We start from the raw sequence: 116,599 nt of genomic DNA on the forward strand, positions 1-116,599 counted from the left end.
TAGAAGGAAAAATTAAAGAATTAAAATTCCTAAATTCCACACAAGTCATGGTTAAAATAGCTTTGTCTTCAAAGGTGTAAAAATTATAATAATCTCCCAAATGGACTAAAAACTATTAAAAATAATATATCAATATATGAATTGAAAGCATAATTATAATAATATGCTGTATAATTTTTAGGTTAATTTTTTAAATGTAAATCTTGTATAATTTTTTTATTTTTTTTTATAATTTATGTTTTTTTTTTTAATTAAAAAAATATTAAGCCAAATGTGTCAGTATTATAACTTTTTGAAAAAGGCAGATTTGTAGTTTATGTTAAGAAAATAAAATAAAGTAAATCTAAAGAATTTTTTTGAACACGTGTAAAAACTACATTAAATTTTAATTAGTACAAATGTATTATTGTTTTTTTCTTAATACATCTTATGTTATTATTTTTTTTCTCGTGTATATTTAAAATTATATTAACTCTTATAAATAAACAACTACAACAGTGTAAGTCACTCTCCAAGCACAAGAGTAAGTCTCCTTTTTTGAAGAGTTACAGTGATAACATTTACTAGATGTATAAAAGTAGATCTGTATAGAATTTTTTTTAAACATGTACCTTTTATGAAATTTATGAATAAAAAAATGTGTTATTTGCAAAAACGCCTTGATTCGAGCATACGCCCCCAAAATAATGAAGTCGAACTGAATTATCGGAGAATATTGTGACAGGTCAGACGATCATGGAGTTTTATCCTTTTATCGACTGTTAACGGTCGACTGATAATAACAGGGTTGAGAGTCCCCGTTTTATTATCGGCGGGTTAAAAAGTTATCACGATTAATTCATGTTCAGACATTGTAACGATGTAAACAACACGAATCACCTTTTAACCAGATAACAGATGATTTAAATGCATATGTTACCAAAAGCACCTTGAGCATAATTTCATGATACACAGCAAAATAAATAAACAGGTGTGGTCAAAGAATAAACACTTTGTAGATATTACGTTTTTATGTTCTTAAAAAGATGCCATTTAATCTATTTAGGCACACGCGTGAACGAAAATATAGAATATTCGATATATCCGTATATTCGTTTAGCTTAAACTAACAAAATTGATAAGATAACTCGACCTAACGCAACCCAACATTACAGAAACCCAACAAAGATTTTTTATAAATAATACAAGAAAACATGCATTTAAAATATAATATTATTAAATGGATATTTTTTTATGTGTCCAGGCAGATGAAGAATACAGCGAATCAAAGGTTTGAACGAGTACATTCGTTTTGATGGCTACTCTCAGGTAAACATCCCGAAAAAGGAAATTATGTGGAGATAAGTTCACCTCGTAGTGTATTGATTGGCGCATTCGCCTACCTTGTCCGAGATCCTGGGTTCGATTCCGACAGGGTGGACATGAAATATTGTTTTTAAAGTGAGTCTACAAAGCAGCATTTCAGTGTTTCTGGACTGGCGCATTTGAAACGTAAGACCTTAGCTTCAATGTAACAAAAGTGATCGAGGTACCCTGCGATTGGAGGGTAGAAAATAATGATAGAGATTATGATGAAACAAATAAACATTCGGCAATTCGTACTGCAGTCATAAATCTACCGTTCTGTTTATAGAGACAAATTTGATTTCAAGTATTTCTTCGGCGAATTTTCATTTATTTGTATTTTTATTTTCAGGTAAATAATATACAGGGGAGTAATTGCCGAATTTATATTCCACTAAATATTAACTCTTGTGTGAGTGTGATGTCACACTAGTCGACATAGGACACAAGATTTGATATATCTCTCTTATTTTTTTAAATGATGAATTCGTATTTTTTGTAATCTTCAAATGGACGTGTTCACACCCGATTCCGTAAATTCAAAAAATATTTAACCATGCTACGCGAAGCATGAATGTCCGCTAATTCAGCAACACATATATACAGATACCTTATACAAGACAGAGCACGAAGATAGAAGTCATAACTAGGAAGACTGAGAGGCTGTTCTGCGGTGGGTGTCATCTAAAACAGATTTAGTCTTCAGTCGGTTAATGACAATGATGAGGGACGCACGCACGTAACATGAGCGGCGTATTTGTGACTTTCAATTTATTTTGCTATAACAGAGTGAAATTATATATTTATTCCCATAAATTATTAAACAGTAGTCTCCATGTTTTTCATTTTTTTCAAATGTCTGAACTTTAGAATATTCCGTCTTTTACTGGTGGTAACACGATGTTACATCACCGCGTGCAAAGGGATTATTTACCACAGTCTTTTAAGAGTTAAAGAGTAAATAATACGGAAATATTTCACATTAGGAAGGTTTTAAAAATAATGTTACTTTGATCAATAACCAAACAACCTTTCAATAAAGCCCATTATACGATGTTCCCTTGTAATGGTCACCCTATGGCTATTAAACTCACGCCCCTCCCTTGATGCCCTCCCTCTTTTTTCAACTATTCCTCCCACAGCATAAAATATTTTCATAACCTTATCAGTGCATGTTTGTCCTAATCTGTGCATGTGCTTATTGAAATGCATGTCGTGTTGGATTTATATTTTTGAGCAACAACTATGGTGATGGTGTATAGTGAGTTTCGCATGTCGTTAAATTGGTGTCCTGACGAAGAGACTGGTACGTCTCGAAACCGGTAGACATAGAAAAGTCGGTAAGTGGTTTTATAAAAATATTTAATAACATCTAGTAAAATGTTTGACTACAAAGTTAACTCTTTAAATATTATAACATTTTTTAACGGAATATCTAAGGGAACTATGCATTCCAGATGAACTGGCTGACAGGCGTCTCATGCTTAGATCAGCTACGTCTACGGCAAGAAGAAAAGTTATTATACCTCTACGCAAACAGCGCACTAAATTTAGTGAACGCGCATTTGCGGTCGTAGGCCCTATGGCATGGAATGCTCTCCCAGCAGAGGTGCGAGGCTGTGAAAGTGAAGTGATGTTTCGGAAAAAACTTAAAACCTACTTGTTCTCTAAATCATTTGAATAAATCCGTAGCATGTGGCAACAAAATAAATTGTTTTAATTAAATTACAAATTTAACAGCTTCAATTAAATTAATTTTACAATAGAATCACTATGTAAAGCGCCCTTGAGGTATTTTCTTACGAAAATGGCTCTATATAAATTATCCATAATAATAATAATAATATTGTATTCGACTGTTAATATTAAACTTAATCTGAATAAAGGGCGTGTACCGAGAACCGGAAATAACAAAAAGCGTCGAGTCAGATAGTATTATAGCTTTAAATATACATAAATGACGGGAACATTAATTAATAGACTCGCGTAACACGATCAACCGAGCCGCGCAGTATACAAGGCACTGAAAGCTTAGCACAATGAGAGACATTTTCAGTTATTTCAGCGAAGGACAGTACTACCGTTTACCGCTACACGGCAGTGGCTGAGTTTCTCACGCCCAGGGTTGAAAAAGTTAGCATTGGTAAACCGACGAACGAGCTGTCACAGGCCAGTTACTGCCATCGCGTACATATTGTACAGCGTAACTAGACTGTGGACAGTGTGTCTACAGATACTTTGTTGAATATTGCGGATGCTACGCGGAGCTAGGAAAAATGTCTTAAAAAACTCGAGTAATTGAAAATATTACGAAACAAAATCGCGATGACTATATCTTTGATGGGCGGACATAAAAGTGCTGAATTTTGTTCATTTTGTGATTTATATGCGAAAATTTTCCTTGTACATGACTGCATCAATGGTATTAACAGTAAACTTCTACGACTACTCAAAACATAAATAAACAACAATATTTTGAGTTTGTCCAAATTTTTGTAGACAAGGACTTGGATTCAACTCCCTGGGGAACTGTTTTTATCAACAGATATGAAGAACATTAAGAGAAGGTAGTATTGTAGGTGAAATAATTCAACTAGATGAATCTTACCCACATGTATAAAGGTTTCAGCTCTTTAACTTCACAAACATCAACATATGAAAGAATGGAAGGAATATACATGTTCAAATATGGGCAGAATGGTGAATGGTGAATGTTACATAGTGTGTAAAGTGGCCACATAAACCAGTCATTGACAGGTCGTAAGCCCTGTAGATGCCTAGACTTCTATATTACCTTCTCCTAAATGTTCTTCATCTCTGTTTTAATATGTTAATAAATAAACAACTTTGTGCTATAAGTATGTAAATTTGTGTCATATTTTCAGTGGCTTAAATAGTACAAGATGGTCTTAGTATATTAATAGACTCATTTCTATCATTCATTGAGTGGTACAAATAGTATTAGTTAGTTCTAGTAGTATAAGTAGACCCATTTCTGTCCCATCTTTAAAGGTTTAAGTAGTATATCTGGAATATTTCTGTAATTTGTACAAATAACTTAAATCTTGCTACACAAATAAAATGATCTGTAAATAATAACCCATTTTGCAAAATAATTGGGTTCATAATAACGTTTTTTCGATCTCCTGAAAAGTTGCACAGATATATAAGAAAACATAAATAATTATAATTATCGACAGCAAAAAAAATATTTTGTTCAGTCTTGGTAATCATAAGGGTTTTAAAGTTTTTGTTACTTAATGTTTGATCGAGCAACTTTCTGGTATTTTAAGAACCTTTTTTAATAATGAATACAAAAAAATGAACTAGATAATTTGATAAGATAATATTTTATTAGTAAATAAGTCGTGTCCGATTTTTTTTATAGAAAAGGTGTAAAAACGCATTGAAATAAAAAAATAATATTAAAAAATCGATATTTAGAGAGTTGGATTTACTTTTTTAAAATAATAATCTCAGCACAATCGGTATTAAATTTGTTGCAACAGAGATGGAAAACATTTTTGAGTAGGAAGCAGCAGAATGGTGAATGTTACACAGGGTGTAAAAAGGTCATTTAATCCAACCAATGGCAGGTGATAGCCCTGTTAATGTCTAGAATTACATATTTCTTTCTCAAAAATGTTCTTCATCTCGATTGCAACAAATTTACATCTAAATAACTCCCTAGGGAGGAAATCCAGTCTGCACACATTTGGACATACTCAAAACATGGTTGGACAGTGGAGATTATTATCCACATTTTGAAATTTTGCAAATTTTGAAAGCATATTGCTATTTTTTTTCTTATAAATTTTCTTTTTACAGATAAAGAAGTGTCTCGACCCGTGTTAAATAGTTTTTAATTTTTGGTTAAGCCCCTATTTATTTGCAGTTTATTTAACTGGGTTTACATAATATTCGGGCCCGTATTACAATTATTGAAAGATAACATTTATTATTAACTTTATCTACAAAGTAAAATTAGATTTTGTGTATGAAAAATATAATATGAATACATTTTACTTACAGGTAACCTATGAAGATATTTTAAATTTCCTTACAAATATACACATTTTCGTACGTAAATATCGATTTTACTTTATAGACAGTCGAAGATAACTCTATTAACCTTCGATTGCAATTGCCACCTTGGTCTGTTTAAATATATTACTTACCTACGACAGCAAATCATGATAAGATTTTACGTTTTTCTATAATAATTTTAATGCAATTTAAGAACCTTCACTAAAATTTGAACCTGGTTGACGTCCCGTATTCCCGTGGCTAGCGTCACGGATTCACAGATCAGAGATCCGAGGTTCGAACCCCGCTCCACCACAAATTGATTGCTATTTTCTAATAGTGAGTTATTTACAGTTCTTTGAAAAAAGTATTTTAATCTTAATATTTGACACTGATGTGTGTCTAACTTAATTAAAGTTAAATCAGTTAACATATTTTAATTTGTTGCAACAGAGAGGGAAAACATTTTTAGGAGGGAATATGGGAGTCTAGGCATTTACAGGGCTTATGACCTGTCATTGACTGGTTTAAGTGGCAACTTTACACACTTTGTGACATTCGCCATTCTGTCTATGTTTGAATTTCCACATTTCCTCAACTCTTCCATCTGTTGACTTTTGTGAAGTAAAAGAGCTGAAACCTTTATTATATGGGTGAGATTCATCTGGCTGAACCAATTCACCTATTAGGCAACGCCTGAAAACAATTTTCTATTTTTATACTTCTTCTTTTACCAGGTAGTAAATTCAACAATGTTTTGAGTATGTCCAAATGCATGCAAAACATTGTTCATTTATTATATATTTATGTATGTATAAATTCTTTATATTTTGTAGCAAATTTGAAGCCATATACCAATTTGGCATATTTTTATATTATTAAATCACTCATAATAATTATCTCGATGTTTATCGACTAGCTAATTATTTCACAATTTGTCAATAAACCATGATCATCATTCGCCTTTCCGCACCTTAAGGTGAATAGGGCACTGCATTGGTACACCAATCGCAGTTTATCTTTATCATGTTTTTGTTACATGAAGGTAAGATGATCAGTCTTACGCTGTGGGGTCAGTTTGGCGCCGCAATTATGAACGCTATCTTCATTAGTACATATTGAGACGGTATAAAATAACACCGACATTTATGTATGAAAATAATTATTTTCGGCGGTAACCTGCAATTGAACATGTTTAGAAAAAAAAATAAACACATTATGTTGTTCATAGAGAAAACTTAATGTTACTTTGTTGAATTTATTTTGTAAAATTAAAGATAAATTTTAGCTTCCCATTAGAATACGAATATGAAATAGTAAAGTGTGAACACACCTTTTCAAATAAATATTTCATGAACCCGAGGCCTCTTGCATGGCAGGCAAACGCGATGACGACTACATCACGACGCCGACAATAAATAAATATCAATAAACGCTTACCTTAAAATATTACTAATTTCGTCAAAGATACCTTAATTTTCGATCATTAAGAAACCATCTTGCCACACACTTAACTATTATTGGATTTTCCCATAATTAAATTATATGTACGCGCCAAGCATGATGCGTTCAATTATTATTTAAGTATCTGGACTTGTATGTATAACTGCGTACAAGGACTTTTAGTCTACTTAAATTTTGCATTCGTTTCGAAATGCCCTAATACGCCGAAACAATCGTCCAATTTGTTGTTTTAAAAAATAGTGTTTGATTGAAAAAAAAAAATAATATTTACTAAGTTAGTTTATATTACAATTAGTATATAAACTTATATTTACATTTACTTTAATAACATATCTATTTACATCACCTTACAGTAAACATAACATTTATTTTCAAATTAATTCAATCTTTTTTCATTCTTCATACATTACGCATCTCTTCATACATTTTATTATAATTGCAATTTTGTGATTCTGTGTTTTTTTTTAATGGCAGCCTTATTCTATCTTTATTTCTAGTAATATACTTATGAAAAAAAAATATTTAATACTATCTTATTGATGAAATATTTAGGCAATCGATTGTAATTTTTTTTCAATATAAAAACAAGATAAATCCGTCACTTCTTTAATGGTATCCAATTGAGTTCTTTTCGCATTTTTTTATTTTATTACTACCTTTTTTCGGTAACTATTCTCATGGTTCTATTTTGAAGAACTTCTAATTTATTTAAATTTCAGTCATTGGCTAAAAATAATACTGTAAAGTAGTAATCTATATGTGGAATAATTATAGTCGTATATTTGAGTACTACAGTATTTCTACCTAACACATTCCTCAATTCTACAATATAAAAGCGTACGTAATAAATAAATCGAAATATTTCGGCGAAGTGTCTTAATCATTATTTACTCATTATCATCATCGTTCCCTTTCCGCACCTAATGGTGCATAGAGCACTGCATTGGTACACCAATCGCAGTGTATTTTGATAATTTTTGTCAAATGAAGGTAAGCTGGTAAGAGAGGTAAGACTGATAATTATTTACTAGCCATTCAAAAAGTTTAATACATGATATAAACCCTTTTTATCGTTTATCACTTGGTTACACGATTGTGTATAATACCAGGGGCCCCATTCTATAGCTAATTCGTTTTGTAAATTCAATCGTATCGTATGGGTGGGAACGAGAGCGAAATACGATATTGATCGCGTTACAGTGAGATAGATATATAAGAAACGAACAAACTTAAGAAACGAAATTGTGAATGGAGTACGGGCTCAGATTTAAGGGTTTTAATTATCTGGTCATATTAAGTTTAGCCTTCCTTGGAATTTTCCCCGCTTTCTTATTCACACTCGCCATAAATTTAGTCTTACTTACTTTACAGTAATTTTGTCGCTAATCGTTCTATACGACTAAACCGTATTTTAGATCCATTAATCATCTAAATTAATGATCCGAATAATCGATTATGGAAATGAACGAATGTACAGGATGATGCAAAATTCGAATATAATCTTATTTAGTATTTTACCTATATTTGAAATGACAAACACTTTTTAACTAATACTGCAAAATAAATTAAACTCTAATTGAAAACATAAATTTAACAGAGATGTACATAACCATCGTACACGATCTCGTAACTGTATCCATTTACCCCCTGTACACTGTACACTCCTCTAAATTCGGATTGCGGTCACTCCTTTACATTGCTTCTACTCAGTATAACCGTCTGCCTATTCACTTTAAATCAATTTCTTATCAGTCTAACGATAGTAATCATACGAGTATTACATAAAAAATCATTTCCTAAAAGTATTTCTCGATAACCCTCGACTTATCTTAGCTAATGTTAAATAATATATTATAATTTGTTTTTAAAAAGGTTTTTCATTGACAGGTCATAAGCCCTGTAGATGCCTAGACTTCTGTATTACCTTCTCTTAAATGTTCTTCATCTCTGTTGTAATATGTAATTATATTATGATTTAGAAGTCGTCGATTTGTACTATTATTGAACTTGTTTGGTCAATTTTATTAAGCATTTTTGCTTTAAAATAGGTTTCCCCTAGTTAGGCAGACAGTATTATATTCCAGAGAAATGTTTAAATATTATTATTAAATATCATTATTAATGTTGTGAGATCACCGAAAGAAACTCTGGTGGAGTGATCGAATCAAACACAGGCCGCGTAAAGTAAACATGGCGTGGTCATTTCCAGTGAGTACTTAATTACCTATATTTTCCTACCCTCGGTAGAAACTAAGTACATCAAGCATCAAACATTTCGCGGGCAGTCAACATTCCTGGCGGTTCACCGACAATGCGCTTTCATCTGACTGTCAAACCAAGAACAAAAAATTAACATTTTGGTGCGGCCACTTTCATGTTAAATTTATTATCTTCAAATTACTACAACAAACTTTAGTTCGATACTTAATTATGCCTTCGGTAATATTAAAAAAAATACTGAAGTAAGTTAAAGCCTTTTTTTATAGAATTGTATTTACTTCTTATTTCCACTTTTATGTTAAATGTATTATCTTTAAATTATTAAAACAAATTTTTGTTCAACACTTAGTCTTTATTGAGATCCTAGATACCTAAGTTAAGTCTAAATTTGAAATGCCGGAATCTGCCGGTTTAAAAGTAATTATATTTTAGAAAAAAAAAACCTTTAAGTATATTTTTAATTTGTTTTTATCTAATTTTGTTTTTTTTTTTTTTTTTTTACTGCGTGATTAAAAAAAACATTCGTTTTATAATAGCAAAATCGTATGATTTCCTCACTATGCGCGCGTTTTACCAGACTACTGCCTTAAGGTGCATGACTATTACATCATCCAGTTCAATTATTCCAGCCATTTAACCTAATAAATGTATCAATCAGGATTGAAATATTCACAAAACATTCCCAATAATTATTATTCCCGTTTCACGCAAGCATTGCCGCTTCGTTCACCCAACTACCCTTCAAAGCTTAAGATGTGTTATACAACGATACTATAATACCCTCGGGGGTACATTACGTACTGACAGGGGTGCAATGGGGGTGGAGGATTACCTCTCCCCGGGGGGGAGTGGGGAGGGGCAAGAACTTGGCTTCAGAATATGTGTCAAGTATCGGAAGTATGGTTTCAGTAAATATACCATCGTGACGAATTGTATAAAATATTCTCCCCAAGATACTGTTTATTTCGTTCAATTTCAAATGTAAATGAAATGGCGGAATATATTATTTTTCGTCACCGTTCAGGCAAAAGTCACTATACCAAAAAAATGACAAATCACAAGGAGGAAGTTCAGTGTAAAAAAAAAACTATTAGTTAATAGACTATTAAACTTAGGCATTTTTTTTATAATTACAAACTGTATTATCAGCGCTATAACTTCTCAAAGTTTTGTATTTATGAAATTACTCTGCGGGTGACGTCTCAAGTTCTCTTCCGCTTCTTCTAGTTCAGTTCTGCCGATTGGTTCGTTGACGTACCGTAAACCGGAAATCTGTCTCAATTCTCATATCTAGGGGAACTATGCATTGCAGATGAACTAGCGGACAGGCGTTTTACGCTTAGATCAGCTACGTCTATGGCGAGAGAAAAGGTTTTTTTTTTGTTTTTTTACAATAAACATAAGTGATAAAACAGTATTAAAAAAATAAAGCATAATTACATAGTAATTAAATACATAATAATAGTAAAAATAGTAAACAAAAAATCCCACAAAGGCATGGCCTGTTCGTGGGTATACAAGAAAATGATAATGAATTTTTGCTCCAATAATAAATAATGAACGGTTATAATTTTTGTGTAACATAAGGAAAAATGTAAAATATTCTGTAAAAGATTATGTGGCATTATTTTTTATAATAATTAAAAAAGGAAATAAAAAATATTTTTAAAAAAAACACAAAAATATTCATTATTGTTAAAGGGCAAAAAAATAAATCATAGAAAAAAAAGAGTTCATATCTTTACTTTAAATCCAGGATAGTGCATGTTTTTTAAAAGAAGGAAAATTTTGAAAGTTTAGAATTAATGAAATATTATCAGTAAAAAAAGAATTAAATTTTTTTGGGCCAATAAAATATGCATGTCTCTGTGCGAGCCTCGTTTTACAATGTGGTATTTCTAACACACGATTCCTTCTTTGACTTGATCTATTTGAATTGCTTGTAAATAAATTTTGGTTCTTAAATTTATATATTTTAAACATTTAAAACAATATATTTGTCTTAGGTCTAAAAGTTTAGCTTCTTGGAACAATTGGAAAGAAATAAAAGTGCGATTTTTGTGAAGCATTAGTTTTATTATACCTCTGCGCAAACAGCGCACTAAGTTCGGTGAACGCGCATTTGCGGTCGCAGGTCTTATGGCATTGAATGCTCTCCCAGCAGAGATGCGAGGCTGTGAGAGTGAAGTGATGTTTCGGAAAAAACTTAAAACTCACATAAATAAATATTTTGTGCCACATTTATTTTTTAAATGTTTTATATTTAATTGTATATTTATTTAATACTTTTTATTTGTTGTGCATTTTTGTTTCTAAACAGAATAAAAAAAAATAAAAAAAGCATAAAATTATTTTATTCTATTTTATATTATTTTCTACACGGCTTTGTGGTGTAGTGGTCAGCGCGTTTGCCTACCATGCAAGAAGGCTCGGGTTCGATTCCTGAGATGCTTTACATGAAACATTTATTTAAACAGGTGTTTTTACGCTAGAATATTTCATAGTTCAAGGTGACACCTGAACCGTAAGACTGATTATCTTACCTTCATGTAACAAAAATTTTCAAGATATGCTGCGATTGGAGTACAAGTGCAGTGCCCTATGCACCATTAGGTGCGGAAAGTGAATGATGATGTTTTTTTATGTGTTGTTATATAAATACCTAAATATCATACAAGCAAAATGTTGTTCTAGGAAGAAAAAATATATGCATGCATAGTGATAAAAATCTACTAAAACTGTAAATAAATTATATTTCAACAATATTTTGAGTTTGTCCAAATTTTTGTAGACAAGGACTGGATTCAACTCAATAGATGAAAGAATTGAAGGAATATAGATGTTCACATATGAGCAGAATGGTGAATGTTACACAGTGTATTAAGTGGCCACTTAAACCAGCCATTGACAGGTCATAAGCCCTGTAGATGCCTAGACTTCTATATTACATTATCTTAAATGTTCTTCATCTCTGTTGTAATATGTTGATAAATTATATTTGCCTTTGGTGATTTATGGTAGTTGAGATTCTATTTAAAGTCACACCACAGATTTACAAAAAACAACAAATAATTTCGATTTACGCATTTTTTTCTAATTAAGTAGTAAGTAACCTTGGCCACTTGTGCCTTTTAAATCATTTTACGCTTTAAATGGTATATTGTTAGGGACTTTAGCCTGAAGGGTGACGGTATTATATAAATATGTACCTAAATATGAACAATACAGCAGAAAATTGAATATCCAGCATTTCACGAATTTCATTTTGCCCCCTTCAGACAAGTCACTAGATAGTGTTTTAGAATTTACCCGCGTACTGAGAACTCTCTACAACTCCTCGGTGCGAAGTAGACTCGAGAGTGGCTGGATGATTTGGGGCCACATGAACTGGAGTACTCTCTTATGATAGAAAAAATCCAAAAGAAGTTTAAGAGATATCTTTTTTTATTTTTTATTCATAAATTTCATAAAAAGTACACGTTTTTGTAAAATTCTAAACATATCTACATACTTTTACACATCTAGTAATTGTTATTACTGCAACTCTCCAAAAACAGAGACTAACTCTTGCGCTTGGAGAGTGACTTACACTGTTTTAGTTGTTTATTTATAGGAGTTTATATAATTTTAAATACGAGTACATACATGAAAAAGAAAAATAAAAACATGGGATATATGAAGAAAAAACATAAAACAATAATACATTCATACTAATTAAAATTTAATGTTGTTTTTACACGAGTTCAAAAAATTTCTTTAGATTAACTTTAAATTTATTTATTGATATATTATTTTTAATAGATTAAGTTCATTGGGAAGATTATTATAATTTTTTACACCTATGAAGACAAAGCTATTTTGACCATGACTTGTATGGAATTTTAATATTATGTTGGTATCTGAGTGACTTATTCATCTCCAATTCTTTTATTTTTTATATATTTGTATACTAGAATTTATTTTATAAAGAGTGTCTACTGTATGAACCTTAAATATTTTATATAGACTTTCCGTATTGAATGTTGAGGGTTACTTACTTTAATAATTAATCTTTGTATCTTTATACACTTAAACCGTCACCTTCATTTGTATAATTAGTATTCGCATAGTAAGGATTAATCTTTTTTGTATTAAAATCTTTAAAATTTAAAAACAAATTTTAGTTTGCAAATCAGATTACGAAAAATACAACTTTACCATTTAAATAAACAAGAAATATATCAATAGTTAGTTAGTATAGCGAAGCATGGAGTTGGAAAAAAAGGGACGAAAGTAGACTGAATGCTGTTGAAATGCGATCCCTCAGGCGAATGTGCGGAAAAACAATGTATGATAGGTGCCCTAATGTCGAAATTAGAGCAGAATGCAAGGCTGAGTTAAGCATTATCGACAAAATTAAGAAAGGTCTTTTGCGATGGTTCGGTCATGTGGAGCGAATGAATGATGAAAGAACGGCTAAAAAGATTTATGATGCGAATGTGTCTGGTTGTAGAAGTCGAGGAAGGCCGAGAAAGACATGGCATGATCAAGTACAACAAATTCTTGAAAGTGGTCATGTGAAAAGTCGGAATAATCGACGTGCGTGCATGAGAAGATGTATGAATGTGAAGGAAGCAAAGGAAGTGTGCCAGGACAGAGTGGTGTGGCGTTCTATCCTCTCTGCCTACCCCTCTGGGGAAATGGCGTGATGGTTAGTTAGTTAGTTAGTTAGTTAGAAATATATCAAGTCTTGTATTCTATGTCGACTCGTGTTACACAATAGCCACACAAGAGTTAATTAGTGAGTGGAATTTTTTTGTTAATTATTGTCCAGTAAAATATACACAATTCTAAATTATGTAACTAATATTGTTGTAAAATTGCTTTATTTGATCACAAGCTACTGAAAAGGAATGCGATCCGAATCATGCCATTCTTACAAATGTAACTTAACGATTTTCCGGCCGCTTTAAGATTCCAAAAAGTTCTAAAGTACCATTTCTTTCTTTCCCAGATTAAAGATATACATTGAGCCTATTCGTGTAGTATTCAACATCTTGCAGCTATTTTCCAATAAAAGTGAATATTTTATGAGAAGGAAGACCTATTGCGAATTTTGATAACCTTTAAGGCTTGATTGAGAATTATAAACCAAGGATTCTTACAAAATCAATATAGCTGTCAGTAGAAGTGTTTGCTTTTACTTAGATACATTATTATAAAGTATTATTTGTATTTTAAAAAATAATTTGTTTTAGTTAAAAACCTATTTTATTAAATATACTAATATCAAAATTCAACTCTTCCCTCCAACCAATTATTTCAGGAAGCTGAACTTTTAAAAATACGATAAATCTATTGCCAGCAATCATTAAAATATGTTTTTTTTCGCCAGCATGTATTTCCTAAAAAAAATAATAGATCTAGTCAAAGATCGAATAGTTTACTAGAAATCCCTTATTGTAAATCCAGACTTGGACAAAGACAATCATTTTTCATGGCTCCAAAACTGTTCAATGCATTTCATGAGGACAATTATATGATTGAGATTAATTATTTGAATTTGTTTCGATTAAAATTTTTACTGAAATTATGGATAAAAGAGGCAGATTTAAATAGATTACATTTTAAATAGATAGCGTATACTTTTATTATAATTTTTACGATTTTATGCGATAAAAAATTGTATTTTTTTATTATTTTAAAGCCAATCAACAGGCTAAAGTAGCCCTAATAGATTGGCATTATTGAGTAATACTTAATCTAAACATTCTTAAAATTGACTTAATTTAACAAAGTGTATAATTAACATGTCATGACATCGCGAGTCAGGAGAGACAACACCGCTTGCTTCTGAAATGCCTGCCCTTGCTGTAGGAACACATCGACAGTACCGTTCGGTGATAGTTCGTTCACTGTTCTGAGGATCCTCGGTAGAGGGGAAAAGAATCCGATGTTAGTTTTATAATTTCCCACAGCAAAGACAGGATTGGTACGCAAGTTACGGCGAGGTACATTAGGGTTAATCTGAGCAAGGATATCATGGACATCTATACAGTTAGATATTAATTTGCGCAAGAATATCAAACCAGCCAAAATCCTTCTGAATTCTAAACTAAAGATATGAAAGTACTAGACGATCATAATAGTTGATTATGAAGATATATGTTCTAATATTGGCACTTATTTTTTAATTGATTTATTGTGAATGCAGATACTTGGTAGAATTCCACAATGAAATTTAATAAGGTATCTAAAATAAAACACTTTTATTGGATTTCATTCTACTTAAAAAAAAAAATATGTAACGCGTTTCGTCTTGTTAGGACATTATCAAACTCCTATTTATTTTGGATTCCTTACCGAATTACAATACTCATTTTTAAACTTTTTATATCTGTCGTATTTTTCCAGTAGCCTTTATTTCAGTTAAAAATAAAATGTACAAGCACACACAGACCATGCCTTTGTAAGAGTTTAATTTGTACTTGTAACTTATGTATATCTTTTGTAAAATGCAAAGAAAAAAAATTTAAAAATAAAAAATTTAAAATCCCCCTCATACTAGGCAACGCCTGAAAACATAAAAAAATGTATGCTTCTGCCGTCCGTACAAATAGTGCAGTATCTAAAATATTCGATATGTAGCCCGAACATTGCAAAACCATGAGCCGGATTCAATTACATAAATTTGTAATAAATTGGTTACTTGGTTAATGTAGAGAAAAATGGGAAAATTAAATAAAACACATTATTAAATAATAAACAGTACAATTAAATATTGTATAACTGAACAATAAATTAACTAACAGGTAGTCGTGTTATTGTTTATTTTGCATAAAACTGTCTGCCTTAAAACAGGTTGCACCAGTTCGCCAGACTAGTCATAATCCAGAGAAATCTTTTACCTCAAACATGCAGTAGATTAAGAAATTGTATTTTTTGTTAATAAACCGTCATTATTATTATTATTGACACATGACGACATTTTGTAAAATAAAGAAACGGAATCACGAAGAAAAGATCTTTATTTAAGACTTACTCATGTATCAATATTCCTTCAGGAATTCAGTAAAACTGCAGTAAGTAGATTTTCAGTTTATAATTATCTTTAATTTAGTTTTGTTTAAGTTTAATTTGTCTTTTAAATTTAAACATTAATCTTAATATGAAAACTAAATCAATCTTTTAGTTTTTTCCCTTCTTTCGATACGTCAGAAGTGATGACGTGCATAGTATAACTACAGCAAAAACAACATTATTTTCTTAATATTTAAAGCATTATTGAATATTGAACTGGATTTTTATAATTGTATTTATGTGGAAAACTGATTTGGCTTTATTTTATGTTTTTTTTAAAATGTTGTGTATATTTTTTTGTATTGTTGTTGTTTTTCTGAATAAATCAACAAAAATTAAAAATTAACTTTGTGGCCAAACACTTAACTAAATGTTATGAAATATTTGTAAACAACCACTTATCGACTTTTCTATATCTACCGGTTTCGAGACGTACCCATCTCTTCGTCGGGAAACCAATTCAACCAACATGCAAAACTCACTATATACCATCACCATAGTTGTTGCTCAAAAATATAAAGCCAACACGACATGCATTTGTGAGGGTGTCAAAAAGTGGGAGGGACTGAACCCTCCCACTTTTTTCAACTATTTCTTCCACAACATAAAACAATTTCACAACTTAATCAGTGCATATAAGGGTTGCCCACTAAATGCATGGCATGTTGGTTTTATATTTTAAGCAACAACTATGGTGAAGGCGTATAGTGGGTTTTGTTTATTGGTATCCTGACAAAATTCAAAGGGGCGTGGCCAATGCAATAAAGCGTTTTCGCGGGAATCTAAAATTTTAAATTATTTTTTTTTTTGCTAATAATAAGAACAAAAAAATATCATTTTTATTCGACAGTATTTTATAGACCCTTATTAATTTAAAATTGTTAAAAGAGATATTTACATATCTGAAAGTTTAACTACTATGAGTTAATCATATAACATGTAACAAAACCGACCAAGATATGCTGCAATTTGTGCACCAATGCGGTGCCCTATGCGCCATTAGGTGCAAAAAAAGGAATGAAGACGATTTTTTTAATTTTCTTAATTTTCATTGATTTTTCCGGGCGCGATTTTCATATAAATTTTTACAGTGGACTAAATAAATATTTTTTTTACTGTCAAACGCAAACTTGTCTTAAAAAGAGCCGGACGGACGTCGCGTCGCTTGAAGTGTTGTCAATACCTATATTCACCTTTAAAAACGCGTTTTCTTGTGAAATGTATAAAATACCAAATTCACACGAGCGCTAGCCTAGTGCCTCTCCTTAATTAGTTGTAATAGTAATAGTCCAGTTGATCCAAAGGGTTCTTATATCATTGCGTCGGTATTTAGACGCATAGGTTGCATAGCTAACTTCATTTTAAATTACGATTGCTAACACTTATTTTAAAAAAAAAACCGTTATTAATTAATTTATTTAAGAACATAATTATAATACAAACATCAGGTATTTTCAACTGAGCTGAAGCTGTTTAGACTACGTAATTCAGAGAGCTTATGATCTGTTATCGGCTGGTATGATTAATCACTTTACACACGGCGTAACATTCACCATTCTGCCGATACGCAGCTGACTTACATATTTACGTATGGTTTTTAAAAAAAAATCTATAAATACTTGGATTGAATATAACACTCGAATGCGTGTTGGGTCCATTATAGAGAATAAAAGGAATCGTGCGCTAGAAATACCACTTTGTAAAACGAGGCTAGCACAGAGTCACGCATATTTTATGGGCCCAAAAATGTTAAATTCTTTTTTTACTGATAATTTTCGTTAATCCCAAACTTTCGAAATTTTCCTTCTTTTAAAAAACACGCACTATCCTGGATTCAAACTAAAGATATCAACTTAAAAGATAAGATATTTTTTGTTGCCCTTTAATAATACGGAATATTTTTATGTTTTTATAAATTTTTTATTACTTTTTAAATTACTTTTTAAAAAAAGCCCCTCTAACCTTTTACAGAATATTTTCTTTTCTCTTTCTTATATTATACCTGTCTATTTATTATAGGAGCAAAAAATTCATAAACATTTCTTGTATACACACAAACGGGCCATGCCTTTGTGGGTTTTTTTTTGTTTACTATTAATATGTATTTCATTGCTACGTAATTATTCTTTAATTTTTGAATTTTCTGTTTTACCTCTAATATATATGGTAAAAAAATACATATAAAAATAAAGAAAAAATTAAATAAAACAAATGATGGATAAAACTGGGATATTATTCAACAATTTCTGGAACATTCCCAACCCTGGTTTTATCTTTAATTAGAAACTAAGTATGACGTGTTTTAAGCTGATTATTTTTCCTTATAAATTTCTTCGAAGGTGACAATGTCATGTTTTTTCCCCGCGCCATCAATTATTCAGTTTTTCCTTGTTAATTGATTGCGTATCTAAAGTTTAATAATGTATTCAAGAAATCAAATACTTACTTAAAAATCAAATATAAGTAATATTGTTAAGGTAACGTCATCATTTCATATTGAAAACGTTTTGACGTGTTCATTGGAAAAGTTTTCAAATAACTCTTGTTCGAGTTTTGGTTTTTGAACGAGTAAATCTTTAATAACTGGGGCGAGGCTTCCATTAGAGACTCTCGAAATTTCGAATCTTTCTTGAATCAAAAAGCTAAAAAAATTAAAAATAAACATTATTTGTTGATTAAGATTTATATATACAGTAAATAACCTGTTATTGTTTTTTCTTTTTACTTGTGAGTTCTAAATTGGTCGGTTCAAATAACATATCAGCTAATTTTACTTAATATCATAAGAAAAAAATTGTGTGAGCTTTTAGACAAATAAATAAAACATGTGGTTTTTCTCATGTTTTATTCTAAAATGCTAAGTACAATTATTCTGTAAGTATCTGGGTAGGAGGAAGGTACTAGAGACGAAATGGATATCCGATAACTATCCGGTATCCGGCCTTATGTTACAATCCGGCCAGATACCGAATAGAAGCTAAATATCTGGGGGATACCTAATATTCGTTAAACTGCAAAGATTTCATGAAATAAACGCCACTAAATTTATTTATTGATATCGACCGTGTTTGGGAATAGGAATAGGAAAGTAACTCTCATCATTTAAAAAAAAATATGCACAAAAACATTCAGTTTATTTTATTATATACATTTTCATTTACGTTTTCTTAAAATTTAAGCATTTTGTTAGTGTAGATTTTTTATCTTCCCTGAAACTTTCTGGTTAGGATTGATGATAATTGCGTAAATAAAAATTAAGAATTTCACTAGCAATGTAGGCGTTAAATATATTTTAAAAAGAATAAAATATGTATAAAAAAATGAATAATAAATAATCCACAACGTGATCCAAACGTCCGCGTCCCAGTCACTTTAACGTTTTAATGTTATTTAATTTAAGTAAGCATCTCCGAGGAACAGTCTGTTGAGACAGAAATACAAACACGATAGCTTATCACCAGAGAAATCCCATATGTTGGTACCGTAATATGTTACAAGTTTAGCTTCCCGTAATAGGACCAATAGTAAAAACTACACGCAAAACATCGCCCAAGAATTTTTAATTTCAATACACCAGTGAGGCATTTATTACAAAAAGTGGCCACTAATCGTGGGTTACTGATTAACCCTCTAAACGCATATTGCCTATTTAATTATAAAAATACATTTAAATTTCTGACTCAGCGTTGTCAACTCTACCGATTTTTCGGTATATCCACCGATTTTGGTTGAAATCTACCAAATTTGACCGAAATTCTACCGATTTTTAAACATTTCATTTTTTTCACGTAGATTTTTTAAACTATTTATTTGTCTCCACTATAGGTATTCCACTTTAAATGAATTAACTAAATACTCACTTTTTCTGTTTGCTCAGAAAGCTACTTTTCTGCCATCTGTTTATTATTATGAATACTACTTATCCTTCGGTCGTACATAATACGTATGTTGATTGGTTAGTAATGGTAAATAGTGATTCTCGGTTATCAAAGTTGATGTATCAAAAAAACGACATTTCTCTTCATAATTTCACAGTTTCAAATTTGTTTAGTGAAATGTCAGCAGATAACTTAGTAAAAATGACGTTTTCGTCTCATGTAACTATTTTATTCTCAAATTTAGTAACTTATTTCAGCGATGAGTAGTTAATATTTTATCATTAAGCTTAAAATTACGATAAACGTAAAAAAAATGGTAAATAATTGTGATCTCAATAGAAATCGAAATCGGAACTCTCCGCGTGTCAGGCGAGCGTCAGCCATTAGTCTAAGGGGGCCGTCATTTAATTTGATTTTTAAAAAATCTACTTGCATATTTAGCGAAATTTCTTATAAAGAAAGGTAGGGAAATTTAAAAACATCCTCCTTCTCTCACCACCCTCGCCCCTAGAATAACGAATCTACTGAATCTACCGATTTTTTTTTCTGTATCTACAAATTTTCACATGATGGAGGTTGGCAACGTTGGACTCTGATTCAACATAAGTCATTTCCGGGATTCCTTATTCATATGTTGGACAACATACATTATACGAAAAAAAATATATGAAAAACAAATTGTGTTAAAACTATTTATAAATAAACTATATAATATATATTATACACAATGTTATTATAAGAGCACTACTTATTCCAAATAAAAAAATACATACGCATGAAACTATCTTATACCCGTATGCAGACAAAACTTAAGGTGAGGAAAGTACATTCTAATCTCAAATCCAGAGAATAACCCGAAGGTGAAGACAATAGAATGTACTTTCCCCACCTTAAAGTTTGTCTCTGCATACGGGTATTAGTTCCTTTTAATATGGAAATGCCACTTTTTTTTACAATTTTCAATTAATAAGGGTCTACAAAATACTGTGGCGTAAAAAAAATTGTAATTTATATCTTTGTATTCCCGCAAAACCGGTCTTTTGGATTGGCCACGCCCCTAATACGTTACAATTTGGTTAAATTTTGAACTTTGTTTGTGACCGTTTAAATTTAAATAGAACATCGTCGAACAAAAAGAACAATAGAACTCTCTAATGTGCCAAGTAAAAAACCCTTTCTAGTATTCAAATGTAAATAATACAATAAACTACAAAAAGATGCAAATATTCAATTAAAATTAAATCAGGATTCGTGTCTCTGTTACACTTTTCAGGCATAAAATTATAGGCTCGGGAGGATCATATTTTAAAACTAAGTCTTATACAAAATTATAGAAATTAATAGTATAAGACTCGCAAAAAAAATTATAATTTTCCGAACTACAATGTGCTGCATAAATAAATTAGGTGCATAAAATATTTAAAAAAAACATTTAATCAATTATAAGATACGCTTTAACCCCATGGGCTTTTTCCAGTAATACAAACATAAACCTTTTACAGAACTTACCAAATTCACTGATCAAATTATTAATTGAAAAATAATTGTACTGTCAGCAACACAATATTCCAATATCCTTATTGTAAAAATCTATAAATATTTTATCCGTTAGAGCTCTATTATGATCCAAGCTGGTTTCTCAGCATGCGCCTCTATCTGAATACAGAAATAAGTTGGAGCATGTACATAATACTCGGTTTACTAGTGTAGATGGACTAGCTCTCCCCTAAATTCAATAGTAAATACAGGAAAAGAACACTAGAGTACAATATACCAAAACTGTATAATATGCTCCCATTAAATATTAAAAATCAAAAAAACTCATCTGGCTCAAGAGAAAGACGTCTGCTGAGAATCTGGCTTTTAGAACGTGCTTTTTTATATTAAGATTTTTTTGTGTTTTTCTTTTTTATTTGGACAATTTTTTATTTTCGATGCACATATTTTTCTTTTTTTCCATGGTAATAAGAGTTTTTATATGTTTATAGAATTTAAGAGATAAGATTATGTATATATATTAGAACTTAACTATAAGCACCAGCTGACGAACTGCATTTTATGAAGTTCATTATGACTTGATAATTTATATGTTAATTTTTGTATGCTTTTGATAAATAAATAAACATCTGAGAGATTGAAATCGCAATATTAAGAGGTCTAATGCGATGGTTAACTGCTAAGTTGCAATGAGAATTGTTTTGAGTAAGACCTAAATATGATTTTTTGTAGATCATGTATTGCATAGTTCTAAAAATATTTGCTAGTTTAAGCAGTTCTTTACACAAAATATTTACCCATTCAGGATGTTGACACAAATGCAAACTGTTTGTTTTGGGCTTACTATTATCACTACTCGAAGATAATTCCTACAAGTCCACGTTTAAATAACAAAAATAACCACTATCACCCATAGAGAATAGGTATTAATTAAGTATGATAAAATATTAATAATACATTAAAATAATTAGAAAAAAAGACTAAGACAAGTTCTCAAAGCATGGGACTATTAGGTCAAGCGCTCTAACATCCCCAGGTTTAACCAGTGGTGATATTAGCAATACAGAACTAACACACACCCTCCACTCGGTAGCCAGGCTCTCTGAAGACCCGGGCTTGGAGGACGAGAACTAATTAAATGGGATCTGTCACGATAGATCTACACGGGTAGCAGTGATGTCATGAGCTTATAAAGCACTGGGCCTTAATTTCAGAATAATTATATGAACTGTGGTAAATTTATAACATATATATATTTATTTTTTAAATAATACTCAGTATTTATAGAATTATGTGTGAAGTATGTACAACAAATCAAATGTTTAAAAAAATACTGAAATTAACAGTCTGAATAATTTGTTTTGAAACAATATCAACAATCAAGTAAAAATAATAATTTTAAATGAATGTAAGATGTAATCTTTGTGTTGCTATAAATCTTCCACTGAAGTATACAAATACAGGTGTTCAAATAACAGGGCTCCAGTGTTGTCATAATGTATTTCATTGGGTCATGAAATGGCTATAAAAATGATCACATTTACGGCTTTTCATGATGTGACAATTCCATTTAATTTATCATAGAAACGTGCCCTTAAAAGCAAATACACTCATAAATACTGTATTAAATTATGTACGTTTAATATCGAAGCGATACAAGCCCATTACATCGATAAACTTATAATTATAAAGTAGTCAATTATATTGCAAATCAAAAGAAAACAATTAATAACTTTCTGTAATAGAGAAATAAACTTTTTTAATGTTTTCTGAATCAAAAGATTACCCAATTTCACCAGCTTTGAATTAAGACATCGTGTTTATATTTTGAGAGTATAATTTAACGAACATTTATTGCTATCGGCTTCTGTGCAAGACACCGGAAAATCTGAATTTAAAATGTATTAATTAGAAACGTCAGACATAAACCACTATTGTAACTGATATAATTACGTAAAAAAAGTGATAAACTTTGGCGACAGCTATATTTAGATAAATAAGAATAAGTTGCATCTCAAAATCGTAAAAAAACAATACAAAAACAAAAGATATAGGAAAAAGTAGTATCAGGTTAGCTGTCAAAATCGTAAGTTAGTAAGGCGGAGCTAAAGGAAGATGACTTACCGTATAATAAGATAATAATCCAGCATTGTCATCCAGCACAAACCACCTGTACTGCCACCCTTTCATCACATTTGTCCATTTACTTAAGGATCCTTCCATTACGGCCATTTTCACTTAATTAATGCTTAATATTTCAGCAAAAGCCATCTGCCCGTATACAACGCAGCTGCGGCCGGACAGCCATTACGCACACAACGACCGAAGTGATTTGATTGGTCCATTTGATTACAGTTATCTATATTTTTTAAAAAGAAGTCTGTACCGATACCCGCAAGATGGTGTAATTTTTTCTTAATCGGCTGGTAAAGAAGAAATTATTTTAATGTTTAGTTATTCTACTTGACAACAGATGGCAGTAAACAGAGATTCAAACTATCTGTTTTATCAATTTTACTTCGCAAGTTCCACTAGTGAACAATAGAGGACACTGTCACAGAAATTTAGTTAAAAAAATATTTTTTAATCTTTACAAATTCAACGAATGTGTCTAGTTATACTATGTATGGATCGACGTAAAGTCTAAATGGAATCCAGCAAGACAAAAGCATGATTTTTCATTCGCTTCTTTTGAAATTCGTCTTCAAATATATAATTTGTACCTACATTTTTTGTACGAAAACGTATAAGTATATATTCTTTATATATCTTCTCGGTTACATGAAGTTGAACTCGCGGAAAAGAATATTGAGTTCTTGATACAGAAAATTCAATTTTATTTTATAGACAATTGAAGACAAACCTGTTCACTTTCATTTTTTATACGGGCCGAGGAGGCGCAATTAATGTGATGAATTTTGCACAGACTTACCCAGGCTGGAAAAAAATCACCTTTTTTGCGTTCTCACCGGGATTCGAACCCGGAACCTTTTGTGCGTGAGTCAAGTGTCTTAGTCATTACACTTCTATGGTCGCCGTAAGTGGATAAATTGAAAAAAAAATAGATTTTCAAACATGGTGGATTTAATGAGATAAACTCACTAGCGGGTCAAAGAACTTGTCTACATAGATTTTCACAAGCTCAAAATATGTACATCCATATTTATGACTATTTTGTACGTACATGTAAAAATAATATAACATGTCAATAAGGAAGTTCAGTGCTACGATAAATTGGTTGTAAAAAATGTTTTTTTACACGCGGTAAAAATTAGACTACAAAATTGTACAACGAAGTTTCTCGAAAATGCTTTAAAAAATTGATAAAAATACGTTTTACGGGAAGCCATATTAAGCGTGTTTTCACATTTTATTTTTTAATAATTTTTTTTAAGAATACAAAATATAAAAAATAGTACATACATCCAGTTAAAGTTTTTCACAAATATAATGAGGGAACATGTTACACAATAAAGAGAAAAATAATATATTATATAAGACATGAGAAAAAAAGAGCTCGTAAGAAGGTTAAGGGATGAGGAAATAGAGTGGAGGAGTGGAGGAGAGGGATTTTCATGTACGGGTTTAGTTTTTTATTTGTCAGCCCAACTCGCCGACGACAATAAGGAACTTAAGCCCTACGGGAAATTGCGTACAAAAAATTGTTTTCTCTCGCGCGGTAAAAATTAGAGCATTAAATTGTACAGCAAGTTTTTTGAAAATGTACGAAAGAAATCATTAAAAAAATATTTAATTAAATCGCACTACTTTGAACGATATCACTGGTTCATATAAACCAACCAATAATACGAGAGCTGACAGAGAAGAACCTCTGACGTCGCACGCGGAGTTATTTCATAAATACAAAACATAAAAAAATTATAGCGCTGATAACAGAAGATACGATATATACAAATGTTTTCAAAAAAATGGCTTAGATTAATAGTCTATTAACAAAGAAAAAAGACAACTTCTTCATTCGTGGCGTCGCGGGCAGAGTAATTAAAAAAATCCAAAACTTCCAACGATGATAATGCGAAAAATATTAACCAATAAAAAAATTTAAAAATCACTGAACTTTCTAATTGTGTTACTACTTATTTTTTACATCATTATAATTTCCCTTATTCGCACCTAATTAATGTTGCATAGGGCACTGATTTGTTATTCTAATTGAATTTGACGCTAATTATGTGCCTATGTTTTAAGTTTTGGTTGAAATTATTGGTGTCTTTTGAAAAAAAACAACACGAAAATAAAACACAAAATAGGATATCAAAAATGGCTAGTTTATTTTATAATAAAATTATTAAGATGTATTCAAATTCACACGACCATTCACTCGAAAACATTTTACAATGCGACGCCCTCAAACCGCAAGTACTGTTTACAGTACAAACATACATAGTGTGATCCTTGTTGATGGCGTCTCGATGTAAAATTACATTCAATATTCTCTCCACCGTTTTATGTACAATTTCTTAAACTTAACGTTTTTAAATAGAGTAAGATTTAAAGTTACTTCATTCGTCTCTTCGCAACGTTCTTCCTAATTTCATTCTGCTGTATCCGGAGCTGATCAATACTTGGTTGACGGGATTATCTTCTCCAGTATTTCTTGTAATTATTTCAGATACTTTTTTGACTTCGATATTCTTGTTTTTTTCTGACGTTTTTATCACACTTTCTCCTTTGATTTTCGGTTCTTTTTTTTCTTGTTTTTTAGGATCCACTTCTGAGAAAGTCGCTTTGTGGTTGCTGTATTTCGTATCCTTTTGAACCGGTTTGGGCTGGGCTTCTGGTGCTGGTAATAGTTTGACGGATGATTCTACTACCCCGGAGTCCGCTACAGCGATTTGGTCAAGATCCTTGCTGTGGGCGTTTGTCTCCGCTACGTCCACGAATGATGATGATAACTGGCCATCAAGTTTGCTGACAGTCTGTGTTGAGACATCGTACATGAAGATTTCCCTGTTCTTTTCATCTCCGTCTTCAGTTCTGAAATAAAAATAAAACAAAACTTTCAAAAATAAAATAAAAGCTTTATCAAAAAGGTTTTCACAAAAACGCCAGTTTTTTTTTTTTTTTTTTAAACTGCTACAACTTATAAGTAGGTACAACACTACTGCAAAACTTTAAACAGTAGCTATCTAATAGATTGAGTTTTTCTACTGATGTTTTTTAGTGGAACTGCATTTTAATTATAATTTTAAAAATACGTTTATCGTTTTATTCCACTTTAATTTATATTTTTTACCAGTGACTGGGTTTCGTCTTGACCGACATCGTCAGACTAGTGGGAGACTAAACAAATGTCTATGTTATGTACAAGTGTAAGCAGAGGTTGTAAATCCTGATTTTATAAAATTATAGAAATAAAGGACCCTAAATTAAAATAATTCAAGAGTAAAGTAATAACAATTATATAAATTTAAGTTTTGTTTGAAATAAAAACAGATGTAAAGTAATGATGTTATTACTTATATTTATATTTAAGTTACTAATTAAAAATACTTGGTACACTTCCATTTATTTGTTTGACCAATTCACGCTTTTACCCTCTAGTGGGCATCTTCAGACTGGTGAATATTATATAGTGTAATAATATTTTTTATAAAACTAAATATTATCTTAAGTGAAGGTACATTTAAAACTAAGTTAAAAGAGATACAATACGCAATATTTTAATAGAACAGAGTGGGACAAGTTATTGAAACATATGCTGGCGGTGTACTGTAAGAGAGGATTCTATTCTATGAAAACATTTATTGTTTTATTACAATGTACTGGGTCCAACTAAGGGGGCTAATCAGGGTAAGTTTTTGAGTTCTATCTTCTGATTTATTAAAATTCTATCGCTATTATTTTTGATCTTATTTATCTAAAATTTCTAATCCATCTAACTTTGTACCTTTATGTCCTACATGTAAAATTGTCTTTTGTCTTTTGATTCGTCAAAATTATGTTTTAACTCATTTCAATGTGATGTATAGTTTGATATATCGTTATTTAATCCCTGTGAAAATAAATATTATTTCAGACTATATTTAATTGCTCTCCCGCTTTGTCCTATATATGAACCAGGACAATTACATGTTAATTCATATATTCCGCTTTTTTAAAAATTTGTTAAGCTGATCTTTACTATTAATTAATGTTTGGCCAAAAGACTTTTTATTATAAAACGAAACTAAAAGATTATTTCTTTGTAACACTTGTTTTGTTTTATTGCAAGTATTTCCAATATATTTTAATTTTACCCACTTTTTAATCTTATTATTTTCGATAGATGTAAGTCCTGTACATGATTGAGACATTGTATTTTTCTTTTGTTTTTTACGTATTAAATTATTAACTAGGGATTCTTTGATCTCATTGTTCCGTGCTAATGTTCACATAAGATTAAGTTCTTTTTTGTAATTATTTTTTTTAGAATTCCATCAAGAATTGTCAAAAAATAATTTTTATCAAAAAGATTTAAAATACATAATTTTATGTGCTTTTATAATAAAAATGTATTTTGATTATATGCATTAGAGAGACTAAGCATAGAAATTTGTTTAGTCTCCTATTAGTCTGACGATGTCGGTCACGAAGAAACACGGTCACTGGTAAAAATTACAAATAAAAGTGGAATAAAACAATAAACGTATTTTTATAATTATAAGTACCTTTCTAATTTTATTTATTTATTTATATTTACGCCCAATGGGCATTTTTATGGACAAATTTATACATATAAAATTATTACAAAAAAATTAGAACGACTTAATGGTTTATAGTAGACTTTGTGGGAGTGGAAGCGGAAGAGATGTGTTTATAATTGAATTTGATTCAGTGATCGTTTAAAAGAAGACAACTTGCTATCAAAAAAATCAAGACTGGTATGTTTGTTGGCAGGCCTAAGAATTCTGGGCATAGGGCAATGAAAACCATTGTTAATTCTATGGTTATCGGTATGAAATAGTAAGTTTTGTCTGAAGTTTCTAGTAGGGACATTTCATTTTATTGAGCTCAGTAGTTCGGGCGCATCAAAGAGTAAGTTGAGAATTTTAAATAGGACTTTAAGGTCGGATTTATTTCGACGGTCTTGAAGAGAAGATATATCCAAGGTAGTTTCTAACTCATTATACATATATAGGTATTGATTAATTAATACCGTATTAATTTTACATATATTTCAACACAGATGTAAAATCTTATTGGGAGGAGAGTATTGGAGTCAAACATACAAAACAATGTTAAATAATATATAATTTTTGTGTGGCGATAATGTATCACGAGTCTAGAAAGGATACAAGACTGGATATATCTATCGTATTTATTCAATGATAAAATTGTATTTTTTGTAATCTTCAAATGGTAATTTTTACATCGGAATTGGAAAGTAAAATTTGTATAAATATGCTGAATTGTATTACAATTTTGTTTATCCTCACGCTGCGAAGAATAATTACACGAATGAAAGTGATGCCAATAAAAAATCGCTAAGATAGACAAATCTTATCTTAAGGTTGTAATTATTATTAATCTTTTTAATTTTATTTAGTTGTATTCTATTAAAACTGTGCCTGTCTGTATTATAAGGAATTTTGTTTGTCATTGTTAAATGAACTAAATAAGTAGGTAAATAAATCTGTTTGTCTGTATAAGAAAGAGCACGAGAATCTAACTTATAACAAAAAAAGACATAGACGCTGTTCTGATGCCGGTGACTATTTTACAAACGGTATAACATTCACCAATCTGCCTACGTTAGTCTGTGTACCTAGATAGAGGATTTAAATCCCGTATTTGTCCGTAAAGTTTGGAACTCTATGGGTTTTTGTATTGTTTGTTTTTATTTCTTATTTATTTGGTATAAAATGATTAATTTTTTTAAGTAAGAGTTAAAAAAGAATACATACCCTGTTACAAGTAGGACAACAGATTGAAGCTCAGGGATCGTGTTTTTTTCCTTTTCCAACCATTTCTTGTAGTTCTCGATAGTGGGAGTCTTTACAAGTCTTTTCAAAGCGTCTCCTGTTACAAAATTGACTCCTTTACCCTTGTTTGGGGCTGCTCGCTCTGACCTACCGACGTCCTTCTCTGTTTTACCAGAATCATAATCAACTGGAGCTAAAACAACTACTGATGTGACTTTACGTCCCTTCAACTCTGGGACATCTGGTAGTGGAAAATGTGCGCCGTTGACTTTCAACGGGAGATATCGATTATATTTGTGGTCATGTATATTCACTGGATCAATCCTTTTGGCATCATCTTGCACATATTTTCCCGCAACTTGCTGTCCTTTAATTGTGTTAGGGTCAAAATGGACAACTTTCATTTCAACTTCTTTTTTATTTCCATTAATATCAACATAGCTTTCGAAGTTATCTGAGCTGGCGCCAACTACTCCTGTATCTTTGTCTACGCTTTTGGTAACCTTTTCTCCGTTTGGTTTCACAATAGATGCAATATTTTCGCTGCCTGAAATTTGAAGACCTCCTCCAGCGCCGTAGAAGTTGGCTAACTGATCAGGTGGGAGGTTTTCTAATGGAATATCTCCTACTTTATCGTAATCGAGAATACTGATTTGTGCATTTTCTAGAATCCCCGATGATAGCAGCTGTTGTCTCAATTCATCGGGAACCTCATCTGGTAAATCAAAACCAATAGGTTTTTTGGATTTTTCTTTTTTTTCTACAACTGGTTCATCAACTATGCTATTCGGTGTAGAAGATACAAACCTCGTTGTAGGAGATGATTTTTGAAGGAGCGTAGAAGACGTTACCAGTGGTGGTTTATTTGTATTGTGAGAAACGTAGGTCTGTGTAACTGGTGTTCTACCTTGGATTACTATTCCGTTATTCTTGTTTGATTCAGGTTTGTATTGTTGATTTTTCAAAGTAAAGTATTGTTCATTGTAAATATTAACTGGTCCTAGATTCTGGTTAGACGAAGTTTCTTTAGGTGGTTGTTTATTGAATGCTAATAACTGTTGTTGTTCTTGTTCGCTTTTTCGTAATTTTTCTTGGAGTTTGTATATTTCCTGTTGGTTTTTTTCGTATGCAGAAATTAATTCTGCCGAGGTCGACGATTGTTGACTACTTTCAATTGAAAACTGTTGCTTAGCATTATTAATTCGTTCTTGTTGTAAACTCTGTTCACTTTTATGTTGAGTTAATGCGCTTGGTTTAGGAAGATTTGAGAATTGAATTTGAGATTGTTGTGTATTTTGATATTGTACTTGATTTGAAGGATGAATCAATAGATGTTGTTCATATTTTGGAATAGAGGCAATCAGTTCTCCACCGGGTGGAACAAATGATCCAGCTAATTCTTGGTGGAATTGGGGAGGCTGTTGAGGCAGTGGTGGTTGAGGTCTCAAATTTTGTTGCTGGAATTGCTGTTGAATATTTAAATTATGATTGTCTTGTGAGAATTGGGCTTGTTTAGGTGGTTGTGACTGTTGTAAAGATGGTTTTACTTGTGGTTGAATAGATTGTTGGAATTTTACAGAACCTGGGAGAGGTCCAGCATTTTGGGGAGGCCTTTGTCGGTTTCTGAGCTCTTGCTGCTGTAACAGACGCACTTGTTCATAATATCTTTGATTGTATTCTTCTTGAGATATTGGGATTGGAGGCAGAATAGGTTTTCTAGAAGGCTCTCTAAAGTTTTGGGGAGATTTTACTGGAAGTTGCTGTTCTCTGGGTAAGTGAGGAATTTGCGGTTGTATTTGTGGTTGTATTTGTGGTTGGATTTGTGGTTGAATTTGTGGTTGTGATTGTGGTTCGAGTTGTTCCGTTGTAATTGTATGATAATTTTTTTGAAGGTATTCATGTTCATTGAAAAATTGTTGTTGCGGGGGATTTGGATGTGGTCGCTGGGGACCAAGAGGGAACGGTAGCCTTTGAGAAGATGGCGAGTTATTTGGTGAAAAATCTGGTCGCTGTTGAAATTGAGGAGGTCTTGGATTAGGACCGAATTGCGGAGGTGGGAAGTTTTGAGGAGGCTGTCTATGAACAGGTCCTTGTGGACCATTAAACGTCGGGCCTTGGGGTGGTCCTCGAGGGGGGCCTTGAGGAGGACCACGGGGAATATGTGGCTGGTTTGGGGGTATTATTTGGGGGTTACTAAATACAGGCGATGTGGGACGTGTAAACTGCGGTTGCTGGGATCGGAATGGTTGATTGGGACTATTTACAATAGGAAGTTGTTGATAAGTTTGGGAGAAAGGTTGCTGGAACTGAATTCTTTGTTGTGCTTGCTGATGGTTTTGTTGGAAACGTTGGTTTTGGAATTGTTGATGTTCTCGTAAAGGAATTTGCTGTCTTTTTGGAAATTGAGGAGGGGGTTGATTTGGCTGCTTTGGAGGTTGTTGCGGCAAAGCAACAGCCACTTGTGGTGCAGATTCTTCGCTTCCTTCTTGCGATACATGCTCGTGGTATCTATGATGCTTGGCTTCGGAACCAAAAGATATTCTTATACCGCTATCACTGTGATAGTCTTCGGAGTCGGGTTTAATAATAGCTCTCAGTGTTGTCGACGGAGGAGGAGAATGAGTCAATGTTTCTATAGGAGATAAAGTACTGTATTCTTCGTGATGATCTTCCAAATTTGAAGCTGGAGTAATGGCTGGAATGGGTGCATCATAGATAACATCTTTGCCATCGCCGTGGGGATTTTTCTGATACTTTACATAAAAGACCTGGATGGGTTCTTTTTTCCTGGGTAGTACTAACGGTTGAGCTACTGGTAGCGGAGGAAGAGTTTCATTCGATTCCCTTATAATAATTTCTATTATCGGTTCTGGATGCTCGTAGTATGGAAATGATACTGGAGAGTATGGAGGTCCATGAGAAGCAAATTGACTACCTTGTGCAGATACGTACTCATTTTCTACATAATCGTTTTCTGCAATCTGATCGCCGGAGTCCTTCAATGAAAGAATTTTAGGTTGCGCCTGTATTTCATTTCGATTGATAACTTCTTCTAAATTATCTACGTTTCCATCATAAAGTGGATCTTTTTGAGAGTATTGAACCATCGGTTCCATCTGCACCGCGTACGAAGGAGCCGGCAGGGACTGCCGAGTCTTGGCGGCCGAGGCAAATCTTCCCTGGGGATTTGGTCCCACGTTTCGCGGGGGCCCATCGTAGACGGGGGGAGAATTTGATATTCTTCTTTCGAGAGAGCGGAAAGAAGAAACACGAGAATGTGGCAAATTCAACGAATATTCTAAATTTCTTCTGTCTCGGATTTCTTCTCCTAATTCTTTGATACTTTTTTGAGAAACTGGCTGCTTATTTTCAATACCTGTCACTCCCGCGGTGACAGCGCACAGAACTACCACCTGTAACAAAAATGAAACAAATTAACATCGGAATCTAACAGTTGTAGTAAGCTATATCTTTTTATTAATGTTCAAAGCATTAACCACGTGGTCAAACGTTTTAATTAACGTTAGAAAATATTGGTATATAACTACTTGACTCAAAACTTACGTTTTTTCGTCAGGAAACTCACTACACCAACATGCAAATGTTAAAATATACTTTCACCTTTACCGTAACTGAAGTGTACATAGTATTTGCGAAAAAATGCATAAATTGCACTAAATAAAAAATTAACCAATTGTGTAACTTTCAACCTCCTAGACCCTCCCCTTCCTAACCCCCACCCTACACTTTTTGCAGCATATTGCTAAATACTATTAACCTAATTTTAGTGCATGTAAAGACACTGTGGTTTTTGCTTTCCCTTTAACTCTGCATGTAATTTATGTATTTTTTCGTAAATACGTAGTATAGGCATACTAAGGCGATGGTAAAGGTGGAAGTGTATTTTAGTTTTAGCATGTTGGTGTAGTGAGTGTCCTGATGAAGAGATGGGTACGTCTCGAAATCAATAGACATAATAAGTCGGTAAGTGGCAATGTACTAATATTAACTATTTCTTTTTGTTTTGTAAACATAATTACAAACGTCATTTTGTAAAAGAAAGTCATGATCGGTTGAAAATTTTCTTAGGAGGTTTATCTTGTTATAGCGTCAATGAACAAGTTATACCATGTTTGGAATCTGCAAGTCCGGAGCTTCCGAGAGTCCGGTTAGGAATATCTCCCTGGAAATCTTCTCTACCGGTCTACCGTGACTACTCGCTACCGACTACACCACACAGAGCGGTTGCAATTTCACCAAACTCTCCTACAACTCGTGTTATAACAGACACAGTCGCAGTCGCATTGAAACAGGAGCTGTATTTTGTATTCAAGCCTATTGTCTTAATGTTAATTAATAGAACCGATGCAGTTGGAATCGCAATACTATGTACAATAAATGTTTAAAATATATATTTAAGAACCAAAATTTATTTACAAGTAATTCAAATAGATCATGTCAAAGAAGGAATCGTGTGTTAGAAATACCACATTGTAAAACGAGGCTCGCACAGAGACATGCATATTGTATAGGCCCAAAAATTTTTAATTATTTTTTAACTGATAATATTTCTTTGATTCCAAACATTCAAAATTTTCCTTATTTTAAAAAACACGCACTATCCTGGATTCAAGCTAAAGATATTAACTTTTTTTTCCTATGAAATATTTTGTTGCCCTTTAATATGATAATAATGAATATTTTTATCTTTTTTAAAAATATTTTTTATTTCCTTTTTTAATTACAATAAAAAAAATCCATATAAGCTTTTACAGAATATTTTATTTTCTCTTTCTTAAATAACAAAAAAATATTATAACTGTCCATTTTTTATTATAGTAGCAAAAATTCATAAACATTTTCTTGTATACCCACGAACAGATAATGCCTTTGTGGGATTTTTTGTTCACTATTTTTACTTTTAATGTGTATTTCATTGCTTTGTAATTACGCTTTATTTTTTAATACTCTGTTTTACCTCTTATGTATATTGTAAAAAGATCCTAGATTATTTATTTAATTTTGTTATTTAGTATTCCGTCCGAAATCGAAAAAATCGTCTAAAATCAACCGAAATTGTGTTCATTTTTTTATTCCAAATTTCAATGAAATTAAGATATGCAGTCTCTTTTGCGCCAATGTGTATCCAATTACAGAAAAATTGTTTCAAAAATAATTATTTAACAATCTTATTTCAGATATCTTAAAAACTGATGATATTTTAACATTCCACTGTTCTGTAGAAATAAAAGAAAGTTTCTGATTAAGAGTAAAGTAAACTTGTTACTCCGCCTGACCGCAGCAGAACCGAGTAGAACCTCGGACGCTACAGAGAGCCTTGACACTGAATGAATTCTAATAGCCGATAAATAAATATTGACCCAATAACATTATTCCATAGTAAGTGGATAGTGGATAGTGGATAGTAGCCACCTACTACCTAGGTAGGTGGACCAGACAAACCTGTTTCCTGACCGACTCAGAGCTGAGGAACCCTTTCGAGACCAATCGGGTGTTGAGACTGATACGAAATGATCAATTATTCACAATTCATATTATATTTAACAATTTTTTTATTATTTTTTCAATATTTTTTATATATTTATATAGTCTTAAAATAGTACAAACATAATAAATGAATGTCCTCATATTAACTTATATGTAATTATTGTTAAAACATATACTAATTATTAACATTTCTAAACAATATACGTACACTTAAAAAGAAAACTTCTATAAAGCTAACACGAATAAGATTACTTTTTAAAAACTAACTTAACATATGTTTTTTTAACTGATATTTAAATGAAAAAGTATATTTTGTTCTCTTATTTCTGGTGATATTTCCTTATAATATAACTGTACAGCTCGGTGCATCAACGAGTTCTGTGTATTTGTTTTCCTGCGGAATGGTAGTCTTACTTCATGTTTATTTCTTGTTTTATATACGTGTTCACATTGATTAGAAAAACTCTTTTGAGGTATAACTATCTAATTTATGAGCAAAAAACATTACATTAAAATATATTAGTTGACGTACTGTCATAATTTTTGCTTGTTTCAGTATCAACTTTATATTAGTGTATTTATTTTTTTCAAAATTACTCTCATAGCCCAGCCCTATTCTGCAGAACAGTAAGTCTATTTTTTTCCCCTTCAGTTGCCAAAAACAAAATACTACTTCAATAATTTATATGAGGCACAATAAATCATCCTGCACGAATCTGCAGTTAGATATCTTCTGATTCTTCTCATAAGAGAAACCTTCCTCGCTATCTTATTTGTCACATATCTTGTATTCTGGGAAAAAGTAAATCTAGAATCCATAATAATCCCCAAATATTTTATCTCTTTCACTTCCTTAAATAGTTCTTCATCCATCACTATTGTTGGTGAAATAAGGATTTTTTTTATTTCCTATGCTCATAAACTTAGTTTTATCAGTATTCAGCTTAAGTTTATTCTTCTTCAACCATATTTCGATATTTTTACGGTCATATTTTAGTTGATGTACTATGGATTCATATTTTTCTCCTGCAATATATACCAGGGCATCATCCGCAAACAATCTTTTTTTACAGTATTTAAGAATTTTCACCAAGTCATTAATGTAAATAATAAATAGTATAGGGCCAAGAACTGATCCCTGTGGTACTCCCAATGAAATCATAAGACCTTCAGATAGAATACCTCCAATTTTCGTAGTTTGTAAATATTTTGTGAACTATTTTAAAGCAATTTCCTTTACCCCAATTTTCTCAAGTTTTAAAATGATTATTTCTCTATCTATTCTTGTTTTTGTCCGCTTTGTGATCCGGTGGTTAGCGTGTTCCTAACATGCATTACGTCCTTAATTTCTGCGAAGTTGTCATGAAACACCTATGTGCGTCTTAATTTTAGTTAAATTGTTAATATTAAAGTAATCAATAATGTAACAAAATAACAGGTTAAACTTTAATCTACAAATATTCAAAAATGAAACGAAACATCAAAATAATCTATAAAGTTGAAATTAGGAAAAGTATAAGGAAGGAAAGCAGAAACGGATATAATTTATGAATAAAATATTATTTTCTCTTTGATGTCTTAAAACAATAATAACAATCGCCGTCAAATTGATTCGTGTTACTTTCTGTACCAATAGCAAACAAACAAAATAGTACGAAGTTCAAATATTGCTAGAACCGTTACGTGACTACACAATAAGTCGGCAAAAACGTGTAATAATTAGCACAAAATGAAGCCTTCCTGCTAGATACGATAATCGCGCCGCTAAACAACGCAAAATCGTGCACTTAGACAAAGTTCCACAACCCATGTTCATGATCATGAAAGTTGAGAGTGTAATTTCCGTTTCACGGTCATACTTTTGAATGATTTTCATGATCGCAAAAGCACTTATCGAATCCTCCATTACTGGTTAAAGGAATTATTTTTGATTTTCTTTGCCATAAAATCACGATTTAAGAAAACCGTGAATGATTTGTTTTTCGATTCAATTCTTAAGTCAGAGAAATTTATCTTTGGTGATCCGAGAGAGTTCAATGTCGTGTATGAACATATTAAGTTCTCCAAAACGAAAGCCATTTTCAATACAATTTCAGTACAAGTTTGGATTTCGTCAAAGGGAATAGGCCATTGCAAGAGACTGATATCCTATGAGCGAGTTTTCCAGATGTTTATTATGTAATACAACAAACAAACAAAAAAACCATCACGCCGTTTCCCCGTAGGTGTAGGCAGAGATGATAGAACGTCATATCACTCTGTCTTTGCATACAGACCTCCCTACATTTATACCCTCTACATTTATACATCTTCTCATACACGCACGCCGATTATTCCCACTCTTTACATGTCCATCTTCAAGAATTTGATGAACTTGATCGTACCGTGTCTTTTTATTCGCATCGTAGATCCTTTTAGCCGTTCTTTCGCTGTCCATTCGCTCTACATGTCCAAACCAACGCAGCACCCCTTTCTTGATTCTGTCGATAATGCATGTCTCAGCCTTACACAGTTCACGGATCTCGACATTGGTGTACCTATCGTACATCGTTTTACCACACATTCGACTGAGGGATAGCATCTCGACAGCATTTAACCTACTTTCATCATTAATTTTCCAATTCCAAACTTCGCTCCTGCTAAACTGCTAGTTTTGCCTACTGCGATAAACATTTGTTTACCAAAGTAGATTTCAGTGCACCGTCCACCCTGTTCTCGGCACTCACCCTCCTTTCATTATCTTTCTCAGTATGTTCATCCCTAGTAAACATACTTTCCAGATACACAAATTCATTTACCTGATTCAGAATATCTCCGTTCACCCTGATCTCACATTTAATTATATTTTCATCCCTTTCAAAAACCATTACTTTTGATTAATCAACATTCATAAGCAAATCGGTAATACAATATTTTGAAATTGTCCAAATTTTTGTAGACAAGGACTGGATTCAACTCCCTGGGAAGCTGTTCATATTAACATATTACAACATAGATGAAGAACATTTAAAAGAAGGTAATTTTAAAGTCTAGGCATCTACAGTACACACTGTGTAACATTCACTATTCTGCCCATATTCAAACATCTTTGTTCTTTAAATTTTTTCGGACAAACTTAAAATATTGTTGATAAATCCACCTGGTCCATGAAAAAGTATAAAAAAAAAAATTTTCAGGCGTTGCCTAGTATGTAGGTGAAATAATTCAATTAGATGAATCTCACCCACATAAATAAAGGTTTCAGCTCTTTAACTTCACAAACATCAACAGATGAAAGAATTGAAGGAATACAGATGTTTGAATATGGGCAGAATGGTGAATGTTACCCAGTCTGTAAAGTGGCCACTTAAACCAGCCATTGACAGGTTATAAGCCCTGTAGATGCCTAGAATTCTATATAACCATATTTTTTTTTGGTATTCTTTGATAATGTGCACACCTTTACTATCCATTATGTTGTATTCCAACTTGGACAACGCAGGGCTCTTGGCCTCATAGAGTTTGGGATACGATATTATTTTTGTCTGAATAAATAAATAAATTTTACATTTTGACGGCTGTTTCTCCGTGATTCGCAATATCATATTGTGGAAAAGGCGTTAAGAGGAAAAGCGGTAGGACTTTTTTTTCATACAAACGTATTCCCGTATTTTCACCCTGTTTTATCTGCCGTCTTCGGACGTACGGTATACAAGCATCATAAATAATTTTGAAAAACGGAAAAGGTACCGACACTGAAAATTCTAATTGTGAGACTGTTTCTTAAAAACAACCAAATCGGTTCAGTTTTGGGGTGCGAAAACGGGACAGCGAAATTTCGATTTTACTTGAGTAAATTTAGTCCGGCATGCAGTTTTTTCTTTCAGTCTTTTTTGCACACTATCGGGGGGGCATTTGCGAGAGAAAGACAGAAAAATAATGGTCAAATGCCTTACATTTGTTCAAATGCCCAGATAGCACCCATCCTCTAACCTAACCTAACCTAACCGAACACTTTAATTTGAGAAAGCTTATATAATTACACATTATATTACTTAAAATTACATTAAATTATGTTTAAATTGTCTGTAATGATAAAAAATTAAAAATAGGCATACAATATTCCTACTAAATAAAATTTTAAAGTAAATTTAATACATATAATATTTACATTTACGTTTCTCATTACGTAAAAGAAAAAAAAATGGGGAGTGACATTTTACAATCATTTGTTTATTTAATTATTTATTATTAATATTTTAGTAGGACGCATACATTCTAAAAAAATATATAAAAGGTGTTTTCAATCAGTACTGCACAAAAAAGAATTATAAATAAAACTTTAAATATATTGTATTCCTATTTTATTTTCTTTGTTCATTACATTAATGAAAAATAATCCTCTGTAAGTATAACGAGAAAAGTTTTTTGCAATATTTATCTATTAACATGTCTATAAGTAAATAAATATTATTATAAATTACAATGAACTACTATTTATTTTTTCATCATCATCATCATTCGCACCTAATGGTACATAAATCGCAGCGTATCTTGATCATTTTTGTTACAAGATGGTAATATGATCAGTTTTGCGCTTCAGGTACCAGTCCTGGGACTATGAAATATTTTAGTGTGAAAACGATGCCGACAAATTTATTTTCTACTAGCAACATGTCTCATTTGAAAGTTAATTGCAGATTATTTTCGGGGGTTTTTCTAATCGTGATTCACACGGCATTTGATGCGCTTTGCAATCTATTTCGCAAGGAATAAGTTAGTTTTCCGTAGGAAGCGTTTTTTGTGATATTTTACTAATGTTTTTATATCCGGTCATATAGACTTGTAAGGAAGTCGGTAAGAGAAAGATCAGAGTTGGACTAAAAATCGTGTAGAAAGGTGTCGGCGCTTTTGTCCGTGCTTATTGGATACATTCTCCCGCGCTTGCCCGAGAACTGAGAACCGAGAACCGACAACACTAAACTATGAATAATAATCATTTTATACGCTGATTGCGATCTTGCGCAGGTCATTGAATTTGAGAACATTATTCCGCGTTAGAAATAGGGACACCATGCAATTACAATTGCATTATAATTTGAATTTGTTGGTTAATGTATGAAGCATATGTTAAAACTAAAATATGTTATATGCAACTACTATGGGGAACAGGATATCAAAATGACATAAACAGACAACAAAGACAGCAAAATAAAATATTAAAGTTAGTATATGACCTTCCCTATCTAACAGCAACTAAAGAACTTTTTGAACAAACTAAACAATTAAACGTAACTGAACTCTTTAAACTAGAATCTTTAAAATTTATTCATAAATTAGCCACTGATGTAATTGTAGACGAAGAATTAAAACTTGAAAAAAATTGTAGTAAACATGAACACAATACGAGAATTTCAGAAAAATATCATATACAATCTTTTAAAACGAGAAAAGGACAATCGAGACTTATAAACCATGGACTGAAATTATACAATAAACTACCAGACAAAACTAAACAAAAGACTCAGGCAACCTTTACAAAAGATGTTAAAAATATTATTATTAACAGTAGAATTTGAATTTTAAAAGTGAAAATATTTTGTTAAATGTATGTAACCCGTAAGGGTTTATCAATAAAATTTAAATAAAAAAAAAAAAAAAAAAAAAAAAAAATTACATAATAAATGAATGGTCTCGGGCGAGCCCTTGGTCTTGAGTGATGGTTTGTGGGTATACAAAATTTGCCTGTCATACCTAAACGAGACCATTAACAAGAGTTCAAATAGTCTTGAAATATATTTTTTTATTAAAATAAATATTTACGTTCTTATGATTTACGCAAATATTTAATTTTGAGGGCACTTTTCCAACGAGTTGCAAATAACTCACTATTATAAAATGGGAATCAAGTAAGGGTATGTAGAGTGGGAGAGGGATTTGAACCACGGACCTTTGAGCCGTGAGTCCGAGACACTAGCCACGAGATCACAACCCGATTCAAACACGCGAACAGAACACTCCATATAATACCTACAGAAGACAACCAATAGGCTTGATTCAGAATAACAGAGAATGGACATTTTTTCCATTTTTTTGCTCTCTATCATTAAATCGAATAAAATTTTCCACTCCTACTTTCCGTCATTCATCCTTCACCACTCCTCATCAATTTCCTTCTTATTATTTAATATTATCAATTTCTTTCTATCCAGCAGGCCCTACTATTTTTATATGTTCATTTTTTTATAGCTAATATTTATAATCATTTAACCTGCACATCTGTTTGCATTCGATATAAATAAAATATAATCAAATAAATTAACCCGGCTCTTGCGGGACTGAGTCACCTTCTCAGTTCTCACTGGAGGAATTCTCGTTTAGCTAAATGTATTTTTTTTGATAAAAATAAATACCCTAATAAATAAAAATATTGTTAAAAACATTCAGCTCATTACGGATTTGGAAAATAAGGGTAGAAATATTAATAACTAATTTTAATGAACAAATATAATTTTTTTGTCTGGTTTTTATTTACTTTATATTTCGTCAATGCCCCTGCAATATCCGTTGAGTGTTTCTTTAAAGTACTTTTAATTTCTCATTAAGATTACATAACTTTGTTTCACTAAAACAAACTTTAATATTTGCTCGTAATGAAATGACATATTTTTCGTTATGTTATCAATAAAAAAAATCCATCACCAAAAGGCAAATTGTTGTAATTATGTATTTTTTTAAAAAATATACCGCTTAACGGATGTTACAGGCGCAACGGTGATTTTCAACGTATGGTCACTACACAATAGTGAAAAACATGTTGTCTAGAGAGAGAGTAATATGGCCTCGGGTTATGCATTACTATTATCAGCCTACAGAAGAAATATTATATTTGTTTACATCAGCAGTAAACTAAATTACTTCTTCAGCTGCAGACGTTCTAATCCAAAAGTCTAAAGTTCATTACAATATCTCTCACTTACTTTTTTGATACTAACAAATTTATCCAACTGATTAAATTTTAGAGTGTGCACTCTTTTCCGACGTTTTGGATAGCCCAAATGTAAACGGACACATGGCATAAAAACCCAGAAAATCTTGCTGTTGTCCAAATGAGATTAACTTGTTAAAATCACAAATTTATATCTAAATACCAATGCAACAAGGCGTTGTAATTAAAATTTGAACAGTCAGCTCGTTTCATACAAAAAAGAAAATGACAAAATTCAATAAAAAAAATTTGAAAGGGGAAGTGAGGTTACTGACTGCATAATAAATGTAAACAACGAATGTCTCGAACAAGAAGAAAAAATTGTGAATCTTAGAAGAGATGAAAGCGTATAAAAAAATGTTAAAAGGAGAGTGAATGCGGGCAACAAAATGAACGGCGCACTAAGCAAAGTAATTGCTGATAAAAATATGTCTATCGAAGCTAAACTGGCAGTGCACAATGGAGTTTTAGTCCCTACACTTATGTATGGAAGTGAAACATGGAACTGGCAGAGGTATGATGAAAGCCGAGTGAACGCGGTTGAAATGCGATCTCAAGAACGAATGTGTGGTAAAATGAATGTGAGACAGGGTTACGAATAATGATATCAGGCGATAGTGTAAATCTGAGTCAGGTATAATTGATAAGATTAGGAAAAGGATCTCTGGGATGGTTTGGTCATGTAGAACGAATGAACGACGAAAGAATGGTAAAACAAGTGGTGATAATGAACGGTAACGCGAGACGAGGACGATCAAGAAAGACGTGGCATGATCAGATAAACCTAAATCTTAAGTCTGGTCATTTTAAAAGCAGGCAAAATTAAGGACATGTATGACAAGATGTATTAATGTGGAAGAAGCTAGAAATGTATGCCAGAACAGACGAGTCTGGCGGTTCTTTCTCTCTATCTACCCTTACGAGGAAATGGCGTGATGGTAGTAGTAGTAGTAATAAAAAATTCATTTGGAAGCCATTTACAGGGATTATGACTTGTCCTCGACTGGAAGTACTTTGAACGCTGTGTACCATTTACTATTCTTATCTTTTAATTGGTCTTAAAGCTTAAAGTATAACAAACATTATTTTATATAAATGTCCTAATATTAACTAATATCTAATTATCATTAAACTGTGTATTTATTATCTACATTTCTTAACTATATTTCCTTCTTCCCCTATACCTATCCTTATTTCCACATTATATTGTTTGATGTCTTGATCTTTTTTTTTCTTTTCAATGAAATATACACATTATTACAACATTTATACATTATAAAGAAAACAAAGTATTAAAATATATTTTGTCCCGATAAACTATTCAATAATAGTTTGTCATCGGGTGCTCAGACATTAGTTTTAATTAATAATCAAATAAAAGGAGAACAGACATAATACTGAATACGTATAAAATAATATCATAAAAAATAGTTTAAAGACATTTTTTTTGAAGTAAGAAAATAGAGTAAAATAATACAATGAAAATTAAAGAATAGCAATTTGCTGGAATATTTTTTTAAATATAAGAAAAAAATAAACATAAATGTAATCAAAACAAGATAAAAAATAAAACAAAAGTAAATCGGAAATTTCAATTCATATCTAAAAAAAAAATTTAAAAAAAAGTACCTATTAAAATAAAGATCTAAAAAATGTAAATAAAATAAGAAATTAATAAAAGAAAAGGTTAACCTAAGAAAATAACAAAAATGTATTTAATGAGAGATAAAAAAAATGTTTTACACACATAATAATTCAATATACAAACGTTCTGTCTATTTTTTATATCTTTCAAACAATTATATTGTTGCTTTATTGATTACTTTAAATTAAACTTTATAAATCATGTGTAAATTATTACAAAAATTATATTTTTGTTTATTTAAATATATGTTTACGTTATAATATTTAGGTTTTAGTATTCTTCATGCATATTAATGCATGCTTTCACTTTCCATTTTCCATCATGTTGTATCGTAACTCAACACAAGGCTCGTGGCCTCATAGAGAGATACATTGAAATTAACTAAATTGTAATATATATCATTATTTGAATAAATAAATAAAAACAAATCCAACAAATATTTGGAGATGGACATCAGAAATGCCAAAAGTCGGAATAATCGGCGTGCGTGGATAAGAAGATGTATTAATGTAGAGGAAGCGAGGTCTGTATGCAAAGACATATTAATGTGGTGTGAGCAGAGATGAAAGAATCCCACTTAATGCATGCACTCGTCCATGAGATATAATATGAATGAGGTCTGTATACATATACAGATTAATAAAGCGTTTTATCTTCTCTGACTACTCCTACAGGGAAACGGCGTGATTTATTTATTAATATAAACGGCACGCAGTGCCTTTTACCTTACAAAGATACATATTATATTTAAAAGAATTAAACACTTCAATATAATGTGAAAATCATAAAAATCAAATTGAAAAGTACTATGTTACATACAATACTATAACACAGTAGTTTCGTATAAAGAACATATTAAGATATGAAAATTAAAAAAATAATTTCACTTTGTGTACAGATAAAATTTTAAAGGGAAAAGAATCTTTATGTTTTTTTCTTTAAGAGGTACAAAATATAAATATATTAAACACAATAAAATTCTTTTGTATAAAAAAACAATTAAAGTGATTTAAAAAATAAGTATACACGTAAATATGGTACACAATAGTACCTAAACAAGAGTAAACATGGGAAGCACCGTAATCAAAAAATGTAAATTACCGTTCATCATCTTTGAAATGATTAAATAGAGTTGATTCATATAAACCATACTGTATGTGAAAAATATCAGCAACGTCGGAATAGTTATTGCCGAGTACGTGGAGTCGATTCAGAATAGCATTATTTTATTTTATTTTATTTTATTTTATTTATTTGGATAACCAACAGCTATAATTATATAATATTTATATAACAAAACAAATAACAAATAAGCCAATTACAGGTTTTCACAAGTTGCATCACAGTAAGTTAAAAAAGATTCTCGAACATAAAATGAATAGTAATTAAATGTAAATTTAAAAGAAAAGAAAAAAAATACTACGAGTTACTTTGAAAGCAAACGCCGCACGTTATTAAGATTATTTTCAAATAAATCTATGTTAAATGATTTATTTAGTACATTAAAATTATTAAAAGTTCGCCATAAATATGAATTTTGCCTATAATTAGATGAAACAAGAGGTATGTGAAGAAGAGGGTTATTTCTTAAAACTTTGGAAGGAACATTGATAGAAAGTTTGCAAAGTAGTTCAGGACAGTCAATTGAACCAGAGGCAATTTTAAGTAAATAAATTATATCCGCTATTTCACGACGTTTTTGCAGAGGCAGTAGGTGATGTTTTTTACATATATGAATATACTGGTCAGATTTAAACTCAAGTTTCAACCGGAAACACATGAACTTTACGAATTTTTTTGAATATTTTCAATGCGTGATATCTGCACATTGTACATAGGATTCCATATTTGTGATGCATATTCTAAGTTGCTTCGCACTAATGTACAGTAAAGGATTTTAAGTGTCTTTGCCATAGTGAACGACGTAGAGCTACGCATAACAAAGCCAAGCGCACGCGATGACTTTTTTATGATGCTGTCAACATGGGCGTCAAAAAGTAATTTACTATCATGGAAGACACCTAGATCCTTTACACATAATGAGCGTTGGAGGTTTTGACCCTTAAGCACATAGTTAGTACGTAAAAATTTTACTTTGCGACTAAATGTAATAACTGAACACTTAGAAGGATTAAGGTCCAAGCAGTTGGAGTTGCAGTAATCCTCTAGACGGTCGAGATCTGACTGCAGATCAAAGACGTCAGCTGGGGTCTTGATTGTTGCAAAAATTTTCATGTCGTCAGCAAAACAAAGCAAACGCGAAGAGGTAAAGCATTTATCAATGTCGTTAACAAAAATTATGAAGAGCAAAGGTCCCAGAAGAGACCCTTGAGGCATTATATGAATATACTGTGATGGTTTTTTTGTTTGTATATAATATTTCGTAACCGAATAAAAAAACACGGTTCTTTCTCGTCCTTTCCCTCATGACTGAGGATGGCGATCATTATTTTTGTGGTCTGCCTCCAGGGACGCTATTCTGAACCGTCTGGTTCCGGGCAGAGCGAAGAGCGTCAGTAACTTTAGACCCCAGCGTAGATTGAATTAAGTCGATCCATCGGGTAAGTAAGAGATCTCTGGATCTTCGTCCTTCCACTGCGCCCATCATAACAAGCATTTCGAGGCTGTCTGGCTCTCTCCTGGCGAGTCCAAAATATTGTAGGATTTCCCTGCAACATATAGTTGACAGCCGATCCCCAATATTTCATTTATTCAATATGAACACAAATGGTAATAAAAGGTTATTCCATCATTTAAATCGATTGGTTATGCACTTCAAACTATAAATTTCATTGCAATTAATAAAAAAACAATATTCGTAATATATTACAATGATTACCTTCAGTAAATAGTCTAAGCCATCCATTACCAAACAGTTGACCTTTGACCTGTACAGCTCAACATTTTCTACCGGGTCAATCCAGCGCCGGCGTAGAAATGAAGGTCACAATAATGATTCATGACCTAATGACCTCCACTATCTTGTAATGTGAGTGAATTCCGTACATTATTAAAATAATTTCACTTTTACCGTTAAATCTGCGGAGAATTTCGAGTCATTCAATAATATTGACGTAATGCGATACCCTAGTCTCATGGCCTAGTTCCAGGGGACGAAAAATGCCAAAAATATATGAGGAAGTGTTACCAGACACGCCGTTTAATTCGTTGTAAAAATTAATGCGTAAATATGTTAAGAGTTTCGCCGAGAGTTTCTACTACTTTTTTTCTCATATCCGCAACTAATAGTCCATAGATAATATTTATTTCTATGGCACATCACCATCATTAGTTATGATTATTTTTTGTTTCAAATGCCAGTCGAAAGACCATTTTATTTTATTTTTAATATGGGCAGTTGCAACACTGGACACGCGCAACTTCAAGTGCCAGGCTTACCAACATAGAAACGCAACACGTCGCCAACGACTGAAAAACTAAATTCAGACGCTCTCCGCCCAGCATTGATTCCGGTTGTTTTCGATGCAACGTCGATAATTACTAATAACATTTAACGCATACAAACAAACATTAGTCAGAGAGGATAGAAAGCCACATCGCTTCCTCTATTCTCTCGTGCACTCATGCCGATTATTTCTACTCTTGACATGTCCATCTTGAAATATTTAATGGACTCGATCGTGCCATGTCTTTCTCGGTTTTCCTCGTTTCTTGCATCCTTCAACATTCGCATCGTAAACTCTTTCAGCCGTCCTTTTAAATTCTTTTGCAAAGTTTCTGGAAAACGTCTGATAAAAATATTTTAACAAAAATGAACTACTTTGAACGACGTCAAGAGTTCATAAGAATCAACCGATGATAAGAGACTTGTGGAAGATTTCCGGTTAACGGTAAGCCAACGGAGTAATCGACAGAACCGACTGTGAAGAAGCGGAAGAGAACTTGAGACATCACATGCGGAGTAATTTCAGAAGCACAAAACTTTAAAAAATCATAGTTATCAAACAGAAGGCGACTAAACTTCTCAAAACGAGTAGGTTAACGTTTTGACCCATTAGTTTTAACTCCTGATTTGAATTCAACTATGCCGTGTTGTGTCCTTTTAAAGTGTAGAAATACTGCTAGGATCTTAAAGAAACAGGATGCAATCACATTTCATATGTAATTAGTAAATGAATGTGTATGTAACAAATGCATTACTTAAAAATTAAATTATTTTTCCATCTGTCAGATTGTCGAAGAAACAAAATAAACATTTTGTTAGTGTTGCCAGGGTAGTATTTTTTTTACCCTACTTTGCTCATCTAATGAGAGAACTAATGAAAGTTGGATCTCGAATTAAACAACTCTATCGTGGACATTTGATTGACATTATCCTTATTAACAATATTTTGAGTTTGTCCAAATTTTTGTAGACAAGGACTAATTCAATTAGATGAATCTCACATGCATAAATAAAGGTTTCAGCTCTTTAACTTCACAAACATCAACAGATGACAGAATTGAAGGAATATAGATGTTCAAATATAGGCAGAATGGTGAATGTTACACAGTGTGTAAAGTGGCCACTTAAACCAACCATTGACAGGTCATAAGCCCTGTAGATGCCTAGACTTCTATATTACCTTTTCTTAAATGTTTTTCATCTCTGTTGTAATATGTTAATTGTCCTTATTACATAAAATATTATTTCACACGGTATAAAAATATCCGTTTCATTAAAAATAAAATTTGTTTCATATTTTAAGTTTAAAGTTCATTAATTCAATTACTCTTATTAAATGACCCTTTACTTATCTGCTCTTTTGTGTCAATCAATATTTCCGCGTGCACAATAAAATTTTAAAGAAATTAACAGTTTGCTTTTTTTTACCTTACATTTGTGTTATAACTATAATTTTTTCCCATCGTGCAACATTACGCGGCGGCATCACGAATGCGCGCGGCAAAAGTGAGGCATAGTGGGGGAATTATTGGACACAGTCCGATGTATTTATATATGATTCTACGCTCCTTCTGAACTATTAAACATTTTATAAATGAATCAATAATTAATAACTATTAATAAATTATTTATTGTGCATGCAGATAATTGGTAGAATTCCATATTAAAATTTGGTAAGGTATCCAAAATATAACACCTTTATTGGATTTAATTTTACTGTTATTTCTTTTTAATATATGTTACGCGTTTCGTCTTGTTAGAACATTATCAAGCTGACTTAAATATTGGCAAAGTTTCCTTATATACTAACAATAATTGCTGTTTAATGATATAGGTGCATAATGGTGTTAATAGTTTATAGAGAATATTTAACAAGTATTGAGGATTTTTATAAATATCAAAAAAAAAAGTAATTAAAAATGAATTTGGGTATATTGAGTGCATTTTATTATTGTTAACATATTATAAGGATATTTTACAAATATTTAAGCCTATTTGATAATGTCATAACAAGACGAAACGCGTCACATATATTTATTTTATTTTAGTAGAATTAAATCCAATTACGGTGTTTTATTTTGGATACCTTACCAAATATTTATTTATTAATGTACATACATAAGTTTATGGTACATTATTTGAGACACAAGTCTCAACTCCGTGGGACTTAAAGTCTTGTATTGAGATGGGATAAATTAATAGTTCATTAAAAAATCATAAAAATAAAAATAAAAAATAAAAAAGTTGCCCGAGTTTAATAGTCTATTATTAAAAGTTATTGAATTTCCTCATTAAGCGTTTTTTTTTGCATTTCACTTTCACTGTTCAGTATAAAAATTAAACATTGTTACAACCTTTTCTTTAACTACAGGTAACCGTGGAATTGTATCCATTATCGTACAGGAAATTCCATTTTACTTTGTTAACTTCCTACTGTAATCAGACCCCAGGTAGCTAATTTATTTCCGTTTTCATGATAAAAACAGTTTTATGACATTTGGCAAAAAAAGGTCTATATTTGGTTGAAATTGGGATGCCCTATACACCACTGGGTGCGAAAAAGGGGACGATGAAATATTATATTCATTGATAAAATATTTCCATTGAGATATTATGTGTAAATTAAGTTAGGTTAGATTTTTTAAAAGTCGATTACAGCCGACTTTCGGATGAGTTTTGAGAAAAAAAATCACATCAGCTTGATCCGACCCTGCATGGTAGTCAAATTAGCAGCATCGCCTGTAATTCTGTAAGGTGGCAGTAATTCGAGACTCAGGTGAATGGGCGTAGAGCGCTTTCTCTGTCCGTTGTCTAATCATAATTCGTTCGATAATCTCACGTCTAATCTTGCATCATCAGCTGAATCTCCCAAATTCTTGGGAGAGACTGAACTGAGCTCCTGTGATGCGCCTCATGACCGTATTACACGGGTCGGAAAACAGAAAAAAATCCTCACAGCCAAAAATGTTGAACCTACCTAGCTAATTTTGCAAGATTTTACTATGTGTTACATTGTTTATTTGTCTGTTTTTTAACTTAGCCGGACCGAAGGGGGGGATTCGAATCCTTAAGACCGATTTTAATTCGATAACTCAGAAAATGTCGGCCTCGTGGTGTAATGGTCAGTGCGTTTGCTTACCATGCAAGAGGTCTCGGGCGCGATTCCCGACATGGTTGACATGAAATATTTATTTAAAAAGGCGTTATTACACTAGAATATTTCATAGTCCCTGGACTAGCGTAAGACTGATCATTTAACCTACATATAACAATTTATGTTTTTTGTTTTTTTATTTAATTTTATTTTTTTAAGCGGCTTTTAGGCTTTTGTATGTTTCACATACATATAATAAAATAAAGTATTTTACACAGAAGAAGCAAAAAAATATATAAATGATTTTTAGAAGAAAAAGAAAAATATTTAAAATATCATCTTTACATATTAGTATAAAAGTGGAAAGAATAGAAGTGCATTTTAAAATATGAAGACAGGAATGCATTTTACACAAAAAAGGAGCAAAAAATAAAAGTGAATAAGGAAAAGAAAGAGAAATAAAAAAAAATAAACATTACATATAAGTAGAAAATATATGGGTATACATACATATATTGCAGTAGAGAACAGTAGTACATTTTTCGTATAGGTTATAGAAGAAGTTAAAAAAATACTAATTCAGAATACGGATAAAGGTCAATAAACAGTAAACAATTGAAATCAACATAGTATTATTTAGGTATTACAATTTGAAGAAAGTAAATTGATACACTGCCTTTTAAAATTCAAAAGTGTTGTATTAAATATATCTACGTGATTTGCGTATTCATTTGCAAATGTATGAATTCTCCTTATTGACGAGTGTGCACTATATTTTGTTGTTGATACATTTATATAGAATAGTTTATTAAATCAAATGAAACGATCAAGATACGCTGCGATTGGTGTACCAATGCAGTGCTCTACGCATCATTGGGTGCGGAAAGGAAAAGATGATCTTTATTTTTCAAATAAATAAATGAACGAAAAAATTCTTAATCCAGAAAAATCTATGTTTTCTTTTCTCCTGGATGTTTTTGCCGGTGTCATTCAAATGTTTAGTTACATGGATATTTTTTTTTTGCAACACAACTGGCCAGGAGGCCCAATTGCAGTGGTAAATTACGTCACAGAACACCCAGGCTTGAAAAGATTTACATTTTATTTTTTGTGTTCTCACCGGGAATTGAACCCGGTACCTTCCGTGTGTGAGTCAAGCGTCTTGACCACTACGACTTCAAAATATATATAATAAGCATTCTACCACTTACCATTACGTAGTATCCCAATGCAACACGGGGTTCTTGGCCTCATAGAGTTAAGGATATAAATTTTTTCAATGTGTATCTTTATATAAATAAATAAATAATTAACATATTACAACAGATATGAAGAACAACTTAGATAAGGTAATATATAAGTCAAGGTCTCTACAGGGCTTGTGACCTGTCATTGGCTGGTTTAAGTAGCCACTTTACTCACTGTGTAACATTTACCATTCTGCCCATATTTGAACATCTATATTCCTTCAATTATTTCATATGTTGATGTTTGTAAAGTTAAAGAGCTGAAACCTTTATTTAAGTGGGTGAAATTCACCTAATAATTTGTTTTCACCTATATACTAGGCAACCAGGCAACGCCTAAAAATGTTTTTTTTTCAATTTCTATACTTCATGGACCAGGTAAATTTATCAACAAAATTTTGAGTTTGTCCAAATTTTTTACCACTTAAACTTATGGCTGTAGGCTGGTAAAACGATTTTGTCATTTTAAAACGAACGTTTTTTTTAATCGCGCAATAATAAAAAAAAACACATAAATTAGATAAAAACAATAATTTTTAAATGCATTTCTGTTAAAAAATTTACTTAAAAGTTTTATGTAACTAAAATATGATTACTTTTAGACCGGCAGATTACGCCATTTCAAATTAAGACTAAACTTAGGTATCTGAGATCTGCGCCCTGTAGATGCCTAGACCTTGTCCTTGTCTAAAAAACTGGATTTTTGGACAAACTCAAAATATGGTTGGTAAATATATAAATAAAATATCATTATATAATCGGTTTTTATTGGTAAAAGAAATGGCGTGATGGCAGTTTTTTGATAGGGTTCGTATGGGCGCGCAATACCTAAAATTAAGCGTTTATGTATTATACGACAAAATATTTTTTTACTTGAACTCCGATCAATATTTTTGACCAGTTTTCTGAAACATATAATACAGTTTTTACAGTGTGAATATCATAGTATAATCGGCGATTGTTTCCTGCATTGTGAAGCGTAACAGTTAACGAGAGTTTATTCATTTTATACTACTTTATGCAGAAAATATTTTTAGATGTCGGAATTTACCTACTTTGTGTTCACGATACATTCATCAAGATTTTATAACTTACCTACCTACATACTTAAAACGTTTTCAATCAATAGCATCAAATGAAATTTTGTGTTTATCGAAATTTTCGTTTTTTTAAATCAAATAATACGAAGAAGTAAAATGTGAAATGAAGAAAAAACATTTAAAATCTTTTTTATCCGATTATCTACCTACTCAAATTATAAAAACAAAAAATGTTCAAATAAACAGAATTAAATAAATGTTAATCTTTCGTAGTATTTATACTCTAGAATTTATTGATCGCGTCACATCAGGAATTTGAGCCTTATTATCGTGGTACCAACGATAAATCAGGGTTTTTTTTTTTAAAAATTTATAGAAATAACCCGATAAGCCTATTTTCCTCAGCAGGTGGGATATAGAGGATTTGGAAGGAGGTAATGAAAAATACACCACAACACACAGACCAACCTCCTGTCATTTGCACGGTCATTTTCGTTTTTTTTAATTATATGTAACAGTCGGCCACAGCTGATATTGATGTTGAATTCGAAATAAGTTGAATTTAATTTAATGTAATTAAATAGAATGATGAAAGTTGGTTCAATGCTATCGAAATGCCATCTCTCAAGCGAATGTGTGGAAAAACGATGATAGGTGCAAAAATGTCGAGATCCGTGAACTATGTGAGGCTGAGACATGCATAATCAACTGAATAAAGAAAGGGGTGCAGCGTTGGTTAGCAAAAAACGGCTTAAAGGATTTACGATGTGAATGTTGATGGATGCAGAAAACGAGAAAAACCGAGAAATATATGACACGATCGATTCCATCGAATATTTAAAGATGGACATGTTAAGAGTAGGAATAGTCGGCGTGCGTGAGTGAGAAGATGTATAAATATAAAGGAAGTGAGGTATGTACGCAAAAACAGAGTGATGTGGCGTTCTATCTAAATAAAAATATTTTTCCAGATTTTTACAATATAAGAAAATATGTTATAAATTAACGTTTTTGAACTCGGAACTTGCTTATAGAAATGTTCCAACGTTTGACACATATCTTATGCTTTCTTTTCAAGAATTTATGAATAATTTTCCCACATATTTCATTACCTAATGGCTGGATCCGCTTACGACCACATCCTGTCCATATAGAATACGTTCATAATTTATTTTAATAAATCTTTTCACCCACACAATACATAAACAAAAATAACAGAGTTAACGGCAGAGTTATTGCCGAATTACGAATAAAAAACATTTTTCCTTTTATCATACAAAAATACAAGCATTCCAATTTCAAAAATTAACTATTATAAAATAAAATAATTATGAAATATCCAGGCAGATGAAGAATACAATTATCTGTGTGCCAAATTGAAGTTTTCGACTCGATGGTCGCTAAGGTTAAAATCCTAAATAATCAAGTAAAGATAAGTTCGCCTCATTGTGTAGGAATTGGCGCGTTCGCCTACCATACTTGAGGTCCTGAGTTTGATTCCTGGCAGGGTAGACACGAAATATTGTTTACAAAGGTTGTAAAAATTGCAATATTTCACTGTTCCTGGACTATCACCTAAAGCGTAGAACTAATCACTTTATCGTCGTGTAACAGACGATCGAAATAGGTTGGAATTGGTTTACAAATAAATTGCCTTATGCACCACTGGGTGTGGAAAGGGGAATGGTAATGATGATGATAGTTATAAATTTTATAATAAAATTTATAAACAAGATTTTGGATATGTCCAAATCTTCGTAGATAAATTTTATTGAAGCTCTGGAGGCCAGCAGTTAAATACCGCAAATAAAATTTAGGTAAATATTTTAATATATTTTTTTTATAAATTAAGTTTAATATTTATTGTTGTTTGGTTTTGTCGAAATGGGCAAAAATGATAATTTTTCTTTTTTCAAAAATGTATTTCATTAAGTTAGTCAATATAACAGGTGTATATCAACTAACATTTACAATTATTTTAATTACTTTATACTAAATTTTACGATACTACATTTTGACAGTAAACATAACAACTTTTTTTTTAAATCAAAGGGCCTTACATGTAAACCCGACATAAAGTTTCGCCTAGGCATAGCGGTATTCTTATTCTACCACTATGCTTCGGCGTAACTTTATACCAGGTCTATAAGTAAGGCCCGAAGCTTATAAAATACTTCGATCGTTATGTATGAGTATTTAAAAGTGAAATCAAGATACATCTGTATTGAATGCGTCAAAAACGACATTCTGAAATACTGAAAACGGATATTAATAAAAAATAATAAGGCCGTGAGTTGATGCGTATATTGAAATAGTCATATCAAAGTGGTCATGGGATTTATCTTAAACGTGAGCTGAGATGGCGATTACAAACCTTACCTTCATCGATATTTATCGAGACTGTATATTTAGCTTTTTTTTCTATCTCTATCTACCGAAGTACTAAGAAGCCTCTACTGAAATCGTCATCTTTTAAAAAGGCGTATTTCGTTTGTGTTGAAATTGAGTTATAAATATACGAATAAAAATTAAGTTATTTTAATGAAATAAATGGGCATCATAATGTCTTTAAATAATTTTTAAAAACTCAGCAAAATACAGTAAGAATTTTTTTAATTGCAAAAATTTTCCAAACAAATTCTTAAAAAGTCGTCTCAAAAATTAACAAATTCGAAATACGCCTTTTTGAAAGATGGACGATAAAATGTCGATACATGTTCTTGAATATGATATGTGTTCTTGAATGGCTATTGATAGTAAAAAAATAAAATGGGATAATTTATTTCTAATATTTTGAGTTTGTTTAAATATTTGTAGACAAAAGACTGGATTTCATCCCATAGGAAGTCAATAATATTAACGAAATTCAACAGAGATGGAGAGCATATTAGAGAAGGAAATTCGTAAATACTATGTATACTACGGTGATGGTAAAGCTGAAAACGTATTTTAGTATTTGCACGTTGGTGTAGTGAGTGTCCTGACGAAACCAGCAGACATAAAAAGTCAGTATGTGGTTATATACTAATATTTACAAACATCAATTTTAATATTTGACCACAAAGTTAATGGTTTAAACATAAATAAAATGTTTATTATTATTTATGTTTAAGATCTTATAAGTTAGTTTATAAGATCTTAAACTAATATAAACTTTTAATTACATTAAAAATTTTTAACAAAATTTCTCAAGAACCTATCTATTACATTTCCTAATCGTTCTTAAAATTATTATTTTCTTTTTTTTTTTGTTACGGATTGAGAATGTGTTTTGAAATTTAAATATCCATCTAAGTAAACTTCGAGATACTTTATTTTATCCACAGAATTTATATTTATATTATTAATGTTAATATTGTATGCTCGGAGTGTATTTTTTCTCCCAATATTCATATTTGCCATTGCGATATTTTATTTTAATTTATTTAATTTGAACCATTTTGATATATTTCCTAAATTGTAATTTATCACTGTTTCATAATTATCTCATGATATGTAAATTAGTGCATCATCTGCAAAAAGTTGTCTTCTTCAATATTTTAGAGATTCTTATTTATATTCTTAGTGGTGGGGGTCAGTGCTATGCAAGCTCCCGACGTCTCTGCGACCTGTGAAGATCTATTGTGACGGGTCCCCGTGAATAGTTCTCGCCCTCCATGCCCGGGTCTATACAGAGCCTGGCTACTGTGTGGAAGGCGAGAGTTTACATTTTGCAAAATCTCCCCCTCCAAGCCCAGATCCGTAAAGTATCGGGCTGTCTTGGGGGCGAGCTCTTTGACATCCTCAGGTTTAACCAGTGGTCCCTCGAGAATGAGAATCCTTTTATGAAGCATCACATTCACATGGAGATTTACTGATGTCATTTATATAATAGTTTAAGTCACGGTTATAGTTATTTTTAAAGTCATAGTTATCTACACTTTTGGTAGGACGCTCTATGTACCTATAAGTAGCACCTACTTATTCAGTAAATAGATAAATCACGAATGTTTTGTACATTCTCGTTCATACCTACTAACGTATATTTTGCGGTGTTTTGTGACCAAATGAGGCGATGAATTTCCAAATTACCACCTCACCGCATCGTGTGAAAGGTGCGAGAAGATGCTCTATCTCCCTCACGAAGCATCTTCAATCCATCTTCCGTCTTCTTCTAACTTGTTCACATTAACAGACATGCAACGGAGTAAATGATTGAATCTCGTGGTCACGTAATTAAAAAAACCATTGAAATTTAAGTAGGTAAGTATTTTCTTTAAGTGGTTTATTTTTACGGTTCAAATTTAAATTATTTGCTAAAAACGTGATCACTCGGCAGGAAAAATATCGGTAATTATTGACATGCCGTGATATTTTGATGATTAATCATAACAATAGCAATAGCTGGGTAGCAACGCCAGTTTATTATTTTGGCATGTATTTATTGGTATATTTATTTAAACACTTTATATACATATACAGTTTACATACATATTATGCATTAGGGCGGACATATTGCCTTAAGGTAATTCCAAACGAAAATATGAAACCAATTATTCAAAGATGACGCTTTTATAATTTTTTATTGAAAAATGACATTTTTACGTTTATTTTTAATGGAATCTTACACTGTATTAATTGTAATAAATACCATAACAATAAAGTTTAAGACCTTTTCACAAAATGGTGGACAAAACAAAAAAAAAGATAAATATTTTTTAAATATATAAATAGGACCTAAATAATATTGTCACGTTATTTGTTACAATAAATATAGCGAAAAGTTTTTGTTTTTATTGAAAATAAACGAAAAAATGACATTTTTCAATTAAAATGATAAAAACCAATAATTAATTAGTTAATTGAATAATTACTTTCATATTTCATTTAGAATCATCTTAAGGCAATTTTTACCTGCCTACCTAAATCATTCAATTTGAAAAATTTGTGGTTTGTGAACATGTTGTTGGTTTATCAATAAATTCTTTACGCAACAAAGCATTGATAATAATTATTATTTTGAGAAGTAAAAATTTTCTAAATTTCCTCACTATACTATGGAGAGGAAAAGGTTAAAAAGGGAAGGAAAGAGGAAGGAAAAATGAAAAACTTAAATATTTAGGAAGTGTCATTTTTTACGGGATTTGAATGTAAATAAAGAAGGGGCCGTCTATGACATTAGTGGGTAAATTATTCCATAATCAAGCAGCTACTACTGTGAAAAGGAGGCAAAAAAATAGAGCGGTGAATGGGTATTGAAAGGGTTCTCTCGTTACTAGAACGAAGAGTTAGCCCATGCTGTGATAGAGGTTGGAAGAGCTCTCTCAAATGAACAGGCAAAGTGGGATTATTTAAATATTGTAAAGAAGTGATAGAATGTGAATGTTTCTTCTATGCGTGATACTGAGCCAGTGTAGTTGCGTGTAAATGAAATTAATTATTGATAGCAAAGGTTTCTATCTCTAGTTACAAAAGTCACCACCCATTGAGATTCCCCGCTGCGCGGCGCTGTCATATAATTTATTTTATTTATTCAAATCTTGTTAAGAATGGACTTGAAACTATCACTTAAGTGTATCGGAAACCTAATTTGAAACTTTTCCCACGTTCTAAAAGTGATTAATTAATAGGAAATCGCGTGATTAAACCGTTTAGAGAAAATATCATTTTACGTCAATGATAGTTTAATATGGTGATTTATTTACATCATAAATATATAATGAAATTAAAGTACATTTTATTTTTTATAAAAGATCTGTTATTTAAAAATGATTTTATTTACTTTTAAGATAGTCTATGAAAACAATAAATTACGTTAATGTAATTTGTGCAAGCATAAAAAAATATCCATGACAAAACAATAATAATAAAATATACATAGTTTATACAGTGAAGATTTTCAACTTTTGTTTAACATGGAGGGTTCGTCTGAAGATAACACTTCTTTTTATAATGTTTTCAAATAGGCTACAAACTTTTAATTTTTTTCAAAGGGAAATATTTATATTCTTATTATTTGACAAAATATTTAGATTTTTGAGCCATTTTCAACGAATTGTAAATTACTCACTATTGGAAAATGGGAATTAAGTTAGGGTTGTCAAGCTGGAACTCAAGTCTATACTCGGTCAAAACTAAATTCCGATTATTCAACTCTTGTATAATTCCAGTACTCCTATATGGGTGCGAATTTTGGCACCTTACCAAAGCTCAAAACACCAAACTTCTGAGTTTTGAGTGTTAGGGTTTGAGAAGAATATTGGGTATCAGGTGGTTCGATTTGATAACCAACATTGGAGTCCGAGAACAGACGCAGCAGCCTCCTATAACGAGCGTCTTGAGAATGCGGCGGTGGACCTGGCTTGGACACGTGGTGCTCATGCCTCAGAAGAACCTAAACCAAAGTTGCCTCTTCTTTAAACCTGCGGGCTCACGCCGTCCTGGAAGGCCATCAATGACGATCTTCAGACTTTATTCGGCGGAATTAAGGGGCGCTGGATTGACGTGGGGAGAAGCAAAAAGTCTCCTGGAGACAACTGGTGATGTCCACATGCTCCACTTAGGAGCGGATGTGGAAAAGAAGAAGAAGAAGAAGTTGGGGTAGAGTGGGGTTCGAACCTCGGACCTCTGACCCGTGAGTCCGCGACACTAGCCACGGGACCACAATCCGATTCGTTTATGTTTTCTATCTACTTTTTCACATGAAAAAATAAAGTTTAATATCTAGTGTCCTCGGCACGGGTTACGCCAGTGAGGATACGTTGTTTTTAATGTTTGATGTTTGCAAGGCAAAAATAATAATAAATAAAATCAGTAATATATTAATTTACAAACACGCTTATTAGGAAGACAATGAAACGTTTAAACTTCGGGTTGCATTTGTTTTGGTTCTTGAGTTTTTTTTAGTGAATTGAAATCATAAAATCGTCGTTATTTACGTTGTTACGTCGTTAGTTACGTCGCAAACTTTAAAATCATTATTTCACTTTCATTATTATTAAAAATGTGTAAAATCATACACGATTTTCTTTCTAATTAAGTGTATATTGAATTCTAATTAAACCTTAATGAAATTATATTGATTATCATAGGATTGTCGAATCATAAAGTGATTAATTGAGATGACGTTAGATGCTTATTTATCATTTCATACAACTAATATTTAATCTGAATGATACACAACATCAGATTCCATTACATTTTTCATTCATAAAAATAACTATTTTACTCTAGTAAAGTGGGTTTAGTACGGACCCGATTTCACCAAATATATAAAAAAAAAATACAACACTGTTTATAAAAGTATGTGTCTTTTTGTGTCCAGTTGAATGAAAAATACAGTTTTGTTCATGAAATAGAACCATAATTCTAAACAAATGTTTTCGACCTAATGGCTAATCTTAGTCAAAAATCGAATGAAGTTAATACCACCTCCCAGTAGTTTAGTGGTCGGCGCGTTTCCCTACCATGCTCAAGATCTCGTATTCAATCCCTGGGAATTCAATTCGATGTATAATATTAAATTAAAAGGCGCTTTTTTCATTGGAGTATTTTATGTTCCCGGACAGGCACCTGAAACTTTAGGCTGAAGCTTTTCAATTTAATTTATTTATATATATATAAATATATATATATATATATATATTTATGTTTATCAAAAATAGACATCTTAATTCATTTATATAGAAATTATCATTCTCTTCATGTAACAGATGATCGAGATACTCTGCATTTCGTGTTCCAATACAGAGCCCTATGCACCATCAGGTCAGGCAGGGTATTATATTGATGATATAAAAAGTGTAAAACGATCTATCCTCGAATGCAACGAAGCGTCATAAAAATATATTTTTATTTGATTAATAATCAGCGTGTGGTCCTGTGGATAGTAACGTGGACTTACGTATCAACGGACCGAGGTTCGAACCCCACTCTACCACAACTTGATTCCCATTTTTTAATAGTGAGTTATTTTCAACTCGTTGAAAATGGCCGCCAAAATTCAAATATGTGCGTAAATCGTTAAAACCCAAATGTTTCGTATAAAATTTAAAAAAATTATTTCATAAATTCTAAATCACAAAACAATAGCAAGGTTTTTTAAATTACTTACAGTACTTACTTATTTTTCATTATAGGTAATGATACTACTGTGATAACAAAGCAACGGTTTCTCTATGGTATTTATTTAAATTGTTTAAATTAGGAATTACATCGAAGCGAGAAGCATTATTTGAGGCTATTGTCTATGTTATATAATAATTTTAGTATTCTTTAATAATAATAGTAGAGAGCGAAATCAGTTTTAAAAGGGAAAATATGGAAACCATTGGCTGGTCTTCCTAATCTACAAAAATTTGGACAATCTCAAATTGTATTTACATTACAAATTACCTTACTTTCTTACCATACCTTAACATAATTTTTCTACTACATAATCTACAGATCCCACTCGATTGTCCTAAATATTACTCGAGGTTTATGTGATACATTTTCTGTAATTATTCTATAAAATCTTCTTTTGTAAAACATTAAAATATGGAAAAAAAAATCGTAGAAGGTAAATGTAAGTTGTTTTTTTTAAATAAACATTTGCATTCTTGTGATTTACACAAATACTTCAATTTTGTGGCCTCTTTAACGAGTTGTAAATATGTAACTCACTATTAGAAAGTCGGAACCGAGTTATGGTAGAGTGGGGTTCGAACTTCGGACCTCTGATCCGTGAGTCCGCGACACTAGCCATGGGACCACAAGCCGGTTCAAATATATGAAACTTCAACAAAATGACAGATTTCATTATAATTTTAAACATTAATCTAGAATACCCTTATTAACAAAACACATCACAATTTTAATTTCATTATTGCTCCCTGGCGTTTATTTTTTGAAAAAGTTAAATTTTATAATTATTATAAGATTATTTTTGTTATTATTTTGATTGTTTTGTTGTAATTTTTCTAGTTTTTAAGTTCTATCCTCCTTCTTATATTTTATTGTAAGTTTCTCTTTTCTATTAAAAAGGCGCTATCAGGATAAGGTGAGTTATTTCTGTTAGTACATATTTCAATTTATGTTGTGATTTTGTTAATTTAGTTATATGTTTATTATTACAATTATTATTTGATGTTATTCTTGTACATATATTTTTGTTTTCTATTGTTTGTATCTTTATTGTTATTCCTTTCTGTTTGTGTTGTTCTTATGTTGATTGTGAATTAATGAAACTTGTTTAAGAGAGAAAAAAAACGAAACACGCTACTCATAAAGATGTCCCAAAATTCAGGCAAGATTTGAATTTTGCGCCATTTGTGCGGAAAAATTTTGCTAACAAAAAAAAAGACAGCATGAAAGCTAATAGTTCAGGGTTATTAGAAATGAGGGCTACAAGAAAGAACAACGCGTTTTATCATTTGAAAAATATTTTTTAAATAAAGCAAATCGATGCTTATTTTGCGGGGATGAGGCTGATTTTTTCTTGATGGCTTCGTTAATCGTCAAAATTGTCCCATATGGGTTCAAAAACTTCACGAGTGGTTGTTGAGAAACAAATGCATGTGCAACGTATCACATTTTGGTTCAGATTTTGGGCTGGAGGCATCATCGGACCATTCGTCGTCGAAAATTTGGATGCTCAGGCAATAACAGTTACCAGTGCTCGTTATCGCGACATGTTAATCCAGTTTTTTGTGCCTAAATTGCAAGATGTGGATGTGGATAACATGTGGTTTCAACAAGACAGTGTATATTAAATAGGTAACGAATTATTGAGCCTGTTTTTGTAACAGCTGGAGAAACAATTCAATTACTGAATAATTAATTTCCTGGTCGAGTGATTTCCCGTTTTAGTGATCGAAATTGGCCCCCCAGATCATGCGACTTAACGCTGTCGGACTTTCTTATTTTGAATTTTTTAAAGACTGAAGTTCAAAGAATGAAATTGAGTGCTGTATCAACGAAATTCAACAAAATTCTGCCACGTTTGTGCAAAACGGACGTAGAAAATTTCGACAAAAGAGGGCGTTTGTGCCAGCAAGCTGAAGAGGTCATTTATCTGACAGTCTTTATAATCCTCATCATTTTCTCATCATGATGAAGATGATAATATACTATCAACATTTAAAATTAAACCAAAACCGCTAACATAATCAACACGCTTTCATATTAACAAACTCTTGTACAAACGCACTAATAAACAAACTCATGTTTTAAATAAACACGATATAGTATTGGAAAAATGTTCTAAATCTTTTGGGTCTACAAATTTACACTTAAAAGGGTGTAAACACAAAAAAACTTGCATTTACATAAGCACATAAATATGTTGATTTTTTCTTTTAAAAGGAAATGAAAATTAAATTGAATCAACAAAAACACAGGTGTTGTTTGATTCCCAATTGAGATCCGAAAGTTATTTGAAAAGGTAATGTTGACAAATCAATTTATCGATTTTCTAATAGTCGATTCTGCATTTGTAAGTAAATGCACGATTTGAGTTTATATACAGCTGGTACTGAAAGTACCATTTGTCTGTCCCGTAATTTTAACCTTTCAATGCCCAATTTTTCTAATTCTAATTTATGCAAATACTGGGAAAAACATTGAAAAAAAATTATTTTTAATTAAATAGGTTACGAATTATTGAGCCTGTTTTTGTATAAGTGTCTATGTATTAATTATAATTAAATAAACCCTTTGAGGCGAGTTTTTTTAATTAAAAATAATGTTTTCGCCGCATATTAAATGCTCCTTTCAAACTAACAAAGTATCAGTTAATTCGTTTTTAAGAAAGGAAATTTCCTTTGATCTTAAAATTAACCGCCGTGCGTTTGGGTAAGGGGATGTATTTTTTGAATGAAAATGAAAATCAAGAATGTTTTTAGTATGTTCAAATGTTTGTACATGCTGGATTTCCTCCCTGGGAAGATATTCACATCTAAATTTGTTGCAACAGAGAAAGAAAATATTTTATCTGGCTATGTTTAAACGTCTACATTTTCCTAACTCTTCCATCTGTTAACTGTTGTGAAGTAAAAGAGCTGAGACCTTTATCATGTGGGTGAGATTCATCCTGCAGAACCATTAAACCCAGTAGGGAACGCTTTTTTCTCTCGGTTGCAACAAATTAAGATCTAAATATTTCCCTAGGGAGGAAATTCAGCCTGTCTACAAACATTTGAACATACTGGTATAAAAATTTTAAAAGTGTTGTTAGGCGTTGCCTAGTGGGTGTAATGGTTCAGCGGGATGAATCTCACCCACATTATAAATGTTTCACAAAAGTTAACCAATGGAAAATTTGTGAAAATGTGAATGTTTAAACAAAAGCAGAATGAGGAATGTTACAGTGTGTAAAGTGGCCATTGAAACCAGCCAATGACAAGTCATAAGCCCTGTAAATGCCTAGACTTCCATATCCCCTCCTCAAAAATGTTTTCCCTCTCTGTTGTAACAAATTTGAATCTAAAATCTTCAAAGGGAGAAAATCCAGCTTATCTACAAATATTTGAACATTCTAAAAACATTGTTGACGTTAATTTTATTTCAATTTATGTGTGTTTTATGACGTTCATTTTATTTCAATTTATTAATTGCCCGACACTTTTGCAATCCTGTATACCATATGTAGACACGCATCGTGAATGAATGATTCGTTCGCGTATAAATATTTCGTAAGAAATGGAAGTGTGTCTGATTTGGGGCGGGCGGTGAAAGTAAAGAATGTGAGATGTTCCACTGTGGCTGGTGGCTTGCCCGCCTGCACCCATAATATGACTGCATGTATTATACCGTCCGCGTCCGTGCTGATGCTCCATAGACTGGCGCACGCTCCGTACACCTGCGTCCGCGCCTGATGACGCGCGTACTGAGCACAGCACAAAAAAGGTACGCGGTACATCTGGTTCCCACACAAGATCACAAGACCATCATAATTCAGCATTCTTAAACATGTGTATCATGGCGGCATCGGTCTTTTCTTGTCTTCCTTTATTTTTATACAAGCTAAACCCGGCAATGATTTGCTATTGCTAGATTTGAGTTTTGATATCAATTATTGTATTGTTTATGTTTGAATTCAAAATTTTCAAATATAGAACACTTTTGGCAAATGTCAAACTCTGCTCTTTTCATCAACAGGGGTGCACTATGTATTTAGAAATGCGATTTTCAAAAATGTATTGAATGTCAGTTAACATTATTTTCATCATCATCATCATTCCCTTTCCGCACCTAATAGTGCATAGGTAACCAATCGCAGCGTATTTTGTTTCATGAACCTTTAGGTACCAGTCCAGGGACTATAAAATATTCGAGTGTGACAACACTCTTTTAAATTAATATTTCATATCAACCATGTCGCGAATCGAACCCGAGACCTCTTGCATGGTAGGCAAACGCGCTGACCATAACACCACGAGGGCGATATTATTTTAATATTACTAAAAATTCAGTACAAAGATATTAATTAAAGGTGCATTAAAAAAAAAAAAAGGTTTAAGGAAATAAATTTATTGGGATCTATAAAAAACGACTGTTGTTGTTGAAAAAACTTTTTTTGTGTACTAAAAAATAATCTCTTTTTCTCTCCACATTTTTTTATTATTTGCATTCTCGTCGAATGTAACCCTGGCGTTGGATAAAAAAATATTTGCGCTCCTATTATTTTTTCTACTTAGTAAATTGAAGATTATAAGCTATAAACACGCTCGTAGTAAAGATCTACATTTCGCTAAAAACCGCACGTAAATCGGTTCAGTAGTTATTCAGTCCATCAAGGACACACAAACGAATATTGCCTTTAATATATATAGAAATCGACCCCTTGAAATAACAAGGTTCCATCTGACACTCTGTGAAAATCATATCAGGGGCGCTGTACGGTAAATTAAAATTCCAGCACGTCTTGCAGCTACAGAGCTCATGGGCGGTAAGAAATCTAGCCCCCATTTACGTAATTTAATTTGACAATGAAGTTTAGTGTTTCGATGATATTTAAAAAAATATTTTAAAAACTCATTTTTAAAAATAGGAGTTAGATTATAACAAGTCTTGCAGCTACTAAGCGCATGGACTGTTGAAATTCTAGACCCCCTTTACAAAAATGATTTTTTTATGGTTGATAACATTTACATATAAAAGCAAGATTTCCAATCGTCTTGCAGCTACAAAGCGCATGGACGAGTAGAATTTTAGCTACTTAAAATTATACGAATAAATGTACAAAAAATGAATATTGAGCAGAGTAGATATTTTGTCAAGTGTCCATGCCAAAAAGTAAACAGTATAAAAATTATATAAAAAGGAATAAATAATATTGCAAATGGAACTGTTTTCACTCGGCAACTCAAATAAACTGAAATCGTTAGTTAGAATCTTGTTTTTCCAAGTAATATTTATTGATATTGTAAAATGATTTATTTTTCTGAAATTGTGTGCCAATATTAAAAATTTTCTTCAGTTTGTTCTGTTGAACATGAGAAACTAAGGGTAAAGTTTTCATAGGTAATAACTGTCGTAATTGGCTTAGGCCGTTTATATGTTATTCTTTTGCGAATAACTTAATTGTATCCCTAAAATATTGAAAAATCCCTTAATATCGGGGGCTATTAATAAGGGGCCCTTACTAATAAGAATGTATCCCAATGCTTTTGGATACAATTAATAATACATACTTTACTTAATCACATGTATAACTAGCAAATAAAGGTTTTAAGAAAAGAAATATCATTGAATCCGACGGAATAGCAGTGGCGAGCCGTGATTTATTTTATAGGTAATATATTAAAAATTTTCATTAATTTGTACTACATATAAGTACTTACATAACATGTAAGTAATGTAATTATAAATGACTATTTTTTTGTAATTCTGTGAAAATCAACTCAAACAACAATTATTATTAACCACGCGATAAACATAGTTTTATTCTACACTATTTTAATACAATACTTGCACAAAAGTTTATTAACAAATACCACAATGACATTCCGCAGATATTTCCATTATGATCTGTCATTGACAGTACTGTCAAGACTTGAGCACTGGCCGATTTCTTTTAAAATGAATAATGCCTAAAACGGCCACTGCGAACGCCACCTGTCCTGATACATAATATGTCAACGGTATCCCATCAAAGAAAAATAGTCCTTCAGAAAAAATGTTCAAAATACCGTTGACATATTATGTATCAGGACAGGTGGCGTTCGCAGTGGCCGTTTTAGGCATTATTCATTTTAAAAGAAATCGGCCAGTGCCTCAAAGTCTAGACAGTACTGTCAATGACAGATATAATGGAAAATATTGCGGAATGTTCAAAATATTGTTGGTATTTGTTAATAAACTTTTGTGCAAGTTTGTTTTAGTACTAAAAAGTGGTAAGACGAAAAATACAGTGTACTTTTTTGTATGGATAATAAGCTGGTAATCGTAGTTTGAGTTGATTTTCACAGAATTACAAAAAATAGTACATTATTAATTACATTACTTTATAAAAATTACCTACGGCTCGCCCCTGCGGAATAGGTGTGGTTTTTATTCATATTTGCGCTAGAAAATATCTTGTTTTTAAGTATTAATATTACTTAGTCTGATGGTTCATAAATATTAATGAGTGATCGCCGATCAGCGGTCAGTTAATCACCGATATGACCTGTCACCCCGAGCGTGACAGTCGGAATAATAAATTGAAAGTGAAAAAGAATTGAGAGCTGATTAATTGAAGTAAGGTTACCCAGAGTCGTGAGAAGAAACATTATGTTTTCTTAGTTCACTTTTTATTATCTGGCTTCAAATTATAATTTTCGTGAGCTTTGTCATTACAGGCGTAATATACTACTCGGCGGTCAACGGAGACCGGTAATAATATGTAATTAGTATTGTTAGTAAGAACTCAAAAGTAAAAATGTAAACATAGTTAGACTCAAATCCGCAATTGGACTCTTAAATTGTACTGAGTAACTTTGACCTACATATCAAGGTTTTTCATACAAAATAAATAAGAATCTCAGAGGTATTATTTGCTGGGTACTTAATGACATATTTAAGGTTAAGGGAAAATAGCTAATGTTTACAAAACCGAATAGTGCTAAACAAACGATAATGTTTGAGAACGAATTCTACATATCTACATGCTATTTTAGAGTTTGTGGTTTTTATGTTTTCACAGCTATTTATACATACTTTTATTTGGAAAGCTAGGTTGATGCTACTTTATTTTAAACCGCGTGAGATTGTGCAAATACACCCAAATGGTTAAAAGTAAATAAAATGAAATTAAATATATCATAAACAAAATAAATGAATATTGGGAGAAAAACAATACCCCAGGGTTATAATTTCAATATTGATAATTTGAATATAAATCATGTGGACGAAATAAAGTATCTCGGGGTCTACTTGGATAGATATTTTAATTTTAAAAAACATACTCAATATGTAACAAAAAAAAATCAAAAAAAAAATCATTTTTGGGAAGATAACGAAATGTAATAGATTTAAAAAGCAGTATTCTTATATATAAAACAATAATATGTCCACACATAAATTACTGTTTTTCCATTCTTTTTTTATGTAATGAAGGAGAAATTCAAAATATACAAATTCTTCAAAATAAGACAATGAGGATTATACTTAAAAGAAATATCAATATTCTAATGTAGAAAAAATGCACAAAGAAATTGGTTTGCTCACAGTAAAACAACAAATTAAATATAATGTGGCAATTTTTATACATAAAATAATTAAGGGGATGAATAAAATAAAAACAATAATAAAATTTAACCAACAATGTCATATATATGAAACAAGGGGTGAAAAAAAAAAGATTACCAATGAGGAAAAAAACACAATCTTAAAACTCATTGTACAAGTGATTGAAGCTGTACAATGAGTTACCTGAAGAAACAAAGGAAATAGAAAAAATTGAACATTTTAAATTAATTTGAATAAATATGTTATTGAGAAATTTTGTTAAAAAAAATTATATATTATTAAAAGTTTATATTAGTTCTTAAGATGTTATGAACTAACCTAATAAAGCATAAATAAATAAAAATAAATACCTTGATTTTATTCATAATTTATTTACAAGGCGTATTGTGCTTAAGAGTGTTTTATAATCTGATCTCCTGTTTATAAATTAAATATGAATAGAATCGAGAGTGTTTATTAAAAATTCCTGAAAAATCTAGAATACAAATTTCATTTGCATTTTCCGAATTGTATGGCTTCATTAAATTTTCATAACCTTGATTCATTAGCACACAGAACATATATTTTTGATCAGATCCTGCTTGACAAAATTGTAAATAATAAATTCGATTCCCCAGAACACATTAATCTACTTGCTTACCGTGTCACCTCCAGGCCAACTGGACTCTCAGATATTTTCTATATTCGTCAAATTAAAACTAATCATCGGAAATATTCTACGATCCCTCGTATATGTGAAGAATTTAACAAAAAATTTAATAGTTTTTATATATTTAACACTCCATAAAATATGTACAGAAGAGAACTAATAGGCTTGATTCAGAATAATAAAAAATAGACGTTTTGTCTCTTTTCTTGCTCTTCATTCATAATTAATTTAATCATTAAATCAAATGCAATTTTCCACTCTTACTTTCCTTCAATCATCCTTTACCACTCCTTATCAACATTCTTCTTTTCCTTTGCACTATCTCATCGTCTTGTCCATATTTATCTTATTTATTACAATATATAGTATATTTATTATTTATATAGTTTAAGCTTTAAGCCGTCGTCGCTTTATTACAGTATTATTTGGTGAATACATAAAATTGAATGGCAGGCCCTACTATGTATACATTTTATAGTTTTTTTAAATAATTATTTAACCTGTACATCTGTTTGTATTTGAAATTAATAAAATTAAAACAAAAAAATATTATTAGTAAGTATGACCACATTTTTTATTATTTTTTCTGCAAATATTTCGAAAATAATTATTGTTTTTTATCAATATTGCTGAAAATTAAAAAAAAACAATAAAATATACTCTATACTCTTATAATTAAATAATTACTTATCTAAATACGTGCGTAAAACTATGAATGTCCCGACCCATACAGTGCTAGTAATATCTATGATTTAATTTTACAATTGGATTAATATATTTATTTTGATTCTTGAAGTAGGGCACCCATAACATATTTTTACGTGTGCTCCTTTAATTACAATGTAATATACAAATTACGAGCTGAACCCGGCAATGTTTTGCCATTGAAATAAACGTTATCGAAAGTTTGATATTAATTATTGTTTTTGGTTAAAATTAAATATGTACATGTACATTATTATTTTTGTAATTCAGATTACATATATTGTGAGTATATGCGGTGGAAGGGAATTTTCAGATTTTTTGTTTTTTTTTTAAAGAAATATTTGCGTTTTTTTGATTTACCCAAATATTTCATTGAGGGCCATTTTCAACGAGTTTAAAATAAATCACTTTTAGAAATGGGAATCAAGTTAGGGTAGCGTGGGACTGAGACCGAGACACTAGCCACGGGACCACAACCCGATTCAGGTATTTCAACATTGTTTTCTTGACACTGTCTTGAAGATGCCTCGCCAATTATTTTGGTACAATTATTTTGCAGCTCAAAAAAAAAGTTTTCATATTCGTATACCGACATTTACTGAACAAATAACTTAATATTTAAAGCATGTTTTTAACCTAGTTTTTAAATGCGAGCACATAATCAAAAAGAAACGAACCTGATTTCAACATTTAATTATAAGTGGACTTACTTATTTTGGACAATAGCCAGACTTGAACCAGACACTGTAATAACAATTGTGTTTTCTTTTGTTTTATACAATATACACTTAAACCTACAGATTTGATGTTGCAACTCACTTTTTGTCTCGTGAACTTGTAAAAAAGTAAGTTTACTGTATTGCAAAATAATTGCAGTTGGTTAAATAATTAGCATTAGCGTCGTAAAGTCATAAAACACCATTAGCAGTCAAATGAACTTGCCATATAGTATTTAAAGAAATGCTAAGTATTGTCAACGTGGAAATTGACTCATTTCGGTAAATCAATAAAGAAGCATACAAAACTTTTATAGAACAATATAATTTCACACTTTGTTTAGAAACATACTTATTGCATCTCTCAGAATTACAATGTGGTAAGTCTAACTGTTAGTTTGTTTGAAAATGTCCTAACAAGACGAAACGCGTCACAATATACCCTTTGTATATTTTATGAAAAATAATGTAGAATTAAAATCCAATAAACTTGTTTTATGTTGGATACATCATCAAATTAAACATGGAATTCTACCAATTGTCTGCATACACAATAAATAAATAAAAATATGTGTCCCTAAAAAACCGCGATATGTTTTGCCTTGATAATTGTGAGGTCAAAACTCGTGACGATGTTCTTTTTAAATTTTAATAGTCACAAACAAACGTTAAAATTTAACAGACTCTTGATGTATCAGGAGCTTAGCCAATGTAATGGACCGTTTTCGCAGGAATTCAAAGTTATAAATTTTAAAATATTGTTTATGCTACTGATAAGGTCTATAAATTACTTGACAGTATTTCATAGACCCTAATTAATTCAAAATTGTTTTAAAAAAAGTTATACATATATCCATATTTATAGCAGACAAAAATTCGTATTACCATTACACGTATCATGCTATTCCGATTCGCGTGCTAATAAAATTATATATAAATCGCAATAATATACTTAACATTGTTCAGTGCGCAGTGGACGATGCGCAGAAGGGGGTATTAACAGCATTATGACCTTATTTCGGCTACCAACTGGTTTGGTATTCATCTTGCAAAATGTTGCAACTTGCACTCGGGGTAGATTGGAAGAACAAGCAAAACTTACTTACATACGTTGATTGTGAAACAAACGAGAATGCTTATTTTATTTTAACAGGCATTAAAAAAAAACAGCCAGGGCTAGTTTTTTAAACTCAACAGTGCGAATGTTGCATCATGAGATATAAAAATGTAATATATAATGCTTTAATTTTAATGGAAACTTTTTTCTACATTTGACTGTCAGTATGACAAAATTTGTCACTACGCACTAGTTACAGGATCGCCATCGATTTTATCAGAATATTTTATTGACATATACACATTGACATGCCCTGAACCCTAAAAAATTATGACACTTAACCCTTCCCCAAACGCTCAGTTAAGCTAGGGTTTCCTAGGACAGCGGTGCCCGTATTTTAACGGCCGTAGTGAACGGTGATGCAGTGGACAGCCGTCGTAACGGTGACTAGAGTGTGGTTTTCTAGGAAAACGGTGTTATCAACACCATTTAACACCGTTTTCCTAAGAAACCACTCGCTAGTCGACGTTACGACGGCTGTCTACTGCATCACCGTTCACTACGGCCGTTAAAATACGGGCACCGCTGTCCTAGGAAACCCTAGCTTTATGCCCAACGCGTATTTAGTCGATCTTAGACCGCCAGCCAGGCGTCACGTTTAGAATGAAAAACAACATGCCTGTTTGTATCATAAAAGCTTAATAAAACCATTCGGATAAACATTATAAAAGGATTGTTAAATATTTGTTCACGAGTGATTAACAAAGCTTAAAACAAAGAATATTTTTTTTATTTTTTTTATCTGTCTGTAAACGTCAAACTACACCTAGTGGCGTAATTGTGGAGCTTTTTTTTCATCACAGGGAATACGTTGAAAATATGTATTGAACGTGAGTTCATATTTTTTTTGGCATTCTTAAAAATCCAGTGAATATAATTAAATGGGTCGTAATTATGAGGAGTTAAAGGAAATATAGTGTAATTAAATAGTGTAAGTAAATTATAAGGAATTTAAAGAAATAATTCAAGGAAATGTCGAGATCCGTGAAGTGTGTAAGGCTGAGACATGCATTATTGACAGAATCAAGAAAGGGGTGCTGCGTTGGTTTGGACATGTAGAGCGAATGGACAGCGAAAAAACGGCTAAAAGGATCTACGATGCAAATGTTGATGGATGCAGAAAACGAGGAAGACCGAGAAAGACATGGCACGACCAAGTCCATCAAATATTTGAAGATAGACATGTCAAAAGTAGGAATAATCGGCGTGCGTGCATGAGAAGATGTATGAATGTAGAGGAAGCGAGGTATGTATGCCAAGCTTGAGTGTTATGGCATTCTATCCTCTCTGCCTACCCCTACGGGGAAACGGCGTGATGGTTTGTTGTTGTTGTTGTTGTAAGGAAATATATAATTTTGATCCACCAAAAACGAATTTTGATTATTTTTTTATGTACCAAAAATAAATATCCTCCAATTTTTTCTAGCATATGCATGATCGTTGAATGCATCCTGGTATAAAAAAACACACTTGGTAAAAATGGGTACGTTTACGTGTCACTCCTTTTTAAATATTTTATTCGGTAGGCGCGTCCATGTATTAATATGTCGATGGTTTATTGTGTATTATTTTTGCACATGTGTACATCATCATTTAACTATGATTAATGTTAATAAAGCGTGTTAGTCAACCCGTAACAAGATTTTCAGATGTTTCTGATTATAATCATTCAAACATTGTGCGAAAATACTCTTAAATGTGCAAAAAAACAGTGATAACAATAAAAAAAATTGCTTCATCCTCATTAAAAAACTAGTATAAATATAGGCGTACAGGATATATAAAAAGGCACTTAGATAAATACATAGACGTAACAAATTCGAATAATTTAATAAGCTTCATTAGCACGAAATAATATTATAGTTAATTAAAAAAACAAACCTGATTATTTGTAAGTCAACAACCTTAATCAACTATCAAATCATTTTTTTCCGAATCTGCTATAGATACTCAATACTTTTTAGCAGGCAGCTAATTATTTCTCAACTTTTCCATTAGTTATAAATCCATAAAAAGCCATATATATTTTTTTTAATTATCTCAAAATACGTTGTGTACAAATTTCCAACAGTTGCAAAATATTAAATTAGATCTCCTTAAAGTTTTTGCAATATAGTGAGTGCTTTTATGTATTACGTGACACACGGAATTATTATTAGATACACATAAAAAATTAGTAATATTTCGTGAGTAACGAGAAATCATAGTGAACTATCGTATCATATTAAAAAAAGAAGTGATAAATCAAATCATTTGTAACATAAAAATGGCGTGCGATTGTATATTCGTGTTAATTAATTATGTATTTGTAAAACTTTATAATGTGCGTGAGATTTTTTATGAGTATTTTATCATTTTTACAGCAAACAAATAAGTTTACAATAAATATTTTTTGACAAAGGATTTTTTTTTAAATTTTAAAAGTCTCCTTTTTACATCTTTATTAACTTAACACATTGATTGGTTGTATTATCGTAATAACTGTGTATGTAAATTACAAAATATCGATTTATGATCGCCAAAACATCGTAACCGACAAAAACAATATTTTACGTGTGAATACTTTTACTTAATTATAGAATACATAAGTGTTTCGAATATTTATTTTATTGATATGATTACCGGTTACGATGTTTTGAAGATCATTGCTCAATATATTAATTTTCCGTGTTTGGGCGAATGAAGAATACGGTTCTGTGTGTGAAATAGAACAAGAACCTTGAACCCTGTTTTAGGCTCATCATTATCATCATCATTTCTTTTCGGCACCTATTGGTGCATAGGCAATGCATTGGCACACCAATCTCAGCGTATCTTGATCATTTTCGTTACATGAAGGTAAAATGATCAGTCTTAGGTACCAGTCCAGGGACTATGAAATATTCTAGTGTGAAAACTCCCTTTCAAGTATTTTTTTCATATCAACCATGTCGAAAATCGAACCCGAGACATCTTGCATGGTAGGCAAACAAGCAGACTTTTATATTAGTAGGTCCACAGCTAATAAATACATGTTATAAAATGCAAAGAATAAAATATAATAAATGAAAAAAAAAACCTAATTCTGTTAGTTATTAATGACAAAAACATAACATGTTGCTATGCCACATTAAATCAATGTTAGTTGCAAGTCAAATAACATTGATGAAATCATCAATTAAATTAATCAATTAAACGCCAAAGGTCCAAGGTTCAAATCCCACTCTACCCCAACTCGATTTCCATTTTTCCAGCACAAATTATTTACGACTTTTAGAAAATGGTCAGAAAATTTAAATATTAGAGTAAATAATAAGAACGCAAGTATTTATATTAAAAAAAAAAAACATTCATAACTACTGGGAATAGTCCTTCCAAGAACAAGTTATCCAAAAGAGGAAAACTCGTGTTTAATAATATTTGAAATTTTGACCTCTCGATAAAAAATTTAAAAAAAATTACTTATTAACCAATAGTATCGTTCAATTCGGCGAAAGTAAAAAAAAACTCAAGATGCATATATTATTAAGATATTATATTATAAGTATGCGTGTAATTATTTAATCTGTTGAATATATCTTTATGCATTTCATTACAATGTCATTGTATAATTATTTTATATTTTTATTACCACCAAAGTCTAGTTTAAGTCATTGAATTAAATTGTTATCTAACAAATATATATTTTGGAGAAAGACTTGCGCATTTAGCAACATTCAAAGATTACATCAGGATTAATAATAATATATCACACATTTACTACCCGTGATTACGTCAGTGAAAGGTTTTTGCAAGAGAAAGCATTCTAGAAACGAAATTCAATAATGCATTTTAAAGACAACAATACCACTTTAATAAAAACGTTATTATTTAATATATAATAGATATCACAAGAATATAAACAATCAATTTATCGTCCGAAACGCATTGTTAAGAGGTATCAATATACTCAAATAATACAAAGATAGTTTTTATAATCACTGTATCATTAGTATTGTTGAGGCAATATTTTAAATTTTTCAAAATTTTTTGAAGCCATTGTCTAGTTGTCATAAAAAATCGTGTTAGAAATCCTTGAAAATGGGAAACAAGTTGTGATAAAATAGGATTTGAACCTCAGACCTCTTGATCCGAAGTCCGCGTTACTACCCACCGGACTCGAACGCACCTAATTTTTACGTCCAAACCACAATAAACCTTTTTTTTTTCGGCGAATAGCAGTTTAAAAATTCTTCAAATTGTGATAATGTGGGTTTTTAACTTAAACCAGAGGCGGTTCCTTAGTATGTGAATAAGTGCAGTGCGCTGCCAAGTAAAAAATTGTGTAGATAAATTATTAATTTTATTGATAGTAAAAATATGTTATAATTACGTAAATAGAAACATCAGGGATTCGTTGCGATTTTATTCACGTAAACATCATAATATTCAATACTAGCGCCAAAAGATCTAGAGAAATCGACTCTAGCGGACGATTTTCTCATCTTGTCTACGCATGCGCAATCGTCCCAGTTTATATTCTTTTTTGCACAATCTTTTACCTTGAATTTGTAAGAAATATATTATATCTCCTTAAATCGTCATTTGAGAGAGACAGACAATGCTTCATACCGATCAATTGTGCGTTAGAGGGAGAAGATAATATACATATTCCGGGCATTGCCAACGCATGCGCAGATTTGAAGTTCGTTTGTAATGTCACTTTGAACATGCGTAATGACATGATATTAGTACGAATTTAGTTAACTATAACGTGCGTATTATGTTGGGCGCATTTGGCGTTTCTGGTTCCGATGCGCGGGCTGTCATACTAGTGCTCGTTTATCACGTCAGACCTATCATATTATTATAATATTATTAAACTTAATAAAATACAAGTTGACAAAATGGAAAGAAATGTTTTCGGTCAAGAGCCGCCAGTGACTTAAACATAAATATTAATGAGAATTCATATGTATTTACTTCCCTCATGAAATGATCAGTTGTTAGCCTAGTTCCTAGTTTAACAGAAACCCAAATACAAAATACGGTTTCGGTATTATCAAATGCTTTGTGACTCATCAAAAAACTTTGCTTAGAATTACTTAAGAACAGAGTCCTCGCTTAGTTAAAATATTAATGTTCTTGGTGAACGCCTTCTGTATAATATTATTTATATATTAGTATTCTACTCATATGTAAATAATGTTTTATGTTAAAGAATGGGTTATAAAGTGGGCTATATTTCGACATAAAAATCAACCAATCAGGTGCTTTTTAATCTTCAACCCCGCCTCATCCCTGAAATAACCACTGAGAAATAATTAAATTGGAACCAATGGTTGTCGTATCCTTTAAGCTGTGCATGTTTTAAAATATTTTCGGAAATACTATGGTGAAATAAGAGTAGACGGATACGTCTTGAAACCGGTAGATATTTAAAAGTCGGTAAGTGGTCATAAATTAATATTTACAAATATATGTTTGAATGTTTGACCACAAAGTTAGTACTTTAAGGAATAATATGAGTAAGGAGGTGTCTAGAGTCCCCCAGGGAGTATAATTTTATTTTTTTAGAAACATCAGATTGATTTCTGTAAACCATCTTATTGATTTTTGTGAACCATAATATTGATTATTAAGAACCATCATATTAATTTTTGTGAAAGATCATATTGGTTTTTGTAACCATCGTATTAATTTCATTGTTTGCATAATCCTACCCCATAATATTAAGACTGTATAAAAATTATTAATATATTTTTCTGCAAAATTCTTCAATAATAATTCACATTTGCCTTTTCTTTCCCCTCGTGCAACAGCAAACAGTACAATTCATTGCCTTGGAGTTTTTTAATATTTGATATTCCGGTCAGTTGGCACGTGTACTTTTTACAATTTGTATATTTCCAGCTATAACCAAAAAAAATTTGATTTCATGCTTTACATTTTACAAGCATTCCCCCTCCCGATACACCACTGTACCTACCCGCTAACGTATCGCGCGACAGTATTTCAGTGGTGTTCCATTCGTCACAATGAAAACTGCTCGATGTCATACAGCATCCACTCGCAACAGTATTTTGTGGGAAAATGTATGAATTTCGCAGAAAATAAAAGTTTTATAAAACAGTTTTATAAACACCACCATGGAAAAATCTTGTTTTTTTTTTTACGTCGTATTTATAGCATTTCAGCTGCGGTATTCCTAGTACTCCCCTCAGGAACTCGCAGATTATTTTTCATTTTCAGGCTTGGAAAGGTTAAAATAATTGAGAATAAAAAAAAAAGACTCGGACAACCTTTACAAAAGATGATACAAATATTATTATTACACATATATATATATATACAAAATATGAATTAATTTTTCGAATCTAAAGATTATATTTTTAGCCTCAAAATTCCTTTCAGTCTGAATGAAGCAAGGTTTATGCAAAATATGAAAATAAATTACGATATGTAAAATGGTACTTTAAAAATAAGAAATGAACTAAAAAATAACATCTTGAAATTATAACTAATATGTACAAATTAAAGGATCAAGGCCCTTTAATTATTCTCTCTCTATCTTGTGAGGATAATTTGCCTAGGAAATATTTTTGATTATAATGTAGGCGTAATAAACAAGTAGGTACCAATCCGAGAGAAAATTTCTAGGAACGAATTAACGAACAAAAAAGAAATGCAAGTAGTTATAGGTTGATGGATGACTAGGTGATTTAAAAAAGAATTAATGAGGGTGCATCTTTCAAAAGAAGAGATTGATCACTACTAAATCGTGCTGCGTCCTATGCAATGGAATTAGATTTTAAAAGGAACGCAAGTGTTTTCTCACGATAACAACATAGACCATAGTGATGGGATAAAGTAATAAAAGTACTTGTTATAATGTAAGTATTATATATTATACCCACTCGATCATTCAGAACAAACGATTTACTAAAAACATAATATAATGCGTTCGTCCGCAGCCATCTTGAATTTTATACTGTTCATAATCCTCGATATACAATTTGTAAATCACAACTAGATAAACTCTTCTTCATTTCATAATTGTAAAGGCATTTCTGGTCGGTCTTTTCCGCTCAACATTTAAAATAAGTTATCGTTAGTCCATGTCTTTTAAAGCATTTTTCAATAAATTGGCTCTGTAAATCCCCACAAGAGGTTCAATATCTTAATAATCCATTTCCCTTTATTCAAAACTCATTAATCCACCGTAACTGCTCCAAATTAAACTTACTCTTAAGATTTTATGGCTTCAGAAATCGATGTTGGTTAACTCTCAATGTCAACCCTTAACGTTAACCCGATACGTACTACAAAAATGCCTATAAAATTACCTAAAATAAATAATACAAAGGATTTTGTAATGTTACGGAAAAGATACATAGCTCAGGTTCCTTCATCTGAAGTTCACAAAGAAGACACGAGTCATTGGATGGTATAAAAATCAACAAGGCGATGCTGTAAATTGCCTTAATTCAAATTTCAATGTGCCATAACAAAATATATAAATAACTTCCGCGCTTTATAACAATAAATGTATTTAGGATAAATATATATTTTCACATGTACCATATATTTCCATGAGTATTACCATTGCATAATGTGGCAAATTTAGTATGCACCGACTTTCCCTAATATTTTCTATCTTGGATTTAAAAAAATATTTTTCCATCCACTTTTAGTGTATGGAACACCATTTTTTATTTAAAAAAAAAAACACCCAAAAAAATTACGCAATGAAGGGTGAAAATTGAGTTATTTATCATTTATATACGCCTAGAGGGCTTTTACACGACAAGTATCAAATTAAAAATTAAAATCTTTTATGGTGTAATATGTAGGTACTTATCTAAAAAAACAAAGTTTTAAGGGAAAAGAAATGGGAAAAAAAATTTACGGTAGGCATAATATAAGTGTAAATAGGAAAGTAAATAAGAAAAGTCTCAGTGATTTTTAAAGCATTCGAATAATGTAATTTTTCATGTTTTAATAAAATAAAAAAAGACAATTTTTTTTTTACCATTTTTTTTTCTACTGACCGGTTTTAAAATTATACATGCTTCTTTATAACTCAAATATTAGTGTGAAAGAACACTTAAAGTGCCTTGATAATAATATTTTATCTGAATTCGCAAACCATCAGATAGAAAATAATCACAAATTTAATGAAGACACTGGATTAAAAAAAATCTTTGTGGTGAGTATAAAACATTAAAATTAGTTAATTTGGATATTTTATAAATTTAATAAGCGATTCTTAAGAAAAAAAGATAAATAACCAAATAACTAATATTTCCTTCCGTCCTCTCTTGTCTAGTTTCAAAGATCGTTTCCATCTCACATAAAGCTACACATCCTTACAAGACAAAAATACTTGATATATTAGTTACATACACCGCATAATACGGATAAAATAAAATAGGATAGAATGCATTAGTCAAGTATACCTTGATAAAGAAGCTTATATAGCTTTGAAACGGTCGGTAGAAAAAAAAATACAGGTTAAAAGCATAGTTGTTTTAATTTATTTTATTATAATGAATAAATACAAATTTAGTGCTTCAAATGTTAAAAATATATAAATATACATTTTAATTGTATTGAAAACTGACATTAAAAAACGAAACAAATGAATTTCTTCATACTCACTTCTGAGCCGATGAATTCTGACGATTGGAGAATTTATAAAATAGTTATGTCTACCATACGCCACGACAAAGGTAGACTGCAATCTTGTACATCAAATTGATACTTTAATATTTCATAAATGAATTCCGGATCGGTCAATTATATTATAAATATCCCTCCCTCCCCTCCACTTTAATTCCTAATCCGCAATCTCCTTGTAGGGGTTTTTTTTCTTCTCTTTTTTTTTTTTTAGTTTGTAACATGTTCTATTTTTTTTTGTTGCAAAATACTCTAACTGGATGTATTGACTACTTTTTGTACTTATGTATTTATATATCATCTCTGCTGATTGTAACTCTTGCGTAGCGGTTATAATGTCATATGTGACTACATAGAATATAAGATTTAATTTACGAATCTTATTTTTTAAATAGTGAAGAAACTTTTTGCCATAACAAGCTATATTCAAAAGTGTACATTGCCATTGGTTAGGCGTCACTTAAAATACAATTCTTCAGTTTGGTCACCTCACTATACGAAAGGGGGTTATTCAACAGTATATAGGATATGACACATTTTTGTTTTTAAATGTCTGTATTTCAAAAGATCTTGTCTTTTGATTAATGTAATACTACGTTACAACACCGTATCTAAAGGGATTTAGCACAATATTTTAAATTTTAGTTAAAATAAATAAAAGTACTACAACATGCCGAGAAACTCTACTCTTAAATATATGTAATATTCACTAAGTGTCTACAATCATAGAGTAGTCTTGTTCACTATTCTCCATAGATAACGTTACAGTTATGTATAATGAATATAATAATAGGCGGTAATTTCTTAGAGCTGTTTTATAATCGGCCCAAGATCTGGTTTACATCTGACTTGGTCTCAACTGTTATTTTGCTCTTGTAATATTTACATATTAGTTAAATACACAGTGAGTTTCATAATCGATTATTTCCGATATTATTTTAATTACATGTTTGGATTATCCATCACACCGTGTACCCGCAGGCTTAGTAAATGTGTAAAGAAGCACAGACGACATACTAATCTATTTTATTTATTTTAAAATTTATTTATTTTAAAATTTATTTATTTTTAAATTTATTTATTTTTTAATTTATTTATTTTTTAATTTAATTATTTTTAAATTTATTTATTTTTTATTTATAAATTTGTTAAGTCTCCCACCAGTCTGACGATGTCGGTCACTGGTAAAAAAATTGTAAAATAATTATAAATAAAAGTGAAATAAAACTATAAAGTATTTTTATTATTATAATTAAGATACAAGAACTATCTGCCCATAAACAGCAAAAGAATCTGTGTACAAACCTACAAATTTTAACCAACACTAATCTATTTTTGTTTACATGTACACATACAATTACATTACAATGTACACGTATATAACACATAATGTTCTATAAAATGTCTCCCCGAAAAACATTATGTTAAGAGCAGCATAGAACGTTATTATTAATTCTCACATACACAGAAATATTAGATGGAAAAAACTTTGGTTAAAATACGTAGGTACAATATTTTATGACGTTAATCATAAATTTTTGAGTTTCTCTCCTTATTTTAAGCCTAAAATAACCTGTGGTGATTGTGTTCAATTTTGACAGAAAACATATAATATTGTCACATTACTCTTTAATACTGATTTTAAACTTCAAAGTTTTTTTTTTTTTGTTGAAAGTTTTTTTTGTCGTTTTTTTTAAAACGTATATTTTTTCGAACATCTTATTTTTGTTTGTAAGTGCCAAAGTCACTTGTAATCAAGTCTTTACTCGCTTTTGCGTAATATGAAAAAAAACGTAGATCTACAGTTGCACCGTGTTTTCTGTTTGATAATAATTAGAGCATCAGAACAAACAAAACTAAAATATTGTTAATTCACAATAACAGTTATTAAGCTCCAAGCATTCAAACTTTCAACATCATTACTTTCGATTGTTTTTACACGCTCCTGTCATGTCTATTAGATTGCTTCAAAACTAAATACAGAAACGTTCATTACAATAATACTTTTGATTATTAGTAAAGGCTTTTAAAACATGTGAAGGTGCTACAAATCAAAACACAATGGAGGCTTGGGGCACACAGTGAATTCAATGTACATTGTATTCTAAAACTACCAATATGTTTGTATGTACCATTTAATTTATCTTGGAGAACAAATATTACAAAAACATTTTATTAGAAAGCAAATTTTTGGCGAAGCTTTTATTTTATTTCCTCGTTCAATAAGGTGACATTTTAATCAATTATTATTGCTGATATGCGTGAAGTAAAACAGGTAGAACCTTTTCGAAGATGGTGGAATTTATCGCTAGAATGAATCTCTCTAAAATTTCTAGATGTAGGTTCTACAACGAAGGTGATAAAACAGCTTTACACATATTATGTAAATGCGTTGTTTTATATCACAAGAGAAGCCGCATCGTCGATGGACCATTGATTTAACCTGAGGATGTGAGAGAACTCGCCCCCTACGTGATAGCCTGATACTTTAAGGACTTGGAAGAAGTTGTTTCACTCCCTTTTCATTGAGTAGCCGAGCTTTTCAAAAACTTTAAAAAAATCAAAAAAGTCTTAGGGGCGATAATTCGTTTAAGGGGACCCGTCACAAGTCACAACTATCTACACAGGTCACGGTGACATCAGGAGCTTATTTAGAACTGCTTCTTTATTTACAAGAGTAATAACGCATAAAAATACGAATTTATTTCAACTTGTCTTATCTTACATTCAAACATAAGAAAAATATTGCAGATCAATAAAGTTTTGAGCTGATAACTCAAAAACATAGTTATAATATCTCAGCTGCAAACTATTTAAAACGCATTTTATATGCAAGAGAGTCCAGACAATGTAGATGATACTTTGTTTCATAATATTTCAGGTGAAATAGTTGGCATATTAATTTCAATTAAGTATCTACGAAATCTTATTACACACGGACTTGTACAACTTAAAAGTGCTGTGTCACTAACAGATCTTTCAAATGATAAATATAATTTTAGATGATGATGTTTCAGCCTCAATTACAGTAAAGATATTTATTACAACAACATATAATCACAAAAAGTTGCAAATCGAAAGAATAATTATTATTATTTTACAAATAACCCGATAATTAGGTATTTTTTCGTAGACAGGTACTGCAGATTCATTTACAGGTTACATTTACAGGTATTTAGTATCTATCTTGTGGATGCCAGCCACAAATCATAATAAACAATATTTTTCTATTTGAATATCAAAAACATTTTTCACTCTGTGGTGACATGAAATTTTATGATTATGTGTTCATAAATTTAATATAAACGACTTAAAAGATATATTTTGGCTTCCTAGACTTCTTTTCTTCTTTCTAAAAAAAATCTCAAAAACTGTTGTAATATCATTATTTATTCATCTATTTCATATTATTTGTTTCACGCAGATTTTTTGTGAAAAAACCTTTTTTTCTTAATCCTTCCCTAATCATTATAGGTATACAAATGTTATTTCAAAAAGTAATTACATAATATTATAACCAATTTATAAAAAACAATTACATAATATTATGACCAATTCATAAAAAAATATATAAGAATAATATATACTTTTTTGGGATAGAAAATAGTTAGTATCGATTGCCGGTCCTCTTACTATCACTGTGAGAAATATATGACGATTCGTTGGTCTATGGCGACGTAGCATCGTTTTTATGTTTACAAATCCAAAATCCTACTACAAAACCAAAACGAAAAGCAAAGTATAGACAGTACATATAAACTAACCATAGATAAAGTAAGTTAATTATATAAATTAAAAAAAAACATTTTTAAATTCATTATTTTTGGCATTCCACCTTACTTCATACTCATTTTCAAATAATGTTGCTCAGTGTTGATTTATTATAAAAAAAAGGTTTTTTTTGAAAATCGAGATGAAAAACAAGTATTCTATTTTACTTCTCACTTCACCGGCTATCCCTATGCAAAAAAATGATTAATCTGTGGAGGAAAAATAAAAACAAACACACATTTGCGTTTATAATATTAGAATTGATTAATGACCCAGTCGTTACGTAAAAATAATTGTTCTAACACATTAGAATTATTTAGTTTATTACAGTTTTTAATTTTTCTTTAATATAGGTATAATTTAAACGCTTATCGAAAGTCAATATGAATAAACAAAACAACACGAAGAGATGGTCAAGTATCAATAAATAAATACAAATTCTAAAAATAATCAAATAAATTAACACAAAAAAATATATTTTCAGTTCGACATACTGCTGTCTTCCATGTACTCATTTAGTCCATAATAGGCATTTTTAAGAAGTATTGATCTCGTTTTAACGACAAATAATATTACTGTGATATAATTAAGTACCGTTGTTACATAGATTCAATCCACAATTAGGTTAGTTAGACATAATTATATTTTAACATACGTATAAAGCCACACAACATACTAATTGGTTTACTTATTAATTATAAGCGGCATGGCTATATGAAATCACTACTCTTATCAGTTATTTTAATTTAAACGAATTGTTTTTATATTTTAAAAATTGATGCATCACAAAATTATATTGTAGTTGATGTATTGATTTTATTTTTTATCCTTAAATCATTTACTTTCTGGTATCAATATTGAAATACGGTTACAAGGATTTTCATTAGTTATTAATTTATTTATTTCGACGGCTTACGCCTTTGACCGAGTATAAAATAATATTGAAAAACAATTTTAATAAAACAGAACAGCTGAACTGAAATAATAATGAAAAATTAAATAAGAAATTATAACATAGGTATGCAGCAAATTAACATTAAATTAAGGGTTTAAATAAAAAAAATTATTGAAGTAATAGATGCGATGTATAAAAACATAAACAGTAAAACAATATAACACTTAGTACATTTTTATAATTCAGAAAAGAAGTGATTAAAAAGTAATGATTTTAATTGATATAAAGATAAATTAAATAAGTCTAAGTTTCCATGTTTGTTTGCTTACATGTGGAACCGTATAATAGGTGAGTATTTGGCATAGTTTAGACTTTTTTCCCTTCTATCACTAACACATATTAATTTTTACTGCTTCATTGAACATTTATAGTTAAACTCTTCAATTGGAATGTTTAATTTAAAATTTATAAATCTTAAAAACCTGTGTTGGACCTTCTCCATACTGTCTGTAAAGTATCCCAAATCGTTATCTCGATATCCTTACAGATGCATCGTCTGTATTTCTTTTTCTTAAAACACAGAGGCATGGATTTTTTTTATAAATAAGGCGTTTTAATTTTGTTCATTCAATAAATATCAGAAAATATTACATATAATCTCATTATAAATAATAGATAATAATTTTGCATTAGGTATCACAATAAACTTTGCATTTACGAAAAAAAAACTGCTTTTTAAAAAAATATTAGAAAAATGATCCAGTAGAAGCAAGGTATACAGATGTTGACTTGATCAACTACTTCGAGAATTACACTAACTACCTTTTTACGCAGATGGTGGAATACAAACTCTGTTGGCTTATGTATAAGTCACTGCGCAACTCTGCTCCAGAATATCTAAGGGAACTCTGCATTCCAGATGAACTAGCTGACAGACGTCTTACGCTTAGATCAGCTACATCTACGTCGAAAAGAAAAGTTATTATACCTCTACGCAAGCAGCGCACGAAATTCGGCGAACGTGCATTTGCGGTCGCAGGCCCTACGGCATGGAATGCTCTTCCAGCAGAAGTCCGATACTGTGAGAGTGAAGTGATGTTTCGGAAGAAATTTAAAACCTACTTGTTCTATAAATCATTTGAATAAATTCTTAGCATATGGTTACAAAGTACATTGTTTTTCTTAAATTAAAAAAGTTAAAATTTCATTAAATATATTTCTTTATATTATTACTTTTCAAAGCGCCTTTGAGGTGTTTTATTGCGAAAATGATGCTTTATAAGTTATCCATAATAATTATAATAATAATACAATAATTTTTATTAACTGACTAAAAATTATGCCAATATTTTGCCTTATTAGGTATTCTTTATGACATTAATACCAATGATTGATCAAATTGCTTTTTTTTCAATTTAAATAAATTGTATATGGATATACATGTCGGCTTTGTGGTATATTGCTTACCATGCAAGACGTCTCCGGTTTGATTCCCGAGATGTTTGACGTGAAATATTTATTAAAAAAGACGTTTTTACATTAGAATATTTTATAGTCCCTGGAACGGCACCAAACACGTAAGACTGATTATCTTACTTTTATGATACAAAAATAATCACGAAACGTTGTGATTGATTTACAAATGCAGTGCCTTATGCACCATAGGGTGTAGAAAAGGAATGATGATATATATATATATATACTAGCGAAAGTTTATACTAGTGAACTTTCAGAAAACGCTGTTATTTTAATTTGACTTTTTTTTTAAATAGTCTGCATACTGTTTTTTTTATCGTTGGCATACGTTCTGTAAGAAAAATTTATAAGAGTTCCTAAATTAATTTATTTTTAAGGTTATTAAGGTAACAAACCTTACATAATTGTTTTTAATATTCCTAGGGAGTTTTGGGAAAAACTCACTAAGGATCAAACAAAAAACATTGTTTATTCAAAAAAACGTATTTGCACTATTACTGTTTATGATAATGAACAAAAACATTGGAAAATAAAAATGAAAACCTGAATACATATTTATATTCCGAGTTAAACATACAGTTAAGCTTTTAAATAAATAAATGAATGAGAAATTATAGTATTCATAATACACTTAAAATAATTTTATTTAGTCAGACACTTTGCACTCCTCAAAGTCCGACTATCTAGAATATGTTCTTCGGGTATATTAAACTGTTGCTTTGGGCTAGCGATATGCATATTATATATTTACAAATCTATCGAAAAAATGCTTAACAAATAATGTAATAAGTTTAACTTTTCATAAACTAAACGTACATTATTTTATTTTATTTTGTTTGGGAAACCAACAGTTCTACATACATTTTTATAGTTAACAAACAGATATAGTGTATCAACTCAGAACTAATAACAGATTTCCACAATGTGTATAAAGTTAAATTATCAAAATTTTCTCGATAAACTAAAATAATCTATTATTAATATTAAAAGCATTAACTTTGCGGTCAAAACATTCAACTAAATGTTATTAATTATATGTATATTACCACTTACCAACTTTTCTATGTCTACCGGTTTTGAAACGTACCCGTCTCTTCGTCAGGACACCAATTAAACCAACATGCAAAACCCACTATGCACCTTCACTATAGTAGTTGCAGTCTGTGCATATTTGTCATAATCAGTGCATGTGCTTATCAAAATCCACGTCGAATTTGTTTTATATTTTTGTGCAACAACTATGATGAAGGTGTAAAGTGGGTTTTGTATGTTAGTATAATTGGTGTCCTGACGAAGAAACGATTACATCTCGAAACCGGTAGACATAGAAAAGTCGGTAAGTGGTTATATACAAATATTTAATAACATTGAGTAAAATAACATAATTTATAGACAAAATTTTGAGTTTGTCCAAATTTTTGTAGACAAGGACTGGATTCAACTCCCTGGGGAGCTGTTTATATTAACATATAACAACAGAGATGAAGAAATAAAGGTTTCAGATCTTTAACTTCAAAAACATAAACAGATGAAAGAATTTAAGGAATATAGATGTTCAAATATAGGCAGAATGGTGAATATTACACAGTGTCTAAAGTGGCCACTTAAACCAGCCATTGACAGGTCATAAGCCCTGTAGATGCCTAGACTTCTATATTACCTTCTCTTAAATGTTCTTCATCTCTGATGTTATATGCTAATAATGTATTGAACTTACTTCACTATTTTTTTATTTTACACACCTTGCTCTTATATTTCAAAATCGTTACTATAAATCCTTGTGGCAATTGATTAAACTATTGAAAAAAATGCAATAATTTAGTACCAAACTCCGAAGATACGCCAGAAGCCTCTTATAAGCCTCTTATATTTAGATTTCCATATGCCTTTGTAAAAAAATGATTTATTCTCCATTAAATAATGTTAAAACATCTTTAAATCTTACAACGGGTAAATGTAACAATCAAAATGTGGTATTTTATATTCGTAAAATCTTTATAGTGATAAGAAAAAGGACGCGTCCGATTAGTTTAAGAGCCGCCGGAATTATGCAAATGAACCTGTAAGTAGTGAGTGTATCGGACCCCGACCAGGTGTAATCTTCCTGGTATCCGAGTCTCTCGACTAGATCTCAATATCCGGGTCACTGGGTAGACAGGAGGCATTATATTATGCACATAAATATACATAATAATACCTATGTATCTACATACCTACTATTTACAATACATTTTACTAGAGACGTAGGCGAGTACAGCAAGCGGTGACACAGAATTACTCGTAAACAGTCATTTAACATTTACATACATTACAACAAATATGGAGAAGAGAATGCAAAAGTCCAAACATTCACGGGACTTATCTATAATATTAGTTCTCTAAAATTGAATGATCGCGTCTGTCCTTATACTCTCGCACATGAACTTGAGCCTTATTTTCTTGGTATTAAACGTGCTAGTAAATATTCATTGGCCGGTTAAAGTGCTCACAAGAATTGTGTAGCATTCATAATTCTACCTATATTTTAACATTCTCATTTTTTCAACTCTTTCACCTGTTGCTTACTAACTGTCAAGTAAAATAGCTGAAAGCTTTACTGATTTGGTTGAGAATCGTCTGAATGAATTATTTCAAATTTATTATTTTTACAGAACGTATAACCTATCATTAACTGATTAAAATAATCACTTGAAACAATGTGTAATATTCATCATTTTGTCTATTTGAATACCCACAATTCTTTAATTATTCGCTCTGTTGATAATTGTGAAGTAAAAAAACTGAAATCTGCTTTTTATCAAATTGAGTGAAATTCATCTGAACGAATTACTTCTAGACAATGCTTTAAAAACATTGTTCCTTTTTTGTAACAATATTTTAATTTTTTTAAAGTTTTCTAACCAGGACTTATTACTTTTTTATTGACCTCTTTTGAACAATCAATAGCAGAATTTAATTAAAATTTAATTTACTTAAAACTAACGTGCAATAGGTAATCATTAAAAAAAACACGAAATATTATTATTTACAGACAATTTACATGGCATGTCTGTGGAGATATTTTTCCAAAATACACATAATTACACTAATTATTAAATACTTAACATAGCTTGCTTAGCAACTGATAGTTTAAGTACCCACATTACGCGGTCTCATACTAGTTTGTCTTGTATAAAAAATTGCACAAAAAACATAATAGATTAATTTAAATAATAACAGTACCTCGTTAGAATAGGTACAAGCATTGACGTCTACCTTAGGAGATTGGTTTGTGAGTACAGACTTAAATGTAAAACTTTTTTTTATATTTTATTTATATCCCTACAGAGATGAGGTAGAATTTTTTCAAATTTAAGATTCAGGATTATGGATATTCGAGCGTTTACAGGGCTTATGACCTGTCATTGGCTGGGTTAAGTGGCCACTTTATGTAGGTACTACAACATTCCCCATTACGTTTATATTATTATTTTTTTACTTATTACATTAGCATTCACTTAACCAGACCTTATGATTATTTATTATTAAATTTAATGAAATGCTTTTTAGCATTACTTGGATAATTATTACAAAAATTACAACAAAAAATAAAGATAAAATTCATACAACATTAAAATATCACACCTAATAGTTATATTTTAATAATAAGAAGTTTTCTTTTTTTAAATAAATTTAATGCTGGTTTAATTTAACATAATTTGTGTTGGTGGTTAAATATTAATTTCCTCTTAAGATTTAACCAATTTCTCGAAAATAAGATAGAAGCCCATTTCTATGTAATATTATAACACAATTATTTAGATGGAGTAATTTGGCGTTCTATTTTCTTTGCCTGAAACGGCGTGATGGTTTGCTTGTAGTTTTTTTTTCGTTTTGCGTAAAAGTTTATGTTTTTCCTGTATAAAAAAAAAAAATACCATTGCTAAAAATTTGATTAAATCCTTACCCAAAATAGAAGATGCATTTTTTATTGTTTTTTCTTCTGATTTATCCAAAATTCACTGTTCAAAAATAACAAGTCAGACACTTCGCTCTAAAAGTTCAACACGAGAATCATTTTTAAAGACACAGAACTTTTTTGTCCAAAGTCATTACACGTTAATGTCCTTAAAGCCGTAGCGGAGCACCTTTCTTCCGCCGAACAAAAAATAACAGGTGTAAGTATGATGATGGGTGAAAAAAAACACAATTTAAAACAGCTCGAATGTCGGTCATGTGAGAATTGGCTATATACTAAATTCCCGCTCGAACATGACAGATTTGTTCTTTTTTAATTTGTTTTATGGCGAGTAGGTACCATCTCAGATCAATGTTCCATATTCCGAACGATTGTATATTTTTTATCTGCGCTCTCGCCGCTCGTTCGTTTGAAATTCGAAATTAGCGCCAGTGTTGCCAGCTCGCACACTGAAGAAGAACTGACGGAGGTATTCGAATGCATAGAAAACCCGGGCCAAGATGTCTCCCGCCAATAATCTTTTCCAACTACCGACCCAACTTCACATTACATAAAACATTCGTTTAATTCATACACCGGTGTAAAAAGATATCTTACATGTACCTTAAGGCAATATTTAAACTAGGTTTAAATTATACTTTTTGATGTGCTCTCGCATGCTGGGGGGGATGTTTTTAATTAACAGACTTGCCATCTCTCTGAAAGTTGTGGAGCAACCTTCTAGGTTAAAGTTGTTTTTTAAGCTGTTCACTTTTTTCTCAAAATACTTTTTATGGTTAAAGTTGGCGTAATTTTATTTATTGTGGCATCTAGCAGATTGCTGGTATTAGCAGTGGTATTCATCATTAGATTTATGGATAAAAATTAATATTCTTAGCATAAGCTTTTATTAGATACACCTGCATTATTAGTTGAAGTCATTAATAATTAAATTGATATTTATATTGTTGGAATCTGCATAAACTCTTTAAGTATATAAAAGCAAGATTGGAGCATTAAAAAATTGGCACAGTTCTTAAAACTATCTATGTTCTATAAAATGACCGTCAATCTCCTCCTCAACCAAAATTTAAAAAAATATATTAAAATACACGGTATTTTTTTTTTTAAATTTGTAATTTTAAAATCGCTCACCAGTGACGTCACAAGTTCTAGTAGGTGAGTTCTGCTGATTAGTGAGTTGACATCCCACAAGCCGGAAATTTATCACAAATCTCTATCACTGCTTGATTCGAAAGAACTTTTCACGTTCTTCAAAGTTGTTTGTTTTTATTTAAAAAAAATAAAATTCATACATATTCAAGATATTTCGCAGTGCAATTAAATGCTCTATTTTCAACCGCGCCTAGAAAAAATATTTTTTTATTTCCAATTTTCCGTAGAACTATACTTTTTTACGATGATTTTAACAACTAAACTAATTAAAATTTGTGTTGTTTGTTTAATAATTCTTAAACGTCGCATAATTAAGGAAATGTTTAAGGCTGGTGTGTGTCAATATTTTAATTGATAAGATAAGTAATCACGCATTGCATGCACTTGTTTTATTGATTAAAAAGACAAGAACGATTTATAATGTTACATAAAATAAAATTATAAAAGTGCATACCGAATAGAAAACCGCCAAGAAAGTTTAACGCCATATCATGCACTAACGTACAAAGTAACACATGTTTGTACCACAATATAACATGTACTGATTAATCTACCGGATAAATATTTTTATAAACAATAGTTCATTTATAAACAGGTACTTGTTCTTTCCAGAAAACATTTGTTAAACAGACTACGTCGTAAAACGTTCATAAAAATATGAAAAGGAAAATTCAGTTCATTGCCGGAACACAGCGTTTATATGTAAAAATATATATATTTACATGCTTGCAATACAAAAATAAAATAAATTAAAAATAAGTACTTTACATGTAAAATTGCAAGAAAATTTTCCTAGCAGCTTCACTAATTACACAAATATCTGTTCAAAAGCCACACATAATTCATAAAATAAAATGAAGAATCTATATTATAATAAAAATTAAAAAACAATTACAAGAATAAAATATTTTAGAAGTAAATTATGAAAGTTTTTTTTTTTTAAATAAATACATAATTCGTAATATGTAAAACTTAGTTGGGTTTATATGGAATTAGTTGGGTTGTAGTCCCGTGGCTAGTGTTGCGGACTTACGGATCAGAGGTCCGAGGGTCGAACCCAACTCTCCCCCAACTCGATTTACATTTTCTAATAGTGAGTTATTATTTACAATTCGTTGTAAATGGACACCAAAATTTAAATATTTGGAAAAATTATATAAACGCTAACATTTCTTTAAAAAAAAACTAATTCAAAAGTTAAAAACTAATTCATATTCCAAAGGACCTCTTCCACGCTGACTTCTTCATATTTTGAGGAGCCAAAATAGGGAAATATCACACACTACGAATACCGATAAAAAATAAATTAAATGGATTTAGAATAATAATTAGATTTTCAAAATCAATTTAAGTGTTGTGGAGAAATGTTTTCATAAGTAAATATTAAATTCAATAAAAATACGTTCGTAGAAAAACTCGACGCGTTTGGCCTTGGTTGTTGTGACGTCAAGATTTGTGATATTATTCTACACAAGTTTAAATGGCAAGGAACAAATAAACATGAATTGTGACGTATTAGGGGCGTGACCAATGGAACCTTTTTTACGGGAATTCAAAATTACTAATTTAAAAGTATTTTTTATGCCACTGATAAAAAGCATTTTTTTTTTACTGAACAGTATTTCTTAGACCTTTATTTATTACTTTAAAACCGTTTAAAAAACCTGATATTTACCTATCCACCTGGGGATTGGAATATTTTCGTACTATTTAAGTACCGTGTATTATTATAACTATGAACATAAAATGAAAAATGATAATAAATACCTCGACACAGGTTGTGCCTAGTGAGGTATGGAGAAAAAATGTTATAAGGACAAAAATAAAAGGGACACGGCAAAAAAGGGCTTTTTGTATTTTTTCAATTTTCGAAATATCAATGCTTTTATTTATATTGAATGAGTTCAATAGAATTTAATATTAAAAACTCAAAAATGGTAGCGTCTTGTCTTTTAAATTGTAAAAAAATGGGGGATCATAAATAAGGAATTTTTGTTTTTTTTTTATATATTTAAAATTTATTATCATACCTTTTCCGCCCCTAATGGTGGATACGGCACTGCATTGGTTCACCAATTGCAACGTATATTTATTTTTTATTTTTTACACGAAGGTCAGATGATCAGTATTACGCTTCAGGTACCAGTCTAGGGACTATAAAATATTCTAGTGTGAAAACATCCTTTTAAATAAATATTTTATATCAACCATGTCGGGAATCAAATACGAGACCTCTTGCATTGTCGGCAAACGCGCTGATCACGAGACCGGAATTTAAAATTAACAAATTGAAATTAATATTTTGAATAAAAAATAAATACAAGTTCCGTGTTTCAAACCAGATGGTAAAAATACAAATTTGGAAAAATAAAGCGTCGTGGATTTTGGAAAATAAAGCGTCTTTAAGGGAGTTAGCACATTTTTGCAATACTGATATTGTGTTAAGTCACACATTAATTTTAATTCGCAACAATACGTTAAGCGTCTTAAAGCCGTGTTACATTAACATATTAGAAAAGAGTTGAAGAACATTTTAAAGAAGTTAGTATAGAAGTCAAGGCATCTACAGTCTTACATTGTTTTTGGTCCAGTTACATGGTTTCCACTTAACATATCGAGGTATAAGAGAGCATTTTAAACTCATCAAACAATTTTTAAAAAGTTAGAATATCATTTTTGGATCTTGATTTTTTTTTTTTTTAATTATATTTTCAACTTTCGTTTTTATACCTTAAGGCTGCAGTCTGGTAAAACGCGCGCAAAATTGGACAATCATACAATTTTGCTATTTAAAAAAAAAAAACGGGAATTAGATGAAAACAATAACTTTCAAAGGTATTTCTTTTAAAAATATACTTAAAAGTTTTATGTAACTAAAATATAATTACTTTTAAACCGGCAGATAACGCAATTTTCAATTTAAACTTAACTAAGGTATCTGGGATCTCAATAAGGACTAAATATTGAACTAGAATTTTTAAGAATAATTAAAAGATAATAAATTTATCATGAAATGGCGGAAACAAAATCTTAATTTTTGGTTTTAAAAAAAAATACAAGCATTTTATATCACATACATTTTTGTGACATTTTTTTTATTTCTACGTAAAATTATGCCTTTGGTAAAACTTAAAAAAAAAATATTGAAATATTTTAGTTGAAATCTTTTTTTATAGAATTGTTTTATTATATTTTTTTAAAGGGGATAATTCTGGTTGTAATATTCAATTTATAACAATGTCTTATTAACGTTTTATGACCTTCATACCTGCCCTTATTGGTAGCGGTATCTGGGATCTCAATAAGGACTAAATATTGAACTAGAATTTTTAAAAATAAGTTGAAGATAATAAATTTATCATGAAAGTGGCGGAAACAAAATCTTAAAAAGAAACGTAGAACTGAGACGGACCTTATGTGCATTTATAAAATTCTTAATGGTATAAATGGCGTCCCACCCCTGTTGCAATAAATTAATTTTCATGTTCCTAACCATGTCACCAGCAGCTAAAATCTGCTATTTATCAAATCTTCGAAATGCAACTTTTGTTTTTACGCCCCAATGTCCAGAATGAGTAGATTAGTCAGTTCGTCACATAACTTGGAATTCTTCAGGATAGGTCTTCCGGCTTTTCGTAGATTTTTTTGCCATTAACACAGTATGTGGTGAAGATGGATTAGCATAGGTGAGTTTAAAGTCTTATATGTTGATCCTGCTTATGAATAAATTGTATACCATTATTCTTTTTTTTTTTTTTTAAATTTCATTGATAAACCCTTACGGGTTACATACATTAAAAAAAAATATTTTTTTTAAATTCACATTCTACTGTTAATGATAATATTTTTAACTTCTTTTGTAAAGGTTGTCTGAGTCTTTTGCTTACTTTTGTCTGGTAATTTATTGTACAATTTCAGTCCATGATTTATTAGTCTCGACTGTCCTTATCTCGTTTAAGAAGGTTTTATATGATATTTTTCTGATATTCTCGTATTGTGTCTATGTTTACTTTCGTATCCATGTATCCATATTTACTACAATTTTTTCAAGTTTTAGTTCTTCGTCTACAATTACATCAGTGGCTCAATTATGAATAAATTTTGAAGATTCTTGTTTAAAGAATTCAGTCACATTTAATTGCTTGGTTTGTTTAAAGAGTTCTTTAGTTGCTGTTATATGCTAACTTTAATATTTTATTTTGCAGTCTTTGTAGTCTGTTCATGTCATTTTGATTTCTTGTTCCCTATAGTAGTTGCATATAACATATTTTAGTTTTTACATAGGCTTCGTACATTAGATTTTTTTCCATTTTTGGAACAAAGTTTTTGATTTAAAAAAAAAGACTCAATAATGCCTTTGTTGCCCTTGTTTGTCATTGCTTTATAGTTTTATGTTGTTTTTATTCAATTTCCTGCACATATATTTCTTCGTGTAATTGTTGTAATTGGCTTAGGCCATATACAAAAAAAAATACAAAAAATACGAGTATGTATATATCAAAATAAATAAATAAATGATTCTGACACTAACATTTTTTTTGTGGCTTGATACATTTTTGCATAACACCAGCTGCATGATCTAATAATCCAAACACCGGAGTATTTATTAATCCGAAAGGTAGTACCAGCTCGTATCACTATAGTTAATCTATCTATCCACGAGTACATCTAGAATGCGGTTATGTTGTCTTTGGTTATAGCGCGTAATTTATTAACCTCTCTAAATTACTTTTTATTGTTCTCTAATTCTATTGAGGTAAGTGAAGAAGGTGAAGATAAGAGGAATGATTTATACCTGTGATTATTAGATCATTGCTTTCATTTTTTCCTATCTCTTCCTACATCATCAGCCATTTAAATTTCCACGTGCACGTGGTTACATTGGAAAATTAAATAGACTGAATATTATTCTGATAGTTAAATAAGCTGGGTAGCTTATAAATTAAAGTCATCATCATCAAAATCATTTCTAGATTTGCATCCATTTGTACATAGGACACTGCATTGCTAAATTATATGCAGCCCACCTTAATTATCTGTTACTCAGAGATTAAATTATTTATCCTGCACTTTGAACCAATATTTTATGATGACCTTGACAGAAATCAAACCTGGAACCACAGACATGATAGGGAAAATCTCTAACCAACTAAGAAGAGAAACCGTCTTCCCTTGATTTTCTTTCCCGAGATTTTTACCCGAGAATAACCATCTAGTCAAAAATGCTTGCACAATGTTGTGATATTATTTCATATACCGAACTTTTTTTTTCTTCTTAATACCCGGACATGGGAGAAAATAAGCTAGTCAAAACATGTATTTATTTTTTAATGTTTATTTATTTATTTTAACATTTCGCATTTATTTATTTTACAATTTATATACATATAAGGGCGGGTATATTGCAATTTCTTCCTACCTACCCAAACTGTTTAGTTTTAGAAAATTACAAGTACATGGACATATTGAATCTTACAATTTTATATAAAATTAAAAACAAAGATTAACAAAATAAAATTAAAAAAATATTTTTGAAAATTAACACCTAACTATAAAGAAAGGAGAGGGGATGGGAATGAAAAAAGAAGGACAAAGAAACAACATAAATATTTAGATATTAAAGAAGGGTTTCTAACATTAGCGGGTAGTGTATTCCACAGTTGAACAGTTACTACTGTGAAAGAGGAGACAAGAAAATTAGAGCGATGAAACGGTATTAAAAGGGTTCTTTCGTTACTAGAACGAAGAAATAGTCCGTGTTGTGATAGAAGTTGGAAGAGCTATCAGATATTCAGTTTATTTAAAATTCCTATTAAAAAATGGATAGTGGAGGTAGGTTGCGCATGAATTAATGAGTGGATCAAGCCATATAGGCAAAATGTGTGTAATGTTAATGAAATTTGTTCTATGTAAAATGGTTATGTTTTTTATGATTATTTTAGTTTATATTGTTTATGATAATAAGGTTAATTAGATTATTTACTTTTTTTAAATTATTATTATGTCAACTTTGTTAAACAACTAATTTAAGGCATTTTTCAAATTTTGTAAAATGTTTCCCTCGGCACGGGACACCCCAGTCAAGGAACATTATTCTGTTTAAAAAAAAGAATACAAACAATGTATAAGTATAAATAAATATCATTCAAATACAGTTTACATACATATGCATAAAGGCGAGAATATTGTCTTAAGGCATTTTTTTATTACCCACCCAAATCGTTTAGTTTTTGCATGACATTTCATACGTGATTTGAATATAAATAAAAAAGGGGCGTCCTGACATCAGTAAGCTCAATTAAACTCACATACTGCTTTCCTCTCATGAACTGTACGAAAAAACACTAGTTTTATACATTATTGTAAAAGACTTAACAAAAATAGAAATAATAAAAATTAGACACTAAATTGCACTGGGAAAACAAACAAGACCATAAAATTAATTAAAAACGCTGACATACTCAAATATAATACAAGACAATAACAGCTCTACTTTATTTAAACGGCAAAAGCAAACGTTGGACAGTCAAAAATACTATTCAATGGACTTAAACACTAAAATGACTTACCTTACCACATGAAAAAAGTACACGGGACTCAATTTAAAATCAACCAAAAAAGCACATTGTCTGGTTAGTGTAGTCACACTTACCACATCAGGCCAGGGAGGCCAAAAATATTGGTAAATTACATCACCGTACACCCAGGTTTAGGAAAAATCACATCTTATTTTTGCATTCTCACCGGGAATAGAACCCGGAACCATTCGTGTGCGAGTCAAACGTCTCAACCACTCAACCACATATGTTATAAGATTTACTATTTAATTCTGATGGGTTTTAAAAAAATATTTATTAAAAAGGACTTATCTTTCGTATTTGTATCTTAGAAAACTGAAAGTAAATAAGTTTTTTTTAACAATTTAAATATGATTATCTTTTATTTCTGTAATAAATAACATTGAAAGAAATAACATCAATAATGTGAATTATTAAAACGTTAATATTATATTCTTTTACTTCAAGCAGTTAGGTTGTGTTATTAAAGAAGGTTTAATGTTTGTTTACAACTCAAAATACCAATTTATAAGTTTTGAGAGTAGGTGAGGAGAATATTAGGTATAAGGAAACTCGATTTCATTACCATCATTGAAGTCCAAGACTAGATGCAGCAGTCGATCAATGAAATCAATTGGAGATAAACTAGTTTAGTTTAGTGGTTGACGCATTTTTATATAATTCTTGAAGTACTGGTTTTGATTCCTGGCAGGGTGAACGTGAAACTTTATTTTATTATTTGTTTAAACTGCAACATTTAATTTTTCTGAACTGGCACCTGAAACATAAGACTAATGCTCTCATTTTTATTTTATTTATCAAGTTATTATGATTTTAACAATACAATATTTACAAATAAAACATCATTATTGACAAATTAAAGTTTTCTATTTATAACTAAATACAATGCCAAAAAATAAGAAAAAATTGTACATGAAAAAAGCCATGGGTACATATGTAACATGTTATTAAAATACACTGCATTTGGTTGACCAATGTACTGCCTTATGAACCACCCGGTGCGGAAAGGTAAAAGATGGTAATAATGATTACAAATACGAATAATATCGTTAATTTTTGCCATCATATTCGGATGTCGATTGTATTTTTTTATGCATGCATAAATAACTTTTACAATACGGAATACCATTTTTTGACTAAATGTAAAAGTAAATACCTTTCTGATTGAAATGCATAATACAATCGTTCGCGTGGCTCGAAATATACTGACGTATATTTCACGTTATATAAGAAAGCATTCCCAGGTTCGGGTTTCGCCTCTCACCGCTCGGCGCAGTCTCCCAGAACCCTCTCATGAAATCATTTCATGGAACGCGTCACAAACTTAAATTTATGATTGTAATCATTGCTACGTATGTTTTATTATTACGTACAAATCTGTGACGAGCATTTGCATTTACAATAAGTTGTTTGAATAATGGCCTTCGTGATTAATGAATACATTTATAAGGATTTTCCCCCGTGCCGTAATGACTGTCTATAGCCAGGAGAGGGTTGAGTTAAGAGACCAAAAAAGAAAAATTATTGCGCTCAGTAATTGGAAAATTTTTTTTTTTTCTTGAACATTATTTAAATTTATTATTATTGACATTTAGTGTCCAGGCGGACAAAGGATACAATTCTGTGTAAAAAGTAATCAGAACCCGGGACAAGTATTTCCTGAAAAATTAAAATCTAGGGGAGACAGTGGCGATCAATGATTTTTTTATATGTAATCTACAAATGTTCTTGAATTTATACCTACATTTAATTTCATAATACTTAAATAATATTGATTTATTTACATACCCAAGTTTATTGTGCATTATTTGAGACATAAGTCCCAACTCCATGGTACTAACAGCCCTGTATTGAGATGGGACTAGCAGTTAGTTGACACTGACACATGAGTACATCACGACAAATATAGAGTCAGAAACGTAAAAAAATAACTTGAAAAAATACATATCCTATGTATGGTAAACAGTAAACTCAAACATTCGGAAAATCATCAAGGAGTTTCCTACTCAAATCCCTCTCACTAAGGAAAGTCCAGTCCTTAACTACTTTCTTGAAAATAATTTAATACGCTTTTCCAAAATATTGAAAACTCTCGGTGTGATAAATAAGAAATGTCTCTGAGAAAAAAATCGTACGGGTTTTGGGTATGACATAATTCATGCTCTGGGAAAACCTCGTACGGACATTTTGCTAAGACCTCTCACCATTGTTTGACCAGAAGTGTGTAAGTGCTTCTTTTAGGTACAGTTGTCTCATGTCCAGCACCTTCATGTATTGGAACAACTGTATGTTGGAGGGCGCCGGAATAATATTCTCAATAAAAATTTCAATGAGGCTTTAAAATATATGCCGCACAACCCCCCAGCCAGCTATTCCATAGGTTGCAGTAGATTGAAACAGAGCAAAATACATACTTCGGAGAGTGCCAATATCCAAAACGTCTCTAAAAGAGCAGAATAGATGGCACAGCTTTCTCAACCTAGAGTTAAGTGGCTGGACCTGAGCCACCCATCGCAAATTCCTATCAATGATAGCACTAAGGTTTTTTATGGAATGTACTCGTTGCAGAAGTTGGTATGTTTTTTCACAGTAAATTGCTAGATTAAGATAAATTTATATAATTATAAATGACTATTGTTTTCCGTGGTTCTGTGGAAATCAACTCGAACAACATTAAGTAAATTAATTTTTGCGATATACGTAGCTTTATTCTACACTACCTAAAAATACCACAATGATATTCAGCAGATATTTTCACTATGATTGAAATGTCAACACCAAGCACTGGCTGGTTCCTTTAAAATAAATAATGCCAAAAACAGTCACTTTGAACGCCACATGTTCTATGTGATACGTAATGAGTCAACGGTTTCCTATCAAAGAAAAATAATTCTTCGGAAATAATGTTTGAAACACTAATTTCCAAATAGAGAATTTTTCAATAATATTTGTAATCTGCATGCTTTTTTAGTGTAATTTTTTATATGGAGTAATAAGCTGAAGTAATCGGCTAGTTTTATCATTTACTGAGATGGGCTAGGAGGTGGGCACACTTTACAGATATTTTTTTTTGCAGGAAGATATAAACGGTGCTAGTTATTCATAAAAAAATATTATTTCATTTATTTTCCAATAAACATAGTGACTATAAAACATTATTATAGAAAGTAAAATATAATGGGAAGCTGTGCATAATCGCTAATTGGGACGATTCGCCTCTGGAAATTGAACAATATTTAACTATTCTCTAGCTGGCCATATTAGCATCGAAAGAGTTAAACTGATCGTCTATCATGTTATCATAAAATGACAAATAATCTAATTTTACAACAATTAGTGTAACAAATCCACCATTAGATAAAAAGGTTTTTTTGTATGTTAAAAAAAAATAATGTACTGCGTATAAAGGTTTCAGCTCTTTTACTTCGCAAAAGTCAACAGATAGAAGAGTTGAGGAAATGTGGGTGTTAAAAAAAGGGCAGAATTGTGAATGTTACACAGTTTGTAAAGTGGCCACTTAAACCAACCAATGACAGATCATAAACCCTGTAAAAGCCAAGACTTCCATATTCCTTTCTCAAAAATGTTTTCCATCTCTGTTGAAACAAATTAAGATCTAATTGTAAAACTCTATAATAAATTAACTAGTAGGTAGTCATGTTAATGTTTATTTTTGCATTAAAATGTCTGCCTTAAAACAGGTTATACCTAGGTTAGGCAGACTAGGCATAATCCAGAGAAATCTATAACCTAATTATGTTTGAAGTACATGAATAAATTGTATTTTTTTGTTAATAAACCATGATTATTATTATTAACTAACTCCCTGGGGAGGAAATCCAGCCAGTCTGCAAGCATTTGGATTTACACAAAATATTGTTAAATTAACATCATGCATTTTTTTCGGTTTAAAAATAAAAATGAATAAATAGATAATCTTTTTTTAATTGAATCGGCATTCACTTCGTAACACTTCATAACCAAGTTTTAAGAAACAATTTTTATATCACCCGTCGACGGGAGGAGTGCTCTCCCAAAACTAAAGTAGTGTTCATGTAAAAGAATAAAATTGTGTAACACTAATAACAAAGTTTTATTTTCATAATAATTTAAATAGATAATCGATCAAAAATTGAATGCTACGTACATACTACATACAGTTGTTTATTATCTTTAAACAGTCACTATACAATATTAAACAGGTATTTTTTAAAGTTTTTTTTTCAATTGAAGATCTTTTATTAATAATGGTTTGCGGAAGATCAGTTAACAGCCTTCGAATAACGCAATTTAATGTTCGTTCTCCGAAGTAATTTGTAATTCGGAAATAATTAATTATTATTTCTTTCAAAAAACTGTGCAAAAAGCGGAATGAATACTTTGTGCATGATTTAGACCTCAAAATAGAGAAAGGTCAACATTAGTACAGAAAACTAAAGAAATTTAAAACTTAAAATCACGTTTCATGATAAAAACTTCACCTTATGTGAAAGTTTGATCCTCTTTATTTTGTTTTTAATGTATACCGGATGAGTTAAGACTAGTGAAATTATTAATTTGTTATTCATGATAATTTTGGGAAAAACCTGTTTTTCTTGAAACAATCATTAAATTGAATGTAGAAGATCAGCCCTAAGGAAAATGTGTTAGTTCAAGGTGTTTGATAATGTCCTTACAAAACGAAACGAGTCACATGAAACACTTTTGTATTTTAAAAAATAAAAGTAGAGTAAAAATCTGAAATCGAATAAAATTATTTTCTGTTTGGCTACCTTACCAAATTTTAATAAGGAATTCTACCAATTATCTGTACACACAATAAACATTAAAAAATAATATTTAACAAGTATTAAATTGTACGGCGAATTTCTAGAAAAATACAATAAAAATGACTTTCATAAAAACGAACTTTTTTGCATGACGTCACTAGTTCTTCCAAATCAACCAATGATAAGAAAATTGCGATAAGACAAATGACCGCCATAAAAATTTTCAAACTCACAGTGACTGTCTGAGAAAGTAGTAGGGTCAAATTCAATTAAAATAGCGATATTTAAATAATAAAAAAAATCGATGATATTTCAATATTAAATATTATAAGTGATGTTCCATCTCTATTGCAATCAATTTATTTTCGTGTTCCTGACCATTCCACTGAAATTCAAAATTTGCTATGTATGAAATCTTCTAAGAGCAACTTTTTATTTTTGCTCCAATAATGTCCAGAATGTGAAGTTTAGGCAATTCGGCACACAACTTGGTATTCTTTGGGGTAGATCTTCCGGTTTTTCGTAGATTTCTTCACCATTAACACTGTGCGGGGTGGAGATGGACTGGCATGGGTTAACTCAAAGCCTTTTATGTTGATCGTGTTTTTAAATTTATTGTTTACCGTTATTTTACTACCCTCGTTTGTCATTTCTACACAGTTTTAGGTTATTTTTGTTCAAATTCTTACATATATGTTTTTTTTAGAACTGTTGTAATAGTGTAGGTGTTGTTAATGTTGAAAAAACACTTTTACTGCCGACCATTTGGAAATAAAAGAGTTTTGTATATTAAAGGTCATAAGCCCTGTAAATACCTAGACTTCCATATTCCTTTTTAAAAAATGTTTTCCTACTCCGTCGCAGTAAATTTTTATCATAATTACTACCCACGGAGTGAAATCCACCCTAGTCTACAAACATTTGTGCATAATCAAAATATCTCTTCTTTTTCCAACCTACGAATTCCCCTATATAAATACACTTGTCACTCCGTGTATTAAGTTCATATTTTCTATTTTTTATATTTCTTTTTTGTTAGTTTTTCCTTGACATTACGTTCAAAGTTTTGTTCCGAGAACATGATACGAAAGTTTTTGACATAACTATTTCAAATTTGTTTAAATTATTTTCTCTGAAACAAACGTGAGCTTAAAAATAAAACGACGGTTTTACTTTTTACCTTATTTCTTTGATCTTCGTGTTTTCTTTATTAATATTTCACATTGAATGGTATATTGCTTTCCTAATACTCAAATTTGTGTCGGTAGGCTATAAGTATGAAGAAAGGACAGCAAAATAAATTAATATGATCGTTTAACTTAATGCATTCCATATAAATAAATCTGTACATAAATCAAGTTCCTAATAGTTCCCATTTGAGATATTTAATGCTTCTTGCAGCTGCATCTCACTGATCACACGTGTATATTTAATATACATCCTTACGGTAGAGAAAAATAAAGCAGTAAAATGAGGACAGTAAAAAACGAGAGGCGTCCAAAGATTCCAATATTTTTTTTAAAGAATCAAATAAAATAAACCTAAAATATAACAAAAAGTAAAACACACAAATTATCTAATTATAATGAAGAAGATATAAGTCTTACTCAACACCTACTAGTTTTAATTTATAATAAAAAATATAAAACAGGGGTGCTTTTCTAAATCTTTCCGCGGTGGTAGCGAAGAAATAAATTAGGGAAATTTCGTTTATTGCTTCCAACTACACTTTGCTACATGTGTGGCTACACTGATGATTAAACGTCAAATAAATACGAACACGTGAAACCAAATATGATTGTTTTCTAAAACAACTTAGTTTTCAACCAATTATTTTTTCTACCGGCCAGTTTAAAACCTACACAAGCTTCTTTATCAAGGTATAATTAATAAATGAGTTCTATACTATTTTATTTTAACAGTAATTACTAAATATTATATCAAAACAAGCAAAAAATAGGGTATATTTAATTAGTTCACTATACCTTGATAAAGAATCTTAAGTAGCTTTGAAACTGGTCGGTAGAATAAAAATGTGATTAAAAACAATATTGTTTTATTTTTATTTAACATATCACAACAAAGATGAAGAACATTTTAGAGAAGGGAATAAAGAATAAAAAATGAACACAAAAATGAAACAATTTTTTGGTAATTCACAATGGTTGTAAATATATGAATAGAAATACAAATACCTTATATAATGTTCATCGAAAAAAGTCGGTAAGTGGTTATACTCGTACTAATATTTACTAACATTAGAAAAAATGTTGGACCAAAAGTTAAAGCTTTCAACATAAATAACAGAAATACATAATATATATTTATATATATATTTATTTAATGTGTTTCAATTACATTTTATGACGACAACTATTAATAAAACATAATATACTGGGTGTTGACAGACCAATATTTGGTTTTATGGTTCTCGCAAAATACATTTTTAAGAAATAAAAAAAATATTTATGAAATATTTTCATTGATGGGATTCGTCAAATAGAAATCATCCTTCATAAGATGAATTGGCAATAAAAAAATGGGGTTCTTCAAATGTTATTAAAAGACTCTTTTAAATATTACTAGTGATATTTTATAAAATTGAAGTAAAAAGTTTGTAAGTCATAACTCATAAGGATCTGGACCCGCTCTTGTAAATGCTTATGTCGTTTCGCGTCTAGATTACTGTAATGGAATATACGCAAATCTCCCAAAATATCAAACTAGTAAACTTCAATCTGTTTTCAATGCAGCAGCAAGGCTTATTACAGGAGTAAAAAAATATTCTCACATCTCACAACATCTTCGAGATTTGCACTGGTTAAAAAGCCCAGAGAGAATAAAATACAAGCTGTGCTGGACAGTACTCAAATCCCTTCATGAAATGGCTCCAAAATACCTATCGGACCTTTGTATTAGGGAAAATACACGTCAAAGAAAATCTACTCTTAGGTCAGCATCTGATTCAGGAAGAGGAAAACTTGTTGAAATCCGGCGCTCCCCAAACACTAGATTTGGAGATCGTGCTTTTGCCGCCGCCGGCCCCTCTGCCTGGAACTAATTGCCTTCAAACTTACGAATCATAGACAGTCCCAGTCAGTTCAGATCCCAACTAAAATCCCACTTCTTTAAACTATCATACCCTCAATTTAAAATCTGGAAATATAATGTATCACTTAAGTTTAGTTAGAATGTAAGTTTAGATATACAATTGTAAAGCGCCCTTGAGGTGATTTTTTACAAAAATGGCGCTATATAAATCAGCCGAATATTATTATTATTATTATCACCACGGCGCGGAATAAAGACGTATTTTTAAAAACAAGAGAAGGAAAAAAAACCTTTGCATCTATTTAAGAGAAGAATATGTCTTTTGCGGTCCATATCTAGACAAAAACTGCAAGTTTGAGTACGAACCGTATTACGAATATTTTGAGAAACATCACGTGCACGGCACCTTACCGCGGCACGGAGCCGCTCCGTGGTGATGTGTCCAAACCCTAACTCATAACTCAAAACTACATAAAATACTTGCTTGATCCTTTACTCCTCTTACTAAAAGTAATAAATCAAACTTTCCCCCATCAATAAGTATTATCTCATCTTCAGATTCAACATACCTAGACTATAAGAGTTAACCAGTTTTATCAATGACAAGCAACAAACCATTTTGTATCGTATTATACATTTATTACTAAATTAATCTCAATTTAAACTCAAATAACATTTCTAGGATTAATACATTTATTAATTCAGTGTTATTAATTTTAATTTAACTTAATTTTAAATGGTAAATTCAGTAAAGTTTTAATGATGGGGTTTTACTACTAATGTATTTTAATAAACCGTGATTTTTTATTGAACAAAAAGACGCATTTATGAAGATATAAGTTTATAACTGTATGTGATTCAAAACCACAGTACCCTTAAATTCTATCATTTTATTTTGACTATTAAAAGACTGTGGAAAATTATTCTTTTACGCGTAGTGCGGTGATGTAACATCGTATTACCACAAGTAAAAGAAGGAATATTATAAAGTTCAGACATTTGTTGGAAAAAAAAACATCAAGATGTACTGTTTGCGGGATTTTTGTTTACTATTTTTACTATTAATATGTATTTTATTGCCATGTAACTATCCTTTATTTTGAATACTCTGTTTTACCTCTTATAAATATTGTAAAAAAAAAACAAAAAAAAGTAAAAATATTTTTTTTTTTCAATAATTTATAAAAATGAACATAGAATTTAGCCTGCATAGCAAACTAAATTAAAAATTATGAATGCGCCGGTATCGGTACCGGTCATCTTACGTGCGTGCGTGCACCCCTCATCACTGTCAATGACCGACTGAATATTTTCTAACAAACACCGGCCACAGAGCAGCGTCTTCATGCTCTGTCTTTTACATATTTGTTGCTGTATATTTATTGCTGAGTATTTTTTGTATTAAAATTCAACATAGTTATTCAACCTCTACTTTCCAAATCCGACGTGAAAATATCTATTTGAAGATTTAAAAAAATATGAGATCATCATTTTAAAAAAAAAAACAGAGATATATCAAGTTTTGTGTCCCTTGTAGACTAGTGTGACATCAAAGCCACATAAGAGTTAAAAAAATAAGCCACAAACCAATCAATATCTGTTTTTTTTCTTCCTATCAATTATACAATAAATTGTAATAACAAAGTTATCAAGGGTAATCACAAGCCCCTACACCTTCTTCTTTCTCCTGGCTGTAGGTCTCATTTTTTTGGGGTCAGTCTTCCTAGTCTTTAGTCTACATGTCCGACTACGAGATTTGTTGTTTGGTTTATGTTTTACGGCCAGTTGCCACCTGACGCCAAGACCGTAAACCCTCTTGCCGCCATTGACTACTGTTCCTCCGCTGCCATCAACACAACGTCGGCCCAACGCCGCTGTCTTCTAACAGCCAATAGCCGGAAGTATGTCCGGGTGGCCGGAGATATCAAACCCTACATCTTATATAAAAAAAACGTGCGTGTCAAAATTCGAACTACTTACAGTGCTTTAATCACGTCTTCTTTTCCCTGCCCCTCTATCTCGATTTATCTAGGTCTTAATAGGGCTAATACAAAAGCGCCAGGATCTTCTGTTTAGGATTGTCATAACGTAAATAGCTTTTGCGGTCAACTCCTTATCAGTATTAGACCACCATGTTGCAGGGAGCTGCATCTACCAATGGGTTTAGTTTGGATCTTGACTGCTCTTACTGAATAGTGTCCGTCTCTACGCTTGACTTGACCACTCAACCTCATCTAGCTTTCTTTCAGCTTTTAAGCTATCGGTGCTACTTTGAACGACCCTCTGATACATCGATTGAGGATTGTGTATATGCGTGTTACACCACCTGCTAACAGCAACATTTTCATTTTAGTTATACGCAGCGGTTATTTGTGCTTTTTTAATGTTGTCTAGCAGTCTTATCGCAGTTTTGTACACTTTATCTTTAATTCTAAGAGGCATTCTTTTATCTCAGAGACCACCAAAATCACCAGATCACGAAAGTTTCTGTGGTGCAGTAGACTGACACACGGAAGGTTCCGGGTTCGATTCCCGGTGAGAACATAAAAATCTAATGTATTTTTTTGCAAGCTTGGGTGTTTGGTGATGTAATTCACCACTGCAATTAGGCTTCTTGGCCTGTTGTAGTCCAAAGAAAAAAAAATGACAAATTTGATTAAAAAGGTTTTCATTTTCTTTTCTCTCTTACTTCTCTTATGCTTCTCGGCCTATTTCTGTCCACTCCTAAACAAAAGATCTGCTCCATTCACTTTCATGTCGCCCTGTTTTATGCAGACTGCATCCAAATCACACTGTTGTGCCGATCACCTTTGTCGTGGCCGCTCTGCACTTCTTTTATCTTTCGAAGTCTCCAAGTTAAAAAGCCTTTTGCCCATTTATTTTCTGAGTTTCTGGCTATGTGGCCTGCCTCTTTTATTTATTTATTGATTTATTTCAGATAACTTTTTCTTTTTTTTTTCTACATGAACACTTCACTGAGCATAACTATTACAGTAACTTAACTTAACTTAACTATACATATGATTTATTTTTTATAATGTTCTAGTTACAGTAGTTGGTATTTATAATCATTTATGCGCATACATACACACACATAAATGTACGTATAGATGTACACATACATGTATTAATAAATAGTAAAATCAGTAACAATAATAACTAAGAAATCATTATAGTAGTAATATAAGTAACCTAATACACATATGTATGTGCTGTGCAGATATTGAGGTGAGAAGCATGCCACCGTCGCGGGCTATTTGGCTCCTCTACACCGACCAGCTGCCGGTCCTCTAACATCCGCACAAATACCCATATAAACATACAACCATTTTCATTGCCATAGCCATTTTAGGGTCGCTATGCGGTAGACAACTTCAGTAACTTTCAATTCTCCCCTCTTCATTTCTGAATTTTTTCAATATTATTTCTTACATAGCTCTTTGTATTACTCGTAGTGTCCTGGTGGTTTTCAAAGATATCCTTAATTTTTTTAATTTTTTTACGTGCATGCAAATGAATTTGGCATATTAGCTCGAATTTTGTATTTAAATTAACATATTGAGACATCCACGATACACGTGGGAAAATAATTATAAGTTTCATGAGTTGGATTGCAAAGCAGCTAAAATTTGATTGATATCTGCTAAGTATATGCTTCTCATATTTTGACATAAATTTAGCCATTTCGTCCATTAGACATATCATAATGCCTTACCAATTTTTGGTTGCAAACAAATTTCCCACAATTTGAATCGGAAACAATCATCCAATTAATAAAAGAATTGCAAGATGGTTGATACAATCACTACTTGTAACTGTAACTGGCAATACCTTTACAACAAGAATACTAGTCAAGTCACTACCGATTCTCACAAACGTTATAATTTTCTTCGGATCACTTTTGCAATAAGAACCTATGTAGTATCTACCGAATCTATTTTATTTTAAAAAAAATCTAAGACTGGTTCAAGCTAAATGTGAGAGCAATATTTTGATTAGGTCCAAATGTTTGTAAACAGTTTTTGACCCTTCAAGTACTACAAGCGAGATATCTCGCAAGCGGTCCAGTGTAAGATAAACATTTTTATGTAAATATGAAAATATTTATTGAGATTATGTTTTACCATCAATTTAACTTACTGTCTTAAATGAATGGAGAGGTTATTCTAATTTTGACTCTGCATTATCCCAATTGACGGTATTTTTCTTCTTTCCCAAAAGCATTCTCAAATTTGCTGAATTTATCTGATATTTTATTTATTTTATTTTATTTATTTTTATCCCTTATAAACAATAAAATAAAGTGACCTCACTGGGGTTACCCGTGCCGAAGACACTTAAAAATAAACTTTTTTTTTTTCAATATTTTTACACATGATAATAAACAAAAAAGACTAAATCTACATAAAATATTATTAGAAAGTTTATATTTAATTTATGTACACCTATATTATTTATATTACTGAACGTACAATAAAATAACAAAAATATAACGTTAACTATCCATTTGTGGAGCAGATTATTCCTTATTGATTTGGGCGAATGAGACAATCCATTTTACTTTTACCCAGCTCCACTATCCATTTTATTATATCCCTTTTGAACATTTTCTCATTTCTAATTGTTTTAATAGACAGTGGAAATATATTAAAATCAACATATTACAACAAAAATGCAGAGTATTTAAGATATAGAAATATTTTGGTCTAGGATATAACATTTATTTAAAATAAAACACTGTGTAATTTTACCACACAATAGTTTATACATTAACAATGTATTTTAATGTATTAAACTCTTGTGTGCTAAATTTATAAAGTGTTTTATTTTAAATAAATTCCAATTTTTTTTTCACAGTAAATGCTGAAACAATAAATAATATACTAAGAAATAACATGTCTCCTGTCGTTGGCTACGTCATCCAAGTGGGCACTCAAACCAACCAATAACAAGGCAGAAACCTTAAATATGTCTAGACTTCCAAATTCTCTTCTCTTAAATGTTCATGACACACTATAATATTTCGTATTCCCTAGACTGGCACCTGAAGCGGACTATTGATCACCTTACTTTTATGTAACAAATTATCAAAATACGCTGCATTTGGCGTACCAACTGGGGCGGATAAGGAAATTATTTTTTTTGATAATTAATATGTGTTGGCGCATTTGATTAGCAATTATTTTGTCTTTTGTGAAAGTCACCAAACCGTATATAATAAACAAAAAGTACAATTGATACATTGTGATGTAATAAAGGAGGTAATAATAACTTTGGGAGACTAGTAATAAGTATGTCTGTCTGAAATAAATATTTAATAAAATGTCTTTGTAAGCGGAAAACAATAAGGCTCCTTTCTGATTTCGATTTAAAAGAGATATTTTCTGTTGTGTTTTATTCTCACAAAATTGCGAATAGGTACTAACATTAATTGCACAGGTGACGAAATATTTTTTCCTTTCTCGTCAGCCTGTACACAAATTGCGTTGCAAATTCTTCAATCCATGCAATTTTTCAATTAGAATTAAAATTAATAAGCTCCAATTAATTTTTAAGTCATTTTTAGTGCGGTTAAGCAATAAGGAAAGTGAATCAGGCTCTATTGTGCTAATATAATGGAAATCCGGTATACCTTCCTACTGAAATCCTGGTATGATTAAACTGTGTTATGAAACAGCAAACTTAGGAGCGTAGTCACTTGGTATTATAAATATGACGTATTATTTTTTTAATTATTTATATTATTAAAAGCTTTCAGTAAAAAAAATATATGCACTTTGGTTGTCTCATTGCTAAAAGCAATATCTTCCAGTCAACCAGCCGACTACAAAATGGGAAGTCAATTTTTTTTTAAATATAAAATATACGTGTTTATTTTCAATTTACGGCGGTTTTTTAGTTGGCAGAGAGAACAAGCACATAAAATTTAATATTGTTTTAAGTAAGTAAAAATGTTTGCAGACTGGCTGGATTTCCTCCCTAGGGAGTTATTTAGATCAATTTATTTGCAACAGAAATGGAAAACATTTTTAAGAAGAGAGTATGGAAGTCTAGGCATTTTCAGGGTTTATGACCTATCATTTGCTGATCCAAGTGGCCAATTTAGACACTGTTTAATATTCACTATTCTGCCCATGTTTAAACACCCACAATTCCTCAACTCTTCCACCTGTCGAGTTTTGCGAAGTAAAAGAGCTGTCACTTTTACCATCACACTTTATATGCTTCTATAATGGTAAAGATGAAAGTGTATTTTAGTATTTGCGTTTTGGTGTTGTGAGTGTCCTGACGAAAAGACGGGTGCGTTTCGAAACCGGTAGACATAACAAGTCGGTGAGTAATTATATTCTAATATTTACTAATATTAGTATTCAATACAGTCTACAAAAATCGCGCTGATATTACTACGATAAAAATTTACTGAGTAGAGATTGTTACATTTTTTTTTATTTACTATCTGTTTTGTCCTGTATACGTCACTTTCTCAATTTTATAGAATGGATTGGTTTGCAACAAAGCTTTGCACCTTCTCTACTACTCCGATCTGTCCTGTGCGACCCCCTGTAGGTCTTTATATGACTTGCTGCTCATATCTTCGCAAAAATACTTAAGGTATTCTCGGCGAAGGCGCATCCTGCAGTTTGTCCTCTCAGATTTCCACTCTATTACATTATGTAGGAGATCCTCGTGAAGCACAGCGTGTCCAATCCATCTAACACGTCTTTCGGAGATAGTCTTCAGTAGGTCCCGTCCGCATTCGTTCTACTAAGAACCTTGTCATTCGTTATGCGCAGAATTATATCGGATTATATATAGAAATCATGTAGTCTCTTTATGTCTCTTTCGGATGAACACCATATCTTGCAGCCGTACATTAAGAAACTCTGTACAAAGTTCTTGGGATTCGTCACATTACGATTAAGCTATCGATAAAACTTATTATGCTATTGAATTCTTTGGGATTAACATAGCGAGATAGCAATTGACGGTGAAACACCTAAAGATGTTCCCCCTTGTTGATTCATTGCTCCGTTTCACCTTAGAAAGACATAAACTATGGAAAATATCTAAGGCACATCCATTGCGCAATAAGTTACAATGACTTATCACAAGTGGTAGTATCTTTCACGCTTATAATAGTCAGAAAAATGCTGTGTTTTCTCCCTATGAAACGGAAGGTCTGCTGATGTCTATCACTAGTCAGGCTTCTCTTCAATGAGTTTCCTGTGGTTTTCTCTTCATTTAGCAAATGCTGAGAAGTTCCTATAACAGCCGAAATTCCCTCCCATCATTACTTAGGTATAGAAAGCCAGGAAACAAGATCCGCTTGTGAAATATATACCTTGTACATTAAAAGCGAGGTCTGTTATACTGCAACTCCCATATAAAAATATATTTTATAAAACAAGACTGCAATTTGTAAGTTGTTAAGTATTGCATATTAAAAATAACTTGACTTCTTACGAAATATTATACTCCTTTTTTGTATTTTTGGCATTGAACTGCTAAAGAATGAAAAATTGCTCTGTTATAAATTATATACAGGCAATTTGAGATAAAATCTCCCTATTAAGTATTTCAAAATCATACTGGGATATTTACACCAGAATAGTATACAAACATTAGCTTTGCTCATGTTTAGTATCGCACGATTGTGCAGAAATAATATGTATTTTTTTCAAATTCACACAGATTGTCTATTAATTCAGCAACGCAATAAAAATTAGGTTTTAATACCTTTCTCAAGTGTTTTCAAGTTTCACTTTTTCGTAAGCATCCATAATTCATTTCATAAATTTTATCTCAAATAATGAAAAAATATTCGCAAGCATAAAATGTGGTTTGAACGCAAAAAAATTATATGACGAGAAATAAAACAAGCTTTTGACAGACTGACATTTGTATTTTTGGTATATTTTATCTTCAGTATTTATAAACACAGCTTTCATATTATAAATGCTTTATTCATAATGCTCGTATGTCAACGATTTTTTTGGTTTTTAGACCACCCACGTGATTCTTTTTACGCAAAAGGTTTTGGATAAGCAGGAGGTTAGTATCCACCATTTGGTGAAAATATTTCGTTTATATTTACTGTTCCAAATTGATTAATAAAAAAATAATATACTACAATTAAACTTCTTATATTTTCACGGCCGTTAAATGTTTTTTATTTGTTGAGTTTTACTTATAAAAGAACTTAAATAAACTTTAATGGCCAATAATTGAATTCGAGTATCTGCAGCGGCATCCAGCTTAGATCTGAACTTGTGTTTAGTGTAGGCAGAAAGATATAATTAAAATAATTTACAAAAAACATATTTTATAGACTATTTACTAGTAATAAATTATACGTAGAGGGTGGACTCCTTAGTTTTAGAAAATTATATATATTTCAGTGCATAAAATATGTTTACTTGAATAGGGAATTGTTTAGTAATAGATCCGATAGTGTACTGTCAGTTCCAGGATGCAGAACTAAGTTCGCATAGAGGCACTCCTCACATGTTAGTCCAAGATCCTTCAATTTTCTAACCAAGAAACTACAAAACATCAAATCACTGGTACATTTTAAAGTAGGTTTTAGGTCTTGGATCAGCATGGAAGGAACAGATAGACACATTCTTTAAAAAAATAATTAAAATAAAAAATAACTGCATTCTGCAAATAAACCATGTTATTGTAATATCAGCATATGTTAATTAAGTTTTTCTTTTTTTTTTATGTTTATGTCATACCATATATATATATGCTATTAACTTTTTAATAAATAAAAAAGGAATGGCCCACGCTCAGACGCTGAAGTCTTTGTGGGCATTTTTACCAATTCTTGTTATAGCTAAATTTTAGGATGTATTTTTCTAAAGTGTATGTTTGTAATTATATCTCTTTGTAAATAATATGTGTATGGAAAAATGAACTAATAAAAAAATAATTAAAAAGGTGTAAGCTGAAAAGCCAGAATCACATTGAAACCTCTTTCTCGAAACCCCTGTGACCCCTACCACGGCATGAGATCTGGAGCGGCATCCAGTCTAGTTCTGAATTTGTTTTATAAAGCTAGTCTCACATCGGGTAGTCGATACAAACGGAAGTAGAACCACGATAGCCTTCTTAACGACTGCAGGGTATTCATCTTTAAATTCAGCCCAAAGGTCATTCAAGTTTGAATCAGCTAATTCAATTTTTTATTTTAGAGAGGATGAATTCTTTATATCGATCAAATTCTACACAGTTAATATTGATGGTTTGGTCTAATTTGGTATTTAAGAGAATTGCCTGCTATCATCATTAGTGTCTTCATGTTGGAAGTCCTCAACACTTGTTTAGTTCCAATTTAGTTTTAACCATGCTATATTTGTAAATCGTCGGACAGAGTAGATTCAATTAATATTTAGGAATTTATATAGATGGGAATTTAAGATGGACTAATCAAATCGAACATATTAAAAATAAAATGAAAAAGCAAATTTCCTTTTTAAAACTATAAGAAATATAATTAGCCTAAAAGAACTTGTAAAAATATATTAAACAATAACTCTATCAGTTTTGGAATATGGAATATTTGGATGGGGATGTGCAAATAACACGCTGATCAAACAAGTAATAATTGCACAAAAAGCTTTAATAAAAATTATCTTAAGAGTCCCAATCAGAACTAGCTCCCTCGGTTTATTTAAAAATCTTGCTGTAAAATCTATAAAACAACTTAATGTATAGCTCTGTTACTATACGCTCGTAACATTATAATCTACCTTCCGTTACAAATACAAGAGTTACTAGTAACTAGTATCTAGATACTCCACCCTAATGCTGCAAAAAAAATACAACCTTCATGCCGGTCTGCAAGCATTTAAACATACTCAAACATTGTTATTTACAACTCGTTGAAAATGGCCCTTAACATTAAATATTTGGGTAAATCATAAAAACACTATTTTATTTTTTTTAAATAACGATTTCTTTTCATTAGCTTACATAAGTCAAGGGTTATCGAGAAATAGTTATTTTTTAATTTATTTTATTAATTTTGTATTTTGGAAAAAACAACAGTTATTATGAAAAAATTTCAAATATAAAAATAGTTCATTCATCCAGTTAAAGTTTTTCCCAAATATAATAAGAGAACATGTCACACAGTAAAGAGAAAAATATCAATTATATACATATATATCTTATTATTTTACATGGGTATGTGTGAGTACCCTTTTTTATGAATGTCTACATTTAATAATAACGATTTAAGTAACGCTAATTTTCTTTGATATTTATTTACATTGTAGTGACTAATGTTTTACTATGGTGTACATTTCACAAAACTTACGTATGGCCTCAGAACGCAGAAGTTAAATTAATCAAGTAAAAAATAATGTTCACAGCTACATCACTAGTGGAGGCTTAATTATGCCATTTATATAAAATCATACGGAGGTATTATCTCAACAAATAACAATCATTTTAACAATCATATTTATATCTACCTCTCTTGTTTTTAAATGTCTTCTTTCATTATTTGTTTATTTTGATGATAATGTGTTTTGTATTACCAGGCAGTGATGATTATAATTTTAGATGATTAATTTCACAACTTTCGCCTAAAATATCAACTATCTCATTTCCCTGATTACAGAGATAGTTAAGCCACAAACAACTTTTATTTTTTTAAATATATTTTGTATATATAAGACGTGTTCTGAATTGATGTAAATTTATTTTGCCAGAGATACAAATTTATTTAACCTGAACGATATACGTAATATTATAAACTAATTTTTTGTTTATTATAATAAAATAAATGTGAAAAAACATCGTTTTCAACCTATTTTTTACCGACCGGTTTCAAAGCTAAACGTGTTTCTTTATCAAGGTATACTTAACTAATGAATTTTATACAACTAAATTTTGATTTTTAACAGCGATTACTAATTATTTAAATGTGTTAATTATTTGTTTGACCCAACTCAACACAAGACTTTTGGTCCCATGGAGTTGGGAGTTGTGTCTTAAATAACGTGTAATAAACTGTTAGTAAATGAATGAATAAAATAAATGGAAAACAATTCGATAACGGTGCTAATTTTCCACCCAAGAACAGGCTCTCGTAATCCGACA

At 30.9% G+C, this 116,599-nt stretch overlaps 1 protein-coding gene across 1 annotated transcript; it reads right to left on the bottom strand.

The window, feature by feature from the left end:
• Window positions 1–25,756: 25,756 nt before the first annotated feature.
• On the bottom strand, window positions 25,757–90,491 carry LOC148285467 (uncharacterized). The gene is made up of 3 exons (XM_088224747.1): window positions 89,923–90,491; window positions 29,396–32,826; window positions 25,757–26,486 (listed from the first exon to the last, which is right to left on the bottom strand). The coding sequence occupies exons 1-3, from the start codon at window positions 89,938–89,940 to the stop codon at window positions 26,012–26,014; spliced, it is 3,924 nt and encodes a 1,307-aa protein (XP_088080873.1). The 5' UTR covers window positions 89,941–90,491; the 3' UTR covers window positions 25,757–26,011.
• Window positions 90,492–116,599: the final 26,108 nt, after the last annotated feature.

Source organism: Micrasema longulum, unplaced genomic scaffold, assembly GCF_059751315.1.
Source record: "Micrasema longulum isolate JH-2025_06_02 unplaced genomic scaffold, ASM5975131v1 h1tg000033l, whole genome shotgun sequence".
Classification (NCBI taxonomy): Eukaryota; Metazoa; Arthropoda; class Insecta; order Trichoptera; family Brachycentridae; genus Micrasema; species Micrasema longulum.

Excerpts from the sequence above, each read along its gene's own strand:
- LOC148285467 (XM_088224747.1), bottom strand. Across the intron at positions 26,487-29,395 it reads GTTGTCCTACTTGTAACAGG|AACTGAAGACGGAGATGAAA; the intron begins GTATGTATTCTT and ends TTTTTATTTCAG.